At 40.2% G+C, this 144179-nt stretch overlaps 1 protein-coding gene and 2 pseudogenes across 3 annotated transcripts; 1 reads left to right on the top strand and 2 right to left on the bottom strand.

Moving 5' to 3' along the window:
* Positions 1 to 14893, bottom strand: part of LOC121393896 — a 34620-nt pseudogene extending 19727 nt beyond the window's left edge.
* A 24924-nt stretch (positions 14894 to 39817) lies between these two features.
* txlnb.L (taxilin beta L homeolog) lies at positions 39818 to 115876 on the top strand. Of its 3 annotated transcripts, XM_041562837.1 has the most exons (10): positions 39818 to 39896; positions 54177 to 54571; positions 69334 to 69425; positions 77187 to 77357; positions 78761 to 78955; positions 92138 to 92257; positions 100597 to 100671; positions 106435 to 106527; positions 113176 to 113271; positions 114438 to 115876. In XM_041562837.1, exons 2-10 carry the CDS (start codon positions 54184 to 54186, stop codon positions 114891 to 114893), a joined length of 1686 nt encoding a protein of 561 aa, XP_041418771.1. In that variant the 5' UTR covers positions 39818 to 39896; positions 54177 to 54183; the 3' UTR covers positions 114894 to 115876. The 3 variants fall into 3 exon arrangements, with proteins under 3 accessions (XP_041418771.1, XP_041418772.1, XP_041418773.1); XM_041562838.1 differs by lacking the exon at positions 92138 to 92257; XM_041562839.1 differs by lacking the exons at positions 100597 to 100671; positions 106435 to 106527.
* Positions 115877 to 121702: 5826 nt separating this feature from the next.
* LOC108716787 lies at positions 121703 to 131386 on the bottom strand (annotated as a pseudogene).
* Positions 131387 to 144179: the final 12793 nt, after the last annotated feature.

Here is a 144179-nt window from a genome sequence, read left to right as displayed (position 1 = left end):
AAGCGGCTTGAAAAGCCGCTCCTCCATTCCCTAACCCTGAAATGCTGCAGAATATACGTGCTGTGGCATTTCAAGTGCCACCCCCACAGAAGGTAGATTCTTCGTGGGGTGGCACTTAAAGGGTTAAATACTAATCAGCCTTATATTACAACATTTGTATTCTATGTGTACTGTATATTTTGAGTGGGTCCCTAAACTCAGTAAATGACAGCAGCACAGAGCATGTGCAGTGAATCAGCAGAAAAGAAGATGGAGAGCTACTGTAGCAACTTTGGAGGCACATCCCTGCTAAAGGATGCCTTGGGCTGGTACAAAAACTCAAAACATAGGGTAAGATTAAGGGTCTAATAGTAAATTTGAACTCAAGTTCGATTTCAAAATATCACACATTTGAATTTTAATCTCCCAATTGGAATGTAAATTTGAATGTGAGATTTATCAACCATGGAAACATTTCTATTTTGAATATTCATAACTTAAAACCTGCAGTGTTCATTTACAAGTCAATGGCAGAGGTTAGTTGAACCATTTGATTATGTTACATAGTTACATTGGGTTGATAAAAGTCCATCAAGTTCAACCCCTCCAAATGAAAACCCAGCATCCATACATACACCCATCCCTACTTTTAATTAAATTCTATATACCCATAACTACTGTATACTAACTATAGAGCTTAGTATCACAATAGCCTTTGATATTATGTCTGTCCAAAAAATCATCCAAGCCATTCTTAAAGGCATTAACTGAATCAGCCATCACAATATCACCCGGCAGTGTATTCCACAACCTCACTGTCCTGACTGTAAAGAACCCCCTACGTTGCTTCAAATGAAAGTTCTTTTCTTCTAGTCTAAAGGGGAGGCCTCTGGTACGGTGATCCACTTTATGGGTAAAAAGGTCCCCTGCAATTTGTCTATAATGTCCTCTAATGTGCTTGTAAAGTGTAATCATGTCCCCTCGCAAGTGCCTTTTTTCCAGAGAAAACAACCCCAACCTTGACAGTCTACCCTCATAATTTAAGTCTTCCGTCTCTCTAACCAATTTAGTTGCACGTCTCTGCACTCTCTCCAGCTCATTTATATCCCTCTTAAGGACTGGAGTCCAAAACTGAACTGCATACTCCAGATGAGGCCTTACCAGGGACCTATAAAGAGGCATAATTATGTTTTCATCCCTTGAGTTAATGCCCTTTTTTATGCAAGACAGAACTTTATTTGCTTTAGTAGCCACAGAATGACACTGCCCAGAATTAGACAACGTGTTATCTACAAAGACCCCTAGATCCTTCTCATTTAAGGAAACTCCCAACACACTGCCATTTAGTGTATAACTTGCATTTATATTATTTTTGCCAAAGTTCATAACCTTGCATTTATCAACATTGAACCTAATTTTCCAGTTTGCTGCCCAGTTTTCCAGTTTAGACAAATCACTCTGCAAAGTGGCAGCATCCTGCATGGAACCTATAGTTCTGCACAATTTAGTATCATCTGCAAAAATAGAAACAGTACTTTCAATGCCCACCTCCAGGTCATTAATAAACAAGTTGAAAAGCAAGGGACCTAGTACAGAGCCCTGCGGTACTCCACTAACAACACTGGTCCAATTAGAAAATGTTCCATTTACCACCACTCTTTGTAGTCTATCTTTTAGCCAGTTCTCTATCCAGGTACAAATACTATGTTCCAGGCCAAAATTCCTTAATTTAACCAGTAACCTTTTGTGTGGCACTGTATCAAATGCTTTAGCAAAGTCTAAGTAAATCACATCCACTGCCATCCCAGAATCGAGGTCTCTACTTACATTCGCATAAAAAGAAATTAAGTTAGTCTGGCAAGATCGATTACGCATAAAACCATGCTGGCACAAACTCATAGTATTATGATTTGCTATGAAGTCAGTATCTTATCCTTTATTAACCCTTCGAAAAGCTTTCTTACCACTGACGTCAGACTAACTGGCCTATAGTTTTGAGGATGAGAACGGGATCCTTTTTTAAATAGAGGCACCACGTTAGCAATTCGCCAGTTTCTCTGCACTATGCCAGATCTCAATGAATCCTGAAAAATTAAGTAAAGAGGTTTGGCAATCACAGAGCTAAGATCGCTAAGTACCCTGGGATGAATACCATCTGGCCCTGGACCTTTGTTAATCTTAACATGTTCTAGTCTCTTTTGAATTTCTTCATGTGTGAACCATGCATCATTTGTTGTATTACTAGAATTGGGACTGTTAAGAAGGAAACCTTCACTTACTGGTTCCTCATTTGTGTAGACAGATGAAAAATATGAGTTCAGAATCTGCGCTTTTATTTTGTTTTCATCAACCAGCTGACCCCCCTCTGATAGTAAGGGTCCCACCCCTTCCTGCTTCATTTTTTTACTATCAACATATTTAAAAAATAATTTTGGATTTTTTTTACTGCTTGCTGCAATATCCTTTTCTATAGCAATTTTAGCTTGCCTTATAGCTTCTTTGCATGATTTATTGGCCTCCTTGTACCTTATAAATGTTTCGGCTGTACCAGCTAACTTGAAAGCCTTAAAAGCACGTCTTTTCTTACCCACCTCAACACCAATGCTTCTATTGAACCAAAAAGGTTTTGCTTTGCAACGACGTTCCTTGCTTACAAGTGGAATATACTGACAAGTATATTTATTAAGCAGCATTTTAAAGACTTCCCATTTTTGTTCTGTGTTTAACCCTGTGAAAAGCATTTCCCACTTAATATGTTGCAGAGATGCCCTTATACTGTCAAAGTTCGCACGTCTGAAATTTAGTGTTTTAGTTACTCCCTTATAGAATTGCTTCTGCAACAGAATCTCAAAGGAGACCATGTTATGATCACTATTCCCTAAATGCTCACCCACACAAATGTTAGAGATGAGTTCAGTATTGTTAGTTATTACAAAGTCCAAAAGAGAGTTATTCCTAGTAGGTTCTTGAACGAGCTGAAATAAAAAGTTGTCATTCAGCATATTTACAAACCTACTAGCTTTTTCTGTCTTAGCAACTCCATTACCCCAGTCAATGTCTGGATAATTGAAGTCACCCATAGCAACAACTTGACCCAGCTGTGAAGCTGCTTGTATCTGCAAGAGTAGCTGGGCTTCATACTCGACACTTATACAAGGTGGTTTATAGCATACACCAATGATAATTCTTTTTGTTAATTGCCTTCTTGACATTCAAGTTTTTTTCGGAGGGAAGACTTGATTCTAATTCGATTAAAATATTCAGGGCGGGACTATTCCATTGAATATTAGACGTTCAAATTTTTCTTAAATTACCTCCCATTTGAGTTGTGTTAGTAAAAAGAAATTAACATAAATTCAAAATTCAACCTTTCATGAATCTGCCTACTAGCGTACAACATTTCTTTTTCAGTTAAGATTCTCCTTTAACATATACAAGTAATATACAGATGAGTAGAATTATAGTTATGGGATCCATTAAACCCATTTTCCAGAAAGTTCTGAATTACGGAATGGTCATCTCACATAGATTCCATTTTATCCAAGTAATCCAAATTTTTAAAAATTATTTCCTTTTTCTCTGTAATAATAAAACAATACCTTGTATTTTATCCAAACTAAGATATAATTAATCATTATTGGAAGCAAAACCATTGGGTTTATTTAATGTATACATGATTTTATAATTTATTAAAGTTATGAATATCCAAATTACAGAAAGCTCCCTTATTCAGAAAACCCAAGGCCCCAAGCATTTTGGATAACACGCCCAATACCTGTACCAGAAATTAAGCAGTATACAGGAATTACAATAGAGTGTATAGCAGTATACAGATGAGTAGAATTACCAGAAATTAAGCAGTATACAGTAGTTGAAATAGAGTTATCTATATAGCAGTATACAGATGACTAGAATTACCAGAAAATAAGCAGTATACAGGAGTTGCAATAGAGTGGTGTATATAGCAGTATGCATATGAGTAGAATTACCAGAAATTAAACAGTATACAGGAGTTGCAATAGGGTGGTATATTTAGCAGTATACTGATGAGTAGAATTACCAGAAATTAAGCAGTATAAAGTAGTTGCACAGAGTGGTGTATATAGCAGTATACAGACGAGTAGAATTATCAGAAATTAAGCAGTATACAGGAATTGCAAAAGAGTGATGGATATAGCAGTATACAGATGAGTAGAATTACCTGTAAGAGTGGGAAGAATTGAAACTGGCTGCAGAAGGGTACCGCTGATTTTGTGATTATGTTTGTAACCTTAATACACAATGTATGGAAGACTTTCTCTTAACCCTTTAAGTGCCACCCCACGTAGATTCTACGTTCTGCAGCATTTCAGGGTTAGGGAACGGAGGAGCGATTGCTCCGTTCCTCTTCGTTCCTCAGCCCCCAGGCAACGAGCAGGGGCCGGGAACGAGTGGCCCCTGAGGCGCGATCGCTCAGGGGCCCCAAATGCAACAGCAGACACGTGCAAACTGCGTGTCCTGCTGCTGCTTTCACTTCGTGAGTCAAAGCTCCGCCCCCTCACAACGGATCTTCCTGGGTGATGCAGCATTTTCTTCCTCCAGCCCTGCAGAACGATCTGGACCTGCTTCCCCCAGGTTAGTGCCCATCCACACACAGAAACACACACAAACACACACTTATATTCCCATTACACACTTACATTCACACTTACACACAATCACATACATTTTTGGGGGATCAGGGGGGTCACACACATTCACAGCACCCCCCACACGCTTGCACACACATACAACATGCAATTCGTCAGTTGTACACACACACATACACACTTACACTGTCTTTTTTCTTTTTTTCTTTTCGCATCGTCTGTTTTTTTTGCCTTAAAAAACTGTTTTATTGCCATTGCGAATAGCGCATTCGCTAATTGCACTGCGCAATACCTTTTGTATGTTATTTTGGTGATTATTCTGCAATTTTGGTGATTTTGGTGCATTTTTAGACATTTTATTGCATGTTTTGCCATTGTATTACATTTTCAGCTTTGCAAAGGCGTTGTTCCCCTTTTTCTGTCTGTAAAACCTATTTGGCCATGCTAAAATAATCAAAAATTGATTCTGACTGCTGATTACAGTAGGCGGAGAGAAAAAAAGCATTGATTTTTGCAGTTTTGTTGGATTTTAGTGATTTTTGTTACTTCGTGTTGACCTTGGAAATTTTGTCTGCTACAGATGAAGCCACTTGGATTTGTGAGTTAAATGCGTCATGACTCAGAGTTAATTGAAGAAACTGTGTTATCTAAAGTTATCTTAACTCATTTAATGCATTTAACCTTTTCATTAGCATACCAAAGCACCATTGTTCACAATGGTGAATGCTTTAATTAGATGGGATGTTGTGACACAGTTTTCTGTGTTAAATGAGATAAATGGGATATCTGTGTTTAGTTATTCTGTGTCAAACAGACAAACCAAAGTGGCTGCATCTGTATATAACCATTTGGAGGTCTCTGTGTACAAAATAGTTTGGTAAATCTTTTCATATCAGGCATCAAACTGTTCAGTACACCCCTGGCGTTCATATTTAGGATGACATTTGCTGGTACGTTACAAAATGTGGGGTATATAATGGGGTAAAATGCAAGCTTTGTGACTATTTTCAGAATTTCTATAAAAAGCGTTATGTTTAGCATTGCTTTGCAGTTTGGTAGTTTGCAGTAGAAAATTGTAATTACCTGCTTTAGATTCGTCTGAATGTGTACTTTCAGAAAATATATGGGTTTCTAGGGTCTCCATACTGTTAGGGGGTTTTATGGTGCATAATGCACATACCAGGTGTTGTATTGTAGCAGTCAGAGTGTCATATGTGAAAATTCATATGTACTATTTTCATTTGGGCACCTCTGTATGCCACCTAGTTTGGTAAATCTTTTCATATCAGGCATCAAACTGTTCAGTACACCCCTGGTGTTCATATTTAGGATGACTTTTGTTGGTATGTTACAAAATGTGGGGTAAGATAATGGGGTGAAATTTTGGGGCCTCTAAATGCCAGATTCTTTGGTAAACCTATGAACAATGGCCACCAAACTGTTTTAGGGTGCTTTTTCTTGGTACGTAATGATACATGGGTGATATGGTGCTGGGAATTTGAAGCTTTGAGGCAATTTTTAGATATTTCACCAAAACGGACAATTTTGGGAAGGCCTTGGCCTTGCGACTCAGTAGTTTGGAGCAGAAAGGCATGGGTACCTATTTTAGATTCGGTAGAATGTGTCCTTTCCAAAAATATATGGTTTTGGGGGATAAACATATATTTCTGTGTTTTTACCCCACAAAAAATGCAGTCAATGTGTTGATTTTTCATTAGCTGAGGCAATTTTCAAATATTTCACCAAAACCGAAATTTTGGGAAGGCCTTGCGACTCAGTAGTTTGGAGCAGAAAGGCATGGGTACCCATTTTGGATTTGGTAGAATATGTCCTTTCCAAAAATATATGGTTTTGTGGGGTAAACGTATATTTCGGTGTTTTTACCCCACAAAAAATGCAGTCAATGTGTTGATTTTTCATTAGCTGAAGTTACCCACAGGACTATTTGTATGCACTAACTTCATTTTGGGGCCTCTAAATGCCAGATACTTTGGTAAACCTATGAACAATGGCCACCAAACTGTTTGGAGGAACCCTGGCAATCATATTTAGGGTGTTTTGTCTTGATACGTAATAATACATGGGTGATATGGTGCTGGGAAGTTGAAGCTTTGAGGCAATTGAGCCTTGCGACTCAGTAGTTTGGAGCAGAAAGGCATGGGTACCCATTTTAGATTTGCTTGAATGTGTACTTTCCAAAAATATATGGTTTTGGGGGGTAAACGTATATTTCTGTGTTCTTACCCCACAAAAAATGCAGTCAATGTGTTGATTTTTCAGTAGCTGAAGTAAAATCCTGGACAATTTGGATGTGCTAACTTCATATTGGGGTCTCTAAATGCCAGGTACTTTGTTAATCCTATGCACAATGGGGATCAAACTGTTCAGTGGACCCCTGGCAATCATATTCAGGGTGCTTGGTATCTAATATAGTGTGTGATATGCGGAGCAGCAAAATAAAACCTTTGAAGTTATTTTTCAAAATTTTGATAAATTTTGATAAAAAAACGCTACGTTTAGACAAGCTTTGATGTTGGGTAGTTAGGAGTAGAGAGACACAGTTACCCATTTTGGAATCAGCAGAATGTGTACTTTCCAAAAATATATGGTTTTCTGGGGTAAACATACTGTTTTAGGATTTTGTGGCCTTGGAATCAAAAGTATGTAGTTTTCTGCCTTCTGCTTTCAAAATTCGGTAATATACTGTCGGGAGTTTTTACTGTACAGATGTTCTTAATCTGCCTAAAACTATACATATTTGGTATTGGCACGTTCGAGAGACATGAGGCTTTCCAAATCAGTTGGATTTTCATGCGTAAAATGAAATATTTTTCAGGTATAAGTTCATATATGGTGAAAAATATAAATTTTTCATTTTTTTTTGTATTTAGCACTATAAATCTTTTTGCAGAGGTGGAAATACATGAAAACTCAGGCAGATTTAGAAAGCTCAGTTTCTCCCGAAAAAAAACAATGTATAGTTTTCCTAGGTGAACTATAGGTTTCCCCTCAGAAAATGCCCCTAAATTGAGAGAGCACAGAATGTTTCAAAAACGTCTGGCATTTCGCGTAACCAAAATGGTCAATTCTGCTGGCACTTAAAGGGTTAAACAGTTGTAGTTTATTGCTGTGACAACTTCATAACAGCTAGATAGTGGCACAACCTTTTCTCCTCACCTCTCCCTGACAAAGACTGCTGTCCCTTCCTCTATCACTGCCAGAATAGCCACCCATTTCCTGTTCATGTTCTCTTTTATTCCCTTTTCATTACAAACAATCTCACACTTCACAGTTTAACTTATGACTCACTGCCTCCCATTGGCCAAACTAATTATATATTATCCATTACTAAACAATTCATATTTCACCCCCCTTACATGTTGGATGGATTGATCACCTTTTGAGCAGATAGAGATGTTTCCATGTTGGGTAAGAAACATGGCTATGTGTCTGAGGACTGCATGTGTATATATAAATAACAGCTGGTGTACAAATACGGCAATTGTTCTGGTACATTGTTCTGAACTTATAATATCTGTAGCAATTAGATTTAGATTTTTCTACGTTCCAAGGGCATTTTCTGCTGTGATTGTCATTGTTGTGTATATCCCTCCAAGCAGTGGCATAAGTACTAAAGTTAGAGGATCCCTGAATACAACCAAAAGTTTTTTAAACAGCATATCTAGATATATTACAACCATTTTTTTTCCTCAAGCAATTAGAGTTCATAGTTCACTATTATAGCAGATTTGTTAAAATGTCAAAAAAAGGTTTGAGTAAACTGCAATTTTAAAAAGGAATTTTGTTTGTATTTATATAAATGTTGTATTTGCACAAAAAACACACTGAATATCACCCCCCTCTCTTCACCCCTCCCCAGCAGCACAACAATGGGAAGGTAACCAGATAACAGCTCCCTGGTAGATATAAGAACAGCACTCAATATTAAAAACCCACTTTGACTCCTTCAGTTACATTGTAGTTTATGCAAAAGCCGGTCAGAAAACAGTTCCATATTGCAGCACTGGCTCTTTCTGAAAGCATATGACAAGGCAAAATGACTTGAGATGGTTGCCTACACACAAATATTACAACTCAAAAAAATACACTTATTGGATTAGGAATGACATTGTATATGGTATAGTGAATTATTTGCAGTTTAAACAGGGTAATTTAGGAATAAAAACTACACCATAAAAATCATGACAGAATTTCTTTAATTTTCTTAAAAAAGTTTGGGAGCAATACAAGCATAACAAGTTCCTAGGTGGTACCTAATAAGTAATAGATTATTTTGTAACCCCTATGTGGACTGGAGCCTACAGGAGGCTCTGTTAAGCAGTTTTTTTATGCAATCAAAAGTTGTCCCCAAACCAGGAATAATATTAATTTTATAAGTACCTGCTTTGAGGACACTGGGAGCAACATCAAAGGGCTTGGTGAGCAACATGTTGTGAGTTCCATAGTGCAGAACTGGCTCTTTCTGAAAGCACATGGCCTGGCAAAATGACCTGAGATGGCTGCCTGCACACCAATATTACAACTAAAAAAATATACTTGGGTTAGAAATTAAATTTTACATGGTAGAGTGAATTATTTGCAGGAAACAGTGTAATCTAGAAATAAAAACTACACCATAAAAATCACGACAGAATCCTTTTAAATATGTTGCATTCTTCTAATACAACAGAGGTATACATTTCAAGATCATTGAATGGTGCCACTTGTATGAGATATTACTCTTAGGAAGCTTTAGTAGCCTTTGAAGTTACTTGAGTCTCAAGATTTTTAAAGTTAACGCTACTGCCCATATTTGTGTTTGTTTTAGGGTCTGTGGTTAGGACCAATGACCTGCTGTTCTAATTGACATAAAGCAAAACTGTTCTATATGCAAGATACATTGTACATATAGAAATCAATTTACATATCATATGTTTTCTCCAGCAGCCACATCCTAACCCATAAAACCTGCAGTGTGCAAGACTGCCTCATTAACTCATACGTCTTATTCAAAACAGGTTAGCAACAGCTATAACCTTACATGTCAAGGTCAGCTAACTTTTAATTACAGTATGTGTAGCCACAGCATTATGTGGGCAGCCTCCAACATCAATCACTACACAGAAGTTGCCCACTTTTGGCTAGAGAAGGAGAGCTTCTACTGGCAGTCAATTTTTTGGAGTAAAAGTCAATTTAAAAAAAGAGCTATATTTAACACATTTATAAAGTACAAAAATATTCTGCAGTCTTGAACAATAGGTTGCATACATCAAACATATAAATTAAATACAAAAATTAAAAGATGCAAGAGGTAAAAAAGGGCCCTCCTCAATACGGTTCACAATCTTAACACCACAGTTACTATACAATTAGCTTTTAGTTGTCCTAATATATCTTTAATGTGTGTGTAGATATTATACACCCCTTTCATGCATGTTGCGACCCATGGTTTTACAGGGCTAGTATAATTTAAAGACATTCCACAACTGTCCTCTGTACTAAATATAGTTGTTGCTCTGTATTTACCAACAACAACAACATTTTTTATAGAATACAAATCATTTTTACAGCAATAATTTTCTTTTACAACTTTGTGTGTATTGTGAGCAAATCAGATAAACAGATAGTTCTTTAGCAAGTTTGCTGTTCCAGTAGTTAAAAGTTGTTTTGTTAAAATGTTATGTTTAATGCTTATGCTTAACCATTATTATGCTGCTACTTAGTGACCAAAGCTATACTGCAGGCTCTGTATTTCCTTGTTTGTAAATCCTCCTCCTATTCCTTCCTCATGTGTGATATCAGTTCCTTCCATCATCCTTTTTGTTACTGCCTTCCATGAGTGATGAGCTACAGCTCAGAGGTTAGGAAAGAAATATTATTTTTCAGCTATCTGGCAAAGATTGCCCTCAGTGGTTGTTACAGCTCCATACAGGCCCAGTAGGGAGGTCTCATGGGAAAATCAGTCATTATCACAGCATTTGGAGTAAGAATAGCAAGATAAGGTCCATTTAGTACTCACATTTCAAGACACTGTGAGCAAACAGGTGCATGAATTGATTAAAACTAAGCAAAACCCGTTCCACAATTGGGCTCTACCTAATACATTGGGTAGTTTCCCCTCTCTTATACTGGTACCCTACTGGGATTTCTGGCTGAACACAAAAGTACAATTCCACAGAGTCACAGTACGTTAACAGAGTCTTTTTTTTTTTCTTTGGAAAAATCAGCAATACTCCAAGCTGTTTCACCAAGATCCTGGGTCTCAGCCCTCTCAGCATGTGGCTCTATCTAACTCTGGGACACCCACTCATCACCACTGTACATATGGAAGTAAGAGATCAACCTAGGGGGGAACCACAGTATGTATAATTTTATTTTACACTAACTTTATAAAGTGCTACTAGAATATGTAACACTGTGCAGATATATATTTATACATAGTTATCATATCCCCCTTAAGCTTCTCTTCTTCATCGGGAACAACCCCAACTTGGCCAATCTTTCTTCGTAGCTGAAATTTTCCACACCTTTTACCACCTTAGTTGCCCTTCTCTGGGCCTATCTAATGTCCCATTTGAGTTATGGAGACCAAAAGGGCACAGCATATTCTAGATGGGGCATTACCAGTGCTCTGTACAGTGGAAGAATAACCCCTCTTCCCACAAATCTATGCCCCTTTTAATACAGCTGAAGATCTTGTGTGCCCTTGAAGCTGCTGACTGGCATTGCTTGCTACAGTCTAGATTATCTACAAGGACTCCAAGGTCCTTTTAAATTATGGATTTGCCTAGTGCAGTCCCATTAAAGGTATAAGTGGCTTTCATATTTTTACATCCCAGGTGCATGAGTTTACATTTATCAACATTGAATCTCATCTGCCACTTGGCTGCCCAGATTGCCAATTTGTCAAGATCCTGCTGCAAGGATGTTGCATCTTGGATGGAATTAATTGGGCTGCACAATTTTGTGCCCTAAGGGACCCCATTAAGAACCTTACTCCAAGTGCTGACTGGCATTGCTTGCTACAGAAACAAACCAAAAATTGGGAGCATGTCGGTAGCTGAATCTTAAAATCTTCATTTGTTAGAAATCATTAAAAACATCGATGACAGTGACATGTACCCCTATGCTTGACGCGTATCGTGGCATCTCGCCACTTCCTCAGAAGCATAAGGTATGCTAAACCCCACACCAGTTAATATAGCACCCATAAAAACGCCCATAAAAACATTGACCCCAAATAGGATTTGTACATAGATAAATTAACACCAAAAATACATTATGAATCACATACACCCATCACAACATACAATGAGGAAATCCTGCACAGTTATGGAGTGTTACAAATTGCTACTATAAAAAAGAGTTTAGTATACAATGTTTGTTAATAATTACATAATACTTACAAAATTCCATTATCTCAATGTAGCAAATTAAAGCTATATGACATATTCTTATATGGGGTTATTTTCAACTGATAGCGTGCAATAAATATTACATATTACGATCCCAAATATAAAAGATATATGTATATATTATAAAAGTATAAACACACTAAAGAATACACTAATTACAAAAACAAGCCAGTTCCCACTCTCTATTGAGCCCTCCATAATTTTCAGTGGTTTTCAACTGGTAAATCCAGAAAGCCTCAAGGCGACATAATTTTTGATCTAAATCGCCCTTCCTCATATCTTTTTGGGGTCTATCTATAATTTGGAAACTTACACATGGTGCACCCTGATGCTTATCAATCAAATGCTTCGCTATAGCTGATTTAGTATCCAAGCGTTCCACAGCTGACATATGTTCTGACACCTGAGTACTGGCTGTCCTGATTATGGGTTATGGGTTATGGGTTTGCGAAAGAGGGTGGTTGTAATCCTATCCCCTTGTGTCTGAAAAATGATATCCAGGAACAGGATATCTGAGACATGCGTCTCATAGGTGAATTATAAACATTTGACCGTATGGTTGCAATAATCGATGAAGGATGACAAGGAAACTTCATCCCCTTCCCATACTCCTATACAGTCATGGATATATCTGTAGAAACATATGATCTGATGTTTAAAGGGGTTCTGATCACCAAAAATGAAGGGTCTCTCCCACCAACCCATAACCAAATTGGCATAGGTTGGTGCGAAAGATGCCCCCATTGCGACACCACGCAGTTGCAAGTAGAACTGCCCATTGAACAGAAAATAGTTTGAATGCAGCAGGAAATCTATCCCCTCCATAATAAACTCGTTCTGTATCTGGGGAAACAAATTTGTAGTTGCCAACCAAAATTTAATTGAATTAAGGCCCAAATCGTGATCTATAGAGGAATATAATGACATTACGTCCATGGAAAACCACCTATATGTTCCTTCCACCTTAGGCCAGAGATTTTATTATACACATGGTGGTATCCCTCAAATAGGTGGGGAGTGCGAAAACCAAAGGTAACAATAGGTTATCCACATATTTAGAAAAATTCTCGGTTAGAGAACCGATACTAGCCACTATGGGGCGCCCCTTCACATTAGTTAAAGATTTATGGACTTTGGGAAGTACATGAAAAATAGGTATAACTGGATTTTCACACTGTATGTAATCAAATTCTCTCTTGGTTATAATGCCCATATTCAATGCAGATGACAAAAGAGTACGCATTTTATTTTGAAAAATTATGGTAGGATCCGTATCCAAAGATCTATAGGTTTCCTTGTCTGATAGTTGACGCATAATTTCTGACTCATAGGCTAGGGCATCCAAGACAACAACAGACCCGCCCTTATCTACATTTTTTACTACAATATTTTTGTTATCGGCCAAAGTTTTTAGGGCCTTATACTCACCTGTATCTAGGTTATTGCATTTAGGGAACTTCGTCTGTTGCTGTCTCAAACCCACAGTTTCTATATCGTGTTGTACCAATTTTTGAAAAAGATCTATAATATTATTTTTTGACTGTATTGGGTAAAACTTGGAACGTTTCCTAAGGTCAGTATGCGTAATGGGGACGTTCAGGGACACAGGCAGCATTCTCCCTCAGTAAATCCTCTAAATTGACTAAAGCACATTCGTCAGTGAAATTGAAATTAAAATTCGAACCAGCAGAATTTGCTGCCTGTGTCTCTACACTACTAGTACCACTTTCCATGCAATTTAAATTATTAACCACACTATTTAAATTCGTTGCTTCGGTAGTAATCTCAGCACATGACTCTTCACATTCCCCAATATTAGCGGCAAAATCTCTCTTTAGGGTCAGCATTCTGACAAATTTATTAAGGTCTATTAGCATGGTAAAAGTATCAATAACATTGTCATTAGCGTGATTAAAGATATTAAACAAAAATTGAAAGGCAGACGGCACTATCCGGCTAACCTATGACTAAGGGATAACTCCCGAAACGCGTTAGGTCTTTCCAGCAGGAACTCCAATAAACCCCATTTCCAGAAGTGCCGTCTGACTTTCGATTTTTGTTGAGTGTACAGTGGGGACACTGTTTGATTGAGCACCTGTCCTGAGGGGAGAGCGGTGAGCTGTTTGCGGTCCTTTTTTTGCTCTTTTGTCTACTGATTAAAGATATTACCCGAGTCTTGCAAGTCTGGAGTAGCCTGTCCATGGACAGGATCAGGCCCGATGTATCTGGTAACATGTGATTTCCAAACCCGTCATTCACCATCGGTGTTTCTTGTTGCGGTTTCCTCCTCCACCTGTATGGAAACCCGGTGTTGCTCCTGCGCCCCCCCCCTCCTTGTGGATTTTTGGAGCTGCGGGTGTTGATCGGATCCCGTTGCGTGTAGCCTTTGTTCTTGTATCTCTCTCCTGGATATCCCCGGTCCCTGTAGTCCTCCGGCTCGCTCTCTGACGCCTCCGGTTCTGAAGCTAAAAAAGAAAGCGAGGAGACCAGAGACATTGGTCTTAGATGCGATGTTCCATCCTGTCTATCAGCAAACTGCACGGACCTATCCGTCTTTAAAATTGAGCGTGTATTATCGCCATATCCTCCCATGCTGGTTTGTTCACCGCTGTCGTGTCTGTATTGGCGTTTACCTCGTTTCTCAAATCTCCTCACATACACGGAATGGTTATCGTAATCTCTTTTATCTCTTTGGAACTTTTCTTTTTTGAGATTTTTAATGTTGGATTCGTATTTGTTAAGTTGTTCTTTGATATACGCCCAATCTGGAAGATCCATAACTATGTCTGCAGAATCAGACACAACTTTGTTCAGGTATGCAATTTCCTTCTGTGTGGCAATTAACTCGCTCTTGTCTCTCTCCAAGATCATTCGCATGAGACTCATTGAGCAGCTTTAATTTGCTACATTGAGATAATGGAATTTTGTAAGTATTATGTAATTATTAACAAACATTGTATACTAAACTCTTTTTTATAGTAGCAATTGGTAACACTCCATAACTGTGCAGGATTTCCTCATTGTATGTTGTGATGGGTGTATGTGATTCATAATGTATTTTTGGTGTTAATTTATCTATGTACAAATCCTATTTGGGGTTAATGTTTTTATGGGCGTTTTTATGGGTGTGTCTGTTTGGTGAGGTGCTATATTAACTGGTGTGGGGGTTAGCATACCTTATGCTTCTGAGGAAGTGGCGAGACGCCACGAAACGCGTCAAGCATAGGGGTACATGTCACTGTCATCGATGTTTTTAATGATTTCTAATAAATGAAGATTATAAGATTCAGCTACCGACATGCTCCGCAATTTTTGGTTTGTTTCTACATGATATTGGCCTGGACCGGGGGCTCTCTGCGTGCAAGCACACAGGTTTGCTGAATCTACACGTGCAGGTGAGAGAGGGGGAGTGCTCCCATTTATCTTTCTATTGCTTGCTACAGTCAAGATTATCTACAAGGACTCCAAGGTCCTTTTACATTATGGATTTGCCCATTAAAGGTATAAGTGGCTTCCATATTTTTACATCCCAGGTGCATGAGTTTACATTTATCAACATTGAATCTCATCTGCCACTTGGCTGCCCAGATTGCCAATTTATCAAGATCCTGCTGCAAGGATGTTGCATCATGGATGGAATTAATTGGGCTGCAGAATTTTGTGCCCTAAGGGACCCCATTAAGAACCTTACTCCAAGTAGAGAATGTACCATTAACAACCACCCTCTGCAACCAATCCTGCAGCCAGTTTCCTATCTTCATGCAAATGACTTAATTAAGCCCAACAGACCTTATTTTAGAAAGCAGTTGTTTGTGGGGCACTGTATAAAACTCTTTAGCAAAATCTAAATAGATCACATCTACTGCTTCCCCGCTGTCCAGCATCTTATTTACCTCATCATAAAAAGCAATCAAATTTGTCTGACATGACCTATCTTTCATAAAGCCAAGCTGACTGACCTTAACCTCTGTTGCAATGTGCTCCTCATTTCCAATCTTTGCTTTCCAGATTGCTGTTTTACAACATTAAATACAGCTTCTGTCCCCACAGACTTGTAGCCTTTCTCTTCATTCCTATTAACTTCTTTACTTCTATATTAAGCCACATAGGGTGGTTCTTAGAGCTTTAATATCATTTTAAATGACAACCATTTCTGTTCTGTGTTTTTAGCAGTAAAGATAATGTCCCAATCAATGCTTAGATGAGCAGCCCTTAAAGGAGAAGGAAAGGCAAATTATAAATAAGCCTCTAATCAAAGGCTATTGGCAAAGAAACTTACTCATTCCTTTAAAAATTTTCTGCAGGCTATGTTGTTGAAGAAGTAGCGCTGTTAGTCAGACTGCAGCCGTGGATTTGGGTGACGTCACTCTGTACGCTGGGTGCCTGTGTCCTGCTGCCAGAGGCAGCCTTGATGCGCATTCAGTTAATTTTCAAGTTAATGTGCATGCACTGTGGGCGCTTCCTTGGTTACAATCTGGATGACGCGCGTGCTAATTAACATATGCGATCATCATTATTGACCCTGAAGGTCACGCCCCCTGCCCAATCAAAATCTTAGCGTCTGGTTACTGTAGAGACGCTCGATCTTTTCTTTCCATTTATTACAGCAGTCTACAACAAGCACATGAGGTGCGCTGCGAGGGGACATTAACTTATTTTATAAAAGGTAATGATAAGGCACGCAAGCTATCATAAATTTTAAGCTGCATTTAATATTTATATAAGACATGTTGCCATTTTACACAGAAAGCAAAATTATTCAAGGGTAACTAAAACTACATACACACACACACATATATAGATATATATATATATATATAATATATATATATATATATATATATATATATATATATATATATATATATATATATATATATATATATATATATATATATATATATATATATAGATGGCTATTTTGCTGATCAGCAATTTGCTGATTATAAATTCAGTTGTAGTCATTACCTGCATTTTATATTACTGGGGGATGTGAATATTGAATAAATAAAGGCAAAAATATTTTTAAAATTTTTATATTAAATATATTTATTTCAATGTAAATATTAAATTATACTACACATAATGAATATATATTTCCATTTTAACAATACTGGTTTTTTTTTTGGTGTATTTTATAAAATTTATTTAATATCACAGCCATCCAACAGCAATTTATCCTAACTTGTCTATACTATCCGTGAGTCAGATGTTTATTCAGGCACTTGAGTACTGTTTGTTCAGCTTAGACTGTGCCTTTATTCTCTGGATTCACCATGGTATCCTTTAGGCTTTTGATTAGTTTGTCTATTTAACCCTTTTGAATCTGTCTAGTGGCTACTCCAATTAGTCTATTTTAACAACAGACTAAAGCTGGCCTATGACGCAAAGATCCGACGAATCAACATTCGATCGGACTTTCCCATCTCCCGACCCTCCACTAACCATTCAGATCAAAGTCTTATCATTCAGATCAAATAAAGTAGTAGAAGAACAGATCAGCCAATGTTCTACCTCTGACAGCAATCGTACGAGTTATGTCTGATAAAGCTAGTTACAGTCTCCCACTGAAAATTGTACGATCGGCAATACATGCAGAGATATTATCGGTAGGCGACAGAAATTTTCTAACCTGTCCATCCAAACGTCCGATCTCCGCCAGGTGAAAAATGTCGGGACTCTCCACACATGGTCCGAAAATAGTACGAATCCACGATTCGTACGATCAGATTGTTGCATCTATGGCCAGCTATGGCATGGATTGTGCATTTTATCCATTGTCATTTTGAACACATATTTGCAGCTATAATTAATACTAAGGCTTTTTATCTTTGTATGTTAATACTTTTTGTCTTTGATATTCAGGCTCTTAGTAATGTCAATAGAGCTTGTTGGACTGATCCTGTTATTAAGAAAATAGAAACTGGTAGGGTTTTCTATAGTCTGTCTATTCAATGCTTTTAATCCCATCTAGAGGCAAATCTAGTTAGTCTATTGTACCCTGATTCTATTCATCATTTATGAATGGTATCTTTTCTGAAATTTAAAGGGATGCTGTTATGGAAAAACATGTTTTTTTAATAAAGCATTAATTAACAGTGCTACTCCAGAAGACTTCTGCATTGAAATACATTTCTGAAAATAGCAAAGAAACTTTTTTATATTCCATTTTGAAATCTAACATGGCGTCATGGTCATGTGACTTGTGACAGCACTTTAGAAAGGAACTGCTTTCTTAGCGACTTTTGTTTTTCATGTTCAATGTAACTAAACATTGGGTTTAGTTTTTATTATTGAGTGCTGATCTTAGATCTACCGGGCAGCTGTTACCTTGTGTTAGGGAGCTGCTATCTGGTTACCTTCCCATTGTTCCCATTGTCCATTGTAAGTCAAACATTTATTATTCCCTGTCATAAAAGCAGAGCTTCCTTTGAATATTTTTTATTAATAATTATGTTTTTTTAAATATCTTTCAATCAGATAATATGCCATGGGGCCAATTTCTAATAGTATTGAGAATGACATCCTGTTTTGTTTATATTACAGTAAATCAACATCATGCCTAAATGTATAGTCATCGGATGCCCTCATCGTAGTGGTCAGAAATTATTGTATCCCGATGTTGTGCTCCATCCTTTCCTGAAAAATATTGAAAGGATCAAAAATTGGCTTTTGCAAACTGGACAGCACGGTGATGATCTGGAACCACTTTCCCATAAAATTCTTCTAGGCTGGAAAACTTCAAACTTTAGGATGTGTTCTCGGCATTTTACGGAAGATTCATACACACAAAGTGGCTCAAAAACCATTTCGAAAAATAATGCAGTTTCGACCATTTTTCAAAATGTAAATGTTCCTGTAACTGCTGTCATTACAGTAGCACCCACTCCGTCTACAATTCCTTCAGCCAAAAGAAGAAGAGTGGAAGATCAACAGACGACAACCTCTTCTACAATAATAAAAGTAGTGTCCCGACTTTCTACTATAGCAACACAGACTGATCCAAATATTAACGCCTCTTGCATGGCATGCACAATCTGCAGGGCCGGATTTACATAGCAGGCGCCCCTAGGCCCACTGCCATACGTCGCCCCTGTCCCTTTCCTTTATTCATGCAAATTTTCATCATTGGGACTATAGTAATGGGGATTGGCGCACAGGAAATTTAAAAAACTGTTGTATCTCCAGTGGATCTTTACCCAGTGTGTTTCTCCACTCCATTGAAAACCATTGTCAAGACGACTGATCTTCTTTCACCCATCCAATCATCAGTAACACAAAGCGAGTTCCTGTCACCAGCTAGAGCAGAAACGACTAGCAACATTGCTGATTCATTTGTTCAGTCTTCACCCTCTGTTGTTGAACCGAAAGATTCTACGTTCGACATTGAACAACTTTCATCAGATGGTACCAGCAGTGGAAATGACACAATAAAACTGTCTGAAGAACAAACACCTTCATCAGACAAGATCGAATCAAAAAAGAAATTTATTGTTTATGACAACAAATTGGACGACTTGTTCAAACGTATTCTTTGTCAACACAATGTAGATCCTCCATGCCAGGCACCCATAGTAGATATACAAAAAACCGAAGATGGTAGTATGTTGAATGTCAAATTATGCTGTTTAGATGGTCACAATTCTCTGGTGTGGAACTCTCAGCCAGTCTTTGGAAAGACAGCAGTAGGAAATGTTGAAATTGCAGGGTCTGTAATTCTTTCGGGATCAACGTATCAAAAAATCAAAGATATTTTCACATTACTTAATATTCCTTTCATCTTCCACACAACTTTTTACAAATATCAAAAGAACTATGTGTTCCCTGCAATTGATCATCAGTGGAAGAAAGAAAAAGAGGATCTTAAGAAAACAGTATTATGTAAGCCTGTGGTATTGGCTGGAGATGGCCAATTCGATAGCCCTGGATATTTGGCCAAATACTGTATATACACAATGATGGATGTTATTTCCAAAAAAATCATATATTTCCACATAGAACAACTTAGTTTTGGAAATACATCTGCACAAATGGAGTGTGCAGGATTGGATAAATGTCTAAATGCTCTTATCAAAAAAGAAAAAGTGGGGGGCGTGGCGTCATGAGGAGCTGAGAGGACGTGTTTGCGGATAGCTCCAAGTCTGCACTTTGATTTATCGCTATTAGCAGTCTGCTAACAGCGCACATGATGGGCAAAAGCACTAAGAAACAACCACGGACTACCCCAGCAAACATTTCACACATATATCAATTCAAAAATCGGGAGTCCATATAGTTATTTAGCCAGGCCGAAGGGACCCGCCCCAGTTCCCAAGGCAATCAACTGCAGAAAAGTTTATATCAAAAACGATATAAGTCCCAAGGCCTCTTAAAGTAAAAACAAATTAATTTATTGATGTTCACATTAAAAGAGTATCTTGTACATACCACCCCACATATATCCCACCTTACGCATTTCGCACCCTCAGGCGCTTAGTCATAGGTGTATCTGTCAGTAAGGGGTCGAGTACAGAATTTAAACCCAAATCATCCCGCCCCTTTGTTGTTTAAAACCAATCAAGGGTCACAAGCAATTATCCCTGCTTCGTATTTGTTAACCCATAGTGCTTATACAGGGTGTATGTATCATTTCAGTTATATAGTAGTTTAAAGTTATACATTGTATTCAAATTATTCACTAACAACACAGTCCATAAAATTAGTTATTGCACAACATTATATTTAAACAGTATATATTCGTTTAGTTTACAAACCAATTAGTTAATCTCTAACCTTGCAAATACTCCATTACTACCCAGATTATATCGAATGTGTACACTGTCACCATTATCCCTGCAATCCATTAATAGTATTATATAATAAGTATATTCCTTTATCATTTTAGACATTCAGGTGTAGCATGTCACGTCAAATTCATAGTTAAGTCCTAATGGCAACCGCGTTCCTAAATGAAAAATCCAGTAAACTTCTCTCCTTTCCAATAGTTTCTGATGGTTCCTCCCCTTACTCCTAATCTCACCCTCTCTATTCCCTGTATGGAAAATTGATTTACATCCCCTCCACTGCATATCGCAAAGTGCTTAGTGATATTACTTTTCTCCACCATTTTGGGGTTTTTAATTTGACTCAAGTGTTCCCTCGCTCTCTCCTTCAGTTTTCTACCAGTACACCCTACATATTGCTTGCAGCACTTCAAACAAGTGATCAAATAGATCACAAATGCAGTGTTGCAATTAATATATCCTTTAATTACAAATTCTTTTCCTGTTACTGTAGACTTAAACTCCTTAGACACTTTCATATGTGCACAGGTAACACATCTGCGACTGCCACATTTGTAATTACCCACGGGCATAAGTGGTCCCATATCCTGTTTCTTAGATTCCATTTTAAATAGGCTGGGTGATAGCATGTCCTTTAGGGTGGGAGCTCTTTTGGGGATAATATTAATTCCCGAGCTCAACACCTCAAAGAAGTGTTCATCACCATAGAGGATAGGCAAAAATCTCTTTATGATTTTAGATATCTCAAAAAATTGTTTACTATATCCAGTTGTAAGTGCCACCTGTAAGGAAAACCGTAAGTCCTTCCCAAGATGGCGTCCAAGATGGCAGCCCCCTGGATCCTGCTGGTCGCAGCACGATGACGTCAGCGTCTTTCCGTCCCCGGATTGGTCGCCGGCGTCGGAACGGACGCCGGCGTCAGAACGTGCGTCAACGTCAGGATGCTGGCGTCAGTGCGTCAGCGTCGGCGTCATGACGTCAGCGCGTCCAAAATTGGCGCCGAAACCTGGCCTATTTAAAGCAACTCCGGGATTCCCTCAATGCCCGATTATAGGTTTAGTTTACTACTCCTGGGTGTGATTCATTGCGAACTTCTTGATATTTGTGTACCGACCTTTGCCTGAAAACTTCGACCTTGAACCTCTTCTGCCTGGACTGATCTTGTTGCCTGTTTGACCATTCTTCTGTTTCATCCTTATCTGTACTGCGAACTTGGACATTGTTATTTCCTCCCTTGGTCCTCACTACTAGTGATGGGCGAATTTGCGCCGTTTCGCTTCGCCGAAAAATTCCGAATTTCGCGCGAAATTCGCGAAACGGCGAAAAATTCGCGAAACGGCGCCGGTGTCTCGTTTTCGACGCCGGCGCCCGTTTTTGACGCCGGCGCCCGTTTTTCCGACGCCGGCGCCCGTTTTTGGCGCCGGCGTCCGTTTTTCGAAAAAACATTTTTTGACGCCAGCGAATTTTTACCGCGAATCTTCGCGGGCGTTTCGCGAATTTATTCGCTCGGCGCGAATCGCGCAAATTCGCCGCGAATTCTCGCCTGGCGAATAAATTCGCCCATCACTACTCACTACTCCTGAGGCCTTTGGCCTTACATTATAATTGGGCCATGGACCCTTCGGAGGAGAATCCAGCGCCGCCTGATGTCGGTGGAGCGCTTCGTGGTCTGGCTTCCCGGATGCAGTCCTATGAGGTACAGCAGTCTCACTTTGGCCAGGCTCTGGAGACCATTCTTGCTAAGCTGTCGGCTTTAACACCCGCCGATCCTATTCCTGCACCTGTACCTGCGGCCCCGCTTCACGTCTCCGAGCCCCGCATTCCGGCCCCTCCACTCTACAGTGGTGATCCTGCAGCCTGCCGTGGGTTTATCAACCAGTGCGAGGTCCACTTTGCACTCGCACCCAGCCAGTTCGTGTCTGAACGTGCCAAGGTGGGCTTCATATTCTCCCGTCTGCAAGGGAAGGCACTGGAATGGGCTTCGCCTCTATGGGAGAAGGAGGATCCCATTATCGATGATGCTAGAGCCTTCGTTCGAGAACTTCGAGTGGTCTTTGATGCTCCGGGTCGTGCCACTGCTTCCTCCGCACGCCTGTTCCATCTTCAACAGGGAACTCGCTCAGTCTCGGAGTACGCCATTGAATTCCGCACCCTGGTTGCAGAGACTTCGTGGAACAATGACGGGTATCACGCTGCCTTTTACAACGGCCTGGCGATACGTATAAAGACTGATCTGGTGTCCAGGGAAATTCCATCCCGTTGGGAAGATCTAGTCGCCCTGGCCATAAAGGTAGATACTCGGCAGAGGGAGTTTCAAGCTGAACTCCACAGAGAGCGCTCCCCAACCAAAAGATTCCACAGGTTCCAACCTACTCTGGCTCCTCGTTTTCAAAGACCCTTTCTTCTCAACCCGGCTTCCACCTTGTCTTCTCCAAATCCTGCGGCTCCTGCTTCTTCTTCCCTGCCTTCGGAAGAACCAATGCAGATCGGACGGGCTCGTCTGACCGAACAGGAAAAGCTTCGGAGAAGGGCTGCTGGACTTTGCCTCTATTGTGGTGGAAAATCCCACTTCGCCTATGAGTGCCCAGTGAAGCCGGGAAACGCCAACACCTAGGTAAGACTGGGAAGACTTACCTGGGTGGAATTGGTCCCTCTCCCCATTCTTCTGCTCAACGCTTCCTCCTTCCTGTGCAGATTCGTTTTGGAACCCGGACGATTTCTTCTGAAGCTTTCCTTGACTCCGGCGCAGCTGGGAATTTCATGGATAAAGTCTTCGCTGAAAGCCACTCTATTCCCCTGCGACCTCTGGTTGTTCCTCTTCGTGCATTGGCAATTGACGATCGTCCACTTTCCTCTGCTATAATTTCCCACTCCACCGATGAACTTTCCGTTATTGTGGGATCCATGCACCTTGAAAGATTGCCCTTCCTTCTAATTGATTGTCCTTCTACCCCCATTGTACTTGGTTTGCCCTGGTTGAATATTCATAACCCAGTAATCGATTGGGCTTCGTCTCAGATCTCCCGATGGAGTTCCTTCTGCCAACAAAATTGTTTACCCACCAAATCCATCATTAAAGCTTCATCTGTGTCTTCCAATTCTTCTTTGCCCTTTGTTTATCAAGCCTTCTCTGATGTCTTCAATAAAAAGTCTGCCGAAGTCCTGCCTCCCCATCGTCCCTATGATTGCCCCATCGAACTTCTTCCTGGAACCATGCCTCCCAGGGGTCGCACCTATCCGCTTTCTCCTTCTGAAACCTGTGCCATGAAGGATTCAAGAGAACCTGCAAAGAGGTTTTATTCGTCCTTCCTCTTCCCCGGCTGGAGCCGGCTTCTTCTTTGTTGAGAAGAAAGATGGAGGTTTGCGGCCCTGCATTGATTATAGAGGTTTAAATAAAATCACAATTAAAAACCGTTATCCCCTTCCTCTCATCTCCGAACTGTTCGACCAACTCAAAGGGGCTTGTCTTTTCACCAAGTTGGATCTTCGTGGGGCTTATAATTTAATCCGGGTCAGAGAGGGAGATGAATGGAAGACCGCTTTCAACACACGGGACGGGCATTATGAATACCTTGTCATGCCTTTCGGTCTCTGTAACGCCCCCGCGGTCTTCCAAGAATTTGTGAATGACATTTTCAGGGATTTACTGGGCCAGTATGTGGTGGTGTACTTGGACGATATCCTTATTTTTTCCAAGAATCTTGCTGAGCATCGTCTTCAAGTTCAAGAAGTACTTTCTCGTCTTCGAAAGAACAACCTGTTTGCCAAGTTGGAGAAATGTTCCTTTGAAGTATCATCCATCTCCTTCCTAGGATACATCATTTCCCAGCAAGGCTTCAAGATGGACCCAGCCAAGGTTTCGGCAATTCAAGATTGGCCTCTCCCCACCAGTGTCAAGGCTGTTCAAAGATTCATCGGCTTTGCTAACTATTATAGACAGTTTATTAAAGGTTTTTCGTCAAAAATTGCTCCAATTCTTGCTCTTATACAAAAAGGGGGTAAACCACAGCATTGGCCTCCTCTAGCCTTGGAAGCCTTCAAGACTCTTAAAGAATCCTTTTCATCTGCCCCAATCCTCAGGCACCCTGAACCTCTCCAACCTTTCTTTATCGAAGTAGATGCCTCGGACATCGGAGCAGGAGCAATATTATCCCAAAGATCCTCTTCTGATGGTAAACTGCATCCGTGTGCCTTCTTTTCCAAAAAGTTTTCCTCCTCCGAAAGGAATTATGACGTTGGGAACCGTGAGTTACTGGCCGTCAAGCTTGCTCTAGACGAGTGGAGACACTTTCTTGAAGGGTCATTGGTCCCTGTGACCATCTTCACCGACCACAAAAACCTAGAATATATCCAGACCCTTAAGCGCCTCAATCCCCTACAAGCCAGATGGGCATTGTTCTTCTCACGTTTTAACTTCATCTTAACTTTTCGTCCTGGTTCAAGAAACAAGAAAGCGGATGCTCTTTCCAGAAGTTTTATCCCTGAAGATCCCATCTCCGAAGACCCAGAATCCATTTTGCCTCCTACAAAGATCATTGCTGCCCTGTTCCCTTCCCTTGCTTCGCATCTCTTGTCCATTCAATCTTCTGCTCCTGTGGAAACTCCTGTGGGCGTAGCCTTTGTTCCTCCTGAGCTTCGTCAGTCCATTTTGATCCAGTCTCACAGTTCTAAGCAGGCCGGTCATCCGGGAATTAAAAAGACGACTGAACTTTTATCTCGTCTCGTCTGGTGGCCTTCCTTAAGAAAGGATGTTAAAAATTTTGTTTCTTCCTGCTCCACTTGTGCTGTATCCAAATCAGGACATTCTCCTCCTAAAGGCCTACTTTTACCTTTGCCTGTTCCATCCCGCCCTTGGACCCATTTGGCAATGGATTTCATCGTGGATCTTCCTGCTTCCTCTGGCTACACCGTTATCTGGGTGGTGATTGACAGGTTTAGTAAGATGGCACACTTTATCCCTCTCCGGAAACTCCCTTCAGCTCCAGAACTTTCTTCGTTATTTATTAAACACATTTTCCGTCTCCATGGTTTTCCTGCTGAGATTGTCTCTGACCGGGGGTCCCAATTTGTTTCAAAGTTTTGGAGGTCCCTTTGTAAAGCCCTGGACATTTCTCTCCAATTTTCTTCTTCTTATCATCCCCAGTCTAATGGAGCGGCAGAAAGAGTTAACCAGGCTCTTGAACAGTTCCTTCGGTGTCATGTGTCCCTGTGTCAGGATGATTGGGCTGACCTCCTCACTTGGGCCGAATTTGCACATAATAATGCCATACACTCTTCCTCTGAAAAGTCTCCTTTTTTTTGTGTTTATGGTCTTAACCCCCTGGCCTTTCCTCAAGATCTACTGCTCACAAATGTCCCTGCTGCCAACGATCAGGCTGCCCACATGCTGGCCATCTGGCAGGCTACTACTGTCAACCTGGAGAAGAGCTCGCTTGCACAGAAGAAGTTCGCTGACAAGAGAAGGGTTTCTTCCCCTCTGTATGTTCCTGGTGACAAGGTCTGGCTGTCTACCCGCAATATCCGCCTCAAAGTTCCCTCACCTAAACTTGGTCCCAAGTTTATTGGTCCCTTCCCTATCACCGAGATCATCAACCCTGTGGCTGTGCGCCTGCAACTTCCTCCTGAGATGCGGATCCCCAATGCCTTCCATGTTTCTTTACTTAAACCTGCAGTTTCGTCTTCTTCTTCTGCTTCTTCCCCAGCTCCTGTCGTTGTGGATGGGCATCAAGAGTTCGAGGTAAAGAAGATTTTGGATTCTCGAATTTCTAGAGGCACCCTGCGGTATCTTATTGAATGGAAAGGATTCGGTCCTGAGGAGTGCTCCTGGGTAAAAAGCTCCGATGTCCATGCTCCTCTCTTGGTCCAAAAATTTCATCGGAGATTCCCGTCCAGCCCAGGTGGTCCTGAGGCCCCCCCTGAGGAGGGGGGTACTGTAAGGAAAACCGTAAGTCCTTCCCAAGATGGTGTCCAAGATGGCAGCCCCCTGGATCCTGCTGGTCGCAGCACGATGACGTCAGCGTCTTTCCGTCCCCGGATTGGTCGCCGGCGTCGGAACGGACGCCGGCGTCAGAACGTGCGTCAACGTCAGGACGCTGGCGTCAGTGCGTCAGCGTCGGCGTCATGACGTCAGCGCGTCCAAAATTGGCGCCGAAACCTGGCCTATTTAAAGCAACTCCGGGATTCCCTCAAAACGGTACAAAAAGCCCTACAGAGAGCAAGAGGTAGTGATAGGGGAGATTTGCTCAAAGGGACTGGTATCAAAGAAAGAAGTCAGGTTTGGTCAGAAAAGGTGGCACTTACAACTGGATATAGTAAACAATTTTTTGAGATATCTAAAATCATAAAGAGATTTTTGCCTATCCTCTATGGTGATGAACACTTCTTTGAGGTGTTGAGCTCGGGAATTAATATTATCCCCAAAAGAGCTCCCACCCTAAAGGACATGCTATCACCCAGCCTATTTAAAATGGAATCTAAGAAACAGGATATGGGACCACTTATGCCCGTGGGTAATTACAAATGTGGCAGTCGCAGATGTGTTACCTGTGCACATATGAAAGTGTCTAAGGAGTTTAAGTCTACAGTAACAGGAAAAGAATTTGTAATTAAAGGATATATTAATTGCAACACTGCATTTGTGATCTATTTGATCACTTGTTTGAAGTGCTGCAAGCAATATGTAGGGTGTACTGGTAGAAAACTGAAGGAGAGAGCGAGGGAACACTTGAGTCAAATTAAAAACCCCAAAATGGTGGAGAAAAGTAATATCACTAAGCACTTTGCGATATGCAGTGGAGGGGATGTAAATCAATTTTCCATACAGGGAATAGAGAGGGTGAGATTAGGAGTAAGGGGAGGGAACCATCAGAAACTATTGGAAAGGAGAAAAGTTTACTGGATTTTTCATTTAGGAACGCGGTTGCCATTAGGACTTAACTATGAATTTGACGTGACATGCTACACCTGAATGTCTAAAATGATAAAGGAATATACTTATTATATAATACTATTAATGGATTGCAGGGATAATGGTGACAGTGTACACATTCGATATAATCTGGGTAGTAATGGAGTATTTGCAAGGTTAGAGATTAACTAATTGGTTTGTAAACTAAACAAATATATACTGTTTAAATATAATGTTGTGCAATAACTAATTTTATGGACTGTGTTGTTAGTGAATAATTTGAATACAATGTATAACTTTAAACTACTATATAACTGAAATGATACATACACCCTGTATAAGCACTATGGGTTAACAAATACGAAGCAGGGATAATTGCTTGTGACCCTTGATTGGTTTTAAACAAAAAAGGGGCGGGATGATTTGGGTTTAAATTCTGTACTCGACCCCTTACTGACAGATACACCTATGACTAAGCGCCGGAGGGTGCGAAACGCGTAAGGTGGGATATATGTGGGGTGGTATGTACAAGATACTCTTTTAATGTGAACATCAATAAATTAATTTGTTTTTACTTTAAGAGGCCTTGGGACTTATATCGTTTTTGATATAAACTTTTCTGCAAACATTTCACACAGCCAAGGAGATCTAACGAGATTTTTGGACAAGAAATCTAAGCAGGCGAGCACGTTGGAAGAATCCAAGATGGCGGACGCCATGCGGTGCAGCCCCAGCCCGGCAGGTTCCACAGCCTCGGGCTACAGCACGACCTCCTTGCCGCAATACCTCCGCTCACTATTTGCTAACTTACCGACCAAGGCGGATCTCAACGCAGTTGCGCAGACGATTCAAGAGGCGCATAAGGCTGATATTGCGGACCTCCGAATAGACTTACAGGCCATAGGTGACTCTCAGGCCCAACTGGAAGTGAGGCTGGAGAAGGCCGAAACCGTATGCAACACAGTCATAGACCGTGTAAATGATCACCACAGATACTTATACCTCATTAAGAAGCAAATGGAAGATCTCGATAACAGAGGTAGGAGAAATAATCTGCGTATACGGGGGATACCGGAATCAGTCACACAAGCCGAACTGAGAACCACGGTATGTGCCATATTTAATACTATATTGGGGAAAGCCATAACTGAGCCCCTTGAATTGGACAGGGTCCATAGGACACTGGGCCCCCAACGTATGAGAGCCGAGCAACCAAGGGACACTGTCTGCTGTGTACATCACTTTCTCGTAAAGGAGGACATAGTTCGCAAGGTGCGCAACCAGCAAACTGTCCGTTATGACAACTATGATGTTGCTATATTTCCAGATCTAGCATGGCTAACGTTACAACAGCGACGTGCGCTGAAACCTCTCACTACGACACTACGTGAGAAGGAAATAGCCTACTGCTGGAGCTTTCCCTTTGCCCTAATCTCATCCAAAAACAACAGACAGTTTTCTCTGAAGGAACCAGCAGAACTTGATTCTTTTTGCAAAGCTTTAGATCTGCCTGACATTAAGCTCAATGATTGGACTGATTTGGTTTACAATGGGGATCTATTGGATCAGCTATGTACCGATCACTGGATTCCGGCTCATCAGAGGGCCTCACGTGGCCATAGAAGCCAAACAGCTACACCTCGCTCGAATTCAGAGTGAAGACCCACTTTCAGTCCGCAGATTCTGCGGTGTTGAACGGTAAACGAGTTGGTTGATGTTAAATTGTGCAGATGGCAATCGATTTATTCGGGTCATATCTCAGGACATAATGGAGGACACTGCTATTTAGACCTCACATTCAGATACCACATGACTTGGTGCGCTCGACCCTCAGGTCCGGCAAAAGTGTGAGGAGAAAGGAAAACAAGGGAGAGAGAAGGAAAAAGATGAAAAAGACAAAAAAAACAAAACAAAGGAATAAATACAGCATACAGGAAATAAGGATTTTTGTGACTACTGAGAGGCTACCCGAAGTTTTGCGGATATACCTGCTTTGCCTGTTCTAATGCTCTACACATCCTCTGCTTTGTTTGATAATATGTCTGAGATTGAACTTTTAGTTTCGCTGCTCAACTTGACAACCCATTGTTTCTACTTACACTGTTGGCCCAAAGGGTCCGTTAAGTTACCTTCTCTCCACTTCCCTCCGCCCCCCCTTTTTTTTTTTTTTGTTGTTTGTGTGTAGGAGTGGCGACGGCTACAGGACTGAACTCACATATGCTCGCTGCCGCTGACCCGGCAAGCTCCGATTCCCACTTATAAGTATAGCAATGTTGTTATGGACATTTCTTATTTTCTTGGGTTATGATAGTTATATTATGTATGGCATATATGTGCTACTTTCAGATCTTATACAATATATGCTTCTGTTATCCCAGTTCTGTGAATATCCTGTATATGTTAGCAATTCACTGCCTCTGACAATGTGGTTAGCTTACTAAGGGGGTCGATCTTATTTTGTCCCTCCCTCATTCACAATCTCCCCTCTCCCCCCCCCCCTTTTTTTTTTTTTTTTTTGTTGGTCAGAATGTTATTCGGATAGCCTTTGCTGACTTGACTAGATACAACTCTTCCTCTCTGAAAAAATGGAAGGGTCGAATACCAGGTTTACTACTTTGTTGTCTATGCCAACGACTCTCTGTTTACGGAAATGTAGCCGACCCACTACCCCGGCTTCTTTTACCTCCCCCTTTTTTTTTTTTTCTCCATACTTAACGGCCCATTGTGCTGGCTGCTAACTGTTCCACTTTGTTTCACTGTGTGTAGACCGGGAGACTGTCTCCTGCTGAGGCTACTCATTATCCTCACCCCCTATTGGAAGGGAACCTGTGGGATACGACCGTAGGATTACTACCATACGGGAACTGGTTATTATTCTTTGACATTGTATTTGATTATGTCTTACTCTTTCTTATTCTATTTCTGCCTTTCTATCTCTTCTAGCACCTGTATTATCAAACTCAATCCTCGCATGGGTCATCCACTGGACGGGGGAGGCTGGCTCTCATCACCACTACATCGTTATGGCTAAGGTGAAAGTAGGTACTTTAAATGTTAAAGGTTTAAATATCCCTTTCAAGCGACACAGGCTGAATCAGGAAATGAAACGTTTGGGTGTGCAAATTATGCTCATACAAGAGACGCATTTTAAACTAGGTCATATCCCAAAATTACGATTCAAAGGGTTCTCCACGATCCATACTAGCAAGCCGTTCCACTCTAAAAGGCGTGGTACTGCGGTACTCATTGCAGATACCCTGGGCTTCTCCACTATAGATGTGAGAACAGACTCTTTAGGGAGGTATAACTTGGTCAAGGGGACTATAAACAATTCCAAGTTCACTATAGCTTCTGTGTACTTACCACCGACTGAGCAGTTGAGTGCGCTAAAGGATTTTATGCAAGATCTTGCTGACTTTGGAGAAGGGACTTATATAGTGGGGGGTGACCTTAATACGGCTCTTGACCTGAGACTAGACACCTCTTCCGGTTCTTCGAACCTTTCCCGTAGGACTCTCACTGCCATTAAAGATATATTCCTAAAGACTATTCCTTCTTTTCGCACCCACATAATATATATAGTAGATTGGACTATATTTTTATTAAACATAGTGATCTAGGACTGCTGGAGAAGGCCAAAATTGATGTGATCACCTGGTCGGATCATGCACCGGTCACATGCCTACTTCATGTTCCCTCTCTCACCAGATCACAACCGACCTGGAGACTTAGTGATTCCATCATTAGAGACCGGTTATCAAACAAGAATTAGCAATTCTCTTAAAAAATGTCTTCACGGAAGATAAAACTGAGGGGATGGACCCATGGATGATCTGGCTAGCACATAAATGTGTATTGAGAGGAGAACTTATTAAATTGGGAGCCAGAAAGAAGGCAGAAAAACTGGGTACCATGAATAAACTGTTAGCTAAAATTCATAGTTTAGAGTGACAACATAAGCAAACTGGGAGACCCTCTTATTTGACTGAATTAACGCAGACTAGACAACAATTACGGGATGTCTATACCTCTTACACTGAAAAAGCGATAGATTTAAACAGAAAGCTATTTTTTGAGCATGGGAACAAATGTGGGAGATTGTTGGTGTCAGCCTTAAGGCAACGACAGACGCGTAATCATATTTTGGCGATTAAAGATAATCAGGGGCTTACAACGCATCAAACTTCCGAGATAGCCGAAATTTTCAGAGGATATTATTCTAAACTGTACCAACTTTCTAACTCCAATTTACCGCACTCCCAAGCCACCCACAAATTAGACAGCATACGGGCATACCTAGCGGAGGCTGGTTTAAATAAGATCACGGATGAACAAGTCCAGGCCTTAGACTTACCTCTTACTACGGGAGAATTACTGCGGGTTATCAAAGATGCTAAGACGGGAAAAGCGCCAGGCCCCGACGGGTTCACGGTTGCATACTATAAAGAGTTTGGTTCTCTCCTAACGCCGGATTTGCTAGAAGCGGTAAATTCAATCTCGTCCGAGAAACCCATACCCAGAGAAGCTTTAGAAGCACATATTGCCCTTATCCATAAAAAAGTTAAGGACCCACAAGACCCGGGGGGATACCGACCAATCTCCCTTCTCAATGTGGACCTGAAATTGTATTCTAAAGTGCTTGCTCAACGCCTCCAGCAACTGCTTCCGTCCCTCATTAATGAGGAACAAGTAGGCTTTGTTCAGGGTCGTGAGGCTAGAGATAATACTAATAAATTATTCTCCCTCATGCATTTTAGCCAGAAACAAAAGATTCCATTTATGATTCTCTCTACGGATGCCGAAAAGGCGTTCGATCGAGTGGACTGGTCCTTCCTGGCAGAGTCCCTACGGACGTTAGGGATAGGTCCCCGAATGATGTCATGGATTATGACACTCTACACGTCCCCATACGCTAGACTCAAAATAAATGGTACACTCTCCAACCCCTTCTTAATTCGTAATGGGACCCGTCAATTTCACCCCTTTTGTTTGCTTTATCAATTCTTGAATCAAATTAGGGCAAACCCTAATATTTCAGGACTAGTTGTGAAGGACACCACCCATAAAATTGCTGCATATGCAGATGATCTTTTATTTTTCCTCCGCAATCCACGTATATCTTTACCCAATTTATTGAGGGAATTTGACCGGTTTACTAAACTTAGCAATTTTAAAATAAACTTGACCAAATCGGAGGCGTTGAACATCTCCTTGCCCAAACAAGAATACTACGATCTTATGTCCAATTTACCCTTTAAACATACCCAAACACATATTACTTACCTGTTGCTCATACTGTGAAAATGAACTATGAGACATTGTTAGATAAGGTGAGACTGGATTTGAAAGCCTGGGAAAAGCCCTCTTTATCATGGTTTGGCAGGATAAATGTGACTAAAATGAACATATTGCTGAGATTTTTATACTTATTCCAGACCATCCCTTACCCACCCCCCAAACACATCCTACAATCTCTCAATCTCTTCTTTTCGGCACTACAGTCCCACAATGGGAAGTTCTATTTCCTAATGTCCCCCCATCTCCTATGGATATATTTCAGTTAGAGCAGGTGAGACATTTTATATTCTCCCGACGCTTGCATTTAACGACTACTGAAACCCCTACGCAGGTAGAAATTCTTTGGGAATCGAAAGATACTCCACATAGAACGATCTCCTACCTATATCAATGCATTCTAAGTGTTACAGACCCTGGGACCCTGTCTCACATCTTCTGGGGATGCCCGGGTCTGACAAATTATTGGTCTCAGATAAGAGATGTCGTTAAAGAACTCATGAATGTGGACGTCCCTAATGAACCCTTGGAGATACAGTACTTCTCCACCACACTTCCACTTCAATTAGGGCTTATCGCAAATCTCTGGTACCGATCTTGTTAGACACGGCTAAACTTCTTGTTCCCATAAACTGGAAACAACGTACTCACCCCAGGTTACGGGATTGGTTACGGAAGATTTCTGAGATTGAAAGGTTCGAAGGATACAAAGCATCATCCACACAAGATATAGAGAAATATAATCAGAAATGGTTTTATTGGGTACAGTTTAAACATTTGGCTAAATACGAGCTGCTGATGCAGACTTAGACAGCCTTGACTTTGGTGATGTATTTGGAGATGGGATGTGTTTCCTGATTTGGCCTGTCACTCATAGGGAAGCAGTAGCACTGGGATTTCGGTTCAGCTCGATTTCCAAGCATTAGCTAATACATTGTAGGTTCTGCATGTGGATGTAGTCCGGTGGGAGCTGGCTTCTCTCATCTGGAGGATCCCTGTACACACCTCACTATAACAGGGTAGGTGCATCATTGTTATTGTATGCATTATGTAGATGTGACAGTTTATATGGATAATAAAATGGTGGAATTAGCTTCCGGACTCTAAGACCCCTATCTATGATGCATCCTGTGCGAGAGATATTTGTGTCTGCTAGAAGATTTCTATCTCTGCCCTTTTGCTTTTCTCGCATTTCTTCCTTTTCTTTCCTTTCTCCTCTCCCTTCTACAACGATTGTCTTATGTTGTTATTGGCGGTTCTTATTACACTCAGGGATGTAATGTTGCTCCCTCGATATCATTGTGATACTAAATGATGTATGACCAAATGGATACCTTATTCTTTTCTTTGGCTCTCCGGAGTATTACCCCCTTTTCTTCTTTCTGTAACCCTTTTGAAATTTCTAATAAATCAGAATTTAAAAAAAAAAAGAAAAAGTGAAAGTGAAAATTGTTTGCAACCGATCGGCACGTCACCATTCGCAATATGATGAAGACAAAATATAAAAAGATTGACCATCAATTTGATGTTTGGCACATGTGGAAAAATCTAAGCAAAAAACTTAGAGCAGCAAGCAGAAAATGGAATTTTGCGAGCTGGATTAGTGGCATAACTAATCATTTATGGTGGAGTGCACAGACCTGCAAGCAGAACTCAAAGATTCTAGTAGACAAATGGAAATCTGTGCTGTACCATATTGCCAATAAGCACTCTTTCAAATCCCTCAAGTATTATAAAAAATGTCAACAACGTAGACTGACAAATGCTGAAAAAAAGGAAACAAAATGGATTGGAGCAAATCACCCAGCTCACTCCGCTCTTGCAGAGATCATAAATGAAAAAAAAATTGTCAATGATCTAGCCCAAATTGACAAGTTCTGCCATACTGGAGACCTTGAGAACTTTCACAGCAAAGTGTTAAGATTTAGGCCTAAGAGACTATCGTTTAAAATGGACTCCATGTTGACTAGAACCACCTTAGCTGCATTATCGCACAACCACAATGTGCATCAAAAGCACCCTACAGTCAATATTGCCAAAAAAACACTCTTTCTGTTGGTGAAAAAAGATTCAAAAATGATTTCCCTAAACAAAAAAAAGACTGGGTGGCAAAACCAATTTACGAAGAGGTTGTAGATGACCATTTATTGGAAATACTCGTAAACACTGTACACATTTTAAGTGGGCAATTGAAACAAGACTGGTCTTCCACATCATCAGAAATGCCCCAAAACATTGCTACCATCGAACACCCAGAAAAAAGCTTAATTATAACAATGCATTTGTCGAGATTTTCCAGAAGCTAAGGTGATATACATCTGACTCAAATAATTAATAATTATTTAATGTAATCAGAGTTTACGTATACAAAAGTTTCTATTTGTTTTTGTAAAAAATAGTAATTTCATGTACAAAGTGTGTGGAGTTTTAAATTGCTCTAAGTGTTTGTACTTTAATCTTATTTTCCGTTTATAAAATCTAAAATTAAAATGTTTTAATAAATATTTGATGCTTAATAAAGTAATTTTTTTAAGATTCACTTTACTCGAAGTGTATTTTTTTATTTAGGGCCAGTTGCCCAGGGGCCATTAGTACATATTTGAAAATGATTGAAACATTGAAAAGCTGAAATCTGCAATGAAATCTTAGGACTATATTGTATAAGTATAGTGGTACCGAAATGATAATGTTTTTGAAAAATTGACATCTATATTGTTAAGATCATTTTAATCAAATTTTTTCAAGCATGAAGATAAAATTTCAAAAATAATATAGGAACAAAAACAAGCGAGAGACTTACTTAATCTAGAAAAAATATATTTTTTTATTAATCGAAAATACAACCAATATCACTTACAACAATAACTATAAATTTTTTATTTCAAATAATATAGTTTTTGATGAATGAAAAAAAACAATATATAAAACAAATTATCTAGTCTGACTAGACTAGCTTTTAGAAAACCGGTATATTTTCCTTTAGGGTCTGGGAATTTTTCTCGAATGTCACGTACCACACAAGCAGGTATTACACGACGATTATGTAGACCCAGAAAAGTGTAAATCCATACAATGAAGGCTCGATAAGCTATCTTCCGTAAAGCCCTGTAAAAAAGTGTTAAAGATAAATACATTTGTAAATAATAAATGATCTATGCTAATTGAAAGAATTATACAGACCTCATGTATTTAGCTAATGGTCGAAATTTTGTGATATGAAATTTGGACATCCGGTAGTTCCAATTTGCTCTGTCTCTATTGACACATTCAAATCTATATTCTTCGTTATCGGTTATGCAAAACTCTTCAACCGGAATTTTACTGTGTATAATGGGTAATTCGTAGCAGCACAAACTTTCAATGGCCGTTGTCATTGGCATACACATGCCACAAAGACACCTATCGTTATTGCCAGTTCGACTTTCGTCCTCCTTAAATTTCTCACTTGCTTCCGATCTTGACGATTGTTCGTCAGAAGATTTTTCACCTATGACTTCTTTCGTAGATACTTTACGTTTTTTCACATTGACTGGATTTTTTGGAAAGCAGTCGGTTGCGTTGACAATTTCTTGTCTTTCATTTAACTCGTCCAGGACAGCATTATACTGTTAAGAAATTAAAATTTGTTATATTTATATATTTTCAGAATTCAGTATATATAATTTCGTTTTACATGTATTAAATGTATTAAATACTAAATGCATCCATTTATAACAGTTTACATAGTCGAGGACCCCCCCTCCCAGGACTGCTTCAGAAGGTGAAAAAAGACACTTGACACTTCAATATTAGAAAAACAGTCACATATAGAAATTAAAAAGTCATTTGAAAAAATCATTATTTCCGGTGATCTATCTGAAAACAATAGTTGCTTTTTTGAAGGGGAAAAACCCATTAAAACCTAGTATAAACCAAATAAAAAACCCAATAATCTAATAAATTGCTTGATCCGATTCCTATTTAAAAAATACTTACACTTTCTTCATCTGAAGACTCCGAAGAGGAACTGTCTTGTCTGGACATCTTGCAATATATAAATCAGACGCACCTGTAAAAACAGAAAAGGATAAGCAGATAAGGCTAATGGATTGAGAAGTTTTTGGTGGATGAAAAAATTTACAAAAATTTTAATTCAAGTATTCAATAACCTGCCTGTGGCCAATATAATAGATAGTAAAAATTATTGGTGGTCAGTGTCCCCTTTAATAAGCATTGCCCCAGTAATAATCATTGGTGGTCAGTGTCCCCTTTAATAAGCATTGCCCCAGTAATAAACATTGGTGGTCAGCTTTAATATGCATTGGCCCAGTAATAAACATTGGTGGTCAGTGTCCCCTTTAATAAGCATTGCCCCAGTAATAATCATTGGTGGTCAGTGTCCCCTTTAATAAGCATTGGCCCAGTAATAAACATTGGTGGTCAGTGTCCCCTTTAATAAGCATTGTCCCAATAATAAACATTGGTGGTCAGTATCCCCTTTAATAAGCATTGTCCCAGTAATAATACATACTGAATGAAGGAGCGCTCCTAGTTTTTTTTCCCTTCTGGTAAAAGTCTTCGTGTTGCCACTACTGATGTGAAGGCGGAGATTTCTAATGAGCGCTACGTCAGTAGTGACGCGCTCCCGGGGTCAAGTTGGTTTTTTTTTTTGGCGCATGCGCAGTAAAGAGATGTATTTGAAGCTATTGTCCGTTACCTTTCCAAGATGGCGCCTGCCCAAATAAGCTCTGCGAAAGACACGATTGATTATAGATAGTGATGGGCGAATTTATTCGCCAGGCGCGAATTCGTGGCGAATTTGCGCGATTCGCCGCCAGCGAATAAATTTGCGAAACGCCCGTGAAAATTCGCCGGCGTCAAAATTTTTTTTTTCGAAAAAACGGACACTGGTGTCAAAAACGGGCGCCGGCGCCAAAAACGGGCGGCGCAGTTTAGCGAATTTTTCGCCGTTTTGCGAATTTCGCGCGAAATTCGCGAATTTTTCGGCAAAGCGAAACGGCGCAAATTCGCCCATCACTAATTATAGACCTTTACAGTGGCCTATATGAGATATTAACTTAGCGATTATAGAGGCCTTGAGGAGCTCATTAATGGCAGATAAGTATCTTTTTTTGCCTTTCCTTCTCCTTTAAGGCGCTAAAATGTTCTTTTCTGGAATTCAGTTTTTTTTTTTGCCCCAGTGTATATTTGTTTTTTGCACCAGACATCAAGGGGCAGATTTATCAAGGGCCAACCAAAATTAAATCAAAGGTTATTTTGGCCGAATAGGTCAGTTTATGATCAAATTTGAATCATAAGAATCGAAGTAATATCACATTCTTCTCCCCCCTCCAAAAAACCTTGATTTTTCAAAGTCCACCAATTGACTCCAAATAGGTTTTAGGAGGTCCCCTATAGGCTAAAACAGCAATTCGAAGTCGAATTTTTAAAGAGACAGTACATGATAAATTTCTAGATTCTGGTTTTTTTTTCAAATTTGAATCGAATTTGGACTATTCCATAGTCGAAGTACACAAAAATTTGCTAGAAATTTGAATTTTCACTGTGACCTTTGATAAATCTGCCCCTAAATGAGATCACATTACATGGTCACTATTGCCCAGGGGTTCAATTACTTGCATATTTGCACTTGCACATACATTTTGGGTCATTAGAGATCATTATATCCAGTATAGCAACCTGTGCCATAAAATTATCATGCAAAAAGGTTATAATTTATATATAATTTATATTTGCATCAGGAGCTTAGCCTCCTCCTTTTCACTTACATTAGGAAGTCTATATACTACTCCTAAAATTAATTTGCTGGACTCTTTACAATCAGTGAAGAGCTCCAACCATAAGGCTTCAGCCCCCTCATTTTCTAACTTCATCTCCTCCTTTATATTATCTTTTGAATTCTGCCTAACAAACAGACATACCCCTCCCCCTTTCTATTGCCTCTGTCCCTCCGAAACAAAGCATAGCCGCTGATATTAACTGCCCAGTCATGCGGCCACACCAATCACATCATATTTCCCCTCCAGAGCCAGCACCTCCAGCTTTCCCATTTTACTCGTCAGATCCTTGCATTTGAAAACAAACATTTAGGGGTTATTTATCAAAGGTTTTAGTGTGTTTTCCACTAAAAATTTTATTTTTCGAGGGTTTTATTGGTGAAAAGAATTTTTAGAGTTTTTCTATAAAAAAAAACTACATTTTTTTTGAGATTTATAATACTCCCTCCCTGGAAATAGCTCAAATCCAAAAATACACCATCTAAAACCTGTCGAGGTCATGTAGGTCCCTTGGACCATTTGAAGATGTTCATGACGTTCAAGTTTTTTTCAGTGGGTTTTGCTCAAAAACTTGATTTGAGGGTTTTTTTGCTGAAAATTCATTCAACTTGAGTATTCGAGTTTTTCACCCCGACTATACTGATTAGATTTTTTTTCTTAAAGTAGAAACCATTTGAGTTGTTAATTTATTCCGAGGGCTAGAGAAGCTCACAAAGCTCTAAAATTCGACCTTTGATAAATAACCCCCGTAACAGTAGAACCAGCGTGAGAAATGATAGAATATGATAGAAGGAACAGTAGGAAGAAAGTCCCTGGCCCATAGAGCTTACACTCTAAGGGTGGGGCTAACATACAGGCACAAAATAGGAGGGAAGCTCCTACAATTTGTTTCTAAATTTGAATGCCATGTAAGAGGGTTATACTTGTATTCTCTTATCCTTTAGCTGTATGTGGTGTCTAATTTTGGCAAGCTGTCATCACCCGCATCTGTTCCTTTCTCCCCTCCTCCATGAGCTAATCTCTAAATGTCCTGCCTCTTTCTCCAGTTGTCCCTTTTTCACTTGAGTTCTCTGAATAGGTTATACTTTATACTCTTCTTCAACTCTTTCTTGGTAAGTTCTTTGGAATAAATATATTTAATTCTGTCCTAGATGAAAAAATTCTGAATTGTATGCTAGATTGTTTAACACTAAAAGTGATAGCTTGTATTTGTGAATTACTTTCCTTCAGTTTCTGAATGAAAATAATTTTGCATAAAGTGCAGGTTTTAAGCAAGTGGTGAGAAGCCGTCTGGCCTGGGTTAGGAATAAAAATGTTTCCAAAAGTACATATGCTCTGTGGGTGCTTTTAGTATATAATGTTTTGTTTGGCTACCTTTGGGTACTGAGAGTTGTGGTTCAAAAACCGATAAGTAACAGTTTTGGTTCTTTTGCAGTGTAAGATGCCTGATTTCTGATATCTCAGCTTTGTAGATAATCCCTTTTGAAAGAGATACGTGTCAGTGTAATGATTTTTATTGGAAAACTATGCTAGTATAGTAATGTTGATCTGCAATGGGTTTATTGATTTTACTGTAATATTTAAGATATTTAAAATAATATAGTATTTTTATTTGTAGGCTTTTTCCAGTGAGAATGTTTTGTAGTTTTGTGTGTACTTCAATGTGTAATACAACTGCTATTTTAATAAACCCCTAGGATTCTTTTTCAGTGGTGCCTAAAATAGTTTCTGGCTTGACAACAGGTGCTGTATGTTTCTATGAAAGGACAGAACAGGGGGCTTTACCAAGGAGAAACACAAGCTTTTTCTAATTCAGTGACATAAAATGTGCTGAATTTTTTAAAAGGCATATTGTTACATGCTTGCCTAAAAAATCAACATTTCCCTCATTCACAAAGTTTTGTTTATTGCATTATTATACTCTAAAGTACAATTGTGAAAAAATATAAACAAACATTTGTTACTGATTTGATTATACATGTCTTTAGATCTTTACAGTAAATTATTTGATGTCATAAACATTGCATATTAAACTTTAAAATTTGCATTTCAAACTTTAAAATGTTATACATTAATTTTGTAACTAATTTTGTTACTGTCAGTTAAATTACTGAACCAATAAATAGCAAACATACTCATTACCCAATAAGCACATTTTAATTCTAGTCTGCATGTCTCTGTTTACTCTCTTTACTGGTCTTTCTTCCCAAAGTTTTATTTGGTTCGGACTGAGAGACTGTTCATAAGGCCTACACATAATACTATATAGTGTGTATTGGTTCCAAGTCTCTTGCTACATCTATTATTATTGTGAAGTAGATGAACTATTGTTAAGCACATTATTAAGAGACTGCTATTAGCTAACTGGTGTAATAATACAGCTAGGAGGAGACTGAATATTGAACCATCTACAAAAAATTATTGGCGTCACTACAACAGTGGGGGGATTATATTGTGCAACTTCATATTGCAATGTAAAGATGTTAATCAGCTGGCATCCTTGGAGGGAGGAACTTATGATATGTACTGTGCTCACTAATGTATTTATAGGTGCCTAACATATACCATATATACCAGTTACCATATCTACTATAAATATATGTTTGGTATATTGTTCTATACCAAAAACATGGACAATGATTCTGCTAATATTAGGGTTTTTTAATATGATGCAAGAAAGACCTTGTGTTGTCAGATGTTAATGAGCGGGTCTGCGAATTTACTCAAATGGCACTTGGCAAATGCTAGTCATTTATATCACTGCCTATTTTGTCCAAGTTTTTTTTTGTAACTTTATACATAACTGGTTCTGTTGTAATATAATGATATAATTTTGTGCACAAACTCTTTTTGTTCTTATTCTTCACTAGAAATATGTATTTTGTATATGTATTGTCACAATTACATGACATTCATTCTGTCTATTAGGGATATTTTTGTATACAGAATGTATTTTTTTTAGACAAAATGTACTGGGCACAAATGCAACCTATTTTGGAGAGGTCGAGCTTAAAGGCCAGTTATGGTGAAGCTATTTGGTTTTCTAAACACTCTTATAAGTAATGCTTGAAAGTAAGCAATTTGGGAGCAAACACTTGAGTGCTGTTCTAGATATTATCAGAACTACAGCTAAATGAAGTCCATAAACCTCATTTTGGGCATAGGGGTGTCCTGGAAAATTAGACCTTAAAAGGGGGTACCAAAATACTATCCTCCATTAAATATAGTATAATTAAAATGTTGTATTTCTGATGTCTGATAATGTGCATTCTCAGGTAAAATCAGAAAAATATTGTTCCTTATAGGCATGTATTACTGACTACTACTTTCTTTTCCATGTACAAAACTTGCTGATTTTTGTTGACATACATTCATTCAATGTAATGTGATATGCATGCCATGCAATGCAATGCAGCTGTTCCCACATTTTAGTGCCCTCACAAGAAGTTGATTTTCAAGAGGACTATCACATAGGATTGCCACCTCATTGCAATATGTTTCTCTTGGGGAGAATTATACATTTCCTGTGTAAATTAGTCGTGTATGCAAAGTCAAGGGATTTTTTTAAAATTGCAAAGTAAAATATCCTCCTAATCAACAAAGCACTGCCTTCTGCATCTATGTTCTAGACAGAATAGTTTGTAGCATATTTCTACATTGTCAAAAATTGTCTTAAATGCTACTTAATTGCAGTAATATTTTTGCATCATTTACAGATCATCTCCTAAATTTATTATCCCAGTACATTATTATAAAACTATGCAATTCAGAGCTTGAATATTAATTAAATGTATAATCTTATTATATATTGTGTGAAGTTTTGGAGGAAAACAGCAGGGTTGCACCATAAATGCAGGCCACTTCAGACTTGAAGCAAATCAGTCAGTTTATTTTCAACTCAAAGGGCTTTGAAGTAGCAACAGAAAATAGCTTAACTTCAGCAAGAAAAGTCCAACAAAACAGAATTTCCTTACTTTAGCAGAACAAAGAACCTATCCTGGTTAGTGTGAGACGGGAGCCAAAAAGCCCTTCACATGCAAAACATAAAGCACAAGGGCTTCTGAAAACTGAGTGCTTTGTATATGGCACAAGTCAATTAAATACCTTCTGTTTTCAGAAGGCCTTATGTTGCTTACTTTAACAGAAAAGTACTTGAGAACCATCTGACTGGTCTCCGGAAAGGCAAAGTAGTGTTGCTCCTACTTCCATCACCTGCTGTTCTCTTCCTTAACACACCCCTGAAATATCCAGCCCACACCTCAGGTTGTTTAACTCTGTGGTGGCTCTTAAAGGGATGGCTCTTTAGATCAAAACCTAAAAAGGGAAATATACTTGCCATCCAGTATATATCTCTTCTGACTAACAATAGTTATATATAAAAGTTATATATGAATATGAATGAATGAATTACTATTTTGCACCTGCCCAACATCACTGAATCACCCTCTCTTGGTCAGATCATGTGGTCATTACTCTGTGAAATATCAGTTATATCTAGGGTTGCCACATTTTGGCCTGGTTGAAACCAGGTGGGGGCAGGACAGTGATGCAATGGGACGGATCTGTGATGCTGCGGGGGTGGGTCATGTCTTCAGGGGCTATTATGTGCTTATCGCTGATTGATCGATTGCTTCATCAATCATAGGAAATTCCTGCCCTGTTTTCCTAATTTGGAAAACTGAGCAGGCAGCCCTTCAAAAAAACGGCTGTCCGGGCCAAAACCAGACAGGTAATAATTCACCCGGTGGTCTAGTGGGGGTGCGGCAGGTATGCCCGTCGCACCCTTGGTGGGGATGCCCCCACCTCAGTCTCCTTTAGCACTGTTAGTTAAAATACGCATATCTTCTGGGTTGCAATGTTCTGCTCTGCAATTTCCGCCTATGCCGAACGTGACATCATCAGTTGCTGCGAAATTCGAATATTTAAAGGGCTCTCTGTGTTAAAATCATTGCCCAACGTAAAGGTTTAATTACTTAGTTCCTGGGTGTATTTTTCAAGTGATTCCTGTTTTTAACTCTGCCTGTTCCTGATCTTGTCCAGTCTGCTGCTTTCCCTGATTTTGCTTGTCCATTGACTATTCTTCTGGATTCTGATTTTGTACCGCTTTGTTGTTTGACCCGTCTTGTGACCTCGACTCCACTTTTGCCAAGATTGATAACGGCCCGCCTGTACCTTGACCACGATTCTAGTTCTCCACTCCAGTACTACATTCGGTTCCCTTGTCTGGCTAGAGCACTCTCGCTGGTCCTCTCATATTAAGACCGGACGGCACCTGAGTAGTGGAGGGCTCCTCCCAAAGCCAAAGGTGGTTGCTAAAGGCGGATGAGTGAGCAGCGACTGGGATTGGGACTCCTTTCGTAAAACAACCCTAGTTAGATCTCAGCCCTAAGACCAACTGGTGCCTTGACAAAGCCCACTCTCCTTATCTAAAATTAGCAAGCATATTGCAAATGATCTAGAAGAGTTCTTTTTGATTAACCCAGACAAGAACCTATCTATGGGTCTAGTCTGGACTGCCCATAGCGCAATGGTAAGGGGTAAGTTATTTTGCTGAGTTCTAAACATTAAAAAATATGAAAATTCACCACTGATTTGCACAAGTCAAGAATCAGCATAAACAAAACACAACTACTCACCAAACAACTGCAGACCCTTCTGTCACCCCTCACTAAGCCAAATAGAGGATGCTAATAAAGACAGTATATGATCTAGATAAATACTTTCCATTCATAGAGATAAACCGGACTTGCTATTAGTACAAAAAGGAGACAATTAATCCCAAGTACCCCTGATCAGAGCCATCTGCAACAATCAATGCCACATAATCTCCTTTCCCCTAGAGATACTCCATGTATTCTATAATTATAGTATACAAATTATATACTAATTCCTCCAACAAAAATACCAAAAATATAGGCCCCAAAGCTATCTACTTCTACTAGATGTCCCCAAATTAAACATGCAAGAATAAGACATTTTTACTATGGATATTACCACAAAAGAAGCAATTATTTGGACTATAAAACATGCGAATTCAGATCCAGATGGCCATCTGCTAAACTATTATAAAAAAACTGATCCACAACTGATACCTCATATGTCTTCTGTCTTTAATAAGATGTTATTGGGACATATTGGTAAAGTACCTTCAGAACAAACCTCCTCACATTAATAAACACACTATGGGGCAGATGTATCAATGGTCGAATTTCAAGGGGTTAAATCCCTCGAAATTCGACTGGGGAATAGAATCGAATAGGCAATTCGGGCGAATTTACGCGCTGGCGAATAGTCGAATTGGCGAATATTCGCCAGGCGAAAAGGCGCCCGATCGAATATTCGCTGGAAGGATTTTCGTTCGATCGAATGCCTTTTTATTCGATCAAAAACTTGGAAAACAAGTCTATGGGACTTTCCCATAGGCTTTTAAAGCAATTCGGTAGGTTTTAGGTGCCGAAGTAGGCAGTCGAAGTATTTTTAAAAGAGACAGTACTTCGATTATCGAATGGGCGAATATTCGCAGCGTTTTTGCGCTCGACCCAGTACTTCGACTATCGAATGGCGAATAGTCGCAGCGTTTTTGCGCTCGATCTATTCGAATCATTCTACTCAGGCGAATTTACGCCAATACGATAGTCGAGGAGCACAAAAAAACACTCGAAATTCGAAGTTTTTTAATTCGAATCCTTCACTCGAGCTTGATCAATCGGCCCCCTATGTATAGACTGGAACTTAATGGCAAACTTATATGCCTACTATCAAGCAGCACTGCGGCGCTCCTGCTCCAGTCCGTGGCGAAATCAAAATTACATTATAATGGGGCCATGATCCCCACTGAGGAAGCTCTGTCTGATGTGGGAAGAGCTCTCCGGGGATTGGCATCCCCAATGGAAGCTTATGAAGCTCAGCAGGTCCACATTGGGCAAGTACTTAATACTCTTCGTTCTCAGATGCCTTCTGGGCCCCCTAGTACCCCCGTGGCACCTCTACCTCATCCTGTGGTCTCTTTAGTTGGTGAGCCCCACATTCCTCCACAGCCTCGCTACAGTGGGGATCCTCTTGCCTGCAGAGGCTTTGTTAACCAGACAGACACTTATACAGTTCATATTTCAACCCTCGCAAGCGGGCGAAGGTGGGATACGTAATGATCAGGCTGGAAGGCAAACCACTCGAGTGGGCAACCCCCCTGTGGAAAAACAATTCCCCTCTGATCAATGATGTCAAGGCTTTCCTCCAGTCATGTCAAACTGTGTTTGACGCCCCAGGACAAGTCGCTTGTGCCTTTTCCAGGCTCCTGCAAATCTGACAGGGAAATCGCTGTGCCAGTGAGTATGCTATTGACTTTAGAACTTTAATGGCAGAAGCTAACTGGAACGATGAGGATTATGGAGCTGTCTTCTACCATGGGTTGTCTAGTCAACTTAAAGATGATCTGGTCTCCAGGGATCTGCCCGAACAAGATGAAGCTTTGATTGCTCTCGCCATCAAGGTGGATACACGGCTCAGGGAACATCAAGCAGACAAGGATCGCTGCAAGATATTTCAGCCAACATTAGCGCCATGCTCCCAACGACCCCTATTGCCTACTCCATCCCAGCAGCCTCCTGTCATTCCTCCGGAGGAACCTATGCAGGTCGGAAGGGCATGTCTCTCAAAGCAGGAGAAACTTCAGAGATGCTCGGCCTGCCTGTGGCGGCCAAGTTCATTTTGCCAACTCCTGCCACTTGAAGCCAAGAGGTTCACCTCACCAAGGTAAAACTGGGGTGTCACATGTGGGGGGCATTGCATCTGTACCCCAAGAGAATTCTCACTGGTTTCTTCTGCCCCTGCAGATTCGTCTGGCCGTTAAGACAATCAACGTTTCTGGCTTCCTTGATTCCGGAGCTGCAGGGAATTTCATGGATGCTGCCTTTGCCAACCACATTGGTGTTCCTCTGTACCCCTTGTCTACACCCTTGCGGGTTTTGCCAATTGATCATTAAAGTCTGAAATAATCGCCATGACGACAGGTGAATTACCTTTACAAGTTGGGACATTGCAAAGACCTGTCCTTCCACACCTGTGATGTTGGGGTTACCCTGGCTTCATCTGCACAACCCCTTCATTGACTCCATTGACTGGTCCTCTAATCAAATCTCCTGTTGGAGTTACTACTGCCAAAGCCATTGCCTGGCTGTCATTTCCATCTACCGGGTGTCCATTGCCTCTACCGAGGTTAGATCTCTGCCGGCAGTCTACGGGAATTTCACTGATGTCTTCTGAAAAGATCTGCAGAATTCCTTCCTCCTCATTGTTCCTACGACTGCCCCATAGATCTTCTTCCTGGTACAATGCCATTTAGAGGCTGCACTTTTCCTTTATCACCTGCCAAGACGTCTGCCATGAAAGACTATATTCAGGAGAATCTTCAACGGGGTTCATTCGGAGCTGGAGCCAGCTTCTTCTTCGCGGAAAAGAAGGATTACATCCATGCATAGACTACTGGGTTCTTAATAAAATTACGGTTAAGAACCAGTACCCCTTTTTGAACTTTTCAACCAATTGAGGGGGGCTAAGATTTTCACCAAGCTGGATCTTTGAGTGGGCGTATAATCGAATTTGCATGCATGAAGGGGATGAATGGAAGACAGTTTTTAACACCTGGAATGGGCATTACGAACATCTAGTAATGCGCTTCAGCCTCTGCAATACCCCAGCTGTCTTCCAGGAGTTTGTGAATGACATCTTCCGAGACCACTTAGGGAAATCAGTGGTCATTTACCTAGACAACATCTTAATCTTCTCCAAAGACTTGGAAAGTCATCGCTCCCAGGTGAGGGAGGTACTCTCTCATTTAAGGTTGGATCCCACCAAGGTCTGATGGATCCCACCAAGGTCTCTTCGATACAGAAGTGGCCCCTTCCCTTGAACACCAAGGCCATACAGAGATTCATCGGGTTTGAAAACTACTACAGACAGTTTAGAAAGGGGTTTTGTTACTGCATAGCCCCCATCGTCGCTCTTATTCGAAAGAGAGGTAAACCTAATTTGTGGCCCCATCCTGCCGTGGAAGCCAATCCCTGAATTATGCTTTCAATTCTGCTTCGATCCTCTGTCACCCTGACCCTCTGTTACCCTTCTTCATCGAGGTGGATGCTTCCGATGTTGGGGCCGGTGCTATTCTTTCCCAAAGAGACTCTGCTGATGGGAAGTTAAACCCATATGCTTATTTTCAGGGCCGGATTTACATAGTGGGCGCCCCTAGGCCCACTGCCTTCGTCGCCCCTGTCCCCTCCAGCGGGACAGGAGCAATGGGGATTGGTGCATGGGAAATTTAGAAAATGACTGTATCTCCAGCGTATCAACCGTGTTTTTGAACCAATGTGGGTTTGGTTGGGCAGCATGCCGCCCCCCTAAAATCCTGCCGCCCTAGGCCCGGGCCTAGGTGGCCTTTCCACAAATCCGGGCCTGCTTATTTTTCCAAGAACTATGATATTGGAAATCATGAACTCTTAGCTGTGAAGCTTGCTCTTGAGGAGTGACATCATCTCTTGGAAGGTGCCCATCATCCAGTCACCATTTACAGCGGTCTATTACAACATTTACCCATTCCCTTTCTTCCATGGACCCACTTAGCCATGGACTTTATCGTGGAGTTACCACCCTCAAAAGGGAACACCATCATTTGGGTGATCATTGACCGCTTCAGTAAAATGGCACACCTTATTCCCCTTCAGAAACTTTCCTCTGCAGTGGAACTCTCCCAGCTACTCATTCAATTTGTTTTCTGTCTGCATGGCTTCCCAACGCAAATAGTCTTTGACAGAGGTTCCCAATTCATATCCCAGTTCTGGCGCTCTTTATGTAAAACTCTGGGTATTGCACTCCAATTCTCCTCTGCATACCATTCCCAAACCAATGGGGCAGCAGAATGGGTGAATCGAGCACTGGAAAAATTCCTGAGGAATCATGTCTTCCTCTGTCAGGACGATTAGTCGTATCTTCTCCCTTGGGCGGAATTCACTCATAACAACGCGTGTCACATATCCACTGGGAGATCGCCCTTCCTGACAGTGTATGGACAACATCCTCAAGCATTTCCCCAAGATTTCCTCCAGAAATTCCTGGGGCAGTAGACCATGTGGCCCATATGCCTGCTATTTGGTCTACCACCATGGCCAACTTGGAGAAAAGTTATTTGACCCAGAAGGAGTATGCTTACCATAAATGGAAATCCTCTCCCCAATATAAGGTAGGGGACAAAGTGTCGCTTTCTATGAGAAACATTCATCTCAGGATTCCTTCTCCCAAGTTGGGCCCAAGATTTGTTGGTTCTTTTCCCATCGTGGAAATCATTAATCCTGTAGCTGTCTTCCTGAGATGCAAATCCTCAATGTCTTCTATATCTCCCTGGTGAATCCAGCAATCTCCAATCATTTCTCTCCAGATCAGTCTCCCCCTCCTTCTATCACTGTGGGCGGTTAACAGGAATGCCCAGATGCCCAGAATGCCGGTTCAATGCCCAATTATAGGATTAGTTTGTTGCATTCCTGGGTGTTCCTAAATTCCTTAAATTGCTGGTTCTTGGACTTTTGCCTAAACTCTGGACTTTGATTCATTGCTGCCAGCTTATTGAACTATTGCCTGTATCCTGACTACATTTATTCTTGATCCCTTTGGTTACCGCAAACTTGAACTTTGTCCTGAAGCTTCCTCCTTGGTCCGGACTTCTCCGCTAGGAGCCCCTGACAATTCCCAAATCAAGCAATAACAATTATCCCACACTGAGAGTGTCTGGGTCCACCTTGAAACACTTTTAGCCTACCCAACTGACCTATCCTCAGAATGAAATAATTGGCTTCAGTCAATTTGGTGCTTATTTACACCAGCTGCTTGATTAAACAACCTATCTCTGACTCTCACTGTCTGCAAGTTCCAGCAAGCTATCCTACAACTAACTAACCTATCTAATACTTTCTCTAATACTTCTCTGAGATGGCAGGCCTTGGGTTATCCAACATCATTCCTCCCATCTTCATATCCAGCCCAAGAGTAAGTCATCTCCTGATCTCTGCCTTATATAACCTTCCCCTTAAGGATATTCCCTACTTGACAATGTCACCTGGTGACCAATTAACATTAACAATGCTTATATAACATTAATTATATTACTCCTTACATTCTTCCTACAAAAGAATGAAATAAATCAAAATAAATAAGCCGTTGGCACAAATTCTAGTGGTAGCAAGAATTAAACTAGCTATGCACTGGTTATAAAACTCATGAAGTAGTGGAAAGAATCAACACAGTGCAAAACCTTCTGAACTTGGAACGTTTATTGACAGATCAGGTGGATATGACACCATAGAATTATAGATATTGACACCATAGAATTGTAAATCTAGGGAAAACTTGTTTCTCCTTTCTTGTTACTTCTTTGCTAACATCCTCCATCCCCATATTTAGATAAGAATGTTGCAATGTTGACTGCCAATGGTAATTAGTATACAATTATGAAACTAGCCCCTAAGCATTTTTATGACAGACACAGTGTGTGGCCCCCAAGCATTTACTAACAGACACAGTACTTTCCACCTGAAGCATTTCATGACAGACACAGTACTTTCCCCCAAGCATTTCATGACAGACACAGTACTCGCCCCAAAGCATTGCATGACACTTTCATGACAGACACAGTACTTGCCTCCAAATTTTTTTAAATTCAGAAATAGTATTTGCCCCCTCGTAGTTCATGACAGACACAGTAGTTGCCTCACCCAGTGTTTTGTGACAGACACAGTACTAGCCCCACCCACAGCATTTCATGACAGACACAGTATTAGCCCCACATCATTTCATGACAGTACTTGACCCAAGTAGCGTCGGTGCATCTCTGCGCCAAGGACAAGATGGCAGCCACACACGCCAATGCGCAGTGCTGTGACGCATCCGTGAGCGGCGCCTGCTGGAGTGTCAGGTTACTTGCCCTAAAATTACCTTGTGTGTTCCTGGGTGCGCTGTTATACTGCTTCTGATACTGATATCCTGACTTCGGCTTGTTTCCTGACCTGAATCTCTTCTGCCTGGATGGACCTTATTGCCTGCCTTTGACCTTGAACTTTCTTAACCCCTTGGGTATCTCGCACTTGGACTTTGTCACTAGTTGCTTCCTCCTTGGTCCCTACTACCATTCCGGAGTTGCTGGCCCTGATAACTTGCCCCCTAGCAGTTCATGGCAGACACAACATTTCACCACCCCAGCATTTCATGACATACACAGTATGTGCCCCCCAGCATTTCATGACAGACACAGTACTTGGTCCCCAAGCATTTCATGACAGACAGGCATATATATATATATATATATATATATATTTTTTTTTTTTTTTTTTTTTACTTCCCATTCTTTTTTATTTTGTTTTTTATATAACAGACTGACAGGTTTGAACACCTTGATGAAAATACGTACGTGATATAGTAGAGAAGTATAGAGTATTTGAGGTGGTGTCTAATCCATAAATAATGTTGAGTCACGTTGCATCATTTCCACCCGTGCATGAGCATCCACGGCTGTTAAAGAATCCTCCATAGAGGAACTTACTTTTAATAGATAGATAGATACTAAAGATAGAGCTTAAATAGTGTAAGGTAGTTAAGAAGGAGGTGACAGAAATTTGGAGAAAAATATTTTATGGACCACCTCCTCCATGGGCAAATTTATCAAGTTGCTGTTTTTTTTTTGTTTTGTTTTTTGCAAGGAAGGCAATGATTTTAAATCAAGCTGGTAAATGGTCTTAGCTTTTGGAGAACAATGAACATTTTTGGACTAAAGCATGCAGTGTGTATCAAAATAAATGTAAACTTGTTGTGATTTTGGCACAGATGTCGTTTTCTTCAGCAGTGCAGCAATCATGAATCCTATGTAAGTGTTTGTATAGTGACAGTGATAAATACAATCTGCCTGTCACTGTGCACACAGGGTAGATTTTGGCCAGAAATCCCCCATGTTTGCATTTTCTGGGCAAATCCCTGTAACTACATACATGAGGCATCCCTTTTACCCTTTTTATCCTTCATGCTTGCATTCCCTGGCCATAATCTACACACTGTGCACAGTAACCGGTGGATCAGGGAATCTCCATCCTATCTATATTACTATTATTCCCTATTAATATCGCTGGAATATACTGCTTCGGCCAGAAAAATACCAGCTAGCTGTGAACCCTAACAGCATTTTTATTAGGGTTTTGTAGAATATTAATATGAATTCCTTAGAAATTGACACAGGCTGTGACACAGTACTAAAAATTTAATTAAATCTTAACACACCCACAACAACCAAATACAGTGATGATTGAATTTACCTTTACATGGTGTGAGAATTCACTCAAATTGTAGTCTTAGCAATGACTTTTTAATGTAGAAATTACATTCAAGTAGTTTTAACACAAATTAATCTCTTTAGTTCACAACAAAGCTTTTAATAGAGCAGTAACTTGCAACAAAAACAAGAAGTCTTGCCCTTAACAGCAAAGTTTAGCCACACTTTGGATAATGTTCATTCTTCAAGATATGTACCTTCCCTCCACAGTTCCCCTAGACACGGTGCAACATAGGCTACCTAGGTTTGAAGGTCATTTTATCTTTGTTCAATAACATGTAGCTCTTAGATGATTTGTTTTAGTTCACATGTTGAGCAGTGTTTTTGTGAACTGTTCTATAAATATATTTTCTCAGTTGACATTAGATTTCTCTATAGAAAAACATTACCCTTCTTGTTTACAAGTGACATTACAGGCAGATTAAAAATAATCGGAATGTTTTTTTTTTTAAACAAGCTGCTGACTGGAAAAAGCAACTAAAAGCAAACAAATCAACTGAAAAGGATAAGTATTTGCTATTAACTGGTATTTTATAGTAAGGTTTTATATTTAAATACTGTGGTTTAGTTTTTTATATTTTTTTCTGTCTTGGGTGCTAAATAGCAAAGTTTGGTGTGCTAGTGTGCTTACAGCAAGTTTGTCACAACCTGCTTTACTTTGCAGTTAGTTTTCCCTCAGTTTGTGGGGGTGGGGTTTGATTAGTTGCACCTGAACAGACTGTATAAATATAACTGGGACTCTAGTGTTTAGCTGTATAAATATAACTGGGACTCTAGTGTTTAGCTGCTCTTAAGTGTTTGCTCTTTAAGTGGGGGATCTCTAAGTGGAGTTACAAACACCGGAGGTTCAAACTAGGTCAAAAGTTTGTTCTAAACCCCAATTTATTTAGACCTGTTTTGATCTGTAACTGGGATAATGAGTGCTAGCAAGATTGAAGGTTTGATTCAGTGCTGTCATATGTATGCAGATTTGGAACAAGAGATCCAAAATGCTTACCTCTGTGGTGGTTGTGAGCAAATTGCCACTTTGGTGGCTCGAGTTAGAGCACTAGAGCAACAAATTGCAACACTGCGGTCAATTGACAATCTTGAAAGGAGTCTCTTGCTCACTGAGCAGGACCTAGCAGGGTCAGATAGTTTGGGGGGGAACAGAACAGCAGCAGGATATTGAGGCAGCTAGCTGGGTGACAGTTAGAAAATCTAAGGTGGGCAAAAGGAAAATGGAGGCTGATCCGGAACTTTTACATCACAAGAAATTTGCCAGATTGTGTGATGATGATGGGAGTATGAACTCCAGATTGGCAATTCTAGATGGGGTTGATCTCTCCAACAGCCGGGAGACCAGTTTCTCTAGTAGTGGTGGGGAGGAGAGCAGAGACAGGCCTAAGTAGATTGTAGTTGTAGGGGACTCAATTATTAGGAAAGTGGATAGGGTAATCTATCATGTGGATCGCTACAACCAAACAGTTTGCTGTCTACCAGTACAAATGAGGGACTGCAGGTTGAGCTGTCTAAAGAGGGACTGCCCCTCTAAAAACGGGACAGTTGGGAGGTATGCAATATGTATAAAGCTACAGTTGTTTAAAATTAAGTTTACAGTTCTTTTATAACACCTGTTTCATGGGATCTGTGAGTGACTGCCAAAAATTCTTGTTTGTTTTGCAACATCAGCTACGTTTTTCTAGAGAAAGCAGCATCTGCCACCTTTTGTGGCAAGGAATGAATTTACTCACAACTTATCATAATTCTTCATAAATCAGATGTAACCATTGTTCATTTTTATTCCTGTGTTACCACATGTATTAAGGAGCAACAATTATGCATTTCACCTAGAAATGCATAATTGTTGCTCCTTAATACATCTTTTTCAAATTATGTTCGTCAGAAAAGGCAAGATTCAAAAACCGTATGGGTTTTTTTTAAAGGTTTTTAAAAGGCATTTCTTTATATACAAAACAGGCTATTGTTATAGCTTTATTCCTACATTCTATGAACATGATTTATCCTATTCTTGCATATGCATATTTTCTAGGAAAAATATGGAACATAATAATGGGAAAGTACAGCCTGAAGAGAAGGCTACATCATCAGAAAATGAACGGATGTATTTCCCTGGGAAAAATGGGCAAGAATCACAAGCCAGTAATTCACCAACAGTGGACAGAGCTACAGGCACTCAGACTGATATAGCTGTCCATGACATTTCAGAAGACCTGAGCAGACAGCTGGAAGATATCATTCAAACATTCGGGTCCTCTGTGGCAAATAAGACCCAAAGTGTTGAATTGTCCAACAATGATGAAGCTGATTGTGAAGATTTAAATACTGAGGAGGCAAACAACCAGATTTATTCATTGGATGTCACCTCCATCAAAGTGCCTGTGAATAAAGAGCAAAAACAAGAAAAGATCATTTTGAAAGGACTAGGTAAGCGTTGTTCTCTCTTGCTATTCTTTATCTAATTTAACTCTAACAGTACCATTGCAGGAGGTAAAATAAAAATGTGTCTTAGATTATACTTTTAGTGGCAGATTTATCAAAGGTTGAGGTGAACTTTTGAATGAAAAAAAATTTAATTTCGAGCTGTTTTTTCTGTAACTTCGACTAGGAAATTGTCCAAACTCGATTCGAATTTGAAAAAAGTTAAAAAATTAGAATATCGAAATTTATTATGTACTGTCTCTTTAAAAATTCGACTTCGACCATTCACCATCTAAAACCTGCCAAATTGCTGTTTTAGCCTATGGAGGACCCCCTTGGAGTCAATTGGTGGTTTTTCCCCAAAAATCCAAGTTTTTTTGGGGAAAAAACTTCAAATCAAATTCAATCGAATGCGCTATTACTTCGATTTGTAAGATTCAATTCGGCTGAATATGGACTTATTCAATCAAAAAATGGACCTATTCGACCACAAAAAAACTTTGACTTAATTTCGGTTGGTCTTTTTGATAGTGTAGACAAGACAATTGCTCTCCCCTCTCCAAGTGCTAGCGGTAAGTGGCAGAGGGTGGGGGGGAGTGAACAACAGGCCCAGTTTGCACCTGACATAGCAAATATTGTTGTAAAATTGTATTGAACCAAAACATTTTTAAAATTGCATCCATTGTGCTATAAGTATTATCGTTTCAGTTGATATCTGGGTAAGTCAAACTCCCTCTTAAATAAGACTTTCTCCAAATTGACAGCCTTTTTCTCTTTGCTTACTTGAGGGGCTCTTTCTCATACTCTTACAGTAAACTTGTCTGTCATTACATAGTTACATTGTTAGATTGCTTTGAAAAAAGACCAAAGTTCATCAAGTTCAACCCCTCCAAATGAATCCCAACATCCATACATATACACACTGACCCCTTCATACACATAAACTATATATACACTCATACACTAACTATAGATTTTAGTATCACAATAGCCTTGGATATTATACTTGTCCAAGAAATCATTTTAGAATATGTAAAAAAGTTTGCGCTATACAATTTTAACCCTCAGAAGTGGTTAACCCACAAACTTATTTGTGGGCACTCTTGCTAAATTATTAGCTTGTAATGCTACCAATTATTTTCTTAAAGTGGTGTGATAAATGATATACAAATTTATTGAAATGGTTATCGATTATCATCAATAGTATATATATATATATATTATATTATATTGTGGGGGAATTGCTTGCAGCGGTGGGCAGGAGGTCAGGCATAGTAGTACCACAGAAGAGACAGGAGACTCGGGTTGGCAACACAAAGTTCTCAGGCTCCTTCCTGTGGTTTATTTTCCACAGTGTGCAAAAGTAAACAGGCACAACATCCATGCTTAAGATGGAAACAATAAAGCAAAGTCTCACCAGATTGGAGTTTAACAGAAGACAAAAACAAAATTCCTTTTGGTCTTACTCTGGAGTCCCAACTTCAGAGGCAATGTGTTACACAGGCATACAGTGTCCATTTTAGGACATCGTCACTAGAAACACAAATGTGCTAAGCGATCTTCTGGCAATCGTTCCTGTGAGATTGCAGCAGATCAGCTTACTCTGTCACAGAAAACAGAATATTTACATAGTTACATAGTTAAATTGGGTTGAAAAAAGACAAAGTCCATCAAGTTCAACCCCTCCAAATGAAAACCCAGCATCCATACACACACCCCTCCCTACTTTTAATTAAATTCTATATACCCATACCTATACTAACTATAGAGCTTAGTATCACAATAGCCTTTGATATTACTGTATGTCTGTCCAAAAAATCATCCAAGCCATTCTTAAAGGCATTAACTGAATCAGCCATCACAACATCACCCGGCAGTGCATTCCACAACCTCACTGTCCTGACTGTGAAGAACCCCCTACGTTGCTTCAAATGAAATTTCTTTTCTTCTAGTCTAAAGAATACAGTCATACTTTCACTCTCCAGAGTAAGTAATTCCACCGGCACAAAGGTCTTAGTTGCAAGCAGGGAATACAGCAAGGGTTGTCCCTGCTTGCAACTAAGACCTGTGTGCCGGTGAAATTACTTACTCTGAAGTTTGTGGGTTTCCGAAGCCTTCTCGGCCGGGCACCGGGCAATATACGATTTGGAGAGCCAGGGTGTGCAAGCTGGTAACTATACCTGTTTCTATACTTTCACTCTCCCCTACTTTCAAATTCCATGCTCATAGAAATCTACACTCGCACCTCCGTGTTCCTCAGTCATCCCATATCCTGCCTCAGTCATCCCCCCTCAGTTATCTGCCCGCAAACTACAATGATCCTCCCTCAGTTATCTGCCTCCAATAGCCAGAACACTACTTCCTATTTTGCAGCTCTCTTGGTTTCCAGGCAGTAACCAATCAGTGACTTGAGGGGGTCACATGGATCATAACTGTTTGCTTTTGAATCTGACCTGTGTGCTAAAGATCAATTGCAAACTTACTGAACAGGTATCTGACTAAGAGTTAGAAAGCTGAAAAGCAGGAAGTTCTGTTCTATTCTGTTATGTTAGACATCCAGTCACTCAGACTTTTATAGATTACTTCATCAGAAGAAATACAGCAAACAAATGGATGTATTTTTTGCTGTATTTCTCCTGACGAAGATCCCTGTGGGGGATCAAAATGAAAATAAAGATTTTTTATTTTTGCATCAAGTCCCTGTGAGTGCCATATCCTGCTTTATGTTCTATATATGCTTTATGCTGGCACTGCACTCAAAAAACACAAGTAAAAAATGTATGGGTGCCGGAAAAATTGTTGCAACATACTAAGTTTTAGCACTCACGGGTCTTGTGAAAAATGAGAAGTGGATTTATTCATATATATAAGTGGAAAAGGGTTGATAAAGGTCCCAGTGGGAACCGAATACAGCATGTTGATATAAATCACATTATTTTAAGAAAACCCGGTGCTGGTCCTTTTAGAAACACATCATTCAGATTGACCTTGCACGTAGGAAATAAACAAAGTCAGAGTGCGAACACTATATATATATATATATATATATATATATATATATATATATATATATATATATATATATATATATATATATATATACACACACATACACACACACATACAGTAGAACCCCCATTTTATGTTTTTCAGGGAACCAGAAAAAAAATATGTAAAATCCAGGAAAATGTAAAATCAGGAAAATGTATTATGCATAACATATAGTTAGGACCACAAAACAACAATGTAAAATCAGGGGAAACTTAAAGGGATCCTGTCATCGGAAAACACGTTTTTATCAAAACGCATCAGTAAATAGTGGTACTCCAGCAGAATTCTGCACTGAAATCCATTTCACAAAAGACCAAACAGATTTTTTTTATATTCAATTTTAAAACCTGACATGGGGCTAAACATTTTAGAGAGAGTGAGAGTGTGAGAGAGAGTGAGAGTGTGAGAGAGTGTGAGAGAGTGTGAGAGAGTGTGAGAGAGTGTGAGAGAGTGTGAGAGAGTGTGAGAGAGTGTGAGAGAGTGTGAGAGAGTGTGTGAGAGTGTGTGAGAGTGTGTGAGAGTGTGTGAGAGTGAGAGTGAGAGAGAGTGAGAGTGAGAGTGAGAGAGAGTGAGAGTGAGAGTGAGAGAGAGTGAGAGAGAGAGAGAATTTTACTTACCTACTTGACGTAAATTCCTTTTCTTTTAGTCCCGACACAACAGTACACATGGGCATTGCCCCTCCCAGGACCTATAACATAGCCAATCAAAATTAATCATGACCTATAAGACCACATGACTTCCTCCTCACCACAGTTATACTTTTGCCATAGCAGTACAGTAACCAAAATAAATAACTTGGGATGAGAAACCCTGTACTGACATGTCGGGACTAGAAGAAAAGGAATTTTCGTCAAGTAGGGGTAAGTAAAATTCTCTATTTCTTCTACGTCCCTCCATGTCAGTACACATGGGATCTACCAAGCCATGCCCAAAAAACAAGGGGTGGGAATAACCAACATAAGGAAATAACCAAACATATGCTAAGGAGGCCCTGATTAATAAGGCCAGCATCACATCTATCCAACAGGGGAGCAAATAAAATGTATAGCTCCTGAAAAAGGTAGATAAAAGGCACAAGAACATGAACAACCAAACATGACCACCAAGGGCCACAGCAAGAACAGTAGCCATGCCTATCAGCCACCACCACCTAGCCAGTATCCTATGCACCATAGGTCACAGCAAAGGCTGGCAGCCACAAACCCCCAAGGACTATAATAAAAACTAGCGGCCACCTTAGCCAAGGGGCACGGAAAAAGGCCAACAGCCCAAGAACGCTGGTAAAAGGCCAACCAAACAAACGTGCCAAGGGTAAAAGACCACATGAGCCAAAGGCTCATGCAACAGGCCAGCAGAACAAGGGCCCTTGTAAAAGGCCAGCAGACCCATGAGCCATGGACCAAAACAAGGGCTCTAACCCAAGCCAAGGGCCATAATGAAAGCCAGAGGCCACACAAACCCAGCTCCCTGGCGAGAGGCCCGAGGCCACACAAAGGGCAATATACTACACTGTGCTAGGGGAAAGAATGGCTAAGAGGTTGCATAGTTACATAGTTAAATTGGGTTGAAAAAAGACAAAGTCAATCAAGTTCAACCCCTCCAAATGAAAACCCAGCATTCATACACACACCCTCTCTACTTTTAATTAAATTCTATATACCCATATCTATACTAACTATAGAGCTTAGTTTCACAATAGCCTTTAGTTAGGTTGGAGGAGTGTTTAAACTAGGCAAAGGGGGGTGAGATAAGGAATTATGGGGAAGCTAGGGTAGACGGGGCACTGGGTTTTAGTAAGGGAACAGGGGGGAGGAGTGAGGGGGGCATACAGTTTACCAGCTAAGGAGGTTCCTCTGTTACAAGGAAAACAGAATAATACTAACTTAACATATAATTCTCCACTAAGTAATGCAAATTTCAAAAGTAAAAGTAGTAACCTACGCTGTATGCTGGCAAATGCACAGAGTTTGTCAGGTAAAATGGGAGACCTAGAATTAATTTCATGCTCTAAAAATTATGATATAATTGGTATCACTGAGACCTGGTGGGATGAAACATGTGACTGGATTGTGAATTCAAATGGTTAAACCCTTTTTAGGAGGGACAGAGGGATTTATAGGGTGGAGGAGTGTGTTTGTATGTAAAGCCTGAATTAAAGCCATGCGCTAAAGAAATAACAATAGCTGGCACTGGTGAGGGTGTAGAATCACTCAAAAAGAACTATCATTGGTGTATGCTATAAACCACCTCATATAAGTGTATGAAGCCCAGCTACTCTTGCAGATACAAGCAGCTTCACAGCTGGGTCAAGTTGTTGCTATGGGTGACTTCAATTATCCAGACATTGACTGGGGTAATGGGGTTGCCAAGACAGAAAAGGCTAGTAGGTATGTAAATATGCTGAATGACAACTTTTTATTCCAGCTCGTTCAAGAAGCTACTAGGAATAACTCTCTTTTGGACCTTGTAATAACTAATAATACTGAACTCATTGCTAACATTTGAGTGGGTGAGCATTTAGGGAATAGTGATCATAACATGGTCTCCTTTGAGATTCTGTTACAGAAGGGAGTAACTAAAACACTAAAGGGAGTAACTAAAACACTAAATTTCATGTGTGCAAACTTTGACAGTATAAGGGCATCTCTGCAACATATTAAGTGGGAAATGCACTTCACAGGGTTAAACACACAACAAACATGGGAAGTCTTTAAAATGCTGCTTAATAAATATACTTGTCAGTATATTCCACTTGTAAGCAAGGAACGTAGTTGCAAAACCTTTTTGGTTCAATAGAAGCGTTGGTGTTGAGGTGGGTAAGAAAAGACATGCTTTTAAGGCTTTCAAGTTAGCTGGGAAAGCCGAATCGATTATAAGGTACAAGGACGCCAATAAATCATGCAAAGAAGCTATAAGGCAAGCTAAAATTGATATAAAAAAGGATATTGCAGCAAGCAGTAAAAAAAAACAATTATTTTTTAAATATGTTAATAGTAAAAAAATGAAGCGGGAAGGGGTGGGATCCTTACTATCAGATGGGGGTCAGCTGGTTGATGAAAACAAAAGAAAAATATGAGTTCAGAATCTGCGCTTTTAATCTGTCTACACAAATGAGGAACCAGTAAGTGAAGGTTTCCTTCTTAATAGTCCCAATTCTAGTAATACAACTAATGATGCATGGTTCACACATGAGTAAATTCAAAAGAGGCTAGAACATGTTAAGATTAACAAAGGTCCGGGGCCAGATGGTATTCATCCCAGGGTACATAGCGATCTTAGCTCTGTGATTGCCAAACCTCTTTACTTAATTTTGCAGGATTTGTTGAGATCTGGCATAGTGCCGAGAGACTGGCAAATTGCTAATGTGGTGCTTCTATTCAAAAAAGAATACCGTTCTCAGCCTCAAAACTAAAGGCCAGTTAGTCTGACGTCAGTGGTAGGAAAGCTTTTCAAAGGGTTAATAAAGGATAAGATACTGGACTTCATAGCAAATCATAATACTAAGAGTTTTTGCCAGCATGGTTTTATGCATAATAGATCTTGCCAGACTAACTTAATTTCTTTTTATGAGAAGGTAAGTAGAGACCTCGATTCTGGGATGGCAGTGGATGTGATTTACTTAGACTTTGCTAAAGCATTTGATACAGTGCCACACAAAAGGTTACTGGTTAAATTAAGGAATGTTGGCCTGGAACATAGTATTTGTACCTGGATAGAGAACTGGCTAAAAGGTAGACTACAAAGAATGGTGATAAATGGAACATTTTCTAATTGGACCAGTGTTGTTAGTGGAGTACCACTGGGCTCTGTACTAGGTCCCTTGATTTTCAAGAACTGGCTAAAAGGTAGACTACAAAGAATGGTGATAAATGGAACATTTTCTAATTGGACCAGTGTTGTTAGTGGAGTACCACTGGGCTCTGTACTAGGTCCCTTGATTTTCAACTTGTTTATTAATGACCTGGAGGTGGGCATTGAAAGTACTGTTTCTATTTTTGCAGATGATACTAAATTGAGCAGAACTATAGGTTCCATGCAGGATGCTGCCACTTTGCAGAGTGATTTGTCTAAGTTGGAAAACTGGGCAGCAAACTGGAAAATGAGGTTCAATGTTGATAAATGCAAGGTTATGCACTTTGGCAAAAATAATATAAATGCAAGTTATACACTAAATGGCAGTGTATTGAGAGTTTCCTTTAATGAGAAGGATCTAGGGGTTTTTGTAGATAACAAGTTGTCTAATTCTGGGCAGTGTCATTCTGTGGCTCCTAAAGCAAATAAAGTTCTGTTTTGCATAAAAAAGGGCATTAACTCAAGGGATGAAAACATAATTATGCCTCTTTATAGGTCCCTGATAAGGCCTCATCTGGAGTATGCAGTGCAGTTTTGGACTCCAGTCCTTAAGAGGGATATAAATGAGCTGGAGAGAGTGCAGAGACGTGCAACTAAATTGGTTAGAGAGACGGAAGACTTAAATTATGAAGGTAGACTGTCAAGGTTGGGGTTTTTTTCTCTGGAAAAAAGGCGCTTGCGAGGGGACATGATTACACTTTACAAGTACATTAGAGGACATTATAGACAAATAGCAGGGGACCTTTTTACCCATAAAGTGGATCACCGTACCAGAGGCCACCCCTTTAGACTAGAAGAAAAGAACTTTCATTTGAAACAACGTAGGGGGTTCTTCACAGTCAGGACAGTGAGGTTGTGGAATGCACTGCCGGGTGATGTTGTGATGGCTGATTCAGTTAATGCCTTTAAGAACGGCTTGGATGTTTTTTTGGACAGACATAATATCAAAGGCTATTGTGATACTAAGCTCTATAGTTAGAATAGGTATGGGTATATAGAATTTAATTAAAAGAAGGGAGGGGTGTGTGTGTATGGATGCTGGGTTTTCATATGGAGGGGTTGAACTTGATGGACTTTGTCTTTTTTCAACCCAATTTAACTATGTTACTATGTAACTATGATGTAGTATAACTACAACTGAGCTCCCAACAAAAACCACCAGATGGGAATAGAATATCTAAGAGAAGCCCTACATCACACAAAAAGACAACCATATAAATCAGAACACTGCCCGTTAAGTGTGGAAACATCCTAGGAAAAAATGGGGTACAATGCTGCTACAGCAGAACAAGCCCATAGGCAGTCCTGGAAATACCAGGTATAATAAGTAGTGATGGGCGAATTTGCGCCGTTTTGACGCCGCATCCATTTTTTGACGCCGGTGTCTGTTTTTTCGACGAAAATTCGTCTGCGTCCAAAAAATGGACGCCGGCGTCCATTTTTAAAGTGGGCGAATTTTCACGGCCGTTTCACGAATTTATTTGCCGGTGGTGAATTGCACAAATTCGCACCTGGCAAATAAATTCGCCCATCACTAGTAATAAGGGCACACTTATCTACTGTGTCTGCACAGAGAACTCGGGCTCACAAACCTCAGATGACATCAATACAAGAAGTCAGAGGAACACCAGCACACAACCAGAAAATATGCGCTAGACAGTAGGAATAATCCAGTCAGATCCTTGGTGGCAGGCTGCTTCTTAGGAGCAGACTCAGGGGCGTAACTACAGAGAAAGCAGACTCTGCGGCTGCAGGTGGGCCCAAAAGGTTTATTGATATTGGTAAAAAAAGCACAACCTCTGGTTATGTTAGAGGCCCTAAAATGAATTTGCTGTGGGGCCCAATGACATCAGTTTACAACACTGAGCAGACTCAATGTAAGGAAGGAAGGGGCTACCATACTGCTTCAGCAGTGCAAGCCTCCAGCCAACCCTGCAAACACCCTGTGTAATAAAAGGCAAATATAACCTCTGTGTCTGCACAGAGGACAACAGAACAACAGTAGCAAAGAGGCCCAGAGGAGTATCTGCCTCTTACGTGATAGCAATGACAAGTCCGCAGGCTGGAAACTTCAGCTAGAACCCCGATAGCTTTCAGCTGAGGGACATAATTAGCTTATTAACATGCAGACTTCCCTGTGAAATGAATGTTTCAAACACACTGTGGATACTGATAAATCATACTCACCAGATTCAGGTACCACCCTGCTTCAGCAGAGAGATTCACCAGCCAGTACTGAAAGTACCTTGTGTAACTGCACAATACTAATACCAGAAGTCAAAGGAACACAGGCAGCTTACCAGATAGCTCAGACTTGTCAGCAGGAATCTCCAGTCCAGTGGAACACTGCTTGTTAAGAGCAGACTCATAAGAAAGGAAGGAGGTGCCATACTGCTTGAACAGTGCAACCTCTAGCCATTCCTGGAGGTGCCTTAGTAACATGAGCCAATATAATTTCTATGTCAGTACAGAGGATGCAGGTTCACACATACAAAACTTAAAATATTAAAACAGCAATAGCAAAGGGGCCGAAAGGAACACCTGCACCTTACCAGATAGTGACTTATTAGCTGGATGGAAACTCCAGCCAAAGCCCTGATAACTTTCAGCTTATTAACATGCAGACTTCCCAGTGAAATGAATGTTTCAAACACACAGTGGATACTGAGAAATCAAACTCACCGGATTCAGGTACCACACTGCTTAGGCACAGCCAGTACTTAAAGTACCTTGTGTAACAAGAGCCAATACTGCATTTTGCACAGAGGACTCCAGCTCACAACATAAGACTTCAGCTAATACAAGAAGTCAGAGGAACATAGGCACCTTACCAGATAGCTCAGGCTTGTCAGCAGGAATATCCAGACAGGTGGAACACTGCTTGTTAAAGGAACAGTAACGCTAAAAAAATTTTTATTAAAAAATCCATTCTACCCACACTAATAATAGATCTACCCTGCATAAAGTGTATTAATAGCAATGCTTTATTAAAAAATACTGTTAGAAAACACTGCTTCCTGTCTACTGGAGAAAGGCGATATGGCAACTCACTCTGCAGCTCTGCACTCCACATCTTCTCCCTAACCCGACTTCTGCCAAAACCGGAAGTTATGAGCAATGCAGCTGTGGCATGCCGGTTTTCTCAGTTCCTAGAAAAACTTGTCTCTTTTAAAATCTGGTAATGGCCAGTTTCTTGTTGCGACAGCATGCAGTAATATCTATTGAAATAACCCAATCAAAAATGGGTAACTATATCTTTGTACTCCAAACTACCAATTTGCAATTGTTTCCTAAAGTTATGATGTATTATAGAAATTGGTGAATTTTTTGAAAAATCACCTCAAAACTTCCAACCTGCAGCATCGTATTTCCAACATACTATTATGTATCAATATAAATCACCCTAAATATAACTGAACACTGAAGAGTTTGATGCCCAATATGTATAGGTTTACCTAAGCACGTGGCATATAGGGGCCCCAAAATGAAGACCCCCATATGTAATTTCATTTCAGGTACTGCAAAATCAACACGTTTTTGGGGGGGGGGCAAAGGTAGAAAAAGTATGTTTACCACAGAAAACCATATATATTCAGAAAGTACACATTCCCCTGAATTCAAATTGGGTGTGCATGTCTTTCTACTCCAAAGCACCAGGCTGCAAACCTTTCCTAAATTTGGCAATTTTGGTGACATTTCCAAAACTCACCTCAAAATTTCCACCTTGCAGCATCGTATGTCCCACATACTATTGAGTATCAAGATAAATCACCCCAAATATGAAAGGCTTGGGTCCTTGGCATATAGAGGCCCCAAAATAAAGACCCCCCCCATATGTTCTGTCATTTCAGGTGCTGCAATATCAACACATTTACATCATTTTGGGAGCAGCAAAAGGCAGAAAAAAGTACGTTCACCCCAGAAAACCATATCTTTTCAGAAAGTACACATTCCCCCGAATCCAAATTGGGTATGCATGTCTTTCTACTCCAAAGCACCAAGCTACAAAACTTTCCTAAGTTTGGCAACTTTAGGGACATTTTCAAAAATCACCTCAAAACTTCCACCCTGCCGCATCATATGTCCCATATACTATCGAGTATCAAGATAAATCAACCCAAATATGAAAGCCTGGGATCCTCTGAACAGTTTGATGCCCAGAAAGTATAGGTGTACCTAAGCACATGACATATAGGGGCCCTGTAAATATTCTGTAAATATAGACCCTTGACTTCATATTATGTGCCTCAAGACCCTCCTAATAGCAAAGACCCCCCCCCCAAAACCATATATTTTTGGAAACTACACATTCTGACGAATCCAACAAAGATAAAGATGTCTTTCTACAGCAAACTGCGAAGCTTTTCTAGATGTAGAGGTTTTTACAACATCTCTAAAAATCGCCTAAAAATGTTGCAGTTTGCCGCATTTATCGCACATAATGTTTTACATACAAAGAAAAATCACCCTAAATATGGACGTCAGAGGTCTACTGAATAGTTTGGATGCCCAAAATGCATAGATTTACCAAAGTATGTGGTGTGTACGGACCCCAAATGAAAAACGTGCATATGAATTTTCACACTGGCCAACTAAGCTGCAGAAAAGAGAGCCCCAACTTTGCATTATGTGCCGTAAAACCCCCAAACTGTAAAAAAAAAAAACAAAAACCCATATATTTTTGATCAATATATTGGTCAAACTAAGTAAAATCTATCTTTCTATACCAAAGCACCAAACTATACTAAAGATACATAAGGAACAATAATGCAGGGATAAAATTGCAATAAAACCACAAAAATAGCGTAAATCAATGAAATAACCCTAGGGGGCTGTCTTCCCTCCCCACTCTCTGCGGAGGTGGCAAAAGCCGACGACGCAGAGAAAGAACTCAGCTGCTAAAGAATGTACTATGTACGTTCTTGGCAGCCTGAGCATTTGCCTGCCAGCACGTATGCCATACGTGCATGACAGGCAAAGGGTTAATAAACTCCTGGGTTGCTTTGGCTGTATGTTTTGGATCATTGTCCATCTGTATTATGAAACACCTCCCAATCAATTTGATTGCATTCAGCTGGATTTGAGCAGACAGTGGGGGTCATTTATCAACACTGGGCAAATTTGCCCATCGGCAGTAACTCATGGCAACCAATCAAATTGCTGCATTCATTGTTCTACTTGCAGCTGGCTTTTAAAAGATATTCACTGATTGGTTGCTATGGGTAACTGCCCTTGGGCAAATTTGCCCAGTATTGATAAATGATACCCACTGTCTCTGAACACCTCAGAATTCATTTGGCTGCTTCTGTCCTGTGTTACATAATGGATAAACTCTAATGTCCCAGTGCCACTGGCACAATGTAATTCTCCTACCGTACACCTGTTTTTCACCAATCCTGCAATTGGTGGTGCGTTCCTTCCGTTGACCCGGTCGGGTCCCTTAGCAACCAATGTGTATAAGAAACGGATCCGCACACACGCTGATTAATGCAGTCGGGGAATATCCCCTTTTATTCAGCCACCAAACATCAACGTTTCGTGGGTGCTCCCTCCCGAAACATTGATGTTTGGTGGCTGAATAAAAGGGGATATTCCCCGACTGCATTAATCAGCGTGTGTGCGGATCTGTTTCTTATACACACCAGTGCCACTGGCAGCCATGCACGCCCAATGCGATATGCTTTGGATCATGAGCTGTTCCATGCCTTTTCTATACTTTTTTCTTGCCATCATTCTGGTAGAGGTTGATCTTTATTTCATCTGTTCAAAGAATGTTTTTCCAGAACTGTTTTTTTAGATGTTTTTTTTAGCAATCTAGCCTTTCTATTCTTGATGGTTATGAGTGGCTTGTACCTTGCAGTGCACCCTCTGTATTTACTTTCATGCAGTCTTCTCTTTAGGGTAGACTTTGTTATCGATATGCCTACCTCCTGGAGAGTGTTGTTCACTTGTTTGGCTGTTGTGAAGGGGTTTCTCTTGACCATGGAAATGATTCTGCAATCATGGACGTCCAGGTCTTTTTGTGTTGCTGAGTTTACCTGTGCTTATTTTCTTTCTCCAAATGTACCAAACTGTAGATTTTGCCACTCCTAATATTGTAGCAATTTCTCAGATGTTTTTTTTTTGTTTTTGCAGCTTATGAATGGCTTGTTTCACCTGCATGGAGAGCTCCTCTGACCGCATGTTGTTTGTTCACAGCAAAATCATCCACATACAAGCACCCCCCCCCCCTCAAATCAACTCCAGGGCTTTTATCTGCTTCATTGATAGACATAAAGGAATTGCCCACACCTGCCCATGAAATAGCCTTTGAGTCAATTGTCCAATTACTTTTGAATCCCTGGTCCAATTACTTTTGAGCCCCTGAAATGAAGTGATTGTTTTAAAAAAAAGGCTTAAGTTACTCACATTTTTATGCAAACTGAATTAAAGCTGGAAGTCTGCAGTTCAACTGCATCTGAGTTGTTTCATTTAAAATTCATTGTGGTAATGTACAGAAGCAAAATTTAGAAAAGTTGTCTGTCCAAGTATTTCTGGACCTAACTGTGTGTGTGTGTGTATATATATATATATATATATATATATATATATATACATATATATATATATATATATATATATATATATATATATATATATATATATATATATATATAATCTACAGTCTGGTCATTTCCCTATGGGACCAGACTGTAAATTATATCCTTATAAACAGCGCGTTCTGACGTCGGAACGCGCCGATTATAGCTTAATGCGTCAGCAGCTATCAGTGCTGCACTCTCCCTACAGCTTTCCTCCTGCTTTGTCTGCCTCACTTCCGCCTTCACGCTGCCTGCTCTCTCGCGCCTCCTATTAAGGTCGTGCTGCCTTTCCTACCTCTCCGTTCTCCATTTGTCTCCCACCCTCTGATGCTTGCTCCCTCAGTGTCTCTCTTCCTCTTCTGTTCCCCCTCCATTACTGATCTTGCTTCGTCTGCCTCGGGCTTCCTCTTCCGCTCCTCCTCCCTCTGCCCCTCCCACACCCTGTCACCGTTTGCTCCTGTTTCTTCAGCGCTCCAATCCAGGTAACTTCAATATTGCTCCGTCTGCCTCTCTCTACTGCTCCCCCCTCCTTCTTCGTCACACTCCATCACCCTGTTACTCTTTGTCTCAATCTGTTTGCTGCTCCCACCCCCCAGCTTCATACTTTAGTCTCGCTGCGTCTGTCCCTCCCACTCACGTCCCTCTTGTGCCATCAATCTCCTCTCTGTTTATCTCACTCAGTTCATCTCTGGAGTTGCCCACCCCCCTGCATTTTACACCCTTCGTGCCTTTCCCCTTCTGCCACTTTTTAGCTTAAAGCCAAATGACTGCAACCATGTGGTCAGAATGCCACAGAACTTAGTTTAAAGGAGAAGAATCACACAGGGAGACAATAAAAAAAGTAAAAACACTGTAGATTATAATAGATAATGTACCCCCTACAGAAAATTATAAAGATATTAATAGTCACCTCGGAGTTATGTGACCTGTATAAAAGCACTCGGCCTGCGGCCTCGTGCTTTTATATGGTCACATAACTCCTCGGTAACATAATATCTTTATAAATTACAGTAGGGGGTACATTATCCACTATATATATATATATATATATATATATATATATATACACACACACATACTCTATACACATTGTATGTATTTATCTATGTATAGTTCAAGAACATTTTGTTCAAGAACAATTCTTTGTTGTAATGTTGCATTCAGATGTCTAAACTTTTAGTCATTGGTTGGTATTACAGAGCATATCCTGATGCCCACTTTTGTTTTCTTTATTTTTTTGACTAGATATTTATATTTATTGTTACTATCATTACTTCTTTTAAGGCAAAGATGCTACACTGCTTCTACAAAGTGTAAACAAGCTGAGCACCCCAGAGGAGAAGATAGAAGCACTGATAAAGAAGTATGCAGAAATGGTTAGTACTGGATTTAATCTCCAGGTGTGCCCTTACCCTAATACACCACCAGTCAAACAAACCAATAGTTATCAGCCAGATGTGTTCCAGCTTTTTTGTCTGTCAACTGGAAAAAAAATGCCACAAGCTAATCTCTTTTACTAAAAAATAAAGGGTTCATAGTGAGTAACACAAAATATTGATAACACGGAACTAGTTGTAACGGTTGGCACCCTAAATCTAGAACCGATGCCAAGCACCCTGGTCTCAGCTCGTGCTTCTGCCTATAGCAGCCACCTTTGGCCTTGGGAGGAGCCCTCAGCTACTCAGATGCCACCAGGTCTTATAACAAGAGGTGTAAGGCGAGGGGTTCTGGACAGTCAGAGGGGCACAACTGTAAGGCAAAGTCTTGGGGCAGAAGGTCGTGGTACAAGGCGTTAGGCAATAGAGTAGTCAGATCAGGCCACGTCGAGGCAGCAGAGAATAACGTAGTCAGACAGGCAAGGGTCAAAACCAGGAGATCAATCAGAGGGATTAAGCAGAAGAGGTAGTCCGAATTCAGGCAAGGGTCAGGATACAGAGTTCAGAATCATCAATAGCCAGGCAGGGTCACAACAGGGAATCAGGATCAGAATAAACTCAAAACACCACAGGAAAAACCTATAACGGGCAAGGTCTGAAAGCCCAAATGGGTCTTATATAGGGTTCAATTTATACGCCATTGCGCGCCTTTGCGCGCCTGAGTCATTACGCCAGCATGTCCGTGTCCATATAACTAACGAGATGCGCCCTAAGAAACCAAGATGGCGGCTGACGAGGAGCGGCATGGCGGGCGACCCTGCCGATGGCGCAGCGGGCGTTCCCGCCACACCACTGGACCCCCAGGTCTCTCAGGAAACTTTAGATGGATTTGCTTCCTGAGAAGATCAGCCCTAATGTCACCAACTGGAACCCAAGGATTCTCCTCAGGACCCTAGCCCTTCCATTTAACCAGATATTGTAACTTACCCCGCACTAGGCGAGAATCAAGGAACTCTTGGACAATAAATTCAGGCTGACCCGCTACCAACACTGGGGGAGGATCTGCTGGCGTACCTGTGAGGCAGGTTTTAGGAGAGAAACGTGAAAAGAATTGGAAATTTTAAAATTATCAGGTAGTTTGAGACGAACAGAAGAAGGGTTGATTATTTCAGAAATGGGATATGGACCAATAAACCTGGGCCCCAACTTGAGTGAGGGAACCTTAAGTTTGATGTTTTTTGTGGACAACCATACAGAGTCTCCTACCTGATATTTGTGTGCCTCTCTACGAGAGCCATCGGTTGCCTTTTTCTGAGTGGCCGTAGCTGCGGAAAGAGAATCGTGCACCCCAGACCCAGGGGACAATGAACCAGAAAAAGAAAATGCTTTGGGATATAAACCATTAACAATAAAGAATGGAGATTCACCAGTGGAAGAATGAGTTGTATTATTGTAAGCAAATTCTGCCCAGGGTAATAGTTCAGCTATGCGGACGGGTTGTCAGACACATAACACCTTAGAAATTGTTCAAGGGATTGATTAACCCTTTTAGTTTGATCATTTGTTTGAGGATAATATGTGGCACAAAATGATAATTCGATTCCAACTCTGATACCCCTCTATCAGAAACAATATTGACCGGAAAACCATGTAACTTAAAAATATTAGAAATGAATAACTCAGCCAAAGTTTTGGCAGAAGGAGGTGTGGGAGGGAAATGAATTGGCTCATTTTGCTGAACCTATCTACCACCACCCAAATCACAGTTTTCCCCTGGGAAGGGGGAAGATCAACAATAAAATCCATCGAAAGATGGGACCAGGGTTTGTCAGGATTAGGTAGTGGCCTTAATAATCCCTGCGATAAATTCCTAGAGGATTTTGACCTCTGACACACAGGGCAAAAATTAACAAAATTTTTAACATCTTGCTTAAAGCAAGGCCACCATACATTGCGAGACAAAAGGGACACAGTCTTAGAGATAGCAGGATGTCCTGCCATTTAGGAATTGTGGGCTTCACCTAGAACCTGTTCCCTAAAATTTAATTTTAATAACCGCCCAGCAGGAGTTTCAACAGGGGCAGAAGATTGAACTGAGGATAATAGTGTGGCAAGGTCTGATCCCAGAGCTGCCACAACTAATTCACTAGGAATGATGGGAATGCATTCGCTAGATTCAGATGAGTTGGATTCAAAACTCCTGGAGAGTGCATCTGCTTTAGTGTTTTTGGAACCAGGCCTAAATGTAAGAGAAAAATTAAATCGGGTAAAAACCAAAGCCCATCTGGCCTGCGTAGGATTCAACCGCCTAGCAGACTCAATATACAGCAGGTTTTTATGGTCAGTAAAGACCGTTATCATATGCTTCGCCCCATCCAACAGATTTCGTCATTCCTCAAAGGCCCACAATTCTCTATTTCCAATGTCATAATTACCCTCAGCAGGCGAGAATTTTTTTAGAGAAGAATGCACAAGGGTGCAGCTTGTTGGATATTGAATGCCTTTGAGAAAGGACTGCCCCTGCCCCAACCTCTGAGGCATCTACCTCAACAATGAAAGGAAGAGTGGTGTCAGGGTTACGAAGAATGGGGGCAGACACAAATTCTTTTTTGAGGAATTCAAAGGCTTGAATAGCATCGGGGGCCACATGCTTGGATCTGCACCTTTTCTTCTTAGATTAGTAATAGGAGCCACTATCAGGGAGAAGTTTTTTTTATAAATTGACGATAGTAATTGGGAAACCTAAGAACCTTTGGGTTGCACGCAAAGAAAGAGGCTGGGTCCACTCCAGTACAGCCTTAAACTTCCCAGGATCCATTTCTAGACCCTTACTGGAGATATTGAACCCCAAAAATTGAACAGAAGAAACCTCAAAGGTGCATTTCTCAAGCTTAGCGAAAAGATTATTCTTTCTTAACCAGAGCTACACTTCTCTGACATACTTTTGATGGTCACTCAAGTTAGATGAAAAAATTAGAATATCGTCAAGATAGACCACTACAAATAACCCCAGCAGGTCCCGGAAGATGTCATTGACAAATTCCTGGAACACTGCGAGGGCATTACAAAGACCAAATGGCATTACCAGATATTCGTAGTGGCCGTCCCTGGTATTAAACGCCGGTTTCCACATGTACCCTTCCATTTTTAAGATGATCAAATAATTCAGAAATCAGAGGAAGGGGGTAACGTTTTTTTATGGTGGTCTTATTAAGACCTCTGTACGCTATACAAGGACGAAGACCACCATCCTTTTTACCAACAAAAAAGAAACCCGCACCCGCAGGGGAACTAGAGGGTCTGATAAAACCTCTTTCAAGGTTTTCCTTCATATATTCTCTCATTGCCTGGGCTTCAGGCAAGGAGAGAGGGTAAGTTCTACCACGAGGAGTAGAGATGTCGCGAACTGTTCGCCGGCGAACTTGTTCGCGCGAACATCGGGTGTTCGCGCTCGCCGGAAGTTCGCGAACGTCGCGCGACGTTCGCCATTTTGGGTTCGCCATTGTTGGCGCTTTTTTTGCCCTCTCACCCCAGACCAGCAGGTACATGGCAGCCAATCAGGAAGCTCTCCCCTGGACCACTCCCCTTCCCTATAAAAACCGAAGCCCTGCAGCGTTTTTTCACTCTGCCTGTGTGTGCTGAAGAGATAGTGTAGGGAGAGAGCTGCTGCCTGTTAGTGATTTCAGGGACAGTTGAAAGTTTGCTGGCTAGTAATCGTTTTGATACTGCTCTGTTATTGGAGGGACAGAAGTCTGCAGGGGTTTGAGGGACATTTTAGCTTAGGTAGCTTTGCTGGCTAGTAATCTACCTTCTACTGCAGTGCTCTGTATGTAGCTGCAGTGGGCAGCTGTCCTGCTTCTGATCTCATCTGCTGACTGCTGCAATAACAGTAGTCCTTGTAAGGACTGCTTTTATTTATTTTTTTGTTGTTTTACTACTACTACTACTACTACTACTATAAGAGCCCAGTGCTATTAGTCTAGCAGTGTTGGGGAGTGGGACTGGTGTGCTAATCTGCTGCTCCTAGTAGTTCAGCAGCACCAACTTTAATTTTTTTTTTTTAATATTCATTTTTTTTTTATTTTACTTTTTTTATTTTACTACCGCTGTAGTAGTGTATAAGTTGACCTTTTAGGCATTATTTGCCCTGTAGGCATTATTTGCACACTGTTTTCTTCAACCCGCCATCGAGCTGTGTGACCTTGTTCCCATTCTGTCTAAATATCCATAATATTACCGTCTCCAGAAAAAACACCGGAGTCACTTTTTTCAAGCAGCCATAATATATTTTACGTAATCCGTATCCACCGCTGTAGTAGTGTATACGTTGGCCTTGTAGGCATTATTTGCACACTGTTTTCTACAACCCGCCATCGAGCTGTGTGACCTTGTTCACATTCTGTCTAAATATCCATAATATTACCGTCTCCAGAAAAAACACCAAACAATGCCTACAAGGTCAACGTATGGCAGTTGTTTAAAGAGAACAGTAGATTACTAGCCAGCAAAGCTACCTAAGCTAAAATGTCCCTCAAATCCCTGCAGACTTCTGTCCCTCCAATACAGAGCAGTATCAAGCAGATTACTAGCCAGCAAACTTACTATCATCTGTCCCTGAAATCACTAACAGCTCTCCCCCTACACTATCTCTTCCAAGCACACACAGGCAGATTTTTCAGATACATTTTTGCCCTTGATCCCCCTCTGGCATGCCACTGTCCAGGTCGTTGCACCCTTTAAACAACTTTAAAATCATTTTTCTGGCCAGAAATGTCTTTTCTAGATGTTAAAGTTCGCCTTCCCATTGAAGTCTATGGGGTTCGCGAACCGTTCGCGAACCGCTCGCATTTTTGCGCAAGTTCGCGAATATGTTCGCGAACTTTTTTTCCGACGTTCGCTACATCCCTAACGAGGAGGAGTAGACCTAGGGATGTCGATTGGACAGTCATACTGCCTATGTGGGGGTAAGGTCTCTGTGGCTTTTTTGGAAAAAACATCTGGATATTATGCATATGCCGCAGGTAACTCCTCTAATGAGGTAACTGCCACCACCTGAGGAATACAAAAACCACCACATTTCAAACCCCATTGTAGAATCTCCCCAGTTACCCAGTCAATATGTGGGTTATGAGTTTGGAGCCAAAGTAACCCCAATATTAGAGGAGAAGTAGCTCCCTCAATAATAAGAATAAGTCCTCACAATGCAAGTTGTACGAACACATGGACAAGACCGCAGTTTATTTGGTTACCAGACCTGACCCCAAGGGTTTTTTGTCAACCGCTAAGATTTTCATAGGAGGATTTAAAGAGGTTAAAGGAATATTAAAAACCTTACTGCGAAGGCAGCATCCAAAAAATTCTTTCCCTTCCGCCCCAGAATCCACAAAAGCGGAAACCTTTACAGAGCCAGTAGGCCAGGTTAATTTAAATGGTAACATAATCCTAGAGGAAAAATGGGGAAAGGAAACATCTCAATCCAAATGGAGCTCCCCTTCTCCATTTAGGCTTGGAAGTTTCCCGGCCTCTTAGGACATTGGTTTAGAAAATGAGCCCTTTCCCCACAGTAAATGCATAAACACTGGGACTGCCTGCGAGCCTTTTCCTCAGGAGATAGATGGGATATGCCCAATTGCATGGGTTCCTCCCTAGGTAGAGGCACAGAGGGACTAGGAGGTTTAACATTGGCAACCACATTAGGAAAGTAAGACTCGGCATTGGTAAACCCAGTATGAAAGGAAGTACCCTTCTCACCCCTTCTCTCCCTCTTCTATCTACCTGGATGGCAAGAGACATGAGATCATCCAAGTTGGTAGATAGAGGATAATTTACTAGGCTGTCTTTGACAGAATCTGAGAGCCCTATCCGGAACTGGCTACGAAGAGCCACGTTTTTCCAACCAGTTTCTACAGCCCACCGACGGAACTCGGAATCGGCAGATGATGTGCGATCCGGGTCATCGTAGAGTATCGCCATGGTGTTAAAGAAGGTTTCTAGGGAAAAGCAGGCAGGATCAGTGGAGGGTAATCTTAGGGCCCATATTTGGGGGTCACCCTGTAACAGGGTCATTACAACCTTACTTTTTCCTTGCTAGTAGTGAAAGATTGAGTGAAAAAGCTGAGGTATAGTTTGCATGCCTCCTGGAATACGGAAAATGTGGTTCTATCCCCACTAAATTTCTTGTGGAAAGAGATTTTGGGTTCATGGGGTTTGTGTACATTACCCATCACAGCCAGAGAATCCAAAGGAACGGCCACAGGAGGAGCGACTACTGGGACTCGGTGACTGCAGTGAAGTGTCCAGGCGGCGAGTCAAATTATGGAAGCCTTGCATCAAGTAATCCTGCTTCCGCTCGTGATATTCCAAGCGCTGTAGCAGAGTGGTAAAAAAGTGCGTCAGTAGTGGAAGGACCAGCAGCAGTGGCGTGCCCTTCTTCGTCCATCTGGCCCGTTATAATGTAACGGTTGGCACCCTAAATCTAGAACCGATGCCAAGCACCCTGGTCTCGGCTCGTGCTTCTGCCTGTAGCAGCTGCCTTTGGCCTCGGGAGGAGCCTTCAGCTACTCAGATGCCGCCGGTTCTTACGAGAGGTGCAAGGCGAGGGGTTCTGGACAGGCAGAGGGGCACAACTGTAAGGTTCAGTCTTTGGGCAGAAGGTCATGGTACAAGGCGTTAGGCAATAGAGTAGTCAGATCAGGCCGGGTCGAGGCAGGCAGAGAATAATGTAGTCAGGCAGGCAAGGGTCAAAACCAGGAGATCAATCAGAGGGATTAAGCAGAAGAGGTAGTCGGAATTCAGGCAAGGGTCAGGATACAGAGTTCAGAATCATAAATAGCCAGGCAGGGTCACAACAGGGAATCAGAATCGGGAACAGGATCAGAATAAGCTCAAAACACCACAGGAAAAACCTATAATGGGCAAATGGGTCTTATATAGGGTTCAATTTCCACGCCTTTGCGTGTCCGCATCATTATGCCAGCGTGTCCGCGTCCATATAACCAACGAGACTCGGGCGCGCTCACCCTAAAAAACCAAAATGGCGGCTGACTAAAAGCGTTGTGGCGGGCGTCCTCGGTGAGTGCTTTTTATTACACTAGTTTAGTTTGAATATGCATGGCGTTATCTTGTTGAATTATATGCTTTAATATTCATAGACACTTGCTTCTATTACCTGTTTGTATGAAAAAAGTAAAATAAAAGAGTTTTATGACAAGAACTTTCATTTTGGCAAGGGCTTTCATGTTAGCTAGCCTCACGGTACAATAGCATGGCCGAGACTACCATTATTCCTAATGCACATGCAGCTCACCATCTGCATGTGCATTTTTTGCTTTTCTTTCCTATAATGGAGATTCAGTTGAGAGAGTTTCTTTACTGAAAAAAAGTAGTCCTTATTTGCACCAAGCTAATGATAGCCCTGTTACTGATTCTTAGCCAAGGATAAGGAAGCACCCTGAGCCCCTATGAGAAGCAGTCTGAAAATAATAAAATTATGACACTGTCTCTAAGGGGGAAGAATTGTCAAAACTGACCTAAAAAACTTGCATCAGCAAGTTACTCTGAATATAATAATTGTGCTGTGATGCATGTAGTGCATGCTCTGGCACCAGCCAGATAATGTTTTTAGGCTTTATTGTGTCAAGACAGATTTTCCATTTAACATGTTTCAGGGTTCAGTTACAAATTGATTTGTTATGCACAGGTTACTCATGCGATCCATCACTGGCCTTGTGGTACAATTTTAACTATTGCCTGAATCCACAGCTTGAAGAGTACCGTGCTGAACAAAAGCAACTGAAGCTGTTGCAGAAGCGCCAAGCACATCTAGCAAAGGAGAAGGACCAACTTCAAAGTGAGCACAGCAAAGCCATCCTTGCTCGTAGCAAGCTTGAAAGTCTATGTCGGGAGCTGCAGAGACACAACAAAACGCTAAAGGTCCATTTATTTTAGATTCTACAAAAGATCTTCAGCATGTGCTATAAGTCAGTGAGCCCCAATAACTTATGTCCCACACACATACTAGAGCATGTCATTTCTCTACATTATTTATCAAGGTCTAGTTTTCGCTGAAAAAAACTCGAATCGCTAAAATTAATTGAGTTTTCAAGAAAAACCCACCAAAAAACCTGAACATCATGAAGGCAACAAACAACTTCAAATGGTTGGGAAAAAGGGAAGAAGGTAAAAATTAGTTCTTTTAGTTTTGTTAACTCCTGCCGGTCCTATTCCAGTCTCTCGGCTGTGCAAGTGTTCCATGAATAAATACAGATCAACACCTAGGGCAACGGAGAAAACAAACAACAAAAGCCCAAATATGGTGTCGTAAATACAAATATTCCAAATTGGACACCCTGTGTCATAGCAGTGATATATCAATTTATTTCCCCTTGAAATAGCAGTTCAATCTTTGAGTTTGTAAAAGAGTCCCATGTAGTTTTCCCTTTTAGAGACCCCTCAGGTCCCTCAGGCATGAATATGTGCTCACTTCAAAAGCCTCCGCCAGATTCGGCTGAAATGCCTACTTACAAGATTGTAATTCTCTAAGTGCATGTAGTAATCTTTAAATTCCCCTCCTCCTCTATCACTTCATGTACGCCAACATAGAAAACATAGAAAAAGTTTTTATTCGTGGAACTTCAAATGGTTTGCCATTGACTTCTACATGACCTCAACAGGTTTTAGCAGGAGTATTTTTAGATTCAATCTATTTCCAGCTTCGGGGTATAATAAATCTCGAAAAATTCAAGGTATTTAAAAGATAACCCAAAAAAGTGTGTTATTTTTACTGGAAAATGAAAGTTTTGACTCAAAAATACCCTAAGAGTTTTTCAGGTTACATACAACTCAACCTTTAATAAATCTGCTCCTAAGCAATTCGTAATCTGAACCTCACTCTGGGTTTTTTTTAGTACTTAATTTACTCTGCTGTACTCAGACAGTACTGGTGGAAAATAATTTGAGTTCTCTTAATGGCAGTGTTAATGACAAGGGTTAAGCATTGCAGCATTCATATTGCACTATAGAACAACAAGTGTAAACCTGTCTGACAGTCACATGCACAACCTAAAGCAATAAGTGACTATATGAAGTGCAGACTAATTGGAATTGATTATTTACAAACAGAACCATGGCAAAACCTCTTGAGGTTTCACTGTAGACATGCTGCTTTCAATCTATTACATTATCCTTAAAACCACTGAAAATCGATTTCCAATATACATGTGTTAGAAAGTTATATATTAATTTACTATGCAAAAAAAGTTGTTGGGTGAAGGAATCCTATATATCTGAATTCACAACACTGCCACAGGTTTATAACAGTTGCACTTTTCATACAGGAAGAAACCATTCAACGTGCACGGGAGGATGAAGAAAAAAGGAAGGAGATCACTAATCATTTCCAGTCCACACTGACAGAAATCCAAACTCAGATTGAGCAGCAGAGTGAGAGAAACACCAGCCTTTGCCAAGAAAATGCAGAGCTGGCAGAAAAGCTCAATAGTATTGTTGGCCAATATGAACTCAGAGAGGAGGTGAGATGGAACAGCTGTTTAACAATTAATCATTCCTAGAAACAGACATAAAAGTTACAAAGTTATATAGTTAATTTGGGTTGCAAAATAAACCATAGTGCATATATATATTTCCCCGCTAGTGGAAAATCACAGGTGAAGAAACTGTTGATGTAACATTAGGCTTAGCCTACCCAAACAAAAAAAATCAACCTCCACCTATGTGTTGAGGGACTAAGATCAATTTAGTGGGGAACATCGCATCCAGAGCAATTGAGTTTGGCAGAAAAGAGGGTTGATGATCCCAAACTTCAGCAGTTAAGTTAATGACCATGAGCTGTATACAATTCCGAGTCTGCTTTTAAATTCTCCGAGATCGATAGATTAGTATTTTAATTTGTATCCTTCATTGATGTGTAGGAATAAGTTACAGAATTGCTACAATTACAACTGATAGTGTCTTGTTTTTAACTTATGTTTGTTGCTGAGTGAATAGATATCGATAGATTGCTAAATGGGGATTTTGGTATATTAATTGTTGGGTCTATTTGGTGAATATGGATATTATGGGTATTTATTTGTTGTGATATGTTGACACTATAGTTGCTTATTGTTCATGATCATTACACGTCACTGTTCTCCCTTTTTTTCCTGTCAGTACGTGTGTTTAAGGCACATTAGGGGGTTATTTATTAAGGTATATTGAGAAAAATTCTGGGTTTTTTAACGTTAGAGAAAAATTTGGGAATTTATGAAAGCATTACGATATGTTCGGACAGGTTTCACGAAAAATTAGGACTTTTTTTTTAAACTGTTTTCAATAAAATATCGTGAACATCAGAGGTCAACGCCGAAAAGATCCTATATTCAGTAGACATCGGAATTTATAAATTTCAATTCGGACTTTGAAGTAAAATAAAAAACACGCTAGGTTTAAGCTGTCGAGGACCATTGAGTCCTATGGGGGAGTTAAAATCACTACCGGTATATTTTTGTAAATATTTTTTAAAATCTGATTTTTTCTAAATTTAAATAAGCCTTTCCTTTACACACTGAAACAGGTTTTTTTTTAATTCATATAAGATTTTTTAAAGAGATATTGATGCTCAAATGTCCAAATGCAGTTTTTAAAGGGGAAGTGAGGCTAATATATGAGATCACACTTTTTAAAGGGGGGGTAAGGCTAATATGAGATCACACTTTTTAAAGGGCAAGAAAAACTAATATATGAGGTCACTTTTTAAAGGGGAAGTAAGGCTAATATATGAGATCACACTTTTTAAAGGGCAAGAAAAACTAATATATGAGGTCACTTTTTAAAGGGGAAGTAAGGCTAATATATGAGATGACACTTTTTAAAGGGGGAGTAAGGCTAATATTAGGGATGTCACTTTTTAATATTATGAGATGTAACTTTTTAAAAGGGAAGTAAGGTTGCTTGTTAAAGGGGGAAGTAAGGCTAATATATGAGATCACACTTTTTTAAGGGGAAGTAAAGCTAATATATGAGGTCCCTTTTTAAAGGGGAAGTAAGGCTAATATATGAGATCACACTTTTTAAAGGGCAAGAAAAACTAATATATGAGGTCACTTTTTAAAGGGGAAGTAAGGCTAATATATGAGATGACACTTTTTAAAGGGGGAGTAAGGCTAATATATGAGGTCACTTTTTAAAGGGGAAGTAAGGCTAATATATGAGATCACACTTTTTTAAGGGGAAGTAAAGCTAATATATGAGGTCCCTTTTTAAAGGGGAAGTAAGGCTAATATATGAGATCACACTTTTTAAAGGGCAAGAAAAACTAATATATGAGGTCACTTTTTAAAGGGGAAGTAAGGCTAATATATGAGATGACACTTTTTAAAGGGGGAGTAAGGCTAATATATGAGATCACGTATTTTTTAAAGGGGGAGTAAGGCTAATATATGAGGTCACTTTTTAAAGGGGAAGTAAGGCTAATATATGAGATCACACTTTTTTAAGGGGAAATAAAGCTAATATACGAGGTCCCTTTTTAAAGGGGAAGTAAGGCTAATATATGAGATCACACTTTTTAAAGGGCAAGAAAAACTAATATATGAGGTCACTTTTTAAAGGGGAAGTAAGGCTAATATATGAGATGACACTTTTTAAAGGGGGAGTAAGGCTAATATATGAGGTCACTTTTTAAAGGGGAAGTAAGACTAATATATGAGATCACATATTTTTTAAAGGGGGAGTAAGGCTAATATATGAGGTCCCTTTTTAAAGGGGAAGTAAGGCTAATATAGGAGATCACACTTTTTAAAGGGCAAGAAAAGCTAATATATGAGGTCACTTTTTAAAGGGGTAGTAAGGCTAATATATGAGATCACACTTTAAGGGGAAGTAAAGCTAATATATGAGGTCCCTTTTTAAAGGGGAAGTAAGGCTAATATATGAGATCACACTTTTTAAAGGGCAAGAAAAGCTAATATATGAGGTCACTTTTTAAAGGGGTAGTAAGGCTAATATATGAGATCACACTTTTTAAAGGGGGAGAAAGGCTTATATATGAGGTCACTTTTTAAAGGGGAAGTAAGGCTAATATATGAGATCACATATTTTTTAAAGGGGGAGTAAGGCTAATATATGATGTCACTTTTTAAAGGGGAAGTAAGGCTAATATATGAGATCACTTTTTAAAGGGGAAGTAAGGCTAATATATGAGACCTCACATTTTAAAGGGGAAGTGATTCTTGCCTTGCATGTGTGAAATCCCATAGCCTGTGTTTCTACCAATGATTGGTTTCTTACTGACTGATCAATATATCTTTTACCAAGATCTTTTACACCTTCTTGCCTTTCACAATGAATAGGCTTGAAAAAATTAATCATCTTTACCCAAAATAAATAAAATATGAAACATTTTCAAGTATTTTATGAAATATATTAAGAAATATTCAAAAATACTTCCAACAGATGTATTTTTGACAAAGGTATATTTTATGAAAAAAATTATAAAACAATTCCACAAGAAATAGAAATAGGTACCCTAGGCATAGGGTACATCATAAACCTGGTCTACTATTATTACTAATATTACATCCTCTAACGGGCTGCCTTGACCACTAAAGGATCAGTGCTTTAGAAAAGGTTACTCAGTTGCCAGCAAACACTTATTTCATAAGACTTGATGCGGCACAACAGCCAAGTGAGGGTAACAAGGCACGGCTCATAAAACAATACTTAACATTAAGGACATTTGTAAATATATTTGGTGCCCTTTTTCTCAACAGCCACAAATACATTGTCAGTGCTAGGCTGCAGACTTAGGCCCTGGAGGACTATGATTGGTTAAAGTGCATAGTAGTACAACATTCAGTTGGACTTTCAGTTTGGATAGCAAAGAAGGAGGACATTCTGGAGCTGCCCAATGAAAATTCTAAGACAACCATTAACCAATACCCAGCTGCCCTTTTGCTCAGTGCTAGGCTGCAGACTTAGGCCCCGGAGGACCATCATTGGTTAAAGTGCATAGTAATACAACATTCAGTTGCCCTTTAAGGTTTGGACTTTCAGTTTGGATAGCAAAGGAGAAGGAGGACATTCTGCAGCTGCCCACTGAAATATCTAAGATCCGGAAGGAGAAGTAGGAGGAGGCATTTACCCATAGGCCCTTTTGCTCAATGCTAGGCTGCAGACTTAGGCCCTGGAGGACCATTATTGATTAAAGTGCATAACAATGTTCAAAATATGTTACTTTAAACCACATATTTGTTTCCTCTGCACATAACATTGTAAAACAGAGCAAAAGGAGTTAAAGTTGATTTTCACATTTGATTAAACATCTAGCGTCTGAGACCTCAGACGCTAGATGTTTAATCAGATGTGAAAATAAAGTTATACCTTTTAAAGTGGGCGATTCCTCTTGATGCCGGTGTGCGCTGCCACAAATCCTTGTGTGCTGTGAAAATGTCTCCTCTGTGACGGACTCGGGGCGGCTGCACCCGGGTCACCACGTGGACAGGGTAAGACTCTGAAAATATATTTCACCTATAAGTAACTTGATGTTAGATGACGGGGAGCCCGATGGGACATACATTATTGTGGAACTTCAGTGCAGGTTCCGGGGCACCTGGGCCACTAGCCTTAAATGGTGAGCGACACCAAGGGTGTTTATAAGTTCCCTGTGAGGGTTAAACCCCCTGTACCTTGTAGTTAATTAACCGTGTAAACTTCATTAGAAACGCTGAACTAGAGAGGTGTTTGCATGTACACACAAATGTGACTTTTAACACACAACTTGCCTTTAAGTGCACTTAATACAATAGGCAGATATTTCAAAAGCAAACTGCAGTTCAGAAATTGTGTTTGAGCACAGCACATGATCAATGTTACCACTGCAGGCATATAACATTCACACCATATACAGAAAGATGTTTCAGATTTGGCCAAAGAAACAGAATTTGGCATGTTGTAAATATGGATGAAACATTTGCTTCTCTTTTGCATGTACGTTCAAGTAGGCCAACACACACTAGAGCACTTAGATGTTATAAGTGTTTCCCAGATATTATTGGAAAAGGGCGCCACAAGCTGTTATTATGGTGCCCATCAGTGAGGAGAATGCAGTATTTATGGATGCGGATTTGAAAAACAATGGGACTTGTTGTTAGGTGCTCATTCCCATTGGATCATGTAGCGGATCGTGTGAGTCCTGAAGAGATGCATCAGTTGACTTTGTGGTCACAGAGGGACTGGGTGAAGAGGTATAGTCCACTTGAGGTTGGAAAGCGACAGTAGAGACCCAGATAGGATACCTACTTGGCCTTTTTAGTGGGTCCACAGACAGGGTCGAACCCCCTTTCATACCCCCTTGCCCAAGCTGGTTGGGCAGCACGTGGGGGTGGTGGTAGAGATGCAGAAGGAAGTGATCCCCTCGTCAGATCTACCAGAGGCAGGTGCATGCAGTTTGTGTCCCAGGACTGCCAGAAGAGCATTTGTGCGCCGGTCATCACTTGCCTGATGTTCGCGATGTTGGTGCTCTCTCCAGCCTACTCTCGCTCAGCTCACCAATGAGGTCTTGCCTCAACGCAGCCAATTCCCACTGCAGGTCAATGAGATGGCCATCAATGTGGGCCATCCAGCACCTTTGGCGGAGATATTTGCTGCGTTGCTTTGCAATTGTAGGCTGGAGTGTGTCAGGCAAACTCGCGGAGGCCCATTCAGTCAGACGCGGTACCTCCACAGATAATGCTTCCAGCCCTTGCCGTTCATCCTGGCTACTTACCCCAGGCAGCAGCAACTGTGGCAGCAGCATCTATAGAAAACAAACTTTCATTAAAACTAAAGCTGGACTCCTTTAAACAGAGTTTCAAGCACTAGTGCTCCATTTCTGTTTGTGACATGAGCTTCTGCAGCAAATCCAGACAGTTTGAGATTAATTCTTGTAATTTCCAGAAAAATCTGACCTGTTTTGCTTTGGCAAATATTTGAAAAATGGGGATACATTCAACAAATGCATTGAAGTAAATGGCCAACTAAGATTTTTTAGATATGTAACAATCTCTTTCACTCTATGGGGTGTTTATTTCCTGCTAAACCTAGCAAAATAATGGACTCATAACTAGTCCTAAGGACTAATGTCACATAAAGGAGAAACAACTACGTGGGGTGGGGAGTAGGGTTTTTTTTGGTAAAGGGTTTGTTTCTCCTTTAACTTTTTGTATTACGTAAAATGGAGAGCAGAGGCACAATGTCCTACAAAGAATGGCTGCTTTTTGCCTTATATGAAACTTGGAAGATTGCATTTGCATTGTAAATACAAAGCCCTTATTGTCTCTACACACCAACTCTTTTACAGTGGCCATTGAAGTGTGTGACCACAGGTGTGGGTGTTGTAACAATCCCCCCCCCCATCCTAGGCACAGCTCAACTCTTCTAACTACTCAGCCATACTTAATAAGGGATTGTAATAAATTATATTTCTCAAATTTATAACTGCGGGACAGCACAGGGGGGATGGCCAAGGACTGGTGGGAGGGTCCAGGTTGTTCTTCTGAAAAATATAAACAGAACATAGATATAAGAATACTCTTTACAAAGGGCAACATTCATCCATGCGCTTACATAACAACAACAGCAATAATATTTACCGTCAGACTATATGGGTGGCTTTTGCACATCTGCCCCACTGGCATCCTGGGGCTCCTCTTCTGCACAGGCCTGCACTACTGCCTCTGCAGGGGTCTGACGGGAGGCCACTCTCCCTGTCTGTCAGTCCTTGCTGCCGTATTGCTGGCCCTTCAGCTACAAGTTTAAAAATGGAAACATAAGCTAGAGACTTATTCACCCCCCCCCCCCACTGGCTTTCCTAACGTTAGACCCCCTATCTAACCCCTGCCCCTGGGACTCAGGACTTGGTTGAGAGGCAGGTCCCTCCACTCCTTCCTCTTGGCCCCCCTCAAACAAGTCCTGAGACCCCTCACCACTAACTTCCAAATTTTTTGCAGTTTTGGGCAGCTTCCAAACTTAGCTCCAGCTCCTACTCCTTTGCTATCCAAAATGAAAGTGCGCCAAATGTCCGCCTATGCTCCTAAAATAGCCGCTGGAGGACTTCCTCTTGGATAAAAAAACAGGAAGTATGGAAATGAACATTCATTTAACCCTTTAACCGCCAAGCACATTCGGCGTACGTGCTGGCGGTTCAGGTATCAGGCTGCCAAGAACGTACCTTGTACGTTCTCCTGCAGCTGAGCCCTTCTCTCTGCATCGGCGGCTTTTGCCGCCTCTGCAGAGAGTCAGGAGGGTTGACAGCCCCCTGGGCAACGAGGCTGTCAAGTCAGATCTGTAACACGATTGTCGCAGATCCTTCTTCAAAGTGGCAAATGCGCTGCAAATGGCGCTGCTGCTGCTGCATACTCACCTCTTCCTTCCTGCACAGCCGCCCACACTTCCTGCTGCGCAGACACGCTGTCCTGGCTGCCTCCATCGGTTCCAGCAATCCCCCTGCTACAAAAATGATGCATGCTTTTTTACACACTTACCTGCACTTACACATACTTACAGTACATTTATACACTTACACACACATTTTAGTAAAGATTGGTATTTTTTTTTATTTTTTTTTTTAAGCACACTTGGTCCCTTTTGTACACATATTTACATGTATTTGCACACTCAAACAACTTTTATTAGTGCACAAATATGTATACACAAAACTCACAAACAGGTGTTTTTTTTTACTTATTCATTGTACCGTTTGTTTTACCTAAAAACATGTTATTTTGACAGTGTGACTATTTGATAATCGATTTCGGCCACTAATTACGCTGTTGGATCTATAAAACATTGTGTGCGATAAATGCGGCAAACCGCAACAATTTTAAGCGATTTTCAGAAATGTTGTAAAAACCTCTACGTTTAGAAAAGCTTTGCAGTTTGGTAGTTTGGTGCAGAAAGACTTTTTATCTTTGTTAGATTCGTCAGAATGTGTACTTTCCAAAAATATATGGTTTTGGGGGGTCTTTGCTGTGAGGAGGGTTTTGAGGCACATAATATGAAGTCAAGGGACTAAGTTCACAGAAGGAGAATCGGCAGCGGAGTAAAATCATATGCACTATTTTAATTTGGGGTCCGCACATGCCAGCTGCCTTGGTATATCAATGCATATTGGGCATCAAATGGTTCAGTAGACTCTTGGCATCAGTATTTATGGTGTTTTACAATTGTATATAAGAAATTGGGTGAGATAAATGCGGCCAATTGCAATATTTTTAGGCAATTTTCAGAAATGTAAAAACTGTTGCTTGTATCACCAAATTTAGGAGAGGCTTGTAACTTGGTACAAAGACATGCATACCCAATTTGGATTTGCAGGAATGTGTACTTTCCAAAAATGTATGGTTTTCTGGGGTGAATTATACTTTTTTCTACCTTTGCCCCCCCCAAAACTATGTAAATGTGTTGATTTTGTAGTACCTGAAATGACAGACCATATGGGGATTTTCCTTTTGGGGCCCCTATATGCCACGTGCTTGGGTACACCTATACATATTGGGATCAAACTGTTCAGAGGACCCTAGGCTTTAATATTTGTGGTGATTTCTATTGATACCTAAAAGTATGTGGGAAATACGATGCTACATGTTGGAAATTTTGAGGTGATTTTTGGAAATGTCACCAAAATCACCAAATTTAGGAATTGTTTGCGGCTTGGTGCTTTGGAATAGAAAGACATGCATACCCAATTTGGATTCGCGAGAATGTGTACTTTCCGAAAATATATGTCTTTCTGGGGTGAACTTACTTTTTTCTACATTTGCCCCCCTTAAAACTATGTAAATGTGTTGATTTTGCAGTATCTGAAATGACAGACCATATGGGGGTCTTCCTTTTGGGGCCCCTATATGCCAGGTGCTTAGGTACACCTATACATATTGGGCATCAAACTGTTCAGAGTACCCTTAGCTTTCATATTTGGAGTGATTTATCTTGATAGCTAAAAGTATGTGGGGAATACGATGCTGCAGGTTCGAAATTTTGAGGTAATTTTTGGAAATGTCACCAAATTTATGAATGGTTTGCGGCTTGTTACTTTGGAGTAGAAAGAGATGCATACCAAATTTGGATTCAGGGGAATGTGTACTTTCAGAAAATATATGGTTTGCTGGGGTGAACGTATTTTTTTCTACCTTTGCCGGCCCCCAAAACTATGTAAATGTGTGGATTTTGCAGTATCTGAAATGACAAACCAAATGGGGGTCTTCGTTCTGGGGCCCCTATATGCCAGGTCCTTGGGTACACCTATACATATTGGGCATCAAACTGTTCAGAAGACCCTAAGCTTTCATATTTGGGGTGATTTATCTTGATACCTAAAAGTATGTGGGAAATACAATGCTGCGGGGTGGAAATTTTGAGGTGATTTTTGGAAATGTCACCAAAATCACCAAATTTAGGAATGGTTTGTGGCTTGGTACTTTGGAGTACAAAGACATGCATACCCAATTTAGATTCATGGGTATGTTTACTTTTAGAAAATATATGGCTTTTTGGGGTGAACTTACTTTTTTCTACTTTTGCCCCCCCCCCCCAAACTATGTAAATGTATTGATTTTGCAGTACCTGAAATGACAGACCATATGGGGGTCTTCCTTTTGGGGCCCCTATATGCCACGTTCTTGGGAACACCTCTACATATTGGGCATCAAACTGTTCAGAGGACCCTAAGCTTTCATATTTGGGGTGATTTATCTCAATACCTAAAAGTATGTTGGAAATACGATGCTGCAGGGTGAAAATTTTGAGGTTATTTTTGGAAATGTCACCAAAATCACCAAATTTATGAATGATTTGCAGCTTGGTACTTTGGAGTAGAAAGACATGAATACCCAATTTAGATTCAGGGGAATGTGTACTTGATGGAAGTGTGTTGAATTTGAAGCACCTGAAATGACAGACCATATGGGGTCTTCATTTTGGGGCCCCTATATGCCATGTGCTTAGGTACACCTATACATTTTGGGCATCAAACTGTTCAGAGGACCCCAGGCTTTCATATTTGGGGTGATTTATCTTGATACTCAATAGTATGTGGGACATACAATGCGGCAGGGTGGAAGCTTTGAGGTGATTTTTGGAAATGTCACCAAAATTTCCAAATTTAGGAACGTTTTGCAGCTTGGTGCTTTGGAGTTAAAGACATGCATACCCTATTTGGATTCGGGAGAATGGGTACTTTATGAAAATATATGGTTTTCTGAGGTGAACGTACTTTTTTCTAACTTTGATCCCCCCCCCCAAACTATGTAAATATGTTGATTTTGCAGTATCTGGAATTACACAACTGATAGCTCAAATGAGGTGTCTACATTTTAGGGCCCCTATATACCACATGCTTAGGTAAACCTATACATTTTGGGCATCAAACTGTTCAGTGGACCCCAGGCTTTCATATTTGGGGTGTTACATTGATACCTAGTGATGTGTGGGAGATATGATGCTGTAGAGTGGAAGCTTTGAGGTCATTTTTCAAAAAATTCACCAATTTCTATAAAACATTAATAACTTTAGGAAATAATTACAACTTGGTAGTTTGGAGTACAAAGATATATTTACCCATTTTTTATTCACCAGAATCTGTTCTTTCTAATAATGGGTAGTTTCCATGGTAAACCTACTGTTAGTGGAATGTTTGTCCTTGAAATCAGAAGTATGCCGTTTGGGGAGCGGTGCTTTGGAAATCTGGTAGTGTACTGCTTGTCGATTTTGATCTATACAAGTGAGAAATCTCCATAAAACTATATATATTTGGTATTGCCGAGTTCAGGAGACCTTTCTAAACCAGCTGTGTTCTCATACATAAAATAAATGGTGTTTCTGATATATGTGATTGTTCTTTGTGAAACATGATTTTTTTCATTTTATTAGACACTTAGAAGCCTATATTCTTTTACAGTAGTAGAATTACACCAAAATTCTTGCATATTTTGAAAGTTCAGGTAGTCCTGAAAAAAATATTATATTGTTTTCCTGGGTAAACTAAAAGACCTCCCCAGGAAAGGCCCTTAAAGTGAAAGAGTGCAAAATATCTAAAAACTGCTTGGCAGTAGATGTTTGCATCTAGGACAAAACGACTGGCAGGGAAAGGGTTACATTTAAAATCATGTAAATTTCATGATTTTTTTCGTGATTTTTGCAAAAATCAAGATTTTTTTGTGAAAAACCTATACAAATACATTGTATGATTACTACCAAATAATTATAATTTAATCAGGAATATTAATAAATAACCTACAATTAGGGAAAAAAACAAAAAGTTAAAATTGGGTTCATTCAGAATAAAACATTAGATAGATTTGGATTTTAGTAAATAATCCCTTTACTGTTAGTTTGGCACTTTGAGAAAGGTCTTAAGGTAGGCCGAAACGTTAGTCTCCAGTTTTGCAATAAAGAATTTTTTATTATCTTTACGACCTGTGAGTTCTTCTAGATCTTCTTGATCGGTGATTGCAGCTTGTTGACCTTGCACCCAGGCATGTGAACTGTTTTTTGTGAGTGCCAGAATTATAAATTTATACATATATACAGTATATACATAAATTATATATACAGATACCTATTCTAAACTACCTGTAGATCTTAAGATCTCAATAGCCTTGTATATTATGCTATTGTTCAAGCCATTAGGCATTAATAGATTCTGCCATCACAACATCAACGGACAGGATATTTAATCGTGAAGAACCTTCAGCTCTTCAAATAAAATTTCAGTTTAAAAAGGTGGCCTCCTGTTCTCTGTATTTTTCTATGTGAAAAAGCTCCCCCGCTATTAGTCTATAATAATGACCTTTATTGTTTTTCCTCGATATTGCTATTTGTTCCTCACTATTGCTGTTGCTGAGTCTTTCACAAGTAGATATAAAAGAGATAAGAGATAAAATGAAAAATCTTTGAAAAGATTTTTCGAAAAGGGAAATAAACCGGATACCCTTTTAGCTAGGAGATTGAGAGGGCTGCGAAAAGTACAAACAATTGAGACAATTAAGACTAAAAAGGGGGCATATGTTAATGACCCTAGGGAAATAAATAAGGCCTTTGTGGATTTTTATACTGACTTATATAATGGGGAAAAGGTAGCTACTTCAAAGGGTATTATATGTGAAACCGCTAAATTTCTTCAGGCCTGTAATCTCCCAACACTTAGGCCATCACAATTTATTTCTCTGAACACACCAATTACAATAGCAGAAATTACAAATGTTATAAAGGAAAAATTAAATGCTACAAAGGCCCCAGGTTTAGATGGTTTTAATGGGAAATATTACAAAGTTTTTATGGTGGAATTGCTCCCATATATGTTAAAAATGTTTAATGCCTACTGAAATGTTAACAACACAGATTATAGTAATACACAAAGCTGGTAAGGACCCAAAGCTTTGCTCGAGTTACTGTCCCATATCATTAATCAATACGGATATAAAGATTTTTGCAAAAATCTTGGCAGAACGTTTAAATATGCTGCTTCCAGATTTGATCCATTTCGATCAAGTGGGGTTCATTAAGGGTCGGGAGGCCTCAGATAATATTAGAACGGTAAATCTTATAGAATTTGCAAATAAGGAAAGAAAACAGGCTATTTTTCTATCATTGGATGCCGAAAAGGCGTTTGATCGGGTCGATTGGTGCTACCTCCATACAACATTGGAAAGTTTTGGTATTGGGGGCCCTATATTGACTGCGATCAAGCGCCTTTACTGTAAACCAAAGGCTGAAGTAAAAACGGGATATATAAAATCTGAGGTTTTTGAAATTAAAAGCAGAACGAGGCAGGGGTGTCCACTTTCTCCCCTTTTATTTGCATTATGTATAGAGCCACTGGCATAAGCTATAAGGCTGAATGCAGATATAAAGGGTATAAAAATAAGAGATGAGATATACAAATTAAGTTTATTTGCAGATGATATTTTATTGTCGTTAGTCCAACCTCAAGTTTCACTTCCTAATTTATATAAAGTATTGGATGTCTTTAGTAGATTGTCAGGATATAAGATCAACTATTCAAAATGTGAAGCGTTAAATTTGAATATACCGCATGTAACAATCCATGAATGTTTATTTAACCGATACAAAAAATCACATTCAAGTGAGATTCTTAAAGGGGAACTCCACAAAAATATAACAAGCTTTTTGAAAAGTAAAAATAATTTCAAGCAACTTTGCAATATAAATCATTTAAAAAATATGCAGACTTTTCATGATTTTTAATGGTTTCTGACACTTCCCAAAGCCTAGCCACCTGCTCTCCTACTGATCTGTCTGACTACTTTGCTGAGCTAGCTGACTACTGTTACTTTGTATCAGCAGCAATCTGTCCTTATTTTACATCCTCCAAACCCACAATTCCCTGCACATGTGATTTCAATAAGGAAAGGCACATCACAGTGCAATGCAGTGAGGGTTATGTAGTTCCTGCATGCTGCCTGTAAGCTGTGGAGAAGTTGTGTTTTAGTCCCTCCTTCCCTGCCAGGATTTCAAATGATGCAGAAAGAAAAGAACTGTTAACCAGCTAGATTTCAGTATAGAAAATGGCATTTATTCATACTTTTTGAAGAAACAGGTAACTGTGAAGGGTATATTAGGGGTTTCTGTGTTATGTGGGCTTCTTTATCAAATTTTGGTTTGGAAGCCAGAGTTCCCCTTTAAATACCACTTTATAAGTTTATTTTTTTTATATGCAGCATCTGGATAAAGTATTCAAACAACGAGATCTTCAACAAAAATTGGTGGATACCAGACTAGAGCAAGCCCAAGAAATGATGAAAGAAGCAGAGGCAAAACATAATAGGGAGAAGGACTTTGTAAGTAAGGATAATTTAGCACTTACAAATCTGTGTTACATAATTACATCATAAAAAGACCAAAATCCATCAGGTTCAACCCCTCACAAGGAATCCATAAATCAAATGAACACATATACACACATAGTTATACAGACTTATCTATATATTCACAAACACATTTTATATATATATATATATATATATATATATATATATATATATATATACACACACACACACACACACACACACACACACACACACACACACACTCTTTCATGCAGCTGGAGCACTCTAGTACATAGGCAATTGCCCGGGTGCAGGTTATACTGAATTATGCATAGAACAACGAAAAACCTCACACACAGGACTTATAAGGTGCAAAAAATAAAAAAAGATTTATTGCAATGTTCGGCTCCTTTACTCGAGCCTTCTTCAGGTGGTGTCACCTGAAGAAGGCTCGAGTACAGGAGCCGAAACGTTGCAATAAATCTTTTAAACCTTTTTGGTTCAATAGAAGCGTTGGTGTTGTGGTGGGTAAGAAAAGACGTGCTTTTAAGGCTTTCAAGTTAGCTGGTACAGCCAAAACATTTATAAGGTACAAGGAGGCCAATAAATCATGCAAAGAAGCTATAAGGCAAGCTAAAATTGCTATAGAAAAGGATATTGCAGCAAGCAGTAAACAAAATTTTTTTAAATATGTTAATAGTAAAAAAATGAAGCAGGAAGGGGTGGGACCCTTACTATCAGAGGGGGGTCAGCTGGTTGATGAAAACAAAATAAAAGCACAGATTCTGAACTCATATTTTTCATCTGTCTACACAAATGAGGAATCAGTAAGTGAAGGTTTCTTTCTTAACAGTCCCAATTCTAGTAATACAACTAATGATGCATGGTTCACACATGAAGAAATTCAAAAGAGACTAGAACATGTTAAGATTAAAATAGGTCCAGGGCCAGATGGTATTCATCCCAGGGTAATTAGCAAGCTTAGCTCTGTGATTGCCAAACCTCTTTACTTAATTTTTCAGGATTCATTGAGATCTGGCATAGTGCCGAGAGACTGGCGAATTGCTAATGTGGTGCCTCTTTTCAAAAAAGGATCCCGTTCTCAGCCTCAAAACTATAGGCCAGTTAGTCTGACGTCAGTGGTTGGAAAGCTTTTCGAAGGGTTAATAAAGGATAAGATACTGGACTTCATAGCAAATCATAATACTAAGAGTTTGTGCCAGCATGGTTTTATGCGTAATAGATCTTGCCAGACTAACTTAATTTCTTTTTATGAGAATGTAAGTAGAGACCTCGATTCTGGGATGGCAGTGGATGTGATTTACTTAGATTTTGCTAAAGCATTTGATACAGTGCCACACAAAAGGTTACTGGTTAAATTAAGGAATGTTGGCCTGGAACATAGTATTTGTACCTGGATAGAGAACTGGCTAAAAGATAGACTACAAAGAGTGGTGGTAAATGGAACATTTTCTAATTGGACCAGTGTGGTTAGTGGAGTACCGCAGGGCTCTGTACTAGGTCCCTTGCTTTTCAACTTGTTTATTAATGACCTGGAGGTGGGCATTGAAAGTACTGTTTCTATTTTTGCAGATGATACTAAATTGTGCAGAACTATAGGTTCCATGCAGGATGCTGCCACTTTGCAGAGTGATTTGTCTAAACTGGAAAACTGGGCAGCAAACTGGAAAATGAGGTTCAATGTTGATAAATGCAAGGTTATGCACTTTGGCAAAAATAATATAAAATATAAATGGCAGTGTGTTGGAAGTTTCCTTAAATAAGAAGGATCTAGGGGTCTTTGTAGATAACACGTTGTCTAATTCTGGGCAGTGTAATTCTGTGGCTACTAAAGTAAATAAAGTTCTGTCTTGCATAAAAAAGGGCATTTACTCAAGGGATGAAAACATAATTATGCCTCTTTATAGGTCCCTGGTAAGGCCTCATCTGGAGTATGCAGTGCAGTTTTGGACTCCAGTCCTTAAGAGGGATATAAATGAGCTGGAGAGAGTGCAGAGACGTGCAACTAAATTGGTTAGAGGGACGGAAGACTTAAATTATGAGGGTAGACTGTCAAGGTTGGGGTTGTTTTCTCTGGAAAAAAGGCGCTTGCGTGGGGACATGATTACACTTTACAAGTACATTAGAGGACATTATAGACAAATGGCAGGGGACCTTTTTACCCATAAAGTGGATCACCGTACCAGAGGCCACCCCTTTAGACTAGAAGAAAAGAACTTTCATTTGAAGCAACCTGGGGGTTCTTCACAGTCAGGACAGTGAGGTTGTGGAATGCACTGCCGGGTGATGTTGTGATGGCTGATTCAGTTAATGCCTTTAAGAATGGCTTGGATGATTTTTTGGACAGACATAATATCAAAGGCTATTGTGATACTAAGCTCTATAGTTAGTATAGGTATGGGTATATAGAATTTAATTAAAAGTAGAGAGGGGTGTATGCATGGATGCTGGGTTTTCATTTGGAGGGGTTGAACTTGATGGACTTTGTCTTTTTTCAACCCAATTTAACTATATGGCAAATATTATCAGAGATTGAGCCCTGCAGAACCCTATAAATTAATTAGAATGCTGTTGATGAGTGTACTCCAGTTGCAGCATTTATACTTCCACCATAAGTGCAAAACCCCACATGTAATAGTCCTAATCTTGAACTATAGAACACTCAGATACAGTATTAATTGCATATGACATTGTAAGCAGACAATCTCTCATTTAGGAACACCTAACCCTATAAATTAATTAGAATGCTGTTGATGAGTGTACTCCAGTTGCAGCATTTATACTTCCACCATAAGTGCAAAACCCCACATGTAATAGTCCTAATCTTGAACTATAGAACACTCAGATACAGTATTAATTGCATATGACATTGTAAGCAGACAATCTCTCATTTAGGAACATGTTAAGCTGGAAATAAAGTATCATCTGCTTTGCATTCACTGGAGGCAAGGAGCTGACCACTACAGCAGTTATATGGGTAGAGATGCAATACTGGCTACATTACTAAATTAATTTTGGCTAATCCCAAGATGTCGCGGGTAACAACCACATTTGCCCTTTATAACTATGGAAGAGAAAGCATTTCTATGGATTTGAACTGCAAAAGATGTACCCAGCCATGTGGTCTTATCACTCAGAAACCTCACTTCAAAGGATCTACAGAACTGTATTTTCACACCTCTCCCATGTTCCCAGAAAATATAATTCCTTCAGTCCTTGTGACATGTGTCCTTTCTTCCCTGGATTTTTTTTGTCACTTATAACAGCCACCGCTGAAACACATATTGAACCATCAATAATTCCCATCCCTGGGAATTTAAAAAAAGACTTTTCACAGGAGGACAGGCTCCAAGTACCCTCTTCTCAACACTGGGTCCATTTTGAATGAAGTAGAGAATCCCATCCCAGGCCTCTCAGATTGAAGGGGCAAAATAGGGAAGAACAAAACAGAAAAAGCCTCCTCTCATCTCCAGCCCAGGGAAAACTGCAACAAAACATTCAGGAAAATCAATGAAAAAGAAATTCCTCAAAGTTCTGCACCCAACCACCTGTGACCTTGACCCTGGACCTACAGTTGCCATTACTAGAAAATTTGGACCACATTTCCACAGCAGTCAATAAAACAGGTTGGAAGACAGATTTTTAAACAGCAATGACACCTTCCAGTCTGGGTTTAGATGGAATCATAGCATAGAAATCATACTGGTTTGCATACTGAATGAACTGCTGATAGCAAGAGATAAATTAGAGTGCTCTATGCTAATAGTAATACCTTATTGATCGCTCTGCTGCATTTGACACTGTAGGCCATAGCAACGTAATAGAATGTTTAAAAACATTCTGGGTGCAGAAGGTACAGTGCTCAAGTGGTCCTAATCCCTTCTGCCAGGCAGGTCATAAAACGTCACTACTGGAGTACACTAATCAACATCATCCCCATTACCTTATAGTGTTGCACAGGGCTCAATCTTATCACCAATACTAATTGCCATATATATGCTGCCACTTGGAAATACCGTCAAGCACTCTTACTTACCATTGCTATGCATATTATACCGAACTAAACCAGTTTTTTCCAGCTTTCACATGGGAGTCACTGACCCCATCTTACAAATGCTCTGTAAGGCTACAGATTTGTTATTGCTACTTTTTATTACTCATCTTTTTGTTCAGGTCCTCTCCTATTCATCCAGACTCTTATTTAAATAAATGCATGGTTGCTAGGGTAACTGGGACCCTAGCAACCAGATTGCTGAAACTAGAAACTGGAGAGCTACAGACTAAAAAGCTAAATAACTCAAAAACCACAAATAATAAAAATTAAAACCATTTGCAGATTGTCTCTGAATATTAAAGTTTTAAAGGTGAACAACTAGTTTAAACTAAACCCAGACAAAACAGAGGTGCTTATACATATTTTTCAAGGGCAGTGGCTGATGGTAGGGAGCACAGCTAGTGGATTTAAAACTTGGGGGTGTAAAACCAGATTTGTCATACCAGTGTGCAGCCTGGGTGTGATTCTAGACCTAGTTCTATCTCTAAATAATAATGGCCCTGTTTATTGAGAGGAGTGTCTAACCCACCTATCCCCTTTGTTCTTCAGACTCAGAAATACTCAAGGTGCCAGAGTAGCACTAAAATCCTTTTGATCTTGTGCTTTCTGTTACACAGCACCAATAGTATGGAATTCTTTGCCAATAACAGTCCAGGAGGCATCTTCTCCTTTTGTTTTTAAAAGCATATTAGACATTTTTGTTCTCTCTGGCTTTTTGAATACAAAAAGAAGCATCCCCTTAATCCGCACTTTGAGTCCCATGGGACTAACAAGACACTTTGAGGACTCCTATAGCCTGAAAACACTTGGTTTGAAATATAGACCTTATGCAAATTCCCAGTGGCCTGATATGTATGTGTACACTGTCTCTATAGACACCCTGTATTGGCAGATAAAATGTCCCATCTATCCTGACATTAAGAATATCAGTAGAAATAGTAAAGGAATAACACTGGGTAGTGGCTCCCCTCTCTAATTTGTAGGAGGCACCAAGGAGTCACCCTAGAAAACGGTAGAGATGAATATGGAATTTCCACAGGTTGCACCCCTAGAAACTAGCCAGATGTCATGGCTGCTATAGTGAAATTTATGGATGAAGAGTTCAAGTACGGATTGTTCCAGGAATCTTCATAAATACTATATGTTGCATAAAAATATAGGTTTATTGAGCCAACGTTTCTGGTTCCAAAAAAAGAACCCATCCCAAGGACACAAATCATATATAGATATCTGTGCAAACGTATATACACATTCATATACATGCCTTAGTATTAAAATATATGCACCTGCCTATGGCCCTCTTATAGATGCAAACATATATGTTGCTTGGTAGACCAGTTGTATTATGGAGCTTATCCATTAATTGAGCATTTGTTCTGAAGGCAGTAGAAGCCCCCTGCAGGATGTGGGCCATGGTGCGAGCATATATTAAAATGTGTGATAATAATAAGTACCTCGGTCAGAGTCCCAAGCTCCTGGTTCTGGTAGAGCACAGTACCCAACCCCAGAGCTTGAGCTGAGTGGGTAGTAATAAACCGCACAATTGACTGGGCAAAGCAATTATCTGGTCCTCCATTCGTTCAGGCAGTGATCAGTGATACAACAAGGCTGCTGAATCTGGAAAAATTTACATTCAATGGTCCCACAAAAGTAGTACATACCTGTGGTTATTGTTAACCCAGCAATCCTTATGACAGACAGGCTTCAGAACTCCTGTAGTGTTTATCAAGACAAAAATTAAGCTTACCTGCCATTGGGAAAAAATATTGCCTAGTGCTTAATTTATTAAGCCATATCTTATCCCAGGAGCAATGCCATGGAATGAAAAGACATTCATATGTAGGTATTCCTTTCAGTACTCATCTGGATTAAACCTGAATGTACCCCAGAAACAATTACAACCCCGTGTAATGCATAGTTTAGGTTAGCTGCAGTCAGAGCAAACCTATATCAGACCTTCATAGCCACCCAGTCCAGTGATCTACATCCATTAGAGCTACTGTTTCAAGGTGAGCAATAATTAGAGCATATCCTACTGCAGAGAATAGGAGCATACAGATATGATCACAGCAACATGTAATACATAAAATATTAGCTACTGCTTAGGGCAAGCATATATCTGGTCCTAGCCGTTCCCAGGCCTGTGCTTTACATACCTTAGGGCTACCTATTCCAGGTGAGCCATAGCCAGGGTATATACTGCAGAAGAAAATATAAGCACAGATACAATCACAGTAACATGAAATACATAGTTTATATTAGCTGCTGCTTAGGGCAAGCATATATCAGGGCCTAGCAACTCAAAAGGCCTGTGCTCTACATCCATTAGGGCTACTTGTTCCACGAGAGCAATAGCCAAATCGTATACTGCAGAAAACATGTAATACATAGTTAGGTTAGCTGCTGCTTATAGCAAGCATGTATCAGGGCCTAGCAGCCAACCAGATCTGTGCTCTACATCTCACAGGGCTACGTGTTCCTTGTGAGCAATAGCCAGAGCATAAGCTGTAGAACAAAATAGGAGCACAGGTACAATCACAGCAACATGAAATACATAGTTAGGTTAGCTGCTGCTTCGAGCAAGCATGTCTCAGAGCCTAGCAGCCAGCCAGACCTGTGCTCTACATCCTGTAGGGCCACGTGTAACATGTGAGAAATAGCCAGAGCTTAAGCTGTAGAACAAAATAGGAGCACAGGTACAAGTACGGAAACATGAGGTCCATAGTTTAGATTAGCTGCTACATAGAGCAAGCTTATATCAGGCCCTAGCATTCAGCCAGACCTTTGCTCGACCTCCATTATGGCTACCTGTTCTATGTGAGCAATAGCCAAAACATAGAATGCAGAACAAAAATAGCGCAATACATATTATGGATTATCTGCTGTTTAGAGCAAGTATATATCAGAGCCTAGCAGCACCCCCCCCCCCCCAGCCCAGTGATCCATATTCAATGGGGCTACTGGTGTCCTATTTGTAAATGGCCTGAATTCAGCACCCAGCCTGACAGTATACAATACTTGTCAGCATAAGAGAATGTTAGCCCAATTATCTATTTGTATAAGGGCTACTGGTTTCAGGCGGGCTACTAGTTTCAGGCAGGCAACAAGCATAACCAGGCACAGTGCAGATAAGCATATGATTATATAGCATGCAAGCAGTTAGTTAGACTTTAGTACACTGCAGAACAGCATATGGACACACTCCTTACCTGCTGCTCATTATGCAAGGCTGGAAGCAGACCCCTTAATGCCACAAATTCCAGGACACTCAATTGTTAACAGGAAAACAGGCCTCACAAGTTTACTGACAACAGCAGGACTTACCTGAGGCTGCAGCTTCCTAGCTTGCTGAGTTAGAGAGTGAGCGGGGCCATCTCCACTTGCTTTAGCTGGACCTGATTATATTCAGTGTCTGTACTCAGTGGGGGGTTGATTATACTCAGCTGGTGTCTGCATAGGCAGGGAACCCAAAGCAACTGCGTAGGTTATACTGAGGCAAATTGGATAATTGGTGCCTCCTGCACAGGCCCAAGTTTGCTATAATATGATTATTATTATTATTTTAACTACCTCCACCTTAGGAAAGTCTGTTGAGGAAGGCAGTTGGCCATGACCTGCCCCTATTAAAACAAAAATAAAACAAAGGTAACAGGGGGCAGTAAGGTTCAGGCCCCTAACTAATTAGCCTAAACTAACTGCCACCTCCCTCGCCCATCCGTAAAAATGGGGTGTAGGGGCCACATACACCACTGCCGCCGGACGCCCTCTGGGCAGGTCGGGAGGGCACACGAATGGGGGGACAAGCACCTGCCAGCCAATGCTCTTGATAGCAATACAGGAAGGAAACTGAAATACAGGCAGACAAGGAGTAGCAAACATTGCACCTCAGTGCCTTACCTGATTCAGGAGCTGAAGTTCAGAATACTCCAGGTCTGAGGTAGTGTGCTGGGGGGGAAAAAGGTCCCATGGACCAAAACCCCTGTCTCTAGGACGCCTTTTGGGCAGGCCTTATGCTTTCCTAGGCATAAAAAGAGAAAAACAAAAATTTGCTTCTAATGATTGAGGCATTTGTTCAGAGAACAAAGCCAAGCGCATAGGAGAAGGAACAAAAAGACGCCGGTAGGTGGGTGTGGTTGGCCTTTTAAAGGCTTGGGGAGGTTCCTTCTAATGGGAGCAGGGAGGAGGGGCTATCCCGTAACGTACTGACATGGAGTACGTCTAGGGAAAAGCAGCTTGTCTTATCATATGTTTGCCCTTTTTGTTTATTGAATAGCTGCTGACCCAGGCTGCTGAATGGAAACTACAGAGTAAAATGCTTAAGGAGCAAGAAGCAGTTCTGAAAACACAGGTAATGTGAAATACAGGGCATTACATACAATTCTCTTATGTGGGCCCTTGCTGAAGTGTTGGAGAAAATAATTTCACACTTTGATTCTCATACACATATCTTCTGTTCTCAATTATTTAAGTATAGATGGTTAACTGCTTTATTGCTGGAAACTGATCTCTCAGTAGCGCACAGCAGATATTACTTTCAGATGAATGCTGTATACTGTATCTCCAGAGTACATGGTCCACACAGGCATATTTCTTCAAACCTTTGCTAATTAGCTCAAAGGGGAATTATCATAACATCAAAAAAGTTACAGTCTTTATGTATAGATTTTTCTAAATATATTGCTATATTTTCTTTCACAATTTGAGAGATAATACACTAGTTTAGCTGTCTGCGCACATCCCCTTCAGTTTCCTACCTTACTTCTGGCAACTTGTTAAATTCCTAATCAGCACTTCAAAATGTGACATACAGTTCTTCTGCTTGAGCCAATAGTGGAACAGCTTTAATGGACCAATCACAGTTCTTCTCACTTATATTTGGTCCTTTCTTGTTCCTGACGTCATAGTCCAGCACCACATGTCTCTCTGTCTCTTCACATTGTGCAGTGTTACTACATATATAACATGCATAACTACCCTATGTTTGCCATTTTCTGTAAAAAAAAAACATTAAACTCATCCTGGATGCATTGATGGGATATTCATCAAGGATAACTTGTTTTGATGACTTTTGTATATTAGCCATGAGAGAAAGTTTTGGCAGCAAGGTTGCCACATTATCTTCTATATCCTAGTGGTTAAGGTGTTGTAACGCTAATTTGGTTACTGTCCCTTTAAATAATAGCTTCTTTGGCAATTCAGGGGCCCTGAGTCCCTTTTGCAAGTTGAAAAGTACTGGGAACTAGGAATCACAGCGCAGTGCCTCCACCTAGGGAGCACTGAGGAACTTACCTCAGAGGAATCCCCTAGGAAATAATAAACACACACTCTTTGCAGATAACAATATTTAACTTTATATAAACTGTAAAGTAGTAACTAATACAAAAGTCACGCCTGTATGGGAATATAAGGGACACTACCTAAATCCCTATTAGGTTTTAACTATCTGTTCAAACACAGTTCGTATAATATCACAGTCCCACTTGTCTGGAAGGGTTAAAAAGCACACAGTTCAAAATGCAATGTCCCTTTCCCCAGAGCTCTTATTCCCCCGGTAGCGCTACCTTTCCCCAGAGTACCTTTTCCCTTGGAAAATAGCAGCTTCCCACGTAGCAGGCAAAATTACACAAGGCCTGTCTTCCTGTGGCAAATCCTCTTTTCAAGGGATTTACTTAGCGATTTCTCTCAGAGGCAGATCACATTGGAATCACAAGTAACTCTTCTCCAGAATCACTCTCACCAATGGCACTTTCCTCCTCTGAAGCTTTAGCAGCATGGCAGGGTCAGACAGCCTCTTTCTGCACTCCTGCAGACCTCACAGATCCAGCAGCTCTTGCAGGACTTTGCTTCCTTTTGATCCTTTCTCCACAGCCCGTGTTAGACTCAATCACACGGCCTACACACACAGATCCAGCAGGGCCTACACACACAGCTTCACAGTCTGGCACACCCTCTCCTCCCAGGATGCACTGCGGTCTCCAGCCAATCAGGTCGCTCTCCAGCCTGTTACTGGGCTGAATGATATCACAGACAGAAAAGCAGGGGAAGGATTTCTCTTCTCCCCTACATTCTCCCCTTGGACAAATCGGCAACGTCCTCGCTTGCCGTATGCCCTGGCATGCCTGGACAGCAAAACAGTCAAAAATGTCTTTATCACTATTGTTACCTGGGACCCTAACATTGGCCTTACCTGGAAACCTGCGCTTACCCAGACCCAGTACTTTAGATCTATCGGGGGTATCAAAGGTTTCAGGGGCCACCTTCATGCCAATAGGGTTCTCCACAGTAGTCTTCTCTCGACTCAACACCCTATCCTCTTCAGGGGAGTCACTCTCACAGACAGAAGGCTCATAATAAGACTTCTGTATGGTGGAATTTTTGTAAGTCTTACAACTTCGGGCCTGATGACCCATCACCTGGCACTTGTAACATCTCCCATTGAATCTTCTATGCCTACGGCGTACTTTACACAGTGCAGATTGGGTTTCACCTTCATCAGGAACTGGACAGTTTGGCTGGATGTGGCCAAGCTTGCCACACCGGTAACACTTAGGAACTTTCTTAGCCTCAGCTGGGGGTGGTCTGGCTCTCTCAGACAGTTGAGCTTTTAACTCCTCCAACTCTTTGCGAAGCTTCTTGTTTTCCTCCAACAGTTTAGCATCAGCAGTGGATTTCTCTGTATGCCCTGAAGTGGAACTTCGTCTGACCCTCACATAGGCATCCGCCTCCTCTCGCCGAACTCTCTCCATCAGAGCAATGTACCCAGGGGGTAGCTTATCCTGGTAGTGTGCTCTAATTGTCATGGCAACAGGGTCACTATTCAGGGTCCCTCTCTTCAATTGGCGAATTCTCAGAGGATCCATTTCACTGTCTGTAATTGCACCACGGCTCACTAGCAGTCTTAGGCCTTGTTCTAGCCGCACAAGATAAACAGACAAATCTTCCTTCTCTTTCTGAAAGGTAGAGTGGAAGCGATGAAGCATCTCTGTAGCACTCTCTACAGGGCCGAACGTCACCTCCAGAACTTCAATCAAATCACCTGAAGTAGCATCAGGGTGGCCAACCATATAGGATTTAACAACATCCACGGCAGGACTACGGAGACTCTCAAGGATTTTCCTTCTCATAGTCGTCTCGGGGCCAGTCCAATCTCTCACGGACACAACAGTGGAGTCTCTCCAGCTCTCAAAGGACTCTTCACCAGTAGGTACAGGATCTGTCCCGGAAAACACTTTAAGTCTCTTAAAATTACCATTCCAGGCCAGCTGTGTCAGTTGGTCAGTCAGTTGTCCCAGCGCGCTCACAATCTCTGGGGTATCCAGCCAGCCACCAGAGCTTTGCCGACTCCCCTTGGAGACCACGCTCTCACAGGATGGACATCTCTTTACTTGACTCTTTCCAGCTGGCGAATCAAACAATGTCTTGTCCCGCAGCACACTTTCCTGTGCCTTCACTGCATGCTGAGTAGTAAGGGCATCACCCTGGGAAGTTAACTCATCTGCGTCATCAGACGTATCAGGCAGAACAATCTTCCAGGGCCCTTCACTTTCAGCATCAATATCAGGGGGAACCCGGTCACGATCTATCTCTTTAGGGCTTTCTATAAGAACATTCAGTAGGACCCCAGCAGAATCTCTCCGTGATGCAGCCACCCTTGGGCGGTAAAAAGTCTGTTCCCCATCGAGAATTTGGTAAATAAATTCTTCTCTCACTCTGGGTACCATAGGCCCCACAGCGGCAACCTTTCGAGGGTTAAGTCCCAATGCAGTACACCACTGGCGAACAGTTTGTGGAGTTTCAAATGAAGACATATTTTCATCAAACATATCCAGCTTCCCAGTCGACATCTCAGCAGTGCCTCCAAAATGTAACGCTAATTTGGTTACTGTCCCTTTAAATAATAGCTTCTTTGGCAATTCAGGGGCCCTGAGTCCCTTTTGCAAGTTGAAAAGTACTGGGAACTAGGAATCACAGCGCAGTGCCTCCACCTAGGGAGCACTGAGGAACTTACCTCAGAGGAATCCCCTAGGAAATAATAAACACACACTCTTTGCAGATAACAATATTTAACTTTATATAAACTGTAAAGTAGTAACTAATACAAAAGTCACGCCTGTATGGGAATATAAGGGACACTACCTAAATCCCTATTAGGTTTTAACTATCTGTTCAAACACAGTTCGTATAATATCACAGTCCCACTTGTCTGGAAGGGTTAAAAAGCACACAGTTCAAAATGCAATGTCCCTTTCCCCAGAGCTCTTATTCCCCCGGTAGCGCTACCTTTCCCCAGAGTACCTTTTCCCTTGGAAAATAGCAGCTTCCCACGTAGCAGGCAAAATTACACAAGGCCTGTCTTCCTGTGGCAAATCCTCTTTTCAAGGGATTTACTTAGCGATTTCTCTCAGAGGCAGATCACATTGGAATCACAAGTAACTCTTCTCCAGAATCACTCTCACCAATGGCACTTTCCTCCTCTGAAGCTTTAGCAGCATGGCAGGGTCAGACAGCCTCTTTCTGCACTCCTGCAGACCTCACAGATCCAGCAGCTCTTGCAGGACTTTGCTTCCTTTTGATCCTTTCTCCACAGCCCGTGTTAGACTCAATCACACGGCCTACACACACAGATCCAGCAGGGCCTACACACACAGCTTCACAGTCTGGCACACCCTCTCCTCCCAGGATGCACTGCGGTCTCCAGCCAATCAGGTCGCTCTCCAGCCTGTTACTGGGCTGAATGATATCACAGACAGAAAAGCAGGGGAAGGATTTCTCTTCTCCCCTACAGTGTTTATCACCAAGGTAAGAGCAGAGGTCAAGGAAAGCCCTGGAGCTATAAGTGCAGGGGCTGCACAACAAGGGATCTGAAAGACCAGCAGCCAGATTATACTGGTCTAGGTCAGAGATGTGCAGAATCACATGTAGCTGTGTTTAGCTGAGAAGGAATGAGTTAAAGCAGGAGATGGCCAGGCCAAGGGGTGGAGTAAGAGAGGGAGGTGATATCAGGGAAAGAGAGTTCATATTACAGAGACAGCTCTGCCTCATGTTTCTTCCTGCTCAGAAGATAAGGATATCTTCTGAGCAGGAAGAAACATGAGGCAGAGCTGTCTCTGTAATATAATGTTATTAACTGCAGTATATACACATTAACACTGCAGTATATACACATTAACTCCTCAATAAACCTCAGGCTTTGGGGGTTTGTAAGTTTCTTGCTGTTTATTTGCTGTTTAGTAGCAGTTAATTAATCTCAGAGTATACAGAGAGCTGAGGTGGGGCTCAGTTGGAAGTAGAGCAGTCTGAATACAGTCTTTTTTTGGGGGGCTTTATTAAGTCTGTGTATAGCACTGTTGATATAGTTACTTAATTCAGCAGCCTGTCTTCAGAATCTCACCTCTCACCTAATTTTACTGGGCTTCATTGAGTTACAGATGTCATTTATATATATATATATATATATATATATATATATATATATATATATATATATATATATATATATATATATATATATATATATATATATATATATATATATATATACCAAGAATGCAGCTCAAACTTGTCTGTATTTGGTAAAAAGCGACACTTTTAGTCCTAAGTGAAAAAAGGGTATTTTCTTTGGGAGGAGAATACCATACCTGCTTCTCTCTTTATTTGGCATGACCTCTTCCAAAGAAACATTCAGCATTATGGGCTTTTAAGTAATCTGTAGGACTGTGTTTAGAGGAGCGGGGGTTGGGAGAGCAAGCATTAAAGGGAAAGCCACCTTCCCATATAGAATATACAAAAACAAAGAATGCAGCTCATCCATGTGTTGCAATTAAAATCAGTTTGGTGAATGGGTGTGTGGCTTATATCATATATTGAACTAAACAAATTATCCCAACACTTATTTTACAATTGGATTGGATTAGAGGAAACTTGTCTGTATTTGGTAAAAAGAGACACTTTTAGTTACATGGTTTGTACAAAGTATGCATAAGCTGATGCGCCCGCCAAGGCAGTGTCCATGAATCAGTCCTACCTAAGTGAAAAAAGGGTATTTTCTTTGGGAGGACTTCAACCTAACTTACTATGTATATATTTAATTTATACTTTTTTCTGCAAACAGATAACTCTCTACTCTGAAAGATTTGATGAGTTTCAAAATTCTTTAACAAAAAGCAATGAGGTTTTTAGCACCTTCAAAAAAGAAATGGAAAAGGTGAGTGTTTTAATATAGAAATATCTTATACTGTATGTTTTTTGCCAAATAAATACCTTTTCATAAGACCTGCAAGTGTGAGCCTCCATCGTGCCTACTGTTAGAGCTTTTTGCAACCAGGCATCATCCACCTCGATACGAGTTGTGCCGGCATCCAGCTGCTTATATATATATATATATATATATATATATATATATATATATATATATATATATATATATATATATATATATACATATATATATATAGATATAGATATAGATATATATAGATACATGTGTATGTATAGTAAGGACTAAAAAGGTCTAAAAAGTTAAATGTTGAGCTACGTAATTATGACTAAAAAATTTTTTTTTTAATACTGGCCTTAATGCAACATTCATGAGAAGTGCCCAAAGGAAATATTTCAAGAACAGAATTTATAGCTTCAGTGTAAACAAGGCTGAGTTACTAATTCTTTTGACCATATATAATAATCACTTTGTTTCAGGAATGTTTTGGTTAAAGCTTGCACAACTATAATCTGCCAGTGATGGGTTTCTAGCCTCAATAACCCAAGGATCAAAAATAGATCTATTTGGATGATGTATGAAGTTATTTTTGAAAGATAAGCATCAACTGACTTCTGCCATGCAATATCATGTGGATTAGTTAACATCTTGTTTAATTTCCTGATATGTGGTGATAGATATGCATATAAATATAGCATTTTCTTTAACTCTGGTTATTGAATACTATTGAAGGATATACCACTTTGATATACCACTAGGTTTGCCCATGGAATTCAATATGAAATTGATTATCAGTGTGTCTACCCTTATTAATGAGAATAAAGTATGTGGCTGTAGAAATAAAATATGAAATAAAGAATTGTATATAATAAAACATAAACAAAAAGAACACCAAGAGCCCCAATAGTGTAATATGTATTGGTAAGGGATAATGAAATAAGAGTAGATAACATATACACACAAACCAGGGTTACCAATACTCAACCACTGTAAAGACAGGTGGGGAGATTGTCCTGACCCCACTCAGGATTAAGAAGTCGCTCTCTGTAGATAGAAAAAGGGTATCAACCCTCCACCCAGGGTGGACTTAGTATTGTATAAAAAGAACAGAGGCGCCAAAAGAAAAAAAGGATATAAACGAGTTACAAAACAAAAACTTGGTAATCACAGGAGGCAGTAGTGGACTTACCTCCTCCAAGCAGACACAAAAGACTGTAATTAAGCAGTCAAAATTTATTAACGAACTCCAATCAGTACAACGCGTTTCACAGGCTCAGACTTCTTCAGGCAATAAACATAGGAGTTACATGCGCTAAGTGTGTATACTACTGCCAGATGCTGTAACTCCTATGTTTATTGCCTGAAGAAGCGGGTCTGAGCCCGTGAAATCCTTTTATTCTTTTGGCGCCTCTGTTCTTTTTATACAATATAATAAAACATGCACGTACATATTTACATATTTTTAAAGATCCAAAAGCCTAAAGAAAGTAGGGAGCATCTTCACCAAAAAAATGGCACGTTGTTAGGATAGATTATACATCATTCACATCAGTTCCTTTCACAGTGGAGCTTACAGTCTAACTACCTCTAACATTCTCACACACAGGAACTAATGGGGGAGTGTAATAAAAGTCACATAGAGAATAACAATTTCTCCAATAAGAATAAAAATTCACATCTCACAATATATTTTTCCTTAAACTGTTATTGCATTGTGAATTTTAATTGTGCATTGTAAATTGCACAATTTTAAGAAGTGCTTGAAGGTTTATAATAAGTTTATAATAAGTTTATAATAAATTTTATTACATTCACAGCGCATTGGAGCAAACTATAAAAATCGCAAACTTTCTGCCATGGTCAAAAGTGGTTTAAAAACAGTTTCCAGAAAGGAAAATTTGTTCACACAAAGGCATACCTTTTCCTTTACCAACTTTTATTACATTCCCCCATAAGTAACCTGCCCATAGGTTTTTGGAGTGTGGGAGGAAACTGAAATATACTTAAATGCCAGTAATGTTTGGAATATTAAAACCACTGGATTAACTACCTATACAGCAGACCCCGCAGTAGCGGGGACCCAGGAAACAGAGGGGCACGGACCACGGGATCTGCTGCATCATAGTGCCCCTCCCCAAGCCACCTTTTACCTTTAAAATAGCTTTGCAGTGCTGGCCCAGGAGGTTCGGAGCAGGCGGGTTGGGAAGGGGGCTAGGGGAAGAGAGCCGTTTGCGCCGGGCCCCCTCAGTATATTTTTTGGTGGGGGGGGGCCCCCAACGCTACCAATTTACACCTCTGATTAAAACAAGGTACATAAATATGATGATTACTGCTTTCTTTTTATTGGGCAACATAGTTGGGGACATTGTTTTAATATTCCAAACATTACTAGAATCCAAGCATATATTACTTGAGTTTGCAGCACTGCTTGTATATGCGCTGCTTGTATATTTTTGGAATGTGGAAGGAAACCAAATATGCTTGGATGCTGGTAATGTTTGTAATATTAAAACAAGGTCCCAAACTATGTTGCACAATATAAAGAAAGATGCAATCATCTTTTAGAATGAGCACTTCAGCTAGATGCAAGACTAGGAAGAAAAGTCACTGTAGTTCAGGACCTGCCAAGCAGGTATAGTGAACGTCTTTTGCAGCTCAGCCCTTCTCTCTGCATCAGCAGAGAGTCAGGAGGGATGACAGCCCCCTGGACAATGAGGTTGGGGTGCTGTCAAGTCTGATCTGCAATGTGATTGTCGCAGATCCGACTTCAAAGAGCAGATGCACCATGCATGGCGAGTCTGCTACTTCCTTACCTCCTCCATGAGGCACATCCACCCACTCAGTTCCTGCTGCACAATAACTGTGCTTGATGGTTCTCCGGGACTCCTCCAGCGATGACAGCGATCCTCCTGTTCCAAGAAACGGTAAGGGCACGTTTTTATACACTTACACACACATTTTAGTAAAGATTATTTTTTCCATTTTAGCACACTTGCTCCCTTTTGAACACTTATTTACACCTATTTACATGTATTTACACACTCGGACAACTTTTAGAAGTGCACAAACATGTATACACAAAAACTCACAAACAGGTCTTTTTTTTTTTACTTATTCATTGTACTGTTATCTTTTGTTTGTTTTGCCTAAAAACTTGTTATTTTGACAGCGTGACTATTGGATAATTGATTTTGGTCACTAATTACGCTGTTGGATCTATTATTTTGTTATTTCATTGATTTACATAATTTTTGTGGTTGTATTGCAATTTTATCCCTGCATTATTGTTCCTTATATATATATCTTTAGTATAGTTTTTCTGTTTGGTGCTTTGGTATAGAAAGATCTATTTTACTTAGTTTGATCCGCCAGAATATGTGCTTTCCAAAAATATATGGTTTTCTGGGGGTCTTTTTACAGTTTGGGGGTCTTACGGCACATAACGCACAGTTGGGCCTCTCTTTTTAGTAGCTGAGTTGGCCAGCATGAAAATTCATATGCACGTTTTTCATTTGGGGTCTTTACATACCACATACTTGGTAAATATATGCATATTGGGCATCAAACTATTCTTATAGTTTGATGTTAAATATAGTTAAATATATTTTCTTTGTACGTAAAACATTGTGTGAGATAAAAGCAGGAAAATGCAACATTTTCAGGTGGTTTTCAGAAATATTGTAAAAACCTCTATGTTTAGAAAAGCTTTGCAGTTTGGTGTAGAAAGACGTCTTTATCTTTGTTAGATTCATCAGAATGTGTACTTTCCAAAAAAAATATGATTTTGGGGGGTCTTTGCTTTTAGGAGGGTCTTGAGGCACATAATATGAAGTTAAGGGTCTATGTTCACAGAATCGGCAGCAGAGAAAACTCCTATGCACTATATTTATTTGGGGTCTGCACATGCCAGCTGCCCTGGTATAAACTGTTCACCAGACCCTTAGCATTAATATTTATTTGGTGTTTTAATATTGTATGTAAGAAATTAGGTGAGATAAATGTGGGCAATTTCAATATTTTCAGAAATGTCATAAAAACCGCTTCCTTTAGTGTAGCTTTGCAGTAAGGTATATTGGAGTAGAAAGGCATAATAACCCATTTTTGATTCGTCAGAATGTGTATTTTCCAAAGATATATGGTTTTGGGGGGTCTTTTTGTTCTGTTAGAGGGTCTTGAGGCACATAATACAAAGAAGGGGGCTTTGTTCAGAGAAGGCGAATCGACAGCAGAGAAAATTCAAATGCACTATTTTTATTTGGGGTCCACACATGCCAGCTGACTTGGTATATCTATGCATATTGGGCATCAAACTGTTCAGTAGACCCTTGGTGTCAATATTTAGTGTGTTTTCCAATTTTATTTAAGAAATTGGGTGAGATAAATGTGGCCAATTGCAATATTTTTAGGGACTTTCAGAAATGTTAAAACCGTTGCTTTTATCACCAGATTTAGGAAAGGTTTACAGCTTGGTGCTTTGGAGTAGGAAGACATGCATACCCAATTTGGATTCAGGGGAATGTGTACTTTTCGAAAATATATGATTTTCTGGGGTAAACATACTTTTTCTACCTTTGCCCCCCCAAAAACTATGCAAATGTGTTGATTTTGCAGTACCTGAAATGACAGACCATATGGGGGTCTTCATTTTGGGGCCCCTATATGCCACGTGCTTGGGTACACCTATACATATTGGGCATCAAACTGTTCAGAGGAACCCAGGCTTTCATATTTGGGGTGATTTGTCTTGATGCCTAAAAGTATGTATCAAGACAAATCTTTGTGTTCTTTGTGAAACATGATTTTTTTATTTTATTAGACATTTAGAAGCCTATATTTTTTTTTACAGAAGTAGAATTAAACCAAAATACTTGCATATTATGACAATTTAGGTTGTCCTGAAAAAAAATATATATTGTTTTCCTGGGTAAACTTAAATATCGTCCCAGGAAAGGCCCTTAAAGTGAAAGAGTACAAAATGTCTAAAAACTGCTTGGCAATAGATGTTCGCATCTAGGACAAAACAGTTGGCAGGGAAGGGGTTAAGGGGATTCTGTCACAGGAAAACTTTTTTTTTTTTTTTTTTACAAAATACATCGGTTAATTGTGCTGCTCTAACAAAATCCTGCATTGAAATCAGTTTTTCATCATTTTGAAATTTGATGTGGGGCTAGGCATGTTCTTAGTATCCCAGGTGCCCCCCCTAGCCATATGTACTCTTATAAACTTCAGTCATCCTTTAATGCTGCATGCAAATTGAAGTTATATCAACACCCTCCCTTTCGCCCCAGCAGCTGATCAATAGAAAAAAGGGAAGTGTTTTTATTGTGTTTTTATTATCTCCGAAATAATTTAAACACACCAGCTACGTATAAGCAAAGATTTATTACATACATAGAATGAAAAATATATACTTTAACGAGTGAGCACAGTATGCAAGCAACCCCTCTCTGCCTGTACAACTGGGAGATCCCTAAACAGTCCGCAGATCGAGGCTCAAACGGTTCACGGACGGTCCTGCGGCCGCACGTGTAAAACCCCAGAGGCAAATCTCAACTGACCGAATGGAGACTCCCAGCAGCTGATCAATATAGGCTTAGCAAAGAATGAGCTCATATAGTAATTTATTAAGAAGATATGATTTGGTTATAACAGATCTTGTTTCCCATGCGCTCATCAGGATCTGGCCAGACTCCCAAAAAGCACATCAAAGGCAGAGATCTTATCTTAGCTAACTAGTAGCTGAATAGCATATTGTGCCCCTAGCTACAATAAAGGAAGATCTGATGTTGGCTTCGGAAATCATAAGCATATTAGGTAATACATATGAGAGTAAGAACAAAGAACAGTATTCGGTCATCGATTTGATTAGTTCCCATGATTTCTCTTGCACAAAACTTCATTATACAGAATTATAGCTTATAAGACCTTGTATACTATGATACAAAGCTTTGTTATACACAATTATACATTAAAAAGCTGTTTTGTACACTATATTGGGCTTAACATACGACATTGGGCTAAACAGTAGAACAATTCTTTGTGTTCTAGTTTTATATAGTTCTGTAGCAAAGTATTGCAATGAGCTATTGGGTTTAATCAGAGTATTACCACGAGCCATTATTGAAAAAAATCCTATTATTATAGGAAGGTAATACAGCTAGCTCCCTGACACCTACATTGCTTAAAGGTACCATGCCCCACCAAGGGGTAGATATGAGAATAACACTCAAAAGTAAAACACCCAAACTTGTACAATGTGCACATTGTAATTTAGTAATAAAAATCATGACAGAATGTCTTTAATAATTGCTTCACTCTACTTCAAATGTTGTTATCCGCACAAATTAAATATTTAACTTTGATGGTAGTTGCACTTTAGGAAACCTACAAAACACCATAAATAGTAACTTGAAACACTGCAACACGTTTTAATAAAAATTCATTTAACATTTTCCCATAAGGCTGTTTTAATTTTACATTTCAAGAAGCTTGATGTAAAATCTCTGTATTTCATGTATACATGTAAAATATTTCTTATAATCAATTTCTACCCTTGATCAGATTACGGTACTCAAAATGTAATTTTGTAAAATAGTTTTGTTTTTATTTGTTAACCGGATTCTATGATTTTGCTAGATGACAAAGAAAATGAAGAAATTAGAGAAGGATACCAGCACATGGAAAACAAGATTTGAGAATTGTAATAAAGCTCTTCTGGACATGATTGAAGAGGTAAGGGAGTTATCACCTGACAAATATTTATAAAATAGGGTTTCATTGTCTTTACTCACTTTATAAGTAACATTATAAGTAGCTATATGGGGTTTACAAAACACTTGGGATAGAGACCTAGGGATAAAACTGTGAAAAACAAGGGAAGACAAAAGGATTTTTATGGGCTAGAGGCACATACAAAAAAACAAAGATACATCATCATCATCATTTATTTATATAGCGCTGTCAAGATACGCAGTGCTTTAACATGCAGAGAGATAGACTTCCAGGAGTGCCAGTGATGGACAGTGATTATACACAGAAAACACATGTGACAAGCAATAAAAAAAAACAGAATTAGACACACTTCTATATTAATAATGTATAAAATTAACTTATTTGTTTCAGCATTAATAGGTTAGCACAACTTTTAGATTATAAGGTCTACTGAACAGGCCCCTGTTTACCTTTCATATTGAGTATTAGTATATTTATGTTAAATTTATGTCATTGGTATTTTTGATGTATACACTCTTTTATTGTTCAACACTGCAGAATATGTTAGCGCTTTAAAAATGTGTAAATGACATTAACCTAAATCATACCCGGACTGGTGCTCCTGTTAGCAGAAAACTGCATTCAGCCATGGTACTTCTGTTCAAGCACCGCAGAAGAATCCTCTTACTACTTCTTCTATCTTAGCATGGGTGGCATGCATAGTAGAGTGAAAAGCGGAATTTTTTTTTCACTCTACTGCACATACATCAGCCCCAGGATTTTGAAGCAGGAATAAGCAGGAGAAAAGCATTACTCCATGGTGCTTGTGCAGATGTACCCCATTGCCAATCCAGTTTTCTGCTATTAGGTACGTGATAGCAATCACATAGGGGTACCTAGCATTTAAACTCATTGAGGCCCAAAGGGTTGGCTGTCCAATATTATATTGGAATATAATATTAAATTTAATAAAGAGCAGGAACACCTATCAAATAAAATGTAAAATGACTGTGTCTTTAGATTAAAGTCTAAATAAATGTGAAATAACTTCAAATCATACACAGCACTTAAAAGGTTTTGTCCAGCTTTAAGTTTGGATGAATGTGCAATACAGTGTTATGTAAGTGGTAAAATAATGTACATGCACCACAAAACATTGTTTCCAAGTTCTCTTGTTTGTTATGCAGAAATCTATGAGGGCCAAAGAATATGATTGCTTTGTACTGAAAATTCAGAGGCTAGAAAAGCTTTGCAGAGCTCTGCAGGAGGAAAGAATTGAACTGTACAAAAGAATTAAAGAAGCAAAAGTACAAGAAAATGTAGAAGACGAAGATGATGATAATAATGACACAGAAGACTGTGATGCAGACCACACTGAAAGTAATACAGGCGAGCAGTCAACCATAGATGAGAAGATAATCAATGACCTGGAAACAGCATTTATGGTGACTCACCATTTGGAGCACATGCCAGAAGAACCTAGCCTGGAATGTCTAAAATCTAATCCTAGCATTTTCACTCAAGTGGAAAACATTGTACAACCCTTGCAAGGTGCATGCTGCCCAGAAGCCTGTGAGAGGCAATCCTTACATGAGAAGCCACAACAGGCAGAAGCAGATGACGATATTGAGGCTGTTGACTAAATCAAATGTATATATTTATTTAGTTTGTTTAGCATAAAAAATAAAATTTGTGAAGCAACTTATAGATAGTTTTCAAACAGGTGAACAGTAAGTGCCACCTGCTGATTAGTTCCTATGGGATAGTCATTGAAAATTTGACTAGTAAAAGATAACATAATTCTGAACAACTTTCCAATATAGTTTTGTTAAAAATGTTCAGTGCTCTTCAAGTTATTTGTAAAAACAATTGCTATTTTACAGTATTTTGCAGTATTTGTCTAACAATGTTGCAAAAGTTTTGGTTCCCCAGCAAAGACAGATGTGTTAATCAGCTTGCTTGTCTTACATTGGATCACCAATCTCAGCCATCAGGGCAAAGAATAAAAAGGGATAGACAAACACTGCTTTCAGTAGCATTACATATACAAATAAGTTAAAAACTATAGAATGTGTGTAATGAATGTATATTGCAATGTTGCTTAGAATTAGGTTCTTTTACTACACAAATTTTTATTTTTGGGTTGACTTGACCTTTAATACATTTGTTGTTATTTGCTTTGAATTAAAAGTTAAAAATAACTGAAAGTAAAATCACTTCAGCATGGCAATTTCATAGACACTCCCAGTAATTCTACTTACTAACCTAGTAACCTGCTACCCTGCACCAGGGTACCTCTTCTTAAAAAATGCACCTGCCTGGGGTACTTTCTTCTGCACTACTTCTTCTATGCTGTTCCCAAGCATCCCCTGCTCTTGTTGAAGCTGAGTGCATGTACAGTACAGTACAGAATAAAGATGATCTGTATTGCATATGCACTCACACAGTGTAAACAGAGAAAGCAGAAAAATATGGTGCTGTGTATTGTGGGGGTAGTTAGTTAGCAATTAGAATTACTGCGGGTGCCGAACAAGTTGGCCCGAGAGATTTTACCCTTAGTTCTCTTTCAGTCTAGAAATGAAACAGTTGTGTGATTGACAATACAAAATAAAAAAAATGCAAACTGTCTTACATTTATTTGTATTGTAAAGTATGGCATACAGTATGGAGCACAGCTTTGCAGTTACATTTCTGTTTATAAAGTAATGTAAAAAATTAAGTTATTTCTTTATATAGGTCTGTAAAATGGCAAGGCTTTATTTCAGAGCTTTCTGCACAACAGGTTTCCAGATAATGGATCCTATAACTAATTAGTAGTCATGAATTACAATGATGTAGCTTATTGAACACACTTACTACTTCTAATATAAGTAATTCAAAAAACAACTGGACTTGCCGAGTAATTTAGAAGATGTTTCACTACTCATCCGAGCAGCTTCTTCAGTTCAACTGACTGGTGTGGGAAATTTTTGGCATATACAGTAGACACTTCCACTAATCCAATCACAACGCCACATTGTAACTCTTCAGAGAGGTGACATCTGAAATTCACAGAGATGTTGATTCTGTGTAGTTATCGTGATAGGATTACCAATGTGTCATGCAACCTAGAAACAGGTGTTTCAGGTGTGTGCATGAATGGATGTGGGAAGTTTTCTGAAACCACCAGGGTACAGATGTTAGAACATTTTGTATGTAGCAGACAGGTGGTGTTGAAGGCCCCCACCTCTGTTCAGGCATGGTTTCTCCACCTTGATATGAATCACCTCTTTCACACCTCTTTCAAACCAGCAGCCTTCTTTATCCAAAATTTGGACATTGCTATCTTCAAAGGAATGTCCCTTGTCTTTTATGTGTAGAAAGGCAGCCAAGTCTTGCCTTGTGGAGTTTGCCCTCCTATGCCGAGTCATTCGTTTGGTGAGCAGTTGTTTTGTCTCCCCAATGTATAGACCTGTGCACTCCTCGCTACACTGGACTGCGTATACCACATTGTTTTGTAATTCTATATAAGTGACATCTGCAATATTGCTTATCTATCTATTTTTGAGGTACTGGGAGAGTGCCAATACAAAGATTATGGAAGCTTGAGTTAATCAGTATAACTACAATACAAATATTCTCTCATCATTTATTTATAAAGCGCTGTCAAGATACGCAGTACTTTACTGCAGTTATAGCAAACAGGGAATAAATGGTGGATAACAAACAAGGATTACAGAGTACAATAGGGTTAGAAGGACCTAGATTAGACAGATGCTCTGTGCAAGCAGTAAGATATTTCTTCATACTTAACGGGTACTGCTTTTTTTTAATTATTTTTTTTGCTCCAGGATTTGCCACCTTATTTTTTTGCCATTGGATGTGTTAAACCAGGGGTCCCCAACCTTTTTCCACCTGTGAGCAACATTTAGATGTAAAATGAGTTGGGGAGCAACACAAGCATGAAAAATGTTTCTGGGTGGTGCCAAATAAGGGTTGTGATTGACTATTAGTAGCCCCTACGTGGACTGGCAGCCTACAGGAGCCTCTGTTTGGTAGAACACCTGGTTTTTATACAACCAAAACTTGCCTCCAAGCCTGGAATTCAAAAATAAACACCTGCTTTGAGGCCACTGAGAGCAACATCCAAGGGGTTGGGGAGCAACATGTTGCTCACGAGCTACTGGTTGGGGACCACTGTGTTAAACCATAAAAATAATGGCGTTATATACTTAATCATGTAGCACAAAAAAAACCCACATATTTATAAATTCACAGTTTATTTTACACTGCTTTTTACACTTCAACATAAATAATTTTACACATCCTCCCAGCTGTGGCTTTCCCATAAATGTAATGATCTATGAAACATTATGATATCAAGAATAAAAGTTACATAGCTAACTTGGATTTAAATGGGTAAAATATAAAAAGGGGTCATTTAGAATATTTATAAACCTGCTAGCTTGCCTACACCATTACTCCAGTTAATGTCTGTATAATTGAAGTTGCCCATGATGACTACTTGACCTAGCTGTGAAGCCTCTTCTATTTGTAATAGTAACTGAGCTGCCCATGATAACAACTTGCCCTAGCTGTGAAGCCTCTTCCATTTGTAATAGTAACTGAGATTAATTTTCTTCATTTACACTGGGCAGTTTGTAGCATACACTAATGATAATTTGCTTAGCCCAGCCAAAATCTCTACCAAGAGCATTCCACACCCTCATCCCTGGTAATTTCTTTAGTGCACAGCTTTAATTATGGCTTTATATAAAAACAGACTCCTATGCCCGTTTTAATTCCTTTGTAGCACCTTAAAAGGGTATAATCATATAAAGTCGCTATGGCAGGTTCCCACAGAATAGGCATCAAGACAGCAAAAGTCTCTTAAAGAAAAAGTTTTTATATCAGCCGGCAGCAACAGTTACAAAATAAAGGCAGTTTTTTTTCCAAACAACAAAAATAGCTTTTACCAGCAGTCTCAGTTCAATAATATCACAAAAACAGTTACAGACCTTCTACGCAAGTGACTGTGTGTGCACAGGCATATAGGATCCTTAGCATCAGGATCCTGGACTCTCTCTCAGTGTCTCTCCCAGCTAGTGCCCATGAGATACTGACCAGAATGGGTTTTAAGGAGTACTGATTAGCCACCTGAGGCAAATCAGACCCAGCTGGTCAGCCTCACTCTGATACCTCCCCTGTTTATGGGATGCCTTGACTTCCACGGCTGAAGCCAGACTCTTCAAATCTTGTCTGGAAATGAAATACAGGCCTGGTTTGACCCTAAAGGAAAAGGTTTGGAGAACGTATGCATTTCCCCCACTTCCTTCCTCACCAGCACTTTTCTACCGCGAGGGAGGTGATAAAGGTTCGACCCACTTTCCATTTTCCTGGGTCTTAGGTCTCGGCTGCTGAACATAGGTACCTGAGGATTTCTCGCACCTTTACCGGTGGGAGGATGTGAGCCCAAACCCTTGTCAGTGGGTACATTTATTAAAGGAGCAAGTTTTGGCTTTCTTTGGCTTTGTGGCTGGCAATCTGCAGTACAATAGGTATTACAATCTCTGTAAACACTTGGCAAGAAGAACCTTACAAGGATGCACTCTAAGGTTTTACCTCTATCCAAATGTCCACCTCAGGGAATGGTATGAGCCCAGCTACATACAGACCTTATTAATTCCCTAGGGACAACCATTTGTTTTAAAACCTCCCATGTTTGTATACCCTTGTACATTCTGTTTAAAGGAGAAGGAAAGATACGGAGGCATTTTATTGCCAATAGATTAGCTGCAATAGTGCAAGCTAGAATGCTATATTTATTCTGTAGAATGTTTTACCATACCTGAGTAAACAGCTCTAGAAACTCTCTGTTTGTTTAGAATAGGAGCTGCAGTATTAATGTGGTGTGACATCACTTCCTGGCTGAGTCTCTCCCTGCTCTGGGCTCAGATTACAGTAGAGAAGGGAGGGGTGGGGGGAGAGGAGCAAACTGGGCATGCTCTTGCCCAGGGCAATGAGGTTTAAGCTGAAGGCAGGAAGTCTGATACAGAAGCCCATGTGTACACAATAGAAGGAAAGAAATGCAGTGTTTCTTTTGACAGGGGACTTAGAGCAACATTACTTTGGGGGTTTACTGGTATATTTAGACGGACCTTTCTGATAAGGCTTACTTAGTTTTAACCTTTCCTTCTCCTTTAACCTTTATGCAATTCAAAATGAGGAAAAAGATTAACATTCTCAGGTACAATTACATTATCCAAATTTTTACAACTTTTCTCTGTTTCTTTCTAAAGTCAGAAAGAAAGATGGATTTAAACAGAAAATATGAAGACCCTCCTGCCTTTTCCGGGAAGATCTGGGACCCCGGACAGGAGAGCCCAAAGTAGTTTTACCTTTAGTCTCACTTTTAGATTCACAGTCGTGTTTGTGCATTTGTCTCTGTTTCCAGGACTTTCTCCGGTGATGTGTCTGTGTAAAAAATGCCCACTGGTCCTTAGGCCATTTTTTAGCACAAACTACCCTTTCAAAAGTCATGAGAAATGTCTCTGGATCATCAGACTGTCTCTTTTTGAACAGGAGAGGTATAGGTGTGGGCGCTGTCTCCGGACTGGACTGTACGACCTGGAGTTGCAGCAATTGCTCCTGCTGTTTGGAGAGCTGATCCTGTAACTGCCTGATTAGCTGAATCTGCTGATCCTGTTGTTGGATCTGCCAATCCTGTTGCTGCACCAAAAAAAAATAATTTTCACTCTCTAGCCCCTCTAACAACCATTGGCGCTCTTTTGAGATATATCCCATTTCTGATACCATATATGGTGTATACTCTATATAGCATCAGGACAGCAAAAGCCTCTTAAAGAAAAAGTGGCTTTTACAAAATGAAGGTAGTTTTTCTTTCTTTCAACAAAAAATGCAAGTAATTTGCAGTAATTTGCAGTAATTACTGCGTTTGATTGAAGTTCATCACAACCCTCATTCTTGCATAGAAACATAGTAAGTTAGGTTAAAAAAAGACGCACATCCATCGCATCCACACTTTGGCCAAAATATGTAAGCTCATTTGTAATGTCAATGGCCATCACTGTACATGAGTCCTTATTAACATTTTAAGTATGTAGTGCATTTAAAGTCCCTCAACAAACATAGTAACATAGTAAGTTAGGTTAAAAAAAGACACACATCCATCAGGTTCAACCTTTTCACTATATTTTAATCTGCCTAACTGCTAGTTGATTCAGAGGAAAGCAAAACCCCACTTGAAGCCTCTCCTATTGCCTCAGAGGGGGAAAAATCACTTCCTGACTCCAAAATAGCAGTCGGACTAGTCCCTTGATCAACTTGTACTATGAGCTATCTTCCACAAGCCTGTATTCCCTCCTTGCTATAAAGGCATTCAACCCCTTCTTCAAGCCATCTAATGTATCAACCTGTACTGATTCAGAGAGAGAATTCCACATCTTCACAGCTCTCACTGTAAAAAAAAAACTTTCCAGATATTTAGGCGGAACCTCCTTTCTTCTAATTGGAATGGGTGACCTCACGTCATCTGGAAAAACCTACTGGTAAATAGAGCATTAGAGAGATTATTATATGATCCTCATATATTTACACATAATTATCATATCACCCCTTAAGCACCTCTTCTCCAGCGTGAACATCCCCAATTTGACCAGTCTTTCCTCATAGCTAAGATTTTCCATACCTTTTACCTGCTTAGTTGCCCTTCTCGATACCCTCTCTTCAATTAAATAATGTCCTGTTTGAGTACTGGAGACCTAAACTGTATGGCATATTCTAGATGGGGGCCTTACCAGTGCTCTATGCAGTGGAAGAATGACTCCTTCCTGCCGTGAACCTATCCCCTTTTAATACAGCTCAAGACCTTATTTGCTCTTGATGCTGCTGACTGACATTGCTTTCTACAGCAAAGTTTATTATCTACAAGGACTTCAATGTCCTTTTCCATTATGGATTTTCCTAGTGCAGTCCCATTAAGGGTATACGTGGCTTGAATACTTTTACATCCCAGGTGCACGACTTTACATTTATCAACATTGAATCTCATTTGCCACTTAGCTGCCCAGATTGCCAGTTTGTCAAGATCCTGCTGCAAGGATGATGCATCCTGGATGGAATTAATTGGGCTGGATAGTTTTGTGTCATCTGCAAACACTGATACATTATTTACAATACACTCCCCTAAGTCATTAATGAACAAGAGTGGACCCAATACCCAGCCCTGAGGGAACCCACTAAGAACCTTACTCTAAGTAGAGAATGTTGTCAGGCTTATTATGATAGATAATTATAGTCACATAAACAGTAACCAAATATAAGAATCAAAATTAAAATTTCCTTGAAAAATTGTAATAGGAGGAAATCTTATTATCGTATGCCCGATTAAGTTCAGTATTATTGAGTCTTCTCCAAGCTACTGATACAAAGAGTGAAAAATCACAACAACAAATTAAAATAATTAATTTATTATAAATATATAACGTTGTTAGAAGGATAAAATCACAAAACATTTCTTGATATAAGCTGACTACATAAATTCAGAGCAAAATTGAACACAGTTGAAAACTATCAATAACAATAAGATGTGCAACATCTACATGGCATACATTTACTTTCAGCAAGGCTTGGTTATGATACACAGGCTATTATAAAAACAAAGCGGATATAAAATGATCTAATTTGTCTAGCCTCTCCAATGGATAATCACAAGAATAGTCCACATTACATTTGACTATAAAACTTTAATCATATAACAATACCATTGGAAAACAAAGGAAGGAATATGAAAATTGGACCTGATCTGTTAACGAAACATTTATATTAACCAATCTCTTTCCTTATTAAGTTACACGCTTGGACATCGGAACACATATATTAATAATATCTTGGGAAAAGTATGGACCACAATAAACACATGTGTCAATGGTTTGCAACTCCATTGAAGTTAGTGTCTATTGACTATATGATATATATATATATATATATATATGGAATCAACAAATATCCAAGCGTATAGCTCAATGTGCTTTAATATAATTGAAATTTATAATTACCAAGTATAGGATTCTGTTGGCGTACGATGTTATCCCAATTGTCCTTTCTATCCTTGCAGCTGTCTGATCTGGCAGAGTGCTTAGCAATAGTTTTTAAGTATAAGAGTGCGTGTGTGGGATCTGAATCCTGTCTTCTAAAATTTTTGAGAGTCCTTCCCCCCAATTGTCCCTATTATCCCTCCATGTTTCCCATTATATACTGTTCTTATCTATCATCCAGTCCCTAAAGGATTAGCTACTACCCAATCGGAAATGATGGGGAAGTCACTGGGTAAAATATTACTCAGTGAATCTCCATAAATCAATATATACATTGTCCATTTTTTTTTTAATGGTATGTAACATTTTCCAGCAGGGGGCACTATTGTCTTACATATATTTTATTCAAAATCTCCCCAAATAAACTTTGACCTGCCGGCTTTTCAATAGACAATATGTTTACATTTCATTTTGAGTAGACAATGGTCAGTAATCTCTTAATACCTTCCAATACTTGGGAATACACAACTGGATAAAGTCAGTTATTCTGGCAAACAATTGGCCATCTGGGTCAATATAGTTGTGTCTCTGTGTGTCTGGCAAGCACAGGAGAGCTTAATTATTACCCTTTTAACAAACATGCAGTTTTGTCTGTCTTCTTTAAGAACAGACCTTTTAAATCTCTATAGATATGTACCTGTGATCAATATGGAATAGTTCCATTTTATTTCTACTATCTATATATATTTGGATATGATATTTTACTACTAACGTTACCTTATATGTGATATATCTACGAATAATGATATCTATATATATAAATGAAAACTCATATAGATTTCTTATGTCTCTCAAGTTTTGAGCTGATTCCTAACTTCAGGTCATTTCTACTCTTTGGACTCAGTAAACAGAGATACTTAGAATCATTAAGACAGAACACTTGGACAAATATTGGTTCCATTCTAAAGGTTGTCAATACCTGTCTCAGCATTCTGTCAGTAGCTAAAAATAAGGAACCTCTCTGAATTTCTTCCTAACTTCAGATTTTTCAATATTAAATTGTATAAAAATGGGAATAAAATACCAATTTCTTCCATAACCATGTGACCAATTATGCCTATACGAATATCAAAACATGCTTACTAATATCTATAACAAGCTATATAATCTTGAGGTTATATTCTATAAGGATAACAAAATTTTATATCATTTTATTCAATCATAAATGTATTAATTAATCTTTTGATTTGGAAACCCGACAAATCCCGCTCTTTTCTGAAATCTTTGCTATACTGTGAAGGTTTCAGAAAAGCTACAAGGGTTTTCAAACTCTATCTTCATTATAAACATCATGTAGACTCATTCGACAAGATCTAAGCCACAGTTTATCTAGAGTCTCTTTGATGAACTTCATCCAACGGATTGCCAAGATGGTGATTACAGTTAACCACCCGACTATAATTATGATCAAGATAATCCATATGTAGTTTTCCCCCCATGACCAAACAGAAGGAAACAGTATTTCGTCATCGGTTGATGAAAATTGTGGGGTATCCATGGTAACATTATGTTTTTTAATAACCATACGGACAGTATGGCTGGGCTTTATTGTCCAACAAAAATTTTAAATCTGGATTTATGGCAATCTCCTGGTTTTGGAATGCATCAATGTTTCTTTTGCCTTTCCATCTCTGCATGAATATGTTGTAAATAAGTCTTTAATGAACTAATCTCAGATTCCATGGTTTTAAGGGATACAGAATTAGCGATTGTAACACCGGTTGCAAACACAGTTCCTACTACCGCAAAGATTATAGCAGCAACAATGGCAGGAATGAACCGCTTTGGTCTTTGGTTTGAAGAAAAGAGCTCTCTGGTCAAAGTTTTCTGGGTTTGCTCCAGGATCTGAGTAACCCGCTCTTGTGAATATTCGATATGTAGCTGGTACCAGGTTTGAAACTCCGGTGATCGAATATTTGATACGTTGACTTGTCTTTCGATGACACAACGTGCATCTAGGCTCATATAAACCTTCTGGGATAGGATCCTCTTGTTGGTCATGATGAATCCTGCCGTATCCTGTAGCATGATCCCGGATGATGGACCTGGCATCACAATCGGCTCAGCATGGAACTCTTTCCCCAAGATCAGGACTGCATATAAGATAGCGATCATCTTGGATGGCATCTTTGCACTTTAACCGGAACTTCCAGATCTTTACCACTCAGTTCTCGACTTGCTCTATTCTCCGAAGCTGTGAGCTAGGATGACAAACACGTAATTGGTTAATAAGCACCCATTTTTCAACAAAATCATCCCCCTTAGGAATATTAACTTTATAAACCACAGGAGATAATTTATCAGTGATTATATATGGACCTTTCCAGGAAGGTAGGAATTTCCTTTCCCTGGCAAAGTTATAATGATAAACTTTGTCATCCACCTGATATTCCATTTGAGTTGTTTTTAGATCATAGCACGTTTTCGTACTTACTGCAGCTTTTTCAATATTTCTTTGGGCAAACGCAAAAGCATGTTGTAGATGCTTACGTAAGTTCTCCACGTATTGATGTGCAGTTGTTGCATTCATCATATTGTGATCTGTGGTCCTGTAAAGTAAATGTTGAGGTAACACCATTTTTCTACCTGTAATCATCTCAAATGGAGAAAGTTTGGTTGCTGCACTTGGAGTGGCTCTAATAGCCATGAGAACCAATGGCAACTTGACATCCCAGTCTTTACCAGATTCCTTGACAAACTTTTTCAAAATGTTTACTATGGATTGATTGTAACGCTCTACTCCACCACTAGAAGCTGGTAGGTAAGCTATGTGTAGCTTCCTTTTTACTCCTAGAATTTCTCACATCTTGGTCATCACTTCACTGGTGAAGTGACTTCCACGGTCAGATTCAATACGCTGGGGAAGACCAAATCTGGAAAATATATGGTTAATGAGCAGTGATGCACATACACTAGAAATGCATGTTTTACATGGCAGACATTCTACCCATTTTGTAAACAAACAAGTTACAGTTAGCATGTATCGGTTTCCTTTTGAGGAAGTTGTTACTGGTCCAATGAAATCCATCTGAATATCCGACCATGACATGGATATTCCTCTTTTCATCAGTGGTGCCCGATGATTGGGTCCTTGTGGTTGGAACTAAGGACATACCAAACATCCTTGACAATATGTCCTGACATCTTGTAACATGTGTGGCCAGTAAGCATAGTCCCTCAACAACTCATATGTTATTTTCTCTCCTCGGTGACCAGCTGTCGGGCATAATGGGCATGTTGTAACATCAAACCCCGATATGCTGCGGGTACTACCCATTGTGTGATACCGCTTTTCGAGGTTCGTATTAACAATCTATCCTGTAATGAGAATTGGGACTCACCTTTCATTAAAACGCGTAACTCCTCATTATCAGCACAGTCTTCCATAGTTATGGAATGATCTTGTGGATTTTGAATATATTTATAAAATAAACCAATAATAGGATCCCCTTTCTGGCTCTCAATGAGATCTTTGCTAGGGGAATCTTGGCTCCACATTGCCACATTAGGTTGAGACTCCTTTTGGGCCTGCCCCCTGGTCGTGACATCCACTTGGATAGTTCCCATAAGGTCATCGATATCTAAGATCTCTCCATCAATGGCTGCTTTCTTGGCGAGGGAATCCGCTAGGTCGTTCCCATCTTTATCTGCGCCTGGATGCTTTGAATGACCCCTTACATTCTTCCAATAGATAGTAAGACTGTAGGTAGTAACCAGTTCATCGATTTTGCAGAACAGCTTACCATGTTTGACTGGTTTCTTGTTACTTCTCAACATGTTGGATCTTTTCCATCCGGGAAAGTATTCCACAAAACTGTTCCCAACATAATCAGAATCTGTAATTAAAACAAACTCCTTAAGATCACATTCTATAGCCATTTGTACGGCTTTGTATACAGCAGCAAGCTCTGCAACTTGGCTACTCTTTTAGTATCCTGTTGTATCTGATCTCTAATGGCCATCCCATAAGGGACATTGTCCATGCAGTTATCCTACTGTTTGACAGGTTTCCCTCTTTTATCAGATCACTCTGTAAATATTGTTGTGATTGATGTGCAGTTTCCACAATGATCTTTTCACCTTGAATAAAACTCCTAAAAAGTTCAGATACAAAACCCATACAGTTGCTAATAACGCTTTTTCACAGTTATTAATTTTTATTTTAACTGGTGATAACGACTTGCTGGCATAAGCAATTATTTTATTTCGTTTTTCTTGTTTTTGGAAAAGAACCGCACTTACACTTTTGTCGGTAAAACCTGTTTCGACATAGAAGGGTTTTCCACCTTCTGGATAAGCAAGGCATGGAGACTGGATAAGCTTAGTTTTAAGTTCAGATACTGCTTGTTCGTGACACTCATTCCATTCCCATTTTGCTCCTTTCTTCAGCAACTGCAAAAGAGGTTTTGTAATTTCCGCATAGTTGTCTATGAACTTACGTGAATAGCTCATCATACCCAGGAATGATCTCGAGATTTGTAGGAGATTTCGTGTTTTTTATCGCTTCCACTTTCTTTTTCTGTGGATTGATTCTTTCGGCAATAACTTCATGTCCTAGGAAATTTACCTTAGATCGGCACCATTGGGCCTTCTGTAAAGAAAGTTTTACACCCGCCTTCTTCAGCTGGTTTAATACATATTTTAGTTCTGCAATATGCTCTTCAAAAGTTGTACTTTTTATCAATATGTCATCCACATATGATAATGTACCTCATTCAGCAGCATCAGGCATTGCTTTGTGCATGAATACAGCAAACTCCTGCGTTGATATACCCGAAAGGTAATCGGGTCCAGGCATCCTGTTGTTTTCCAAATGTAAAGGCCAGTTTGTGTTGATCCCTTTCATCTATTTTAATTGTCCAATATCCTTGTGCGCAATCAAGGGCTGTGAAGATTTTAGATCCTTGGATTTGCGCCAAGCATTGGTCAGTGTATGGTACGGGCCAACCAGACATGTAGACTCGTTTGTTTAACTGTCTTAAGTCTGAGCAAAGACGAAACTGACCATTGGGTTTAAGGACTCCAAGTATTGGATGATTAAAAGAACTGTGTACTGGACGGATGATACCCTTTTTCTCTAGATTTTTAACGATTTCCGAGAGTGACTCATAAGCCGCTAACGGAAGTTGGTATTGTTTAACAAACACAGGGGGTGCATCTGGATCGGTCTGGATTCCTGTAACATGCAGGTTAGTTTCCCCACAGTCATAAGTGTCCTTGGCGAACATATCCTGGAATTCCCAGAATAGTTCCTTTAGCTGTTGTCGTTCTGATTCATCAGAACATGCATCAGCTATAGAGAGTTGCTCTTCCATCCGCTCCTGAAATTCTGGGAAAATCTCAGGTTGACTTACCTCATAAGCCTCTTCAAGCTTGCTGGTCAGGTCATCCGGGGTGTGATATATCTGATCTTTCCCCTGTTGGAATGACTCATACTCACCTTTATTGATCTCATGGTTGAAGATCAATGATGTCTCCTCTACGTAACACGTACCATTCTCAGGACTGAAAGGATAAACAGAGTGAATACTGAACAATCCCTCAGGTGTTGAGAAGCAATGTTGATCCACTACTTGTTCTTCTGTTAGATATTCATCAGGTATCAATCCAATTACATAATTTTGAAACCCAAAAGTGTAATACTCAATGGCTAAGCCAATCATCGTATCCTCTTGTAATCCTCTATGAGGGCTCATGTTTTGGATAACCATGTATAACGGATCCTGATGGATATTTATCATGGGAGTCGGTTTTACCTTCAACCCAAGTTGCTGCATCCGATTAGATAAGCAAATTAATGCATCTGCATTTCTCAGCTTTTGCCCCTTCTTCACTTGAATGGGTAAAAGAAACGATTTATAACCTTCAGGGATCTACGATATCCACTGCATAGGGTATTCACTGTCCCCATCTCAGGGCTTGTTCTTTATCCTGGAATTCCTCTGGATTCCCTGATAGTCTGGACCACAAAACATTATTGATCAAATCAACCTGTATGGCAAATCGATGTATAATGTAATTTTCTAAATACATTTGATATTGTGGTTCCTTTAACACATTGAAAATGTGTCTCGCAGATTTGTTTCCTAGGGAGATAAAATGCATCTTGCAATCACATTTTGACTCTGGTCATCTTTATCCAGGTCATAAACCCATTCCTGTGAGGAGGAAAATTTAATCATCTGAGGATCTGTAATCTGCTTTAGAAGTCCTAGATTTATGTAGCTGGCCTCGGATTTGAGATCCAACTTGGCATATTTCAACTGGGCAATATTATTTACCTGTACGGGAACTAGCACAGTATCGTTGGTCTTCTCGATTTTAACCAATGATTGTGTATGTCTGGTTATGCCTGCAACTTCCTGATTTTCCCCTTTAAGAGAAATGGTTAGTACATCACTCTCCAGGATTATTTTTTCAATTTTGTCCTTTTGGATATTAATGATGTGGAAGGAAGTATTAACACTTTCTTCAGGTTTATCATTTTTCAGGATTGATATATTTGGTATTTGACTGTTCGCGATTGTGTATTGCGGGAGCGCTCAAAAGCAATTGGAATTTTCACTTGGGTCCAAATTGCCTCATTTATTATGGAATTTAATCGCTTGAGCAAATCGATCCCAATGATCAAACGATCATATGGGAGGTCTACAATCAATGTTGGATGTCTAAGGATCTTTTTGCCAATCTTGTATGTCAGCCAGGATGTGCCTTTCACCTGTAAACTGTCACTGCCCACACTTATCAAAGAGCCATCAAATGCCGTTAATCTCGGTGTCTTTTTTGATGACCCCAAGATCTGTTGGCAGTGGCTAAAAGATAAGATAGTGACCTGAGACCCGGTATCCAATAAACCTTGGATTGGTCCGACACATCCATCTTGGAGACAGGTATCTATAAAGTACCGGCCGTCTAACTGTAAGAGATTACAGAGAAAATTGGAGTGTTTTGCCATCTGTTGTTTTAAAGAATGATCCTTCTTTAAAAAGGATATTTGGATTTCTCTCCTTCTGTTTCTGCCTGCAGGTCATCTGGGTTCCCATGGATTCCACCACTGGGACGAACTGAACAGAGGGTATTTCACACACGGGCTGTAGTGACATTAGATCACGAGAATTGTCCTTATTTGGCTGCAAGATAAATGAAACATTAGACTTCCCTTTGACCCCGGTTGGGTCGGTGCCATGCATAATATGATCGTTGTCCATATTTGGTATTGCCGTATCCATTTCCGTACAGGGACCTGACCCTGTTTCTTTTAATTGGCGGAACTGGGTCCTGCCTTCACATCTAAAAAATCCTCAGACTGTTTTGGTGCAGAAACTTGAGACATTTTACTTACAATGTCGCTCAATTTGGCCACCTGGTCTGCAAGCTGATCAAACCTGCTAGGTTTACGTGGGTTTTGATTATGGGGACCATTTTGGTTCCCTGTGGGTGATTTGCCCCTGGGTGAATCTGGTGATTCCTGTCTTTTTCCCCATTGCTGCCTGGGCCTATTGTCCCAACGTCTATACCCCTGGGGACGCCTGTACTCTTGGTAACCCCTATAATTCTGTCTACCCTGGTACCCTCGGTAATCCCGGTTGAAGCGAGGACGGTAGTCCTGGCTTCCAGAACCTGAGCTGTTCCCGTCTGGTCCCTTAGGATTTTGAGGTTTGTTTTGTATGGGATTGTCTTCGGTTCTGCTGATTAGACCCATTGTCTGAAGGTACTTTCTTTAGCTGTGACTCAAAATTTAAATCAGGTTTTACTTTAGATTCATTGACATTGTGTTCTGGGAATCTTTTAGTTTTCCTTTCATTTACATTTGGGCCCTCACTGATGTTAAACAGTAAGGTTGCTGATGTTACTAGCTTTTCTAGGGGGCTTTCAATATCCAGATCATGGGCAAGACTTAATTTGATCTGGGCTGGTAAGGCGTCATAAAACAACTGTTTAAAATCTATAGATTCCCAATCAGGGTCTCTGTAGGCCAGACCATAGGCATTTTTGATCACAGAGAGAAATTCTCGGGGGGTTTTGGTTAGGCCGACATGTAAGTCTATAAATTTCTCTCTTTGCAGCAGTGGTATTTCGGTATGGACCAAACTCTAATTTGATCTCGTGTAATACCGATTGCCATCTGGTGATACCTCTTTCTTTAAAGGACGAAAAATAATGACGGTATTTGTCATCAAAGGCCCATGGAAGAAACCTGATTCTGTCTGCCTCAGACAAGTCCAAAGAGTCCATAGTAGACTCATACATTTCTAAATGGGTCGCTATTTTGGCACAACCTTTCTTAGAGAATTTCGGCACAGCAGTATTCAAGAATTTAATTATGCTGGCAGAATTTTGTTTTTCATCTGGATATTGGGGATTTTTACCTTTTGAACCCCTTTTATGGGTGTTTTTCCCCCTTCTTGGGACAGGACTGGAAAATCACGCTTCCTCGCATCACTCTCAGACCCACTTGTATTAAGATTGGAAGCATAACTTTTATAGGATACATTGGACACAAGGGATTTACGTCGCTCATTCCTCTCTGGGGATGAGTCTTGACAGGAGTCTATAGGGGTCCTGGTTCTGCGATTGCCTAGTAAAGCGCTCATAGCTTGGCAGGCTTTGTTTAAATGGCTCAATACATCTTTTGTCTCTGGTTTACCATCACTAAATGGTTTGGCTTTAGGAGCATATGGTGATCCATTTTTAAAATGGGGAGTTATTATTGGAGGATCAGGAGATCTCTTATTATCAGGTCTATCTGCCTGCTGACTTTTGGAGTACTGTTGTTGCAGTTCTTTAAATTGTTCTTTAAGCCTTTGGTATGCTATGCGGCTATGCTCAGCTTAAATTTCCATACTTTTAATTGTTGCTTCCTTGTTTGAGATTTCTTCCATCAATTGGAATTTATCAGAGTTCATAGTCTGGACGTTTGACTCTATATCACGTAACTGAGATGTCAAAAATTGGACATTTGATTTTGTCTCATGTATTTGAAATCTCAGTTTTTCTATCTCTACTTTCCTAGCTTTTGATAGGATATCTACCTCTAGCATACAAAACAGGAGGTAGGGCACACATTAATCTTTTCTCTTTGTCTGCACTGTTAGTTGCTAAGATTGTACTTGTTAAATAACGTTCAACCACACCATTGATTGCAAAGATATCATCAATATCCTCCTTCACATACTTTTTTTTTTTGATCGTAAATCATATCGTTAATACTTTGACTAAATTTTACCCGTGTTTGCAAAAATTCAACAATGTTACGGGTCAACTGCTCGGGGTCATTACCATTATCACTTCCTGTGACACTCATGGTTTCAATGAGTCAACAAACAAAAACAATAATCAGCTCAACATAAATCGAAACTGTTTTTCAATATTTGTATCAAAATGAGAAGATCTCGGGGGGCGTGGCCAACCACGCATCTAAGCAGGCGCAGATTAACGGCGCTCCCGGGGCTTACTCTTTTTAGGGACTGATACCCCTTTATTGGTGCCACAGCACCCATAAATTAGAAGAGGCTTACCTCTAGAGCCTCCGACACGCGCGTCGCTGCTGGAGCTGCGCCTCTAGCTGCCTGCAGAGGCGAGATCTGGTTGCGGCCTACCAGGGGAAACGGAAGCCCCGGCCTCTAGTAGTGAGGCAACGCTGACACGTGGGCGTGTGCTTGTGGGACCTCGCTGGACACTCTACTCGCGCAGGTTCCCTGCTGGTTCCCAGGGGTGAGTGTATACGGCCCCCTGGGGTGTCCCCACTATCCATCTGCCTGCCATTCTAGCTGCAGCTTGCAGTCAGGCAACTACATCTGCGCAGGCTGCTTGCACCTTCCCCAATCTATTCAGCAATAATGTTGGAAATGCCAAAAGGGAAGGAGGACTAGAGGCTCCTTGCATAGCTGCAAGCTGGACACAATCCAGGGGATAATTCACAGGACTCATTATTTCAACACTCCCCACCCCTGTATTATATCCACCACTGTCGGTATTTAGCTTGTGTGGAGAGAGAGAGAGTACTTACAGATTGCGACCAGCTAGAGTTACACCAGGATCCCTGGACTCATATTGCCTGTACGAAACACAACACCAGCAGTAACTCTGCTCACAGATGGGAAGCAATACCCACTAACCCTGGACACGTTATGTTAACCCTCTGAATATATAAGACAGTGCATATATAACTCACATGTGATTTCTATGCCTGAAGTGTGTGCCAACCAATACTTTACTCAGAGCATTGCTGCCTATTTACCATTGGAAAGTCCAATAGCAACGAACAAGTACTAAAACAACATTGTCCTACGGATCTCAACATGGGGAAACATTCTCAAAAAACCAAGACGGAGGCAGCAGCCTGCTTGGAACGGTTTGCACACTCTCAGCCTCAGCCACCTCTTCCAGAAGAAGAACCCACTCCCTCTCCACCACCATCTCCCTCTTCTCCACAGCTGTCTCAGGAAACCCCAGAACCAACCATGAGTGAACTCCTGGGGGCTATAATGGAGAGCCGCACCACCTCAACTGCGCAATTGGAGGCAATTAAAATCAATCTGTCTCTGCTGCGTCAAGATATGCAAAATATCCGTGAACGCACAACAGCAGTGGAAAACAGAGTATCAGATGTGGAAGACTCAATCCCACCTATACAGCAAGACATCCGGGATATTAAAACTCAGCTCAAACAAGCGTTGGATAAAACTGACGATCTCGAAAACAGATTGCGCAGAAATAATATCCGGATTATTGGCCTTCCTGAACGGAGAGAAGGGCAACATCCTGAAACCTTCATTGAGAAATGGCTGCAGGATACACTGGGTGCGGATACGTTCACCCCGCTTTTTGCAGTAGAAAGAGCGCATTGAGTCCCTACCAGAGCCCTCCCTCCGGGTGCCCCACCGCGGCCATTTCTTCTAAAGCTACTACACTACAGGGACAGAGATGCGGCGCTGAAAGCGGCTAGAGTACAAGGGCCTATTGTCTACAATGGAGCAACAGTATCTCTATACCCTGACTTCTCCCCTGCAATCCAGAAGCAGAGAGCCACCTTTGTAGCAGTAAAGAGGCGTCTGAGAGATGCAAATATTCCCTACAGTATGCTGTACCCCTCAAAGTTACGAATTCAAGATGGTGATCGGGTGCTATTCCTCACTACACCAACAGAGGCAGAGGATTGGCTGACTCGCAAAGGGATTAGGCATTCCCCGCCAAGAGAGAGGAGAATCCCTCTGAATAGCCCTCAGTAGGATACAAATTCATTACACAGATGAAGGTGACTCCCCGGACCTCGGTACAGGTTCCTCAGTGGTCACAAGGAAGGTAACTTCACAATTTCCACTCACAATATCTACTTTCTATGAACTATCTCACACTAGCCTAGACTCAATGCTTTATGGCTTTGCAGACATACAGAGGGACTCTGAAACGGTGGAACGTAGATACCTGCATTATAGTATTCTACTAAAATATTATTCCCAGGTTCCTCTTTGTGAGCCCTAATAATTTCATGGGGAGCCCACTGTTGGACACTGAAGGGATCACCAGTACTTATCTCTGGACTAACTATGTTAATGCTGATTTACAATCACGCAGTACAGTTCATACTAAAATGGTTGGTATAATGTACACTTATGTGATGTTTTGGTTGCATGTTCCCCCAATTTAACCTGCTTCTGCAGAATATGTTACAGGGTACAAGACCTGCCCAGGTTTGGAGGGCGGGTAGGGAGGGTAGGGGAATTCTGTTGGTTTTTTTTTGTTTGTCTATTGGTTTTGTTATGTCAATATGCCGGAATCTTATGCATTTTTGATTGGTACACTGTACAACCCTCACTATAATAGTGACACAAGGGAAATTTTACATGCCTACACTTATTCCTCATTTAAGTTTACAGAATCCTTCGCCAATTTCTATATATGGCTGATCCATGGCTGAAATTACGCTCACTTCCTGGAACATCCGGGGATTAAATGATAAATTTAAGAGAGCACAAATGTTTAATTACCTTAAAAGGCATCCTCCCTCCTTGCTCCTGCTTCAGGAAACTCACCTGATGGGCCAAAAAATTCTAGCCTTAAAGAGACATTGGGTAGGTCATGCTTACCACTCTAAATACTCAACATATGCTAGGGGGGTCTCGATCTTGGTAAAGAAGTCTCTCCAATTTAATTTACTTAATCTCAAAACAGATTACTATGGCAGATTTGTTATCCTTCATTGCACGATAGCCAATTTCCCTTTGATTATAGTCAATTTGTACATCCCACCCCCATTTAATATGAATCTACTAAATACAATTGATAAAAAGCTGGCAGATCTTCCTACAGCTCCTACTTGTTATATGGGTGACTTTAACGCCCTGATGGACCCGCAGATGGATAAATTAAATCCCCCCTTTCCTTCTGGAGATAAATTAATGACATGGGCCAATGCACTGGGTTTAACAGACGTGTGGAGGTGGAAATATCCTAATCAGAAGGCCTTCTCTTGCCACTCTGCTACTCATCATTCACTCTCACGCATAGACCTAGCATTAGTGACACCTGACCTCTTATCCAAAGTGGTGAAGATAGAATATCTTCCCCGTGCTCTCTCTGACCACTCTCCACTTGCTATTACTTTAAGTGTGGTAAGCTCCCCTCAAACTAATCTTTGGAGATTTAGCCCATTGTGGCTTAAAAACACTGTGGTAAAAGACAAGGCTGTTGCAGCAGTTAAGGACTACTGGGAATTAAATGTAGGCTCAGCCCCCCCTCCTATACTGTGGGATGCTTCGAAAGCTTACATGAGAGGGCAACTTAGTAGTGCAGTCGTTAGGGCCAGAATGGTATCTAAAACCCAAGTAATGGAGGCGGAAAAAGAATTTAGAGAAGGCTGAATCTGATTATGTATCTAATCCCTCTCCACTGACCTACAATAAACTAGTAGACTCCCATCATTCACTGGCTAGAGAACAAACACTCCAATGGCCAAGATACTAGCCAGTAGACTAGCCCTAGCAATACCGGACCTAATTCATCCAGACCAATCTGGATTCATGGCCGGCAAAACCACGGACATTAACTTACGAAGATTGTTCTTTAACCTGCAAACTACACATGACAATGCAGGCTCAAGGATTGTACTGTCATTGGATTCGGCTAAGGCCTTTGATTCAGTGGAGTGGAATTATCTGTGGGCAACACTTTCTAAATTTGGCATTGGACCCAACTTTATTAGTTGGATCAAAATGTTATATTCAGCTCCTGTAGCACGAGTCAGGGCAAATTGTGCAACATCTGGACCCTTTCCATTGGCTAGGGGTACTAGGCAAGATGCCCTCTCTCCCCCTTACTATTTGCTCTGGCCATTGAACCATTAGCAATCCACATTAGACAGGCTCCTACATTAGAGGGATGGCGCTTGGGACCAGTGGAAGAGAGAATATCACTTTATGCAGATGATCTGCTAATCTATCTGGCAGATGCGGGTCCATCGTTAGCTACTTTAGCCTCCATTATAACAGAATTTGGGAGATTGTCAGGGCTGCGGGTCAATTGGGATAAGTCCGCCTTACTACGAATAGACCCAACCCCCCTTCCTGCCTTACCACAGGAGATTCCAATAGTAGTAGTGGGGGAATTTACATATCTCGGAATCATTATTAACCCAGTATTATCTACCTTTATACCTCGCAACCTGGACCCAGTTGTATCCTCTCTCACTACTACTCTATCTGTGTGGTCTAAGCTTCCATTGACACTCTGGGAGAGGATTAAGATTTTTAAGATGGTGTATCTGCCACGATTTCTTTACATATTCCACAACTCACCTACTCATATTCCGAAGAGTTTTTTTAAGACTGTCCATCAAATTGTGGTAAGGTTTATATGGGGAGGTAAAAAGCCCCGGTTGGCCTGGCGGAAACTTACCCCTGCCACGAAAGATGGGGAACTGGGCTTGCCAGATTTATACCTCTACTTTCTGGCCAGCCAATATCACTATGTTAAATGGTGGTTCGAACCTGATCCCTATAACCCCAATTCAACACTTCAGGCGTTGGCTATGGGGTCATGGGAAGGACTCAGGCACCTTCCATATAGAGCAACCGCAGATCATGACAATCTCCCAGCGGTCATGACAACCCCAAGGAAGGCCTGGAATTTGGCACTCAAGCTGTACCCAAACAGCTTCCCCATTCTAACACCCAATGTTCCTCTGTGGGCTAACTCCCGCCTTCCCCAATTCCATAAATTCCCCGATTTTCTCTACTGGCTACGTAAACACATTAGGCGATTACAAGATGTGTTAGACGGTGCCAAGTTTGGCTCATATGAGTTCTTTAAAGGAAAACTTGCAGAGCCCAATCTATCTCACTTTAGATATTTCCAACTGCGGCAAGTATTTCTAGCACAATTTGGAGGAGCTGAAATACAAACCTCACAACCTCGGTTTGAAACTGTGTTATGGTCTCCTACCATAACTAAACTTACATCCACCTTATATAAGACCTTGTTGCAAATGTGCCCCCCCCCCATTTAAGGCTGCATATCAAAAATGGCTAGCTGACATCCCAGACCTCGAAGACGAGGAGTGGGAGGAAGCAACAGACAAAGGTTATAGTCATCTCTACTCTATACGTGACAAATTGGTTCAATTTAAATGGCTTCATCAATTCTAAATCACCCCGGTCCGATTAAAAGCCATGGGAAACAACCCAACTGCAAGATGCCATAGGTGCGGGGCTGAAGGTGCCACCTTTATACACATGGCTTGGTCGTGTCCACCAGTCTCCATGCTTTGGACCGACGTCATGGGTATCTTAGCAGATAAATTAGATTTCCCTAGGCTGCTGACCCCACAGGTGTGCATCTTAGGAGTTATGGATGACATCATATATAGTAATCATGCCAGAGTTAGATACCGTACACTGTTGTACTATGCTAAGAAAGTAATTGCTATGGCATGGATGGGTCCCCAACCGCTCACAGTGCAAAACTGGATAATGTCGGTGAATCAGAATCTGCCTCTCATTAAACTCACCTTACTAGCCAGAGGCTCACTGAAAAGATTTGAGAAAATATTGAGTCCATGGTGGGAAGCGGGGCTTGGTGGTCTGGGCTCCCGAACGTGAAAAGTAACGTTTGTTTCTACTGTCAAAGGCATGAATCCTTAATTCTATCTAGAACCTGATGCTACTGCCCAATCTGTTGATGACAGGAGTATAGGAGGCAATGTTCACATCTTAATGTACGACTGTTTGAACTATGTTTTAAACCTTGAGTGTATCAATCACATTACTACACGAATTTGTATGTACAAATTTTATTCCAAGCTCTGTAATGATAACTCAACTACATTTACGGCATATACTTTGTTTTACCGTATATACTCGAGTATAAGCCGTCCCGAGTATAAGCCGAGGTACCTAATTTTACCTCCAAAAACTGGGAAAGCTTATTGACTCGAGTATAAGCCGAGGGTGAGAAATGAAGCAGCTTCTGGTAAGTTTCAATCAAAAAATTTAGGGTTTCTGTTCCCATTGGAGGTGCCAGCGTCTCGTTTTTGGATGCCGGCGACCATTCTTGGACGCTGGCGAATATTCTTGGAGACTATTCTTGGACGCCAGCGACTATTCATAGGCGCCGGCGACTATTCTTAGACGCCGGCGACCGTTTTTGCGCTTGACCCGAGTATAAGCCGAGGTAGAGTTTTTCAGCATATTTTGGGGGCTGAAAAACTCGGCTTATACTCGAGTATATACGGTATGTTTAATGTGTCGTAAAACAATAAAATTTTGCCTTAAAAAAAAAAAAGAGAAGATCTCACTCTCAGCAGTGCCTCCAAATTATGTCAGGCTTATTATGATAGATAATTACAGTCACATAAACAGTAACCAAAATATCAGAATCAAAATTAAAATTTCCTGGAAAAATTGTAATAGGAGGAAATCTTATTATCATATGCCCGATTAAGTTCAGTATTATTGAGTCTTCTCCAAGCTACTGATACAAAGAGTGAAAAATCATGACAACAAATTAAAATAATTAATTTATTATAAATATATAAAGTTGTTAGAAGGATAAAATCACAAAACACTTCTTGATATAAGCTGACTACATAAATTCAGAGCAAAATTGAACACAGTTGAAAACTATCAATCGCAACATCTACATGGCATACATTTACATTCAGCAAGCAGAGGCAGACCCCCCAGGCAACCCGACCTACCGCGTCGCCCCCTACACTGAGCGCGCGCAGGCACGATGACAAAAGTGTCACAGCGCACGCCACTCTCACGTAGGTGCGCGCATGCGCACGCGCGCACACATCGCATGCCACGCTCCTGTCTCAAAGGAGTGTGCGCATGCGCACAAAGAACAGTAATGAAGACCGGACGGGGGTAGGCAGCAGTTAAAGGCGCCCCCTAAGCTTTGTGCCGTAGGCACGTGCCTACACTGCCTTCCCCTAGTTCCGGCCCTGTCAGCAAGGCTTGGTTATGATACACAAGCTATTATAAAAACAAAGCGGATATAAAATGATCTAATTTGTCTAGCCTCTCCAATGGATAATCACAAGAATAGTCCACATTACATTTGACTATAAAACTTTAATCATATAACAATACCATTGGAAAACAATGGTCAGTAATCTCTTAATACCTTCCAATATTTGGGAATACACAACTGGATAAAGTCAGTTATTCTGGCAAACAATTGGCCATCTGGGTCAATATAGCTGTGTCGCTGTGTGTCTGGCTAGCACAGGAGAGCTTAATTATTACCCTTTTAACAAACATGCAGCTTTGTCTGTCTTCTGTAAGAACAGACCTTTTAAAACTCTATAGATATGTACCTGTGATCAATATGGAATAGTTACCTTTTATGTGATATATCTACAAATAATGATATCTATATATATATATATATATATATATATATATATATATATATATATATATATATATATATATATATATATATATAGATATAGATATATATATATAAATGAAAACTCATATAGATTTCTTATGTCTCTCAAGTTTTGAGCTGATTCCTAACTTCAGGTCATTTCTACTCTTTGGACACAGTAAACAGAGTATCACGGCCGGCACCCGATACCAGAACAAATGCCAAGCACCCTGGTCTCGGCTCGGCTTCACCAGTAGTGTGACCACCGTTGGGCTTCGGGAGGAGCCCTCAGCTTACTTGGGTGCCACCTGGACTTAACGAGGGGTGCTAGGCGAGATGTTCTGGCTGGCAAAGGGGCACAGCTGTTTAGCAGAGTCTTTAGGCCGAAGGTCACGGTACAAAAGGTCAAGGCAAGCGGATGGTCAGACAGGCTGGATCGAGGCAGGCGGATATCAGAATCATCAGGAAGGCAAAGGGTCAAAACCAGGTGATCAATCAGATGGGTTGAGGCAGAATCGGAGTCAAATAACAGGCAGAGGTCAAACCAGAACGTCAAACAGGAGGATTAAGCAGAGTCAAGGTCGGTTTCAGGCAACGGTCAGGTTCCAGAGATCAGAATAGTCAAACATGCAGGCAAGGGTCAAAACAGATAATCAGGATCAGATTCACACAGAATAGCAACAGCTAAAGCAGCCGGAACAAATCCTATCAAGGGCACAGAATAAAACTAGATATCCCTTTAAATATCATTTGAATTTCGCGCCACTGCGCGCTGACTTCATCACTTCAGCGCGCATGCGCATAAAACCCAGGAAGAGGCCTGCGCGCCCTAAGTAACCCGGCTCCTGCAGGGAAATAGATCGGTGCGGCAGGCGTCCCCGCCGAGGGGGCGGCAGGCGTCCCTGCCGTCCCCCCACTAGACCACCAGGGTAAGATTTTCTCACACAGAGATACTTAGAATCATTCAGACAGAAACACTTGGACAAATATTGGTCCCATTCTAAAGGTTGTGTCAATACCTGTCTCAGCATTCTGTCACTAGCTAAAAATAAGGAACCTCTCTGAATTTCTTCCTAACTTCAGATTTTTCAATATTAAATTGTATAAAAACGGGAATAAAATACCAATTTCTTCCATAACCATGTGACCAATTATGCCTATACGAATATCAAAACACGCTTACTAATATCTATAACAAACTATATAATCTTAAGGATAAATTCTATAAGGATAACAAAATTTTATATCATTTTATTCAATCATAAATGTATTAATTAATCTTTTGATTTGGAAACCCGACACTGTACCATTAACAACCACCCTCTGTACCCTATCCTGTAGCCAGTTTACTATCTATTTGCAAATGACTTTATTAAGCCCGACAGACCTTAGTTTTGAAAGCAGTCGTTTGTGGGGCACAGTATGAAATGCTTTGACAAAATCCAAATCACATCCACTGCTCCCCCACTGTCTAGCATCTTACTTACCTCATCATAAAAAGCAATAAATTTGACTAACATGATCTATTCTTCATAAACCTGTGCCATAAAATTGTCATGCAACAAGTTTATAAACTTGTTCCCATTAACTGACCTGGCAGTACTGCTGCTCCAGTCGATATCTGGGTAATTAAAATCCCCCATTATCATTACTTTCCCCAAACTAGCAGCCTTTTCTTTTTGCATTAGGAGCTTAGCCTCCTCCTCCTCACTTACATTAAAGAGTCTATAACATACTCCTACAATTAATTTGCTGGACTCTTTATAATTGGTGAAGAGCTCCACCCATAAGATTTACTGCCTAACAAACGGACACACCCCTCTTCCATTTTGTATTGCCTCTGTCCCTCCGAAACAAAGAATGGCCACTCATATTAACTGCCCAGTGATGCGACTCATTCAGTCATGTTTCAGCAACACCAATAACATCATATTTTCCCTCAAGCACTGGCACTTCCATCTCTCCCATTTTACCAGTTAGACTCCTTGCATTTGCAAACATACATTTAATAATGGTACCTCGTGATGGGTGAATCTGTCCGGTCAATTGTAATCAATAGGTTTCAAAATAATTTTGGTGCGTAACAATTTTTATGCGTGTGAAATTTTTTTTGTTGCTGCAAATTTGTGGCACAGTTTAGTGAAGATATTCGCAGGCGCCGAAATGCTGAAATTTGCCGCTAATCCGTGCTTGGCGAATAAATTCACCCATCACTACTGGTACCATATTGAACATATGACCCATGAACAGTGAGACTAAGTACTAAGTCCAGCTGTAATATCCTGCTTGGGGTTGAACCAGGGACCTGGTGTTTATGGGCTATCTGAGTTACCACTGCGCTATGTGAGCTAAGGTCCTGGCTTGCTCCCATTGCTATACTAGTAATTACAAATTTTGCCTTCATAAAGCAACACGTACGTCGGCGAGCCTTCAAACCCTTTTTTAAAAAAAAAAAAAAAAAAGCTCATTATTGAAATCTTACCTTTTTAAACTTTAATTGAATCTCGGATCCAGAGAAATTTAATGGAATTGTAGCGCTATTAGCGCAGCATTCATTCCTCTTATTCTCTTTTATCTCTAAGGCACTGAGGATTTGTTGGTTTTATAGCAAAGTTAGCTCTCCTTACAAGACAGTTAAACGTAGTAACGAGACCACAGTCCTCAGTGTTCTGCCTGTCTCCCAGGGCTTAGAACAACGCAGCTAGTTTCTTCGGGACAACTCCATCTCTATACTATTTTCTAATTTCTAACTTTTATTCATGAATTGCTGACGCTTTATTTTTAATTGTTTGATACCATGAACTCACTTTGAAATTATAACTACAGCACTAGCACCTTATTTAATTCATATAAGAGCCATGAACTTTTAGATTATTCATCAATTGTGTGTAGATACATTTTGTTGAAGGTCACAGCACCTAATTTATAGCACTTTAATCATAATTATTTGTATTAACACAATCGATTGAAATACCATTAATTGTATGTTGGTGCTAAATTGATTGAGAACTAAGCATATGTTTATAATAGCACTAAGCACTAATATAATTAGATCTCAATTCATTTTAGTAAGGTAGTGTGGCGTTTTACTGCTTTCTCTTGTTTTTAGTATAATAATTACAAATAGGCATGGCTTGGTTCAGCTGTTATCTATCTGGCCCCATCTTGTCCCATGTGATCAGTATAAACCATTAGGCTGCCTATACCCTGCCCTGCACTGAATCATTGCCCAATATAGGTTCTGTTGCTAGTTCCTGGGTGCTATGCTAAGTTGTTTAAGCCATGTTTTGACCTTGCTTGTAAAGTGACTATTCATAGTAACATAGTAACAAAGTAAGTAAGGTTGAAAAAAGACACATGTCCATCGAGTTCAACCTTTTTTTTTTATTAACTACCTATCTGCCAGTTGATCTAGAGGAAGGCAAAAAAACCCATCTGAAGCCTCTCCACTTTGCCTTAGAGGGGGAAAAATTCCTCGGACTAGTCCCTGGATCAACTTGGACTATAAGCTATTTCCCATAACCCTGTATTCCCTCACTTGCTAAAAAGCTATCCAACCCCTTCTTAAACCTATCTAATGTATCAGCCTGTACAACTGATTCAGGGAGAGAATTCCACATCTTCACAGCTCTCACTGTAAAAAACCGCTTCCGAGTATTTAGGCGGAACCTCTTTTCTTCTAATCGGAATGGGTGACCTTGCGTCAGCTGTAAAGACCTACTGGTAAATAAAGCATTAGAGAGATTATTATATGATCCCCTTATATATTTATACATAGTCATCATATCACCCCTTAAGCGCCTCTTCTCCAGCGTGAACATCCCCAATTTGGCCAGTCTTTCCTCATAGCTAAGATTTTCCATACCTTTTACCAGCTTAGTTGCCCTTCTCTGTACCCTCTCTAATACAATAATGTCCTGTTTGAGTGATGGAGACCAAAACTGTACGGCATATTCTAGATGGGGCCTTACAAGTGCTCTATACAGTGGAAGAATGACCCCCTCCTCCCTTGACTCTATGCCCCTTTTAATACAGCTCAAGACCTTATTTGCCCTTGATGCTGTCGACTGGCATTGCTTGCTACAGCCAAGTTTATCATCTACAAGGACTCCAAGGACCTTTTCCATAATGGATTTGCCTAGTGCAGTCCCATTAACGGTATAAGTGGCTTGGATATTTTTACATCCCAGGTGCATGACCTTACATTTATCAACATTGAATCTCATTTGCCACTTAGCTGCCCAGATTGCCAGTTTGTTGAGATCCTGTTGCAAGGATGCCTCATCCTGGATGGAATTAATTGGGCTGGATAATTTTGTGTCATCTGCAAACACTGATACATTACTTACAACACCCTCACCTAAGTCATTAATGAACAAGTTAAATAAAAGTGGACCCAATACTGAGCCCTGGGGGACCCCACTAAGAACCTTACTCCAGGTAGAGAATGACCCATTAACAACCACCCTCTGTACCCGATCCTGTAGCCAGTTTCCTATCCACGTGCAAACGACTTCATTAAGCCCAACAGACCTTAGTTTAGAAAGCAGTCATTTGTGGGGCACAGTATCAAACGCTTTGGCAAAATTCAGATAGATCACATCTGCTGCCCCCACTGTCCAGAATCTTACTTACCACATCATAAAATGCAATCAAATTTGTCTGACATGACCTATCCTTCATAAAGCCATGCTGATTGTTGCTCATAATGCCATTCATTAGGACAAAATTTTGAATGTGATCCCTTAACAAGCCTTTAAATAATTTGCCCACCACAGATGTCATGCTTACTGGCCTATAATTGCCAGGCTGAGATCGTAATCAGCAGCTTCTGTCCCTACAGATTTGTAGTTTTTAAATGCCGTTCTCTTCTTTCCCATTAACTTCTTTACTTCTGTATTAAGCCACAAAGGATGATTCTTAGAGCTTCTACTTTTAGTCCTTAAGGGAATAAATTGA

Source organism: Xenopus laevis, chromosome 5L (genome assembly GCF_017654675.1).
Source record: "Xenopus laevis strain J_2021 chromosome 5L, Xenopus_laevis_v10.1, whole genome shotgun sequence".
In the NCBI taxonomy this organism is placed as follows: domain Eukaryota; kingdom Metazoa; phylum Chordata; class Amphibia; order Anura; family Pipidae; genus Xenopus; species Xenopus laevis.
Note: the sequence above shows the minus strand (reverse complement) of the source record. Positions and strands in the feature narration are given on the sequence as shown.

Excerpts from the sequence above, each read along its gene's own strand:
- txlnb.L (XM_041562837.1), top strand. The coding sequence starts at position 54,184 with ATGGAACATAATAATGGGAAAGTACAGCCTGAAGAGAAGGCTACATCA. Across the intron at positions 78,956-92,137 it reads AATATGAACTCAGAGAGGAG|CATCTGGATAAAGTATTCAA; the intron begins GTGAGATGGAAC and ends TTTTATATGCAG. Across the intron at positions 106,528-113,175 it reads TCAAAAAAGAAATGGAAAAG|ATGACAAAGAAAATGAAGAA; the intron begins GTGAGTGTTTTA and ends TGATTTTGCTAG.